The 144,179-nt window shown below is 40.9% G+C and overlaps 2 protein-coding genes and 1 long non-coding RNA gene across 5 annotated transcripts; 2 read left to right on the top strand and 1 right to left on the bottom strand.

Annotated features, from left to right (window-relative positions):
* Positions 1–52,277: 52,277 nt before the first annotated feature.
* col9a2 (collagen type IX alpha 2 chain) lies at positions 52,278–79,351 on the bottom strand. Its single transcript, XM_062962420.1, has 32 exons — positions 79,161–79,351; positions 75,511–75,585; positions 74,109–74,144; positions 72,512–72,574; positions 71,715–71,768; positions 71,337–71,372; positions 70,788–70,811; positions 69,528–69,581; positions 68,743–68,796; positions 68,140–68,187; positions 65,247–65,303; positions 64,831–64,884; positions 64,596–64,649; positions 63,718–63,771; positions 63,420–63,473; positions 62,134–62,187; positions 60,682–60,735; positions 60,499–60,552; positions 60,207–60,260; positions 60,052–60,096; positions 59,845–59,898; positions 59,097–59,150; positions 58,710–58,763; positions 58,097–58,168; positions 57,943–57,978; positions 57,557–57,601; positions 57,010–57,042; positions 56,496–56,642; positions 55,978–56,032; positions 55,387–55,575; positions 54,980–55,057; positions 52,278–54,581 (listed from the first exon to the last, which is right to left on the bottom strand). Exons 1-32 carry the CDS (start codon positions 79,233–79,235, stop codon positions 54,376–54,378), a joined length of 2,076 nt encoding a protein of 691 aa, XP_062818490.1. The 5' UTR covers positions 79,236–79,351; the 3' UTR covers positions 52,278–54,375.
* A 12-nt stretch (positions 79,352–79,363) lies between these two features.
* Positions 79,364–103,897, top strand: LOC107983549 (uncharacterized). 2 transcript variants are annotated; one of them, XR_001730923.2, is made up of 4 exons: positions 79,364–79,518; positions 96,546–96,738; positions 97,345–97,968; positions 103,310–103,897. It is a non-coding gene; the product is annotated as an uncharacterized LOC107983549 (long non-coding RNA). The 2 variants fall into 2 exon arrangements; XR_010000741.1 differs by lacking the exon at positions 103,310–103,897 and having other exon boundaries at positions 79,368–79,518; positions 97,345–101,200.
* Positions 103,898–104,786: 889 nt separating this feature from the next.
* mfsd2a (MFSD2 lysolipid transporter A, lysophospholipid) lies at positions 104,787–140,712 on the top strand. 2 transcript variants are annotated; one of them, XM_003227572.3, is made up of 14 exons: positions 104,787–104,969; positions 111,601–111,726; positions 113,068–113,192; positions 121,869–121,992; positions 122,696–122,774; positions 125,715–125,890; positions 126,580–126,670; positions 128,307–128,428; positions 128,576–128,659; positions 134,471–134,554; positions 134,965–135,077; positions 136,042–136,185; positions 137,546–137,722; positions 139,813–140,712. In XM_003227572.3, the coding sequence occupies exons 1-14, from the start codon at positions 104,880–104,882 to the stop codon at positions 139,874–139,876; spliced, it is 1,599 nt and encodes a 532-aa protein (XP_003227620.1). In that variant the 5' UTR covers positions 104,787–104,879; the 3' UTR covers positions 139,877–140,712. The 2 variants fall into 2 exon arrangements, with proteins under 2 accessions (XP_003227620.1, XP_008119011.1); XM_008120804.3 differs by lacking the exon at positions 104,787–104,969 and adding an exon at positions 106,251–106,351.
* Positions 140,713–144,179: the final 3,467 nt, after the last annotated feature.

Genomic DNA, 144,179 nt, shown 5'->3' with positions numbered 1-144,179 from the left:
AAAAACGTAAATGTTTCTATTCTCATCCCGGTTTAAACGTGTGTATTATAGTATGCTAGTATTGTTGAGTATTTTCTTTACAGTCCCAACTGGGTACTATCTTATTATGTAACATATAAAGCAAAACACACATCAATCTCTAACCGAAAACAGTCCACAAATATGGTGTAAACCTTATTATCTATATATATAAAAGGGTAATGAAATTTCGGCCTAGGACAAAACAACAAAACTACACATCCCCGAAACACTAAACTTGGCAGCACAACCTCTCATCCATGCCTCTACGTTCATACAACAAAAAGCTCCAACAACTCCAGGCTTTGAGACTGCAAGGCTATTCACTGCTATTCCACCTGGCCAACAAAGGATTCCCATAAGCCACAGCAATGTGTGGCCGGGCAAAGCTAGTGTAACATATAAAGTAAAGCATACATCAATCTCAACGGAAAACAGTCCACAACTATTGTGTGTATACAAACAAAACTATACAACTTAGAAAAAGTTGACTTGCAACTTAGAAAAAAGTTGACTTGACTTGACTTGCAACTTAGAAAAAACACAGAGCCCTGCAAGAGCAACGACATAATATTGACAACATGGAAAGGCCTTGAATTGAAGCAGGACCAAGCAAGGAATTAAGATTAAGAGAGACAGCAACATATCCACAGCATACTGTAGATAACTATGAGAAGATTCTGAGAATCACAATAAGAAGAGAATTACCATACATCAAAAGACTGTTTAAGATCTAGCATAAATATCCACAACCTGAAGAAAGACTTCCCGAAACGAGGCATTGTACCCGGGATTACTTGTTGTTGTATAGTTTTGACTGCCAATGCAATCAGCTTTGGGACATGCAACAGGACCACTTTCTCTCTTGCCATAAAACGATGCGGGGCAGCCCTCTACAGCAGCCTATATGGAAATCTATATATATAAAAGAGTAATGAAATTTCGGCCTTGGACAAAACAACAAAACTACACATCCCAGAAACACTAAACTTGGCAGCACAATCCCTCATCCATGCCTCTGCGTTCATACAACAAAAAGAAAAGAAAAATAAAGTCCTAATTAGAGGGAGAGGAAGAATTGTTTTCATCCAATTGCTGCCAGTTAGAAGGCTAAGCTCTGCCCACTTGGTCTCCTAGCAACCCACTCAGCCCAGGGGACAGGAAGAGTTAGGCCTCACTTAGGCCTCTTCCCCACTGCCTATAAAATACAGATTATCTGATTTTAACTGGATTATATGGCAGTGTAGACTCAAGGCCCTTCCACACAGCTATATAAACCATTTATAATCTTATATTATCTGCTTTGAACTGGATTATCTTGACTCCACACTGCCATATAATCCACTTCAGTGTGCAGTCGGACACAACTGGACTTAATGTCAGGAGAAGAACTTTACCCTTTCCCTTAACTACCACCAATTCCTCAATACTTTATTTCCCATACCACCAGACTTTGCCACAGCAACGCGTGGCCGGGCACAGCTAGTAATATATAGAGGAGAAAGGATGCATCAAGAGACAGCAAGATAGCTACCAGGGATTTAGGACGTCCCTTCGGAGAGACAGGCGGTGTCCCGGGAATTTATAACCCAGCTCTTGCCTTCCTGGATAAATGGGCCCCTCTCCCAGGTGATTGACTGGCGGCTTAGAGAAAGCTGAAGGTTATATTACAACAGGAGTGCTGATGATGCTTCTCAGAAGATCGGGGCTCGGTGGCTGAATCGGGCGGGCGAGGAATGATTGAGCGGTCCCAAGTCCGGCCCGTGGAGGGGAATAAGTCTCGCTCGATCCAAGCCGGAAAGAGAAGCCGTGACAGCGTGTGCACCTGCGAGACAAATCCTGCCTCCTCTGACTTTGACAGCCCATAAAACTTGAGAGGAAGCATCAAGTCACCGGTTGCATTTAGGGGACGATTGTCACAACTGTTGCGGCGGTGGGGAGCCACGGTGCCAATCGTGAGTGCAATCCTGCTAGTGTCATGTACACATATAAGATCCTTGCATATATATATATATATATATATATATATATATATATATATATATTATTTTTTTACCTTCATGAAATGGACTTGTTTCATGCAGCAGGGTATGCATTAAAGATATAACTGTGTTAATCTGTGATATATCAGTTTGCAAAGGAATCTTGCAGCACTTTGGCGACAAACAAGAAGAAGAAGAAGAAGAAGAAGAAGAAGAAGAAGAAGAAGAAGAAGAAGAAGAAGAAGAAGACGAAGAAGAAGATTGAACTTCAAAGATTCTGGCAGAAACCAGTACAGGTGGTCCCAGTGGTGATGGGCACATTGGGTGCCGTGCCAAAAGATCTCAGCCGGCATTTGGAAACAATAGACATTGACAAAATCACGCTCTGCCACCTGCAAAAGGCCACCCTACTGGGATCTGCGCATCATCCGAAAATACATCACACAGTCCTAGACACTTGGGAAGTGTTCGACTTGTGATTTTGTGATATGAAATCCAGCATGTCTATCTTGTTTGCTGTGTCATACAATAAAATAATAATAATAATAATAATAATAATAATAATAATAATAATAATAATAATAATATATTTAGCCCAACCCTCTTCTGCCTTTGTGCACCAAAAGCACAAGTAAAGCACCCCCGGCAGATGGCCACCCAGCCTCAATGTGAATAATAATAATAATAATAATAATAATAATAATAATAATAATAATAATAATAAAAAGAGGGTTGGAAGAGACCCATTGGGCCATTTAGCCCAACCCCCTTCTGCCTTTGTGCCATGGGGGTTGGATAAATGGCTTCGATGGACCACATGTGGCCCGCGGGCCGTAGTTTGGGGACCCCTGATCTACACTGTAGGATTAATGCAGTTTGATGCTGCTTTAACTGTGACGACTCAATGCTATGGAATCCTGGGATTTGTAGTTTGTCGAGGCATCAGAAGTCATTGGCAGAGTTGACTAAAAGCCTTACAGACCTAACGTTTAATGGTTTTTGTAACTTCTGTAGTAGATTTTGGGTGCATCTACATATGAATGCAGTTTGACACTGGTTAAAGACCATGCTGAACTACAACTCCCAGGATCCCATAGCATTGAGCCATCATAGTTAAAGCAGCAAATGTGAGTAGATCAATAGGTACTGTTCCAGCGGGAAGGTAACGGTGCTCCATTGGTATCTCAGCTTATATTGGAGTCAATGTTTTCCCAATTTTTTGTGGTAAAATTTGGTGCCTCGGCTTATATTTGGGTCAGCTTATACTCGAGTATATACGGTAATTTTATTGGTATCTCGGCTTATACTGGAGTCAATGTTTTCCCAGTTTTTGTGGTAAAATTAGGTGCCTCGGCTTATATCCAGGTCAGCTTATACTCGAGTATATACGGTAATTTTATTGGTATCTCAGCTTATACTGGAGTCAATGTTTTCCCAGTTTTTTGTGGTAAAATTTGGTGCCTCGGCTTATATTTGGGTCAGCTTATACTCGAGTATATACGGTAATTTTATTGGTATCTCAGCTTATACTGGAGTCAATGTTTTCCCAATTTTATTGTGGTAAAATTAGGTGCCTCGGCTTATATTCGGGTCAGCTTATACTCGAGTATATACGGTAATTTTATTGGTATCTCGGCTTATACTGGAGTCAATGTTTTCCCAGTTTTTTTGTGGTATAATCAGGTGCCTCGGCTTATATTCGGGTCAGCTTATACTCGAGTATATACGGTGTTTTTATTGGTATCTCGGCTTATACTGGAGTCAATGTTTTCCCAGTTTTTTGTGGTAAAATTAGGTGCCTCGGCTTATATCCAGGTCAGCTTATACTCGAGTATATACGGTAATTTTATTGGTATCTCGGCTTATACTGGAGTCAATGTTTTCCCAGTTTTTTGTGGTAAAATTAGGTGCCTCAGCTTATTTTCGGGTCAACTTATACTCGAGTATATACGGTGTTTTTATTGGTATCTCGGCTTATACTGGAGTCAATGTTTCCCCAGTTTTTTTGTGGTAAGATTAGGTGTCTCAGCTTATATTCGCGTCAGCTTATACTCGAGTATATACGGTAATTTTATTGGTATCTCGGCTTGTACTGGAGTCAATGTTTTCCCAGTTTTTTGGTGGTAAAATCAGGTGCCTCGGCTTATATTCAGATCAGCTTATACTCGAGTATATACGGTATTTTTATTGGTATCTCAGCTTATACTGGAGTCAATGTTTTCCCAGTTTTATTGTCGTAAAATTAGGTGCCTCGGCTTATATTCGGGTCGGCTTATACTCAAGTATATACAGTAAATGATGGATGTTTGGAGTAATAAAAGGAAACAAATAGGGCACAGGAACACCCTCAAGGTGTAAAAATGGCCCCGGGGCATATATGACCCACAGGCCATACCTTTGTAATCCGGGTCCAGTGTTATCGCCTTATTTTCTGAGAAGCTCATCTTCACACCTGTATGGCAGGCAGGTAAAACTCAATCTTCTCAGCGCTGGGACTCGCTGTATCTTACGTATTCAGCCTGGGCAGAGGATTGAGGATTTCTATTTCATCCATTTTTGATAAGGGCCGGCCAGCGTTTGCCAATCTCGGCGTAAATGGGGCGGAAGGAACCGGAGCTATTAAAAAATGCAAAGGTGGGAGATGAAAAGGTGCCCGAACCTGAGCGGGACGAGAGCTTGAGCTCGCAATGTCGCATTTCTTCTTTACGAATAAGAGGAAGGAGAGGAGATGGGGAAGCAAACATGTGCACAAGACAAATGGGATGTACATCAATTAAATAACATAAGGTGGGAAAGCAGACTCCATTATTTCTAGTAAAATCCCCTCCAACAGCAGGTGCCAGTAATATATAGGTGGGCACACAGCCCCGTCCAGATGACGGCAGGCCTGAGACTCCGTGTTGGGGTCCAAATTGCAGCTGACAGTGATATATAGCTCAACTCAGTTCATATACCAGCCTGAGAGTTCATATACCTGCCAAGAGGAGTTTGTTGAATTTAACTCTCCAGGTGCATCAGTAGAAAGGTCATGGTCTTCCTCAAACTGCGGAATCACTTGGACGGTGCTTTTTTTATCTATATATATATATAAATGTGATGTGCTTAATTAGGACCGAGTTAACAACATAACCACTGGGCCAAATCACACCAAATCTGGCCACAGTACTCATCATTTCCAAGGAGTGACCTTGCAGCTCCAAAGCCTGGCTGCTTCATACCTAGGGGACTCCATTGTTGGCCAACTTGAATACCATTGAATAGCCTTGCAGCTTCAAAGCCTGGCTGCTTCATACCTAGGGGACTCCATTGTTGGACAACTTGAATATTTATTTATTTATTTATTTATTACAATATTTACATCCCGCCCTTCTCACCCAACAGGGGACTCAGGGCGGCTTACAATAAAACGCATATATATAAATTATACGGTGCAATATAAGTCAGTTAAAAAATTATTAACTTACATCAGTTAATATCATTGAATAGCCTTGCAGCTTCAAAGCCTGGCTGCTTCATACTTAAGGGATTCCAATATTGGCCAACCTGAATGCCATTGAATAGCCTTGCAGTTTCAAAGCCTGCCTGCTTCATACTTAGGGAACTCCATTGTTGGCCAACTTGAATACCATTGAATAGCCTTGCAGCTTCAAAGCCTGGCTGCTTCATACCTAGGGGACTCCATTGTTGGCCAACTTGAATGCCATTGAATACACTTGCAGCTTCAAAGCCTGGCTGCTTCATACCTAGCGGAATCCATTGTTGGCCAACTTGAATACCATTGAATAGCCTTGCAGCTTCAAAGCCTGGCTGCTTCATACTTAGGGAACTCCATTGTTGGCCAACTTGAATACCATTGAATAGCCTTGCAGCTTCAAAGCCTGGCTGCTTCATACCTAGGGGACTCCATTGTTGGCCAACTTGAATGCCATTGAATACACTTGCAGCTTCAAAGCCTGGCTGCTTCATACCTAGCGGAATCCATTGTTGGCCAACGTGAATACCATTGAATAGCCTTGCAGCTTCAAAGCCTGTCTGCTTCATACCTAGGGGATCGTTTCTAGGCCACCTTGAATGCCACGAAGAAAACCTCTCTTAGGACTATGCCACAGCAACGTGTGGCCAGGCACAGCGAGTAGAATCATAAAATAATAGACTTGGATATACTCAGAGTCTATTAGACATGCTACTGAAAACTTGTTTCAATGGTTACTAGAAGGAAATACTCCTTTCTTGATACTGGATTGTATTTTTTTAAGTGCATGCTCTGTTTTATTAGCCATGCATGCAGCTTGGAGAACACCACAGGGAGCCCTAGTGATGCTTTTTATGTTGCCTTTATAGCTTTGTTGTCTCAGGTCTTTGCCTAACGAGAGGACGGTGTGGTGTTTTTAATTGGGCCTTCGTCAAACTTGACTTTGAGCTTTGCCCATTCAAACCAACCCGTCTTTCCATTTGCAAAGTTCACTTACACTCAAGTAGCACAGCGGGCACCGGATATGTGAATTTTATTGTTTTCACCATTCCAAAGGTATTCCTTTCCGTTCGTCAAAGGGAAATAATGAACATTCTTTTCCCCTGCTGGCAGCTTAATTTAAGCCATCCAAAACTAGTCCAAAGATACATTTCGTAGCGTTTCTGGAAACACACGGAGCTGCTTCCAACCTCACAAATGTTTTCTGGGAGCCGGAGCAGTTATAAATAAAGAGAAGAGAGGCCAGTATCCAATTTGTGTGATTGTTTGAATGAGCATCCTGTTGTATTTTTAAGCACTGAACTGCTGAACTTGCAGACCAAAAGGTCACAGGTTCGAATCCGGGGGGCGGAATGAGCACCAGCTGTTAGCCCCAGCTTCTGCCAACCTAGCAGTTCGAAAACATGTAAATGTGAGTAGATCAATAGGTACTGCTCTGGCGGGAAGGTAACGGCGCTCCATGCAGTCATGCCAGTGGCCACATGACCTTGGAGGTGTCTATGGACAACGCCGGCTCTTCGGCTTAGAAATGGAGATTAGCACCAACCCCCAGAGTCGGTCATAACTGGACTTAACGTCAGGGGAAACCTTTATCTTTACCTTTAAATGTCAGTAGATCAATAGGTACCGCTCTGATGGGAAGGTAACGGCGCTCCATGCTGTCATGCCAGCCACATGACCTTGGAGGTGTCTATGGACAACACCGGCTCTTCAGCTTAGAAACTGAGATGAGCACCAACCCCAGAGTTGGACACAACTGGACTTAAAGTCAGGAGAAAACCTTTATGTTTACCTATTAAAAGTATGGACGATTCAACATATCATTCAGTAGAACAGTCCTTGGTAGAATACTTCTTCTACTGCCAGATGTTTTTATGGAGTTGTAAATTAGTTAAATTAGCCTCCCCACATAAAGCGGTGCCTTAATTTCCTACTCGACAGATGCAACTATCTTTCAGGTTGCTTAGGTCAATAATAATAATAATAATAATAATAATAATAATAATAATAATAATAATAATCTTTATTTATACCCCGCCACCATCTCCCCGTGGGGACTCGGGGCGGCTGGGTTATTTAATGAGCTGGGTTATTTAATGATCGGGCACTCAATCCGACCCGGGTTGGCTTCGAACTCATTTATTTATTTATTTATTTATTTACAGTATTTATAGTCCGCACTTCTCACCCCGAAGGGGACTCAGGGCGGATTACAATGAACACATATATGGCAAACATTCAGTGCCAACAGACAAACAACATATATAGACAGACACAGAGGCATTTAACATTTTTTTCCAGCTTCACGATTCTGGCCACAGGGGGAGCTGTTGCTTCACTGTCCACTAGTGGCTGTACTTCCTCATTCCTTTCCTCGTGTTTTGCTGGCAGTTTTATGATGTTGTAAATTAGTTAAATTAGCCTCCCGCATAAAGCGTACCTAAATTTCCCTAATTGACAGATGCAACTGTCTTTCGGGGCTGCATAGGTCAACAGCAAGCCGGGCTATTTAATGGTCGGGGGCTTAACCCAACCCGGGCTTCGAACTCATGACCTCTCGGTCAGTAGTGATTTATTGCAGCTGGTTACTAGCCAGCTGCACCACAGCCCGGCCCGGCTCATGAGGCTGTTAGGAATTGTGGGAGTTGGAGTCCAAAACACCTGGAGGGCCAAAGTTTGCTCATGCCTGTTCTGCAGCGTAATTGCATCTTAAGTTTCCTAATGTGGAAAATACTTTTCTTGCTAATGTTGATTGAAAGGTGTATTTTTCCCCCTGAAAGACCTCCATAATTTCACTCCCGGTCCAGTGCCTGACATGGTCCACAATTTCCCTGTTCACATCCACGGCATTGCTGTGCAAGATAGAGAAAAAGGGAATGAGAAAAGGAGGGAGTTGTGTGCCTCCAAAACAGAAGTGGAATTAGAAGTCATTATGATGCGGTTCAGCTGGGAAATTTACTGGCCTGGCATGCTTACAGCCCTCTTGTCACGCCGCTCCGAGCACGCCGCATGCCACAGGGATGCATTGGCCTCCCGGTCACGCGCCGCATTATCATCCACCACCACAACCCCCAGAGACACCCTTTCAACACACTTGGAAGAGGCCAAAGAGGCCGAGGATGCTAGCAAATGAAAAAAATATGTGTCCTCCACGTGTGGCTCAAATAGTTCTCCCTCCCCACATTGTGCTCTGAGTTGAATCAAGAACAAAAGTTACAACTTCTGGAGGAAAAATGCTTGCCTCTTTCATCTACCTTCTCTTATGAAGCTTAGGATGCACTTGCGCCATTGAATTAGTGCTGTTTGACACTACTTTAATTGTGATGGTTCAATGCTATGGAATCCTGAGAGCTGTGGTTTTCCATGGTCTTTCGCCTTCTCTGCTAAAATGAGTGCAAGTGCCTCATGAAAATACTGTTAATGTGGGATTTGTGTGTTAGTAGTGTTTAAATGAAATTTGTAGTATGTATTGTATCATCGGGGCCGGGCTGTGGCGCAGCTGGCTAGTAACCAGCTGCTATAAATCTCTACTGACCGAGAGGTCATGAGTTCGAAGCCCGGGTCGGGTTAAGCCTCCGACCATTAATAGCCCCGGCTTGCTGTTGACCTATGCAGCCCCGAAAGACAGTTGCATCTGTCAAGTAGGGAAATTTAGGGACGCTTTATGCGGGAGGCTAATTTAACTAATTTACAACACCATAAAAAACTGCCAGCAAAACACGAGGAAAGGAATGAGGAAGTACAGCCACTACTGGACGGTGAAGCAACAGCTCCCCCTGTGGCCGGAATCGTGAAGCTGGAAAAAATGTTAAAAATGCCTCTGAGTCTGTCTAATATATGTTGTTTGTCTGTTGGCATTGAATGTTTGCCATATATGTGTTCATTGTAATCCGCCCTGAGTCCCCTTCGGGGTGAGAAAGAAGGGCGGAATATAAATACTGTAAATAAATAAATAAATAAATCATCCAGGAAATGCTATAGTGTGTAAAGAGTTAATTTGGTAAGAAGCTGTATTGACCTTGGATATGTGGCTGGAGCCAGGTAGGAGTGTCCAGACTACAAGTGTGTTTGTATCATTGCTGATTGCATCAGATGAGATCTGTTTTCTGCCTGCTGAGAAGATCCGTGCTGTTTGTCTAGAGCGAAAGTCTTATGTCTATTGTCTGCAAGTCTGTTTGTCTTGTGAAGTAAACTTTGTAAATACTTTTTAACATCGTCTCTGACGTTCCTTCGTTCTGCGCTCAACTGACGTCATTCATCTGCTGCTACGCTGTGCGCATTACTCTGACAAATACAAATCCAAGGACCCAATAGCATTGACCCAAAGTGGTGAAAGTTGAATTAAACTACATTAATTCTACAGTGTAGCTGTACCCTTAGGATGAGTTCTGCACCAAAGATGTTTGACTATCTAAGGCTGGATCTACGCTGCCCTATATCCCAGGATCTGATCCCAGATTATCTGATTTGAACTGGATTATTTGAGTCTACATTGCCAGATAATCTGGGATAAACAGATAATATGAGATCAAATCCTGGAATATAGGGCAGTGTAGATCCAGCCTTAGATAGTTATCTTAAAATCTGGATGAAATCCTGGAGCAACTGACCCAAGACACTGGCTGCCTGAGGCCCCTTCTACACTGCCATATAATCCAGATTATCTGATTTGAAACAGATTATTTGAGTCTACACAGAGGCGGTTCAACCACCAGGCCAATTAGGCAGTTGCCTGTGGCGCCATCTTTTTGGGGGCGCCATAGAGGCAACTCCTGTCTCCTGCGGCCTGCCTCCGCAAGGTATTGAACTGCTTTTTCTGATGATTTGTTGTAAAACATGATGTTTTAGTGCTTAATTTGTAAAATCTTAATGTATTTTGATGTTTAATAGGCTTTTCCTTAATCCCTCCTTATTATCAAACATTTTCGCTTATCCAACGCTTTTATTTTTCAGTGATTGGTTGGGGGGGGGGCGCCAAAATTCTGTTCGCCTACACTTGAAAAATATCTAGGGCCGGCTCTGAGTCTACATTGCCAGATAATCTGGCATAAACAGATAATATAAGATCAAATCCTGCCTTAGATAGCTATCTTAAAATCTGGATGAAATCCTGGAGCAACTGACCCAAGACACTGGCTGCCTGAGGCCCCTTCTACACTGCCATATAATCCAGATTATCTGATTTGAACCAGATTATTTGAGTCTACATTGCCAGATAATCTGGGATAAACAGATAATATAAGATCAAATCCTGCCTTAGATAGTTATCTTAAAATCTGGATGAAATCCTGGAGCAACTGACCCAAGACACTGGCTGCCTGAGGCCCCTTCTACACTGCCATATAATCCAGATTGTCTGATTTGAAACAGATTATTTGAGTCTACATTGCCAGATAATCTGGAACAAGCAGATAATCTGGGATCAATTCCTGGGATATAGGGCAGTGTACATCCAGCCTAAGGGTACATCTACACTGTGGAATGAATACAGTCTGACAGCATTGAACTGCCATGGCTCAATTCTATGGAATCATTGAGTTTTATGAGGTCTTTTGTTTTGTCTGACAAAGTGTGCTAGTGCCTCAGCAAACTACAAATCCCATGATTCCATAGCTTTGAGCCATGGCACTTCAAGGGGTGTCGAACTGCATTCATTCATGTATATCTGTAAGCCGCCCCGAGTCCCTCTGGGGAGATGGTGGCGGGGTACAAAAATAAAATTATTATTATTATTATTATTATTATTATTATTATTATTATTCATTCTACAGTGTAGATGCCCCCCAGATCCTTGTTTTATGAATTAATTCAGTGCAAAGGACCTTGTAATTTAAACTCTTACATTGCAGCAACTAAAGCAATAATAGGTGGTAAAAGTGAAAACTAGGACACTTTAAAAGCAGCTGAGAAAATGGGAAGGCAGGGAAATAAGTTTGTCTGAACTGGGACGGTGGCAGGACATGAATCTGGGAATGGGCATCCAGGGAGAAAGAACCTAATGTTTCGTCTTTTTTTGCTTGGGAGCTTTCCTACTTTGAAAAATTCATCAAATCATTGCCACACTATTAAAATTCTGTAGAGCAAGCTGGGCTCAGGTTAACCCCTAATGGATAAACACCATCTGTGTTGCTGAGTCAATTCCAAATGGCATGCATTTGTCTCTTATCATCCTTCCCCTCAGCTGCCGTTGCCCCCGCTTTCAAAACTATCCTCTTTTAAAACCCAAAGAGATTTCATAACACCTGGTTAGGCTTGCTGGAATAATGATTCGGAGGCAGGTGTGTGCGTTATTTCCCTAAGATGCCCTTGAAACAAAACCTTTCTCGCAAAATCCAGTGATGCTGGAGATAAGGTACCCAAGGAGCTGGAGAAAGAAAGGCAGAGCAGAGAAACAGAGAAAGGTTCAAGGAAGCATTGTCCATCATCCTCTTCTTCTATTCTTCCTGGGAAGTGTTAATATTAACATGAAGTGAGCATTATGCTCCACTGGACCAAGTTAAGCACCCGTTCCCTCCATTGCTTCTGACACCTTGAAAGCCTACCAACTGCTCACCGTCTATTCCAATCATCTGCTGCGATAACCCTTTGAAATTGACTTGTGGCAGGTGGGAGCGAGGCCGAGCACAGATCTGACATCTGGGCAGGTAGAGAGAGCTGGGAAATGCAGCATAGGAAAGTGGGTTGCCTTTCGGACAAGCTTCATAAACTAGGATTACAGATCCATTACCACTCTTGTTTTCAGTACGATGATACAGACTTCACAAATGGCATCTCAACCCTCCTTAAGAGCCAGCCGACTGACCAGGCAAAGGAGGTCCATCCAGCTTTCCATCAGTGAGAGAAGCTGGATGTTGGAATCACAGACACCTTAAAGGGCCAGACTTAAATGTGTCTTCAAAACAGAGTTTATTGAAACAAAAGGAAAAGGACGCAGGGATACTTAAATGCAGTTCGGCTGGTCAAAAACTCAAAAACCCAAACCAGACCTGGTTCAAAAGGGTAAACAGATATGTAATCCAAATCAACTGGATGCAAAAAGCAACAAGTCAAACAAAGTGCTCTAAGGCTAAACAAAAAGGCACAGTACACAAATGTTTAACAGAGGGGGTTCCAAGAAGAGAAGCATCGTCAGCTGAAGTCCAAGGTCGAAGCAGGAAGAATCCAAAGCAGCGTTGCTCCAGTGTCCGCAGAAGCAGCGTCTCCAGCCGAACCGGTTCAGGTCCAAACTGCAGATCCAAGTCCAACGCCGAACATGAAACAGGCAGCAGCAAGACTACAAGAAACTTTCCGAATACACAGCACCCAGCACACGAACGCACACCAACACCTTGCCTTCTGCAAAGACCCCTCACCCCTGAACACACTTTTATCTACAAACCATCATCAGAAGATGAACTGACCACCATCACCATCCCCTGCAGCTGCTCCCAGCTCTTTACGTGAATTCCCTTGACTCTCCCTCCAATTCCTCCATCTCCTGTCAAGACTTAGATCCCCCCAAGAATCAGTTGGATCCCGATTGCCAGTCTTCACTCCCAGAGAACCCCATAAAGGTATCACTACCCTGTTTCCCCGAAAATAAGACATCCCCAGAAAATAAGACCTAGTAGAGGTTTTGCTGAATTGCTAAATATAAGGCCTCCCCCGAAAGTAAGACCTAGCAAAGATTTGTTTGGAATTATGCCTGCCAAACAGAACAACAGAGCATGCAGGATCGGTAAATGTACGTACCATAGAGTGTTGTACATGGAAATATTAGTTCAGTAGAGTCTCACTTATCCAAACTAAACGGGCCAGCAGAAGCTTGGATAAGCGAATATCTTGGCTAATAAGGAGGGATTAAGGGAAAGCCTATTAAACATCAAATTAGGTTATGATTTTACAAATGAAGCACCAAAACATGATGTTATACAACAAATTTGACAGAAAAAGTAGTTCAATACGCAGTAATGTTATGTTGTAATTACTGTATTTACAAATTTAGCACCAAAATATCAAGATGTATTGAAAACATTGACTACAAAAATGCCTTGGATAATCCAGAGGCTTGGATAAGTGAGGCTTGGATAAGTGAGACTCTACTGTAGTAACAAGAAATTCTTGATAAGATTCACAATTTGTCTGGTTATGCTGGTTTGTGATGACAACTACTGTACAGTATATAATAAATGTTCATTTTTGTTCAACAATAAATGTGAATCTTCTTCATGGAAAAATAAGACATCCCCTGAAAATAAGACCTAGCACATCTTTGGGAGCAAAAATTAATATAAGACACTGTCTTATTTTAGGGGAAACAGGGTAGTTGTTGGTGCCTCACAAATAGCTTGCACTTCTCTTATCTTAGTCCAATCCATGGTGTCTCCTTCTTCTCCTTCACTCATTGACCCATCATCCCCAGAGAATCCCTCAAACGACTCTTCATCTGTAGGTGCTGTAAGTATGTCCCGAATCCTCTTTCTCTGCTGCTCATCATCAGATTCCTGCTCCCGAGTAGCCCTTTTCCCCCTTCTGGCACCCATACTACTGTTTGTAATGTTACTCACAAGCTCTACTACAACATTGGATGGAGCTACTCTGCCTGAATTTACCATAATTATAATAACAATAATAACAACAATACTTTATTTATATTCTGCCCTATCTCCCCAAAGTGACTCAGGGCAGATCTGTTGGAGACAAGTGTTCTCTAAAATCAGAACAGTAAATAAAGAACAACACTCTGAAAGCAGAGGAATTACAAACATAGTGTTGTGACTTAGCCTTTGCCTTTGTGTGACTCTGATGAGGATTGTGGGTTATATGTGCATAATGATGGGATTCAGGATGAATTTGAAGATGACTCTGATGCTTGGAATTATAGGAGGACCTACAAAGTGCCTAGAGATGACATATTTTGTCAGATGGAGATAAATAAAAATGAAAATGCCAGTCCTATGTATACTATATTCTGTTTATTGTTGCATGCGTAGAATTCCAGAACAATCGCCATTTCATGTGGGCCTACATTCACTAGAGTGGATCCAATGAATCAGTTAGAAGTATCCAACTATTGGTTCATGATGGAACAATTGAATGAATATGTCTTCTAGAGATGCAGCTAGAAAGATTCCAATTGTGTTGTTCCACACAAATAACTATTTCCTTCTGTTCGTCCTCCACCACACAATGGACAATTGTGTCTTTCATGCTCAGTGCCAAATGCATGACATCACCATTTTGGAAAGTTTGCTGGGAGCAAATGTACTCATCCTCTGAAGGCCCTCTTGACTTTCCTCAGAGCTTTGTGTTTTGATAATTCAAAAGATCACTCTCTCAACACATTTTGAACTTCTTCTTCAGCTCGTGACCCTTTCCAGACAGGTCATGAGAAATCAAAAGGCACAAATTAAACGCCCCTGGAAAGGGATTCTGTTGCTCCTTTGGGCAGCAAAACACACAAAGATTAAAGATCTTCACTTTGACCCCTTAATTTAATTAGAGCTTTTCTCTCTCTCTATTTTGCTCATCAATGCGTCACTCGTTATTTCAAAAAAGCGGCTCACCATCACCCGCACCAAGGTCCTTAAATCTTCATGAGGACCTGCATTTCTGATCCGGATGGGTATTTCAGTGCCTCCGTAGAAGCCATTTGAACCTTGCCATTGATGTGCAATACGTTCTATCCACTTTGGCAGAGACAGTAATTTCTCCTGCTATGTTTTAATTGAACACTCAAGCTTCTGGGTCACAAAAGTCAGCTTGACAAGACCAAAAGCATCAGCCACCGGAGGGAGAAAAAGAAAGCCTCAAGTCCCCTTCTGTCTATACAAGACTGGCAAAGCAAGCGGCAGAAAAAACTATCCTAGTACTTATTATTTTCATCTGAATGTTTAGGGAAATGGCACTAGAGACAGACCAAAGTGAAAGTTCAACGATGTGTGTCACTTTTTGCACATTGTGGAGACTGATGTTCTCCTCTTTGTAATGATCCAAACCCATCAGCCTGGATTTATATTTCCGCAAGCGAACACCTGACCTCTGCATCAAGCGTTCAAAAAAGCTTGGCTACAACTTCTCAAAGGTGCTACAGGATCCCAATTCTCATCATCCAGTGTTTAAGAGGGGTTTCTTGTCTTGACATAGAGGTCCATTGGTTCATTTTCTGGTCTCTGGACCAGCAGAAACCAAGCTTGTTTCCTCTTTTGTAGGACATCCTTCCCATTGCTTCAAGGTGGCTTCATGCTACTTCTCAGTCTTCTCTGAGCTAAATGTACCCACTTCCTAAAGCCTTTCCTCACCAAGTTTAGAGTCCAGACCATTTCCCATCTTGGTCAGCCTCCACTGCAATGTCAAGCAGAATTGTTTAGCGAATGGGCTTAATAACAAAAGACCCTCACCATAAAAGTATACAGCAGAGTAGCTTATTTAGCAGCAATGTGACCCAGAACCAGTTGCCAGTATGAGATGAAATAAAAACACACAGACTATTGTTATCTTCCTTCAGATGCTTTTCTTGTAGAAAAATAATATGGTTGTACTACAGTAAAGTCTCACTTATCCAACATAAACAGGCCGGCAGAACGTTGGATAAGCGAATATGTTGGATAATAAGGAGGAATTAAGGAAAAGCCTATTAAACATCAAATTAAAAAAGGTAAAGGTAAAGATTTCCCCTGACGTTAAGTCCAGTCATGTCCGACTCTAGGGGTTGGGGCTCATCTTCATTTCTAAGCCAAAGAGCCGGCGTTGTCCATAGACACCTCCAAGGTCCCGTGGCCATTGGCATGACTGCATGGAGCGCCGTTACCTTCCTGCTAGAGCGGTACCTATGGATCTACTCACATTTGCATGTTTTTGAACTGCTAGGTTGGCAGAAGCTGGAGCTAACAGCGAGTGCTCACTCCTCTCCTCGGATTTGAATCTGCAACCTTTCAGTCTGCAAGTTCAGCAGCTCAGTGCTTTAACACACTGTGCCACCAGGGGCCCTAAACATCAAATTAGGCTATGATTTTACCAATTAAGCACCAAAACATCATGTTTAACAACAAATTCGGCAGAAAACGTAGTTCAATACACAGTAATGCTATGTAGTAATCACTGTATTTACGAATTTAGCACCAAATATCATGATGTATTGAAAACATTGACTACAAAAATGCATTGGGTAATCCAGAACGTTGGATAAGCAAGTGTTGGATAAGTGAGATTCTACTGTATTTACAAAAGCAAGGTTTCAATAACATAAAGTTCTTTATAATTTATACTTATATATTTGCTTCAGCTTCTTGCCTTCATGCTGGGCTTCCCTCTCATGTAGATAAAGAGCATACAAACTTCAAACTGAAGCAGCTCTCTCCTTGAAGCAGTCAAACACAGCACTCTTTACACTGAGGCATTCTTCACACAGAAGGATGTCTTTGCTGTGACTCAGCTGGAGCCTCAGAGTGACTCTGATGGGGATTATGGGATTCAGGTTCAAGATGACGGATTCAGGTTCAAGATGACTCTGATGGGAATTATGGGATTCAGGTTCAAAGTGTTCCTGCTGTGGAAGATGAAGAACAGGGAGGCTTTCCTATGGCAGGGAATGGCGTTGATGATACTGAAGCTAGCCAGGTGCAAATTGACTCAAGAAGGGAGGACAGCTCCCAGTCTGTTAGTATGCAGACAGACACTAACGCTAATGAGCTGTCTGGCCTTGATGAAATAGAATCTTTAGATCGAGCTGGCCATTTGGAATTCAGGATTCAAGGGAGTGTTAGAATAGCAAACAAGAGGGAGGTCAGGGGCCAAAGAAATGCTTTCATTCTATGCAAAGGGTATTAAAACGGTGTGCTGAGAGAGAAACCTTTGTCAAAGCAACTTCTCGCTCAAGTCAAGAAGCCAGCTCACACTTTCCTGGATTATCTTACAGCCTTGTGTGTTTATGTTCATGGGACTTTGTCATGCATTAATGGGACCTTGTTTTATGCTTTATGTTTTCTTGGATTATACTTTTAAGCCTTGTTTTACAACAATATTTTGGAATGTTACTTTTGCTTTTTAAGAACTATTTACTTCCAATTTCCTAATAAACTACAAAATACTGTGTGCAGCCTGGTGTATTTAGCAAGGTGAAGCTCACCTGAGGTGCGACAAGGATGTCTTCACACAGGAGGAGCAACTAACTCACAGGCACACCTGCTTATATTACCTTACTGGTTCTGCTTAGTCATTGCATCATTTTAACGCTTTCAGTGACTGTGCATCATTTTTTGTAATTAAAAATACACTGTTAATTTTCAGTATTTCTGACAAGAATTGCATCAATAGCAGAGACCTGCCGTGCAAGGAGGAAGTCCCTATTCCAATAGTGATTGCCACATATTGCCAAACAGGTAGAGATCAAACCCACCCACCCACACTGGTTATTTCTATAAACAGTTATGAAGAATGAAAGCAGGGAGGTTGTTGTGCATGTTGGCCTCCCATCTGCATGCATTTGTGGCGTGAACATCGCAAGCCATTAATTACAGCGCAACCTGGCAACTCGGAGGTTAAGTTTCATTTTTCAAACTCCGCCACTCATTCCCCAAAGTGGAAGGAGAAAGCGAGCTTGAGAGTTGGGGAGAGGGAGAGAAAAGCACATTTGTATGAACGGGAAGGTGCTATTAATTCTTCATTCAACTGATGCATATTCAGATCCCATAAGTGGAGCCTTCACTGTTTCAATTAGCATTAATACGCTGTTATATCCCCCCCTCCCTCCATATTTATGTCACTCCAGCAGGCACATGAGGCATCTTTGCCTCCCCCTTTTTTAACATTTGTATGTTAATTTGAGGTTTAGAAATAGCCTTCTTCCTCCAAGTGATTCTTCCCAATGATAAGGAGAGAAGCGCACGGCCGAGGGAGCAACAAGGTGGGGCACAGAAGCTCTGGGCTCTGGTTTTGTCGTGTCACAAAGTGTGTTCCCACATCATGCCCTGGAATAAATCTACTTTGGTGGAAATGTGTTACCGTATATACTCGAGTATAAGCCGACCCGAATATAAGTCGAAGCACGGAATTTTACCACAAAAAAACTGGGAAAACCTTGACTCCAGTATAAGCCGAGGGTGGTAAATTTCAGAAATAAAAATAGATACCAATAAAATTACATCAATAGGTTAAATGTTTTTGAATATTTACATAAAGCTCAAATTTAAGATAAGACTCTCCGACTCTGATCAAATCATGATTCTCATCTTCTTCAATGTAAATGTGCTTATGTATCCTTTTAATAATAATAGAGTAAAATAATACTAATAATAATAAATACAGGAGAATAATACATATAGTAATAAATAGGGTAAAATAATAAATGCAATAATAACAATAATAATAAGATCAGAGTGAAATAATAAATGTATTATTAATAATAATAAAAATAGAGTAAAATAAATGTAATAGTAGCAACAATAATAGAGAAAAATAATAAATGTAATAATACCAATAATAATAGAGAAAAATAATAAATGTAATAATACCAATAATAATAGAGAAAAATAATAAATGTACCATATATTCTTGAATATAATCTGACCTAAATATAAGCCAACCAGGACCCTCACCCGAGTAAAAGCCGAGGAGGGCCTTTTCAGTCTAAAAAAAGGGCTGAAAAACTAGGCCTATAGTCGAGTATATACAGTAATTTTATCAGGTTGTGCAAAGCAAAGCGGGGAGTGCTTTGAAGTGCCCAAAATAGCACTACACAAAGGTTGCCATGAGACAGTTCCAATTGTGGACAGATTATGGCAGTGGACATCTGGGTTCAAGGGGAACAAATTGTAAAGAGAGAAGAAATAAATCTCCGAACCTGAGAATTGGGAAGACTTGGAGGCCTTTGAAATCCCACAGCTGCAGGTCCCAGGGATTTGTTCCTCTGCAAGACATTACCCTGTTTCCCCAAAAATAAGACAGTTTTATATTAATACTAGCTGTGCCCGGCCACGCGTTGCTGTGGCGAAGTCTGGTGGTAAGGGAAATAAAGTATTGAGGAATTGGTGGTAGTTAAGGTAAAGAGTAAAGGTTTTCCCCTGACATTAAGTCCATTATAAATGGATTATATAGCTGTGTGGAAGGGCCTTGAGTCTACACTGCCATATAATCCAGTTAAAATCAGATAATTTGTATTTTATAGGCAGTGTGGAAGAGGCCTAAATGAGGCCTAACTCTGCCTGTCCCCTGGACAGAGCTTAGCCTTCTAACTGGCAGCAATAGGATAAAAACAATTATTCCTCTCCCTCTAATTAGGACTTTATTTTTCTTTTCTTTTTGTTGTATGAACGTAGAGACATGGATGAGGGGTTGTGCTGCCAAGTTTAGTGTTTCTGGGATGTGTAGTTTTGTTGTTTTGTCCTAGGCCAAAATTTCATTACCCTTTTATATATATAGATTAATCTTATATTAATTTTTGCTCCCAAAGATGCACAGGGGATGTCTTATTTTTCCATGAAGAAGAATTCATATTTATTGTTGAACCAAAAAAAATTGAACATTTATTATATACTGTTGAATAGTTGTCATCACAAAACAGCATGACCAGACAAACTGAATCCTATCAAGAATTTCTTGTTACTACCAATATTTCTATGTACAACAATCCATGGCACGTACATTTACTGATCCTGCATGCTCTGGTGTTCTGTTCATTGGGCATGCTTCCAAACAAAAACTTTGCTAGGTGTTACTTTTGGGGGAGGCCTTATATTTAGCAATTTAGCAAAAGTTCTACTAGGTCTTATTTTCAAGGGATGTCTTATTTTTGGGGAAACAGGATATTCTTATTGAAACAAGGGGTGTTCCGCTTGCATGAGGCCTGAATCCTATGAGCCAGTACCAACGAGAGTAGACCCGTAGCCCCAACTGTTGAAGATTTTCATTGATTCAGTATACCTTTGCTATTCGGGACCAAGAATGAGGTTCAGTCACTTATGGAAAATGGAAATGTAACTTGGGATGGGAGTTAAGGTTAAAGCAGTTAATCCTAATTTGATTTCCAGTTTCATTTGGAATATCTGTTCTGGTGCCTTGGCAATTTCTGGAGCCTGAAAATGAGCCCTTTGTGTTCTCCATCCCTGTTACAGACCATATCATACATCTCCTGTACGCAGGGTGAAGTCAAATTTAGACTATAGGTCTTGGTTAAAGGAGGGCCCTGCCTGGTGAGCTATGCTAACCACCAATGTTATCCAAATAGAGAGAGACTCACCAGGGTGAAGACTAGCAACAGAGGCTTTAATATGATATGCAGAAAGGATGCAATATACAACGTTTTCGGTGAGGGACAATGTACATTGTTGCTCACAGAAAAGGGAAAAGAAATTATTTCATCTTATTTGGCCTAGGTGAGTAGGCTTATTTACACATGCATAGGTGTTGTGGTTCAGCCATCATGGCCCATGTTTCATCAAGAGATGGAGTTAGATGAGGCAGAGGAATTCAGAGACATTTCTGCTCCGGACCGAAGCCCCATGGCCTTGTAGCTGCTGAATGTTGCTGAATCACAGGACTCACTCATTGGTGAGCATTCCGATTACTCCCCAATGCTACCTGTGCTAGATGGTGCAGACTTGGGTGAAGAGGGGACTTTTAATCAGAGAGATTTTGTTACAAAATATAGAAGCAGGAGAGAGGGAGTGAGAAGAAGTAGAAGGTTAGCTCTTAAACTTGATAATGCCTAACTTTCCCATGAGAACTCTTGTGGGTTCCATACTCCCTAATCTTGCAGTTTTGTGATTCCCTTAAAAGTGCTCCTCACTGTGTTCTCATTGCGGTGTCAACTTTGCATTTCCTTGGAAGAGGTTCCAGTTTCCAGCTCCCTGCCTTGCTTCCTGAATCCTTGCCGAGCTCCCAGTTTCAGGCGAGCCGCGCCGAGCCGCAACTCCCGAGTAGACCTTGTCTTGTTACCACGTCTTCCTTGTTCCTGAACCAAGATTGACTTGCCTTATTTACCTTGCTTCTTGATCCTGCTACGGGACTTTTCCAGTGGAATTGTAGCATCTGTTTCTGCTGTTGTTTCATGGACAAACTTTGATTTCTTGGAGGAAACTATCGAGTTTTCACTTGTGGATTACAATTTAGACATTGCTGAACTCTTTCTGAACTGCAATTGACTATATTTTAAGGACTATTTCTTAATCTGACTTTCCACCTTAAATGCGCATAGATATATATACTCTGCTTCAATAAATAGCTTGTGTGTTATATTGGCTCCGGTCTGGTTTTCGGGTGCTCGCACTGCCTTGGGGTACAACAATAGGCTCTCCTAGAGAAGTAAGTTGGCTTTCTCACCACAATGACTTTCTGGATAATAAAAAAAATTATCCCTCCCCACCAATATTGTGGCTGGGGAGACTTTGGAGGTCTGACAGGAGACCTTGAAGCTACAGGGGCTTCCAGGCAATCTTCACACTGCACTTCATGCTCCCGTCTCTCTTTTTGTTCCTCCCACATTCGAATCACGACTTGTTCCCATTTCACGTTGGAGGACGTTTGTGAATGTGGGCATATTCCTATGGGGAAAAGAAACCGAAATGAAATTTCCCCCCATCCTCAGGGAAGTGTGAATGAAAGGAGTGTTATTAACCAGGTCTTTTATCAGAAGCCATTTTTCTTGCTGTGCTTATTCTACACTCTGCTCCCTTGGCAGCTGTTTGAAAGGGCTCTTAATCGATATCTGATTTATGTGGCCTCTGGATGAATAGAATTGAAAGCCGTCTCATTCAGGAGGGGCTGTTGCATCCCGTGTCAGAATCAGAAAAGAAGGTCATCATTTCCTCATCACGCTGCCAGGCGGTCAAGATCCAATTGTGGCAGGACGTCGGCAGAATGGAGCATTCCTCGGAGTCGTTTGGCAGCTCCACAACATGCACAAAAAAGAGAAAAGTAGGTGTCGATATAGACAAACGCAGTCGGGTCCACTGTGGGGAATTTTCCAGCCCCTTCTCTCTGTCCCTCATCTTAAATCCAAGCTTTCATAGCATATGCAATTGAGAGCAGACCTTGTTCTACTTGTTCTATGCTGGGCTGTGGCGCAGGCTGGTTAGCAGCCAGCTGCAACAAATCACTCTGACCAAGAGGTCATGAGTTCGAGGCCCACCGTGCCTGCATTTGTAATGGTTTGAGGCCTCCGGTGGCACAGTGTGTTAAAGCGCTGACCTGCTGAACTTGCAGACCAAAAGGTCCCAGGTTCAAATCCCAGGAGCTGAATGAGCGCCCGCTGTTAGCTCCAGCTCCTACCAACCTAGCAGTTCGAAAACATGTGAGTAGATCAATAGGTACCGCTCCGGCGGGAAGGTAACAGCGCTCCATGCAGTCATGCCAGTGGCCACATGACCTTGGAGGTGTCTATGGACAACGCCGGCTCTTCGGCTTAGAAATTGAGATGAGCACCAACCCCCAGAGTCGGTCACAACTGGACTTAACCTCAGGGCAAACCTTTACCTTACAATGGTTTAATTTTCAAATGCACCAGAACACAATGAGGCCTAAAAAAGAAAATCATAAACTTTGTTCCATAGTGGGAAATGGAAAGCATGCTTTCCTTGCAAGCTACCCATTCCCTGCTCGGAGGGGAAAGTTGGGGCGAAAGAAAGTGAGAGGAAAGATGCCGGCTCCACAACACTCCAGGAGGAAGGCGGGAAGGTAACGTAGGTAACCCGTCTCTCCGCAAACGGCAGCTCTGCCTTTCTGTCTAATGAAATGGAAATAACGGCCTAATAACACCTTGTGTGCAGCTGGGGGTCTATAATTTGCTGGGTGAATGCGCACCGGAAAACTCTGGGGCTGGTAAACACACCCCACCCTTTAGCATCATTTCTTTCTCCCAAGCTCCAAATTATATGCTGCTGGAATGATCCTTTTTGACGAATGCGCAGGTGAACGGTCAGTAGAAATGGAACCGGCAATGGATGAGAAAACGGATGCAAGCTGATGGGTGTCAATGTGTCTCTCCCCTGGAAACATGTTTTTCGGTAGGATTTAAGGCCACAGTGAGGACGGGCAAAGCTGGAATTGATTTGTGGTGGGATTTCTTCTTTATTTATATACAATAGAGTCTCACTTATCCAACGTTCTAGATTATCCAACTCATTTTTGTAGTCAATGTTTTCAATGCATTGTGGAATTTTGGCACGAAATTCGTAAATACAGTAATTACTACATAGCATTAATGTGTAATAAACTACTTTTTCTGTCAAATTTGTTGTATAACATGATGTTTTGGTGCTTAATTTGTAAAATCATAACCTAATAGGCTTTTCCTTAATTCCTCCTTATTATCCAACATATTTGCTTATCCAACATTCTGCCGGCCCGTTTATGTTGGATAAGTGAGACTCTACTGTACAATATCAGAGAAATAATCTGCACTAATTAGACTCAAAAGGGCAAAAAAAACTGATTATATATACTTTGAGTCTCTTCGAGTCTCCTTGTAGAGAGAAAATGCAGAGTATAAATAAACATAATAATAATAATAATAATAATAATAATAATAATAATAATAATAATAATAATGGAGAGAAAATGCAGAGCATAAATAAACATAATAATAATAATACTAATAATAATAGAGAGAAAATGCAGAGTATAAATAAACATAGTAATAATAATACAGTAGAGTCTCACTTATCCAACATAAATGGGCCGGCAGAACATTGGATAAGCGAATATGTTGGATAATAAGAAGAAATTAAGAAAAAGCCTATTAAACATCAAAATAGGTTATGATATTACAAATTAAGCACCAAAACATCATGTTATACAACAAATTTGACAGAAAAAGTAGTTCATTACACATTAATGCTATGTAGTAATTATTGTATTTACGAATTTAGCACCAAAATATCATGATGTATTGAAAACATTGACTACAAAAATGCGTTGGATAATCCAGAACATTGGATAAGTGAGTGTTGGATAAGTGAGACTCTACTGTAATAATACTTTTTTATCTCCCCTAAAGGACTCCGGGTGGCTAACATGGGTACGAGCCCAAAACATAAAGAAAGGATAACAATTTAAAACACATATCAATAAATGAAAACAAAGATGAAACAATCAAATAAAAAAATCGATTAAAAACATAACATACAATAAAACATTATTATTATTATTATTATTATTATTATTATTATTACATATAGTAATAATAATAATAATAATAATAGCCCCTGGTGACATAGTGGGTTAAACTGCTGAACTCCTGAGCTTGCTGTCCGAAATGTCGGTGGTTGGAATTCGGGGAGCAGGGTGAGCTCCCACTGTTAGCCCCAGCTTCTGCCAACCAAGCAACTCGAAAACATGCAAATGTGAGTAGATTAATAACTACCGCTCCAGCAGGAAAGTAACAGCCATGTTGGCCACATGACCTAGGATGTGTCTATGGACAACACCGGCTCTTCAGCTTAGAAATGGAAATGAGCACTGACGCCCAGAGTCGGACTCAACTAGACTTAATGTTGGGGAAAACCTTTACCTTTTACCTCCTGTGCACCCCAAAAATAATGTTTTATTTTGCAACTGCTAAAACTTCACTGCAACTGATATTATATGACCGACAAAGCAAAGAAGCCATGCCTCTCCAGGTTGATTTCCCGTGTGTTTTGTGGCTTGGCAGCCCCCCAAAACACATTGGGTTTTTTAAAAACCTGACCCAAATATATTTCTCCTGTTGCCATGGATTCCACGATCTTTCTTAAAGATGAATCTGGCGCTGGTGTTAGTTGTCGGCTGCGGCAACCTGTCTATTATTTTTATGCATCTCCTTTGCCGGAGGAGGGCTGAGCCTGCCTGTAATTAGGTGCCGCTTTAAAGAAATGGCCCAAAACCTTCATGCAAAGCAATGCTTTCGTGGGAGAGAAAGAGAGCAATGTGTCGGTGCAATTCCATGCACGCACATAATTTCCAAAAATTAAATCATTCATCATTTCCGGGCAAAAATCTCATTCTTAAATACCGTATATACTCGAGTATAAACCGACCCGAATATAAGCCGAGGCACTTAATTTTACCACAAGAAAACTGGGAAAACATTGACTCCAGTATAAGCCGAGATACCAATAAAATTACCGTATACACTCGAGTATAAGCCGACCCGAATATAAGCCGAAGCTCCTAATTTTACCACAAGAAAACTGGGGAAACATTGACTCCAGTATAAGCCGAGATACCAATAAAATTACCGTATATACTCGAGTATAAGCTGACCCGAATATAAGCCGAGGCACCTAATTTTACCACAAGAAAACTGAGAAAACATTGACTCCAGTATAAGCCGAGATACCAATAAAATTACCATATATACTCGAGTATAAGCCGACCCGAATATAAGCCGAGGCACTTAATTTTACCACAAGAAAACTGGGAAAACATTGACTCCAGTATAAGCCGAGATACCAATAAAATTACCGTATATACTCGAGTATAAGCCGACCCGAATATAAGCCGAGGCACTTAATTTTACCACAAGAAAACTGGGGAAACATTGACTCCAGTATAAGCCGAGATACCAATAAAATTACCGTATATACTCGAGTATAAGCTGACCCGAATATAAGCCGAGGCACCTAATTTTACCACAAGAAAACTGAGAAAACATTGACTCCAGTATAAGTCGAGATACCAATAAAATTACCATATATACTCGAGTATAAGCCGACCCGAATATAAGCCGAGGCACTTAATTTTACCACAAGAAAACTGGGAAAACATTGACTCCAGTATAAGCCGAGATACCAATAAAATTACCGTATATACTCGAGTATAAGCCGACCCGAATATAACCCGAGGCACCTAATTTTACCACAAGAAAACTGGGAAAACATCACCTCCAGTATAAGCCGAGATACCAATAAAATTGCCATATATACTCGAGTATAAGCCGACCCGAATATAAGCCAACGCACCTAATTTTACCACAAGAAAACTGGGAAAACGTTGACTCCAGTATAAGCTGAGATACCAATAAAATTACCGTATATAATAATAATAATAATAATAATAATAATAATAATAATAATAATAATAATCTTTATTTATACCCCGCCACCATCTCCCCAACGGGGACTCGGGGCGGCTTACATGGGGCCATGCCCAGAGCAATACAATATAACAAAATATAAATAGAACAACAAATCAAAACACATTGAACAATACAATAAATGATAATATACACTACATACGCAAAATCAGAATTATACTCGAGTATAAGCCAACCCAAATATAAGCCGAGGCACCTAAATTTACCACAAAAAAACTGGGAAAACTTTGACTCCAGTATAAGCCGAGATACCAATAAAGTTACCGTATATACTCAGGTATAAGCCGACCCGAATATAAGCCGAGGCACCTAATTTTACCAAAAAAAACTGGGGATACATTGACTCCAGTATAAGCCGAGATACCAATAAAATTACCGTATATACTCGAGTAGATGCAACTGTCTTTCAGGCTGCTTAGGTCATTGTTGACCTAAGCAGCCTGAAAGACAGTTGCATCTATCGAGTAGGAAATTTAGGTACCGCTTTATGTGGGGAGGCTGATTTAACTAATTTACAACTCCATAGAAACATCCGGCAACGAGCAGAAGAATGAAGAAGTATTCCACCAAGGACTCGGTGTCACAGTGGATGATGAAGCAGCAGCTCCCCCGTGGCAGGAATCGAGCATAGCCTCATGACGCCGGAAGCTGGAAAATGTTAAATTTCCTCTGTGTCTGTCTATATGTCGTATGTCTAATGGCATTGAATGTTTGCCATGTATATGTACATTGTGATACGCCCTGAGTCCCCTTCGGGGTGAGAAAGAAGGGCGGAATATAAATACTGTAAATAAATAAATAAATAATATTTAGAGTACAACTACTAGTTAGAAAACAACTACTGACTAAAAGGAGTCCAATAATAGCTGGAGGGTTACAGTGATCCCAATTCAGCTCCAAAGCTTAACCGAATGACTAGCCATTTCTTACCAATGTCTGGACTGCAGGCATTGCCTTTCTATATCGTGATTCTTTTCCCCGATTTAATTTTTTAATCCAAAAATATACAGTTGTATTGATTGCGCAATACGGTCCTTGACTGCTGGCTGCCCTAGGTTTTCTTTTTCCCTCTTTTAGTAGCTTATGGCAGGAAATGAATGGAAATAAATTAATTAAATATATTAAGCGAAAGGGGTTTTTTGTTTTTTTTCCTCCCCAGTCTTAGCTATTACTCGGTGCTCCGCTCTCTTACATTCTGAGGATCATTTACAGAAAAAGGCCATTTTTAAAGCACGTAATGCACTAGAGTGGCTATTAAAATGATAAGTGGCTGTAGGGATGAGAATCGATCCTCCCTCTTTCCTTTTTTTTTTTTTTTCCTCCCCAAAACTTTTTCCTTTGCTCTTCCTGGAGAAGAAAATGGCATGATCTGTCAACAAGGCAGACACACAACCAAATAAGGCCGTCAGAAAAATGGCACGATTTACATCATTGGATGCCTTGGATGTGCATCCGTTCAAAAATACAACCAAGGGGTGTAGAATTAACACAGCTTGACACCACCTTGACTGCCATGGCATAATAATAATAATAATAATAATAATAATAATAATAATAATAATAATCAGCTGATGACCCAAAATGCAGACTGTGCAAAGAAGCTGATGAAACCATTGATCATATCCTCAGCTGCTGTAAGAAAATTGCACAGACAGACTACAAACAGAGGCACAACTATGTGGCCCAAATGATTCATCGGAACTTATGCCTCAAGTACCACCTCCCAGCAGGAAAGAACTGGTGGGATCACAAACCAGCAAAGGTCGTGGAAAATGAACACGCAAAGATACTATGGGACTTCCGAATCCAGACTGACAAAGTTCTGGAACACAACACACCAGACATCACAGTTGTGGAAAAGAAAAAGGTTTGGATCATTGATGTCGCCATCCCAGGTGACAGTCACATTGATGAAAAACAACAGGAAAAACTCAGCCGCTATCAGGACCTCAAGATTGAACTTCAAAGACTCTGGCAGAAACCAGTACAGGTGGTCCCGGTGGTGATCGGCACACTGGGTGCTGTGCCAAAAGCTCTCAGCCGGCATTTGGAAACAATAGACATTGACAAAATTACAATCTGCCAGCTGCAAAAGGCCACCCTACTGGGGTCTGCGCACATCATCCGAAAATACATCACACAGTCCCAGACACTTGGGAAGTGTTCGACTTGTGATTTTGTGATATGAAATCCAGCATATCTATCTTGTTTGCTGTGTCATAATAAAATAAAATAATAATAATAATAATAATAATAATAATAATAATAATAATAATAATACATCACACAGTCCTAGACACTTGGGAAGTGTTCGACTTGTGATTTTGTGATACGAAATCCAGCATATCTATCTTGTTTGCTGTGTCATAATAAAATAATAATAATAATAATAATAATAATAATAATAATAATAATAATAATAATACATCACACAGCCCTAGACACTTGGGAAGTGTTCGACTTGTGATTTTGTGATACGAAATCCAGCAGATCTATCTTGTTTGCTGTGCCATAATATAATAATAATAATAATAATAATAATAATAATAATAATAATACATCACACAGTCCTAGACACTTGGGAAGTGTTCGACTTGTGATCTTGTGATACGAAATCCAGCATATCTATCTTGTTTGCTGTGTCATAATAAAATAAAATAATAATAATAATAATAATAATAATAATAATAATAATAATAATAACTTTATTCTTATATAAATTTCCTGCTTGATGCAACTATTTTTTGGGTTGCATAGGTCAGTAACGAGCAGGGGCTATATTTTATTTTTTAATTGTGGGGTGCTCACCCCGACACGGGCTGGCCTCAAACTCATGACTTCTTGGTCAGAGTGATTTATTGCAGTTGGTTGCTAACCAGCCTGAGCCACAGCCCGGCCCTCAGGATTGTTATTTCCTTCCTTCCTTCAGTCCTTCCTTCCTTCCTTCCTTCCTTTCTTCCTTCCTTCCTTCCTTCCTTCCTTCCTTCCTTCCTTCCTTCCTTCCTTCAGTCCTTCCAACAAAAAACTTTGCAGGATGCACCCTCCGAGTCCTAAACTTGCCCCCTCCCATGATCAAGCTGTTCCTTTTCTTTTCCACTCATTGTGTGAGAAAGGAAAGCAATATATTCCATCATGCACGAAATTGTGCAAGGTGGGCTGGTGGTAGGGGCGGGGGGGAAAGCCCCGGAAGAGTTGTTATTTTACCGAGCCATGTTCAACATGAGCAAATCAATACAACAAACTGTACAATGAGATTCCGAGGTTTGAATAAACAAGAGCCTGAGCAATTTCAGCCAATTGTCTGTCATGTTCCCGTCCTCCGGAGAGCCCGATTTGAAAGGGTACCAAAATGTCTCTTTGCATGAGTTAATTACACCTCTCCGTTTTCCAGTTCTGTTCTGTCTTCCGGTCACTCAAAGGCAACTCAGGCAAATGTGTATGTGAGTGTTTGCATGTTTGTCTCTGTGTAAGAAGTCTCACATTTCTACCATGGCTTTCAGTTGTCCTGGCAAGTTATGCTAGAGAGCAGATTGCATTAGCATTTTAAGAGTGTGGTGGTTGGTGTAAAATAAGAATGACAGAATCAGCTGCATGCTGGTCTGTTTTAGTGAGCCTGATAACCATGTCCTACTAAGGGGAAAACTGTCAGGGTATTGTGTATTGTGAAATGTTAAATCAATCTGGGTTGTTAGAAATGCCTTATGTGCTAGTTTTCGGCAAGGCATTCCAGTAGTTATGGAGTTAATGAGAGCCTGCTATGATTGACGTATCACAGGACCAATGGGGTCAAGTTTGTTTTGACCAGGACTTTCTTCTTGGTCTGCGGAATGTAGAGGAGTTTCCTGTGTGTGTGTGTGTGTGTGAGTCGCTTCGGCGAGAGCACTCATGGAGAAAGGACTGATTTGCTCTATTTGTATATAGTTATGTAAATAAAGATTTATTGCCGTTGGATTTTCAACCGAACCCATGTCTGCTGGAGTGTGTTTGACCAGTGCTGTTTATCCACATGGGAAGACAGTCTGGAGAAGGAGGTGAGACCGGGATGATGTTTTTTGGAATCCACTCTGCACCCCATCATCCACTGACAAAATCTCACCCCCCCATCTATGATGAATTTGAGGAGACAGGGACATCCAAGAGATATAGCAGACACCATCATCCCCATGAGCATAAAATGCTAGGGCTTCAGTTCCATGAGTCCCAGCAACATTAGTCTTCAGCATCATTCTTCTTTTATAATAATAATATAATAATAACTTTATTTTTATACCCCGCCTCTATCTCCCCAAAGGGGACTCAGGGCGGCTTACATGGGGCCAAGCCCGAATAAAAACAGTAGCAGTATAAAACACAGCAATAGACAAAAACATGCACAATTAAAAATTTAAACATTAGCCAATAAAAAACAAGAACTAATAAAAAACATGGATTAAAACAGAGAGATTGTAAAAGTAGACTGGGTAAGGTGCACCATATAAATATTGTAAACACAAGGTGACTGTTAAAGTGCTGCAAATTCTTGGAAGTGCAAATTGGGATGGGAGTAGACCCTGTGTCTTTATCACCTGAGATTACTTTCTCGCCTTGCCTTATGGTAGAACCAGTCCTGAACCTTGCCTAAAACTGAAAGTTTTAGCTCCTGTTTTGGAAATCATTGCATGCATCCAAATATACAACTCTTTTCATTCAACACACTGAACAAGTTTGCACAGCAAGGGAAGAAAGTAGGCTCACGGCTGCTTTTTCATCCTCTTCAGTTATGTCTGCAGGTTGCAGAGAGAGAAACCATTATGGAAATAAACTGGGATATCAGATCAAACCGCCCGGTATATCTGCATCTTTATCTACCTGCTTTAAGTGACTTGGGTTCTTCAAGATTAACTCTTTTTCTGTGTCGTGGGCACGGCCCTTTAAAAACCTGTAAGAGGATTTGATTGGGATTAAAGAATGGATTCTATTGTCAAGCGAAAAGGTGCTTGTTAAGGACTGGTAGTCCTATTGACAGAGGTTAAGCCGGCTGTCTTTTTTTGTGTGGAAATCAGCAAGGAAGGAAGCTCCCGGGAGATGTTGTTTGTTGCCTCCAGTCCTCTGAGGAAGGGCCGGGCTGTGGCGCAGCTGGCTAGTAACCAGCTGCTATAAATCACTACTGACCGAGAGGTCATGAGTTCGAAGCTCGGGTCGGGTTAAGCCTCCGACCATAAAAAAAAAATAGCCCCAGCTTGCTGTTGACCTAGCAGCCCTGAAAGACAGATGCATCTGTCAAGTAGGGAAAATTTAGGTATGCTTTATGCGGGAGGCTAATTTAACTAATCTACAACACCATAAAACTGCTCACGAGGAAAAGAAGAGGAAGAACAGCCACCAATGGACGGTGAAGCAACAGCTCCCCTTGTGGCCGGAATTGTGAAGCTGGAAAAGATGTTAAAAAATGCCTCTGTGTCTGTCTAAAAACTGAATGTTGTTTGTCTGTTGGCATTGAATGTTTGCCATATATGTGTTCATTGTAATCCGCCCTGAGTCCCCTTCGGGGTGAGAAGGGCGGAATATAAATACTGTAAATAAATAAATAAATAAATAAATGTTATAACTAGCTGGGGTTGCCACCTTAAAATAAAATAAAATGACACCCATGTCTCTTAAGAGCAGACTGAGATAGAGATTTTTCCCACATTCAGCTCTATGACAAGTAAAACAATATCGCACTCATGTTCATAAAAGCCAAGACAGACGCATCTCTGTGTTGACGAAGACTTGCATGGCCGGAATCACTGGGTCGCTGTTGCCTCAAACAGGCAAGAGTTCTTCCTCCCACAGATATATAAACCTCACTTGCCTAGTTTCCAACAGACCTCACAACCTCTGAGGATGCCTGCCAATGCCATAGGGCGAAACATCAGGAGAGAATGCTTCAGGAACATGGACATTTGTCGAGACCTTGCAATAGAATTATAGAATCATAGAGTTGGGAGGGTTGGATGAAACCTTCGTTACTTGGGTTTGGATGGGAATATTTTAATAAATCAAACGCAGAAATAATCCTTTGAACATGCTCTTTAACTACCACTATTCACTTTTCCACATAATCACCAGGCAATTGGATACATTTCTGCCAACAATGAACAAGTTTTCTGAAGCCGTCACGGAAGAAGTCGACACTCTGTTTCTGCAACCGGCATCTCACAGGACCCATCGTGCACAGATCTTCCGATAGCCAAGCAAAGCAATCATGTGACATGCAGTCATGCCGGCCACATGACCTTGGAGGTGTCTACGCACAACGCCGGCTCTTTGGCTTAGAAATGGAGATGAGCACCAACCCCCAGAGTCGGACACGATTGGACTTAATGTCAAGGAAACCTTTACCTTTACTTTAAGGTGCTATGGTGTCAAACTGCATTAATTCTACAGTGTAGATCAGGGGTCCCCAAACTTTTTAAACAGGGGGCCAGTTCACAATCCTTCAGACTGTTGGAGGGCCAGACTATAGTTGGCCACCGAGCAATAATAAATAAATAAATAATTTAAAAAGAGGGTTGGAAGAGACCATTTGGGCCATTGAGTCCAATCCCCTTCTGCCTTTGTTCACCAAAAGCACAAGCAAAGTACCCCTGACAGATGGCCACCCAGCCCCAATGTTAATAATAATAATAATAATAATAATTAATAATAATAATAATAATAATAATAATAATAATAATAATAATAATAAAGAGTCCTCTGCCCCCTGATTCTTTAGAGGACTCTTACAGCTGCTGTAAGAAAATTGCACAGACAGACTACAAACAGAGGCACAACTATGTGGCCCAAATGATTCATTGGAACCTATGCCTCAAGTATCACCTCCCTGCAGTTAAGAACTGGTGGGATCACAAACCTGCAAAGGTTGTTGAAAATGAACACGCAAAGATACTGTGGGACTTCCGAATCCAGACTGACAAAGTTCTGGAACACAACACACCAGACATCACAGTTGTGGAAAAGAACAAGGTTTGGATCATTGATGTTGCCATCCCAGGTGACAGTCGCATTGAAGAAAAACAACAGGAAAAACTCAGCCGCTATCAGGACCTCAAGATTGAACTTCAAAGACTCTGGCAGAAACCAGTACAGGTGGTCCCGGTGGTGATGGGCACACTGGGTGCCGTGCCAAAAGATCTCAGCCGGCATTTGGAAACAATAGACATTGACAAAATTTCGATCTGCCAACTGCAAAAGGCCACCCTACTGGGATCTGCACGCATCATCCGAAAATACATCACACAGTCCTAGACACTTGGGAAGTGTTCGAATTGTGATTTTGTGAAACGAAATCCAGCATATCTATCTTGTTTGCTGTGTCATACAACGTCGTTGTGTCAATAATAATAATAATAATAATAATAATAATAATAATAAAGAGGGTTGGAAGAGACCCCTTGGGCCTTTTAGTCCAATCCCATTCTGCCTTTGTGCAGCAAAAGCACAAGCAAAGCACCCCTGACAGATGGCCACCCAGCCTCAATGTTAATAATCATCATCATCATCATCATCATCATCATCATCATAAAGAGGGTTGGAAGAGACCCCTTGGGCCATTTAGTCCAACTCTCTTCTGCCTTTGTGCACCAAAAGGCACAAGCAAAGCACCCCTGACAGATGGCCACCCAGCCTCAATGATAATAATAATAATAATAATAATAATAATAATAATAATAATAATAATAATAATAATGGTTGTAAGAGAAGAAGAGACCCCTTGGGTCATTTAGCCCAACCCCCTTGTGTCGTGGGGGCCAGATAAATGGCTTCGATGGGCCGCATCTGGCCCCCGGGCCTTAGTTTGGGGACCCCTGGTGTAGATACACCCTTATTTCTGACCAGAATGGAGCCATTGAGTCAGTGAGATTTACCTGTGTGTTGAGTCAAAATTCAACAATTGATTAAATTTATCTACTCAACAGGTTTCCAGCGTCACTTTAAGCTTGGGATTCCTGATGATTGGCATTGAAAAGACCATAATTTTGGCTTCAAACGGGTCTCTCGGGTGAGAGCGTTCAACTTCCAAGCACGAAGGATTGTTCCCTGGGAGAACCTTGACAGATCGGTATCACTGTGTGAAAATGCGTGTGGACTTAAGAGGCTTTTTCTCTCCTTAAGTGGAGTCTATTATTTTCCATAGGCCTCCTTGGGGACTCTGAAAGATGGAGCAGAAAGCAGGTCAATGACTCTATCAAAGATGTCCTTCCCGTAGCAAAGCCTCTGTGACAAGAGATCCCTTTTCGAAGAGCCGAGCACAAGCTGCAATAGAAAGAGTTTTATCAAGCAAACACTCTTGGCGTGACCTCCACCGGTGCCCCGATGCAAACTTGGGCATCCTTTGTCTTCCTCATGGAAAGCAATCCCAGCTAAGTGACATCTCTTCTTAAAGAACAAATTACTAGCCGTTCCTCCAAGGGAAGGCATCATATCCGCACCAGAGGACAATTGACTGGCTGTCATGTCCTACTCCGGGCCCGGTAGCTTTTGTTGTCGATTCCTATCAAGACAGGCGTCCATCAAGAGCTTCCCCTCGCCCAGACTTCATTACCTATACATTATTAAGAGTTGCCCTTCGTTTTAAAAAGAGGAGCACTGGGGTGGGAAATACGCTCGGAGGTCAGAAAGGGCCGGATTCATCCTTCATGGTGAAGTCTCCCTCCGCTGAGAGATGTCAGCATGTGCCAGACCTTCAAAGGAAACTTCAAAAACATTGTGTCCGAAAATGGGGCAGTGTCTTTTCGGCACTGGGACTGACACATGTTACTTACTACCGTGTTTCCCCGAAAATAAGACAGTGTCTTATATTATTTTTTGCTCCCAAAGATGTGCTAGGTCTTACTTTCAAGGGGTGTCTTATTTTTCCATGAAGAAGAATTCACATTTATTTTTGAACAAAAAAACCCCATTTATTCTATACTGTACAGTAGTTGTCATCGCAAACCAACATAACTAAACCAGACAAACTGTGACTCCTGTCAAGAATTTCTTGTTATTACCATTATTTACATATACAAGTGGTATGTAAGCCACCCTGAGTCCCTCTGGGGAGACGGAGGCGGGGTATAAAAAGAAAATTATTATTATTATTATTATTATTATTATTATTATTATTATTATTATTATTATTTTATTGTATGACACAGCAAACAAGATAGACATGCTGGATTTCGTATCACAAAATCACAAGTCGAACACTTCCCAAGTGTCTAGGACTGTGTGATGTATTATTGTTATTTTATTATTATTATTATTATTATTTACATTTACCAATCCTGCATGCTATGGTGTTCTGTTTGGCAGGTGCCGGGCATGCTTCCAAACAAAAACTTTGCTAGTCTTACTTTCGGGGGAGGCCTTATATTTAGCAATTCAGCAAAACCTCTATTAGGTCTTATTTTTTGGGGGTGTCTTACTTTCAGGGAAACAGGGTACTATAGTGTAAGTTTTATTGGTGGTAAATAATGTGGGAACAGCATCCCAGCCCTTTTTCAGATGTGGAGAGTATCCACACTACAGAATGACAGCAGTTTGACACCACTTTTGAAGGGACCATAAGCCAGAAAATAGTAAAATTTGCCTATGTAGCTTTGCCTCTGCATATGCCCCTCCCTTCCTGTGAGCTGGTGCCTTTCTAAGGGGATGCTCCAAAGAGAGAAGAAAGCTCAGAGTAAATAAGTGAGGTTACAGGTATCATTTATGCCAAGTAGGTGTGGAAGGTGAGGAAGACTCTCAGACATTGGTCAATTTTAGATAAGCCAAAGGCATATACTGTATATACAGTAGTCTCTCACTTATCAAACACTCGCTTATCCAAGCTTCTGGATTATCCAAGCCATTTTTGTAGTCAATGTTTTCAATATATCATGATATTTTGGTGCTAAATTCGTAAATATAGTAATTACAATATAACATTACTGTGTATTGAACTACTTTTTCTGTCAAATTTGTCGTCTAACATGATGTTTTGGTGCTTAATTTGTAAAATCATAACCTAATTTGATGTTTAATAGGCTTTTCCTTAATCCCTCCTTATTATCCAAGATATTCGCTTATCCAAGCTTCTGCCGGCCCGTTTAGCTTGGATAAGTGAGACTCTACTGTATCATTTATGCCAAGTAGGCGTGGAAGGTGAGGAAGACCCTCAGCCATTGGTCAATTTTAGATAAGCCAAAGGTATATAATCTTTGGGGGCCCTGGTGGCACAGTGCATTAAAGCGCTGAGCTGCTGAACTTGCAGACCAAAAGGTACCAGGTCCAAATCCCAGGAGTGGAATGAGCGCCTGCTGTTAGCCCCAGCTCCTGCCAACCTAGCAGTTCGAAAACATGCAAATGTGAGTAGATCAATAGGTACAGCTCTGGCAGGAAGGTAACGGCACTCCATGCAGTCATGCTGGCCACATGACCTGGAGATGTCTATGGACAACGGCGGCTCTTCGGCTTAGAAATGGAGATGAGCACCAACCCCCAGAGTCGGTCACGACTGGACTTAACGTCAGGGGAAACCTTTACCTTTACCTATATAATCTTATAGAATCATAGAATCATAGAATAGTAGAGTTGGAAGAGACCTCATGGGCCATCCAGTCCAACCCCCTGCCAAGAAGCAGGAAATCGCATTCAAAGCACTTTATTTGCTACGCATATGTTGCGATGACCATTTGCATAGTACGGACCCACTAAAGTGGGTACCTATGGCTGTTTTGCCTTATCATTAGCTGTGATAACAATAAAAGGCTTGTTTTATTGCTCTCCTGGAATTCTCTCCTTTACTTCCCCTCCGGGCTAGTCTCCAACACTTTAACTTCCACTGCTCCATCCTATGAAATCCTTGGGTTTGGAGTTTGTTGTAGGACCTCTGACAAAGAAGGGAAACTAGCTCATCCAACTACAAATACCACAATTCCATAGCATAGAGTCCTAGTAGTTAATGACGCATCAAACTGCGATCATTCTGCGGTGTGGATACAGCTGAGGTCCAGCATCCCATCACAGCCAATGATTCTTTACTTTGGTAACAATATGCTTGATCCAACCATTATTTTCAATTTGCACTCAACTCTTTCTCTGCTAAATATTTCTCCTTGCGTCGCACAATGCCCAGACGTATTTTTGAAGGTCTGTTCAGCAGATACAAAAAGGCACTAAGGTCTCCTGCAAAATTCTATTTTCCCTGCATATCTGCCCCTTCAATTCATCGCCTCCTGACCTGATAAATGTATTATGACTTCCAAATACAGTTTGGCGCTGTTTGGGGACGGCTATTAACCTATCCCAAGCTTACTAAACGATTTATGAATTAAATATAAACATGGTGAATTTATAATGGCTCATAAACATTTAATCCCCTTATGTGAAACATAACATCTATATATTCACAAATCTGCAAGAGCCAGACTGTGAATGAGTAGGATTTGGCTAGAGAGAGGACAATTTGTCTGGTATGTCTTCTGGAAATTGCTCACTTGTTGTTTTTGTTGTTTTACCTCTGCGGCTCATGCGAGAGCTTGATCGGTCGACGTTCTCAGGTGGAAATATTTGTTTCCGCTGCCAACTTCTGAAGATCAAAATCTGTTGCAAACAGAGGGGCAACTCAGAGTATTGCACCCAGAGAGAAGAAAGAAAGTGAGAAACCGATAAACATATTTTAAGCTTCAGTCAAATTTGTTGTTCACGTTGTGTGCCTTTCAGTTGTTTCCAACTTATGGTGACCTAAGGTGAACTTCTCATGGGCTTTCTTATCAAGATTTGTTGAACAAAAATTTAAAATTTACCACAGTCATTGAGATTGCACTTTGTCCTCTGCCCCGCAGCACTTTACAACTTTACTACGGCACTTTAGTTCAATTTGGCCACTCCATACTATCCCCCTCCACCAACCTAGTGGTTCATTTTATTTTATTTTACTTTTACCTACTTTATGTTTTAATGGGCTTTTATGCTTAATGTAATGTATTGTTTGCATAATGTGATTTACTGTGTTTTATTCATTGTAATATGTTTTAATTGTTGTACTTGTTTACTGTTTTCGGGCCCCTAGTCCCTGTGGGGAGATGGTGGCGGGGTAGAAAAATAAAGTTAGTTAGTTACTTACTTACTCTCCCTGGATTCGAACCACCGACCTATCGGTCAGCAGTCCTGCCGGCACAAGGGTTTAACCCATTGCACCATCAGCATTTAGCCAAGTGGTGTCAAACTGCCTTGATGCTGCAGTGTAAATGCACCTTTAACTTGTATTCAGCACCACCTCTTGTATCAAGAACTCACAAAAAAATGAAAGATGTCATTGTAATGTTGTGTCGAAATCTACCTGGATCAGCTCAGGATTTCGGGCACTATTTTACCTTTTTTGGAAACTTTTCTTCTTTAGTTGAAGGCCATAGGAATCTTTGTGGTAATAATCCCCTCCTCTTTCCTTCTTCTTTTTTTCCCTTTCCCTTTCTTTCTGCTGCATCCATCTGCTTAGCTTCGTTGCCCAACCGTAACACTTTTGGAGACCGGAGCGGGCTTCACTGTCCCCGCCTTGTGCCGAAGCGCCGCAGCTCCGGACGTGGGTGGCGTTCGCAATGGGCTGGAGACGCGGGACTCAAATTAGCCCCACTAATGAAATGTCAGGATGAGTTTGCGAGCCCTTGTCACACAGAAGGGTCGGGGTTGACAGTGCTTGTGAGAAGCTGTTCAAGCATCCTCCATCCTTTCTTCCTCCTTCCCTTTCTTTGTCCGTCTCACTCTTTCCTCCATCGCGCCTCTGCAGCTTCTTCATCCTCAACACCACCAAACAGCTTCCACTATAGTCCTCTTGCAAGGCCACCATGGGACAGAGATATGAGGTGCTGGATATTTACTCCATGGTTGGTTCAATCCATATACATGTGGAACCCAGAGACATAGAAGCCCGAAAGTACTGAATTATACATACATAACTAAGATGGTGATGTAGAATATCTTGGGTAGGGAAAATAAGATATTTCTTCCCCAGACAAAAGAGAGAGCTTACTCCGCTCCTCAGATTCAAACCTGTGACCTTTCGGTCTGCAAGTTCAGCAGCTCAGCACTTTAACACACTGCACCACTGGAGGCTCCTATCTATATATATAAAAGAGTGATGGCATCACGGTGACCCACAAAACAACAAAACTAAACACCCTCCAACCTCGAAAATTGACAGCACAACCCCTCATCCACGCCTCTAGGTTGATACAACAAAAAGAAAAATAAAGTCCTAATTAGAGGGAGAGGAATCATTGCTTTTATCCAATTGCTGCCAGTTAGAAGGCTAAGCTCCTCCAACTTGGTCTCCTAGCAACCCAATAAAAATAATAAAAAACACTAAAAATTAATACAATAAAATACTATAATAACAGAAAATAACTAAAAATAATACAAGAAAATAATAAAATATAATAAATAAAAATATAACTTACAATAAAATTAATTAAAAAATGCAAATAACATCAAATAAAAATTGCACAACAATTTTTAACCAATACCACCACCACTTTGCCACAGCAACGCGTGGCCGGGCACAGCTAGTCTGTATATATAAAACAGTGGTGGAATCCTGGCGACGTACAAAACAACAAAACTAAACACCCTCCAACCTCGAAAATTGACAGCACAACCCCTCATCCACGCCTCTAGTTTGATACAACAAAAAGAAAAGAAAAATAAAGTCCTAATTAGAGGGAGAGGAATAATTGTTTTTTTTATCCAATTGCTGCCAGTTAGAAGGCTAAGCTCTGCCCACTTGGTCTCCTAGCAACCCACTCAGCCCAGGGGACAGGCAAAGTTAGGCCTCACTTAGGCCTCTTCCACACTGCCTATAAAATACAGACACCACCAGACAATGCCACAGCAACGCGTGGCCGGGCACAGCTAGTATATATATATTTAAACACCCATCGGCACACATTGGATGTAATGCATGAAGGAAATGAAGGAAATATATACAGTAGAGTCTCACTTATCCAACATAAACGGGCCGGCAGAATGTTGGATAAGCAAATATGTTGGATAATAAGGAGGCATTAAGGAAAAGCCTATTAAACATCAAATTAGTTTATGATTTTACAAATGAAGCACCAAAACATCATGTTAGACAACAAATTTGGCAGAAAAAGTAGTTCAATACACAGTAATGCTATGTAGTAATTACTGTATTTATGAATTTAGCACCAAAATATCACGATATATTGAAAACATTGACTCCAAAAATGCTTTGGATAATCCAGAACGTTGGATTAGCGAGTGTTGGATAAGTGAGACTCTACTGTATATATAAACACCCATTGGCACACATCAGATGTAATGCGGAGGCATTTTTCTATCCCAGGCTCAGCTTAGATTTCCAGATCCTTCTTTATATTTATTTATACACACACACACACACACACACACACACATATATATATATAGTGTGTGTATAATATTAACACCCAATGGTACACATCAGCTGTAAGTCCTCTGTCAGTGCCTGCTTATTGTTACGGAGCAGAAACAAAAGGAAAACGAAGGCAAGCACGTTGACTGTGTGGCTTTCGTTTTCGTGTCACCTCTCGTTTCCTACGAAAATGTCACCGTTCGTTTTGTGTAGACGAACAGTCGAAACAAAATGATAGCATGAAGGAAACGAAGGAAAAAATTTCCGCACACATCTCTACAAGGCATCTCTGTTGGGAATCATCAGGACCTGCCTTCCTGGTTCCCCATCATTGGCTCTCAATCGACTGCCCCGTGATACCCCCAAAGTGTCCCTTTCCCAGCTGCGTCCTCTTTGCACAAACGGATTCAGTCCATAAGCCATCAGACGATCAGCTGGCGGCCCACGAGTCATTGTGTTTAATCATGCTCTAATGGCGGTTTCTTGGCAATAATTACAAGATAACAGTGTTTGCAGGCTGTAATCAGACTGATTCCCATAATTAAGACAGCCATTGCGCAGCGTGTTCTGCGTCGTCTCCCCCTTTGCGGCTCCCTTTGCGGCGTTGGTGGTTGCAGGCATCGGGGGACCTTTCCAAAGAAGGAGAGCAGACAGGCATTTCAAAACCTCCGAGGTCCCCTTCTTCTGGGTTGACTCTGTGAATTGAAGCAGCAGGAAGGTGCTTCAGAGATTTGCCAGCCACTGACCACGGAAGCCTTTGGCAACACTACTCACATTTGTTTTCGAACTGCTAGGTAGGCAGAAGCTGGGTTTTTCTGCATTCGGAACACGGACTGCAAGTGGGTAGAACCATCAATGTTGGGTATTAGAAAGTCTGAGATGTCTCCAGAGTGGTATGTTAATGGAATTCCGTTCATTAAAAGTTGGGAAAACTGATATACTTTTTGCAATCTTTTGGTCACAAGCATCCAGAAGTCTCCATTGCCTCTCAACACATCCGTGTTCCTATAACATTCCTCTCAAAGAATCATAGAGTTGGAAGAAACCTCACAGGACATCCAGTCCAAGAAGCAGGAAAATCACATTCAAAACACCCCTTACAGATGGCCATCCAGACCACCATTTTGAGAAAGGCTGCAAAGGAAAACCAAGGTACCGTATATACTCGAGTATAAGCCGACCTGAATATTAGCCAAAAACCTAATTTTACCACAAAAACTTATTGACTCGAGTATAAGACGAGGGTGGGAAATGCAACAGCTACGGGTCAATTTTTTTAAAAAAGATATTAATAAAATTGCATTATTTGAGGCATCAGTAGGTTAAATGTTTTTGAATATTTATATAAAATTGTAACTTAAGATAATAATAAGACTTTAATAAGATAAGACTGTCCAACTCTGAATACCTATATACTCAAGTATAAGCCGACCTGAATAGAAGGCCAGGACCCTGACTCGAGTATAAGCCAAGGGGAGCTTTTTCAGCCCTAAAAAAGGGCTGAAAAACTAGGCTTATACTCGAGTATATACAGTGTGTGGTTTTGCTGGGAATTTTTTTTAATCAGAAACAACTTGAAAACATATTGCAAGTTGCTTCTGGTGTGAGAGAATTGGCTATCTACAGGGACGTTGCCCAGGGGACACCCAGATGTGTTACTGAGAGGTTTATCTCATCTCCCCACAAGCTAGAGCTGACAGATGGGAGCTTACCCCATCTCTTGGATTCGAAGTTGCAACCTTCAGGTTAGAAACCCAACCTTCAGACCATCTACACAGACATTGCCCAGGGATGCCCGGATGTGTTGCTGGAAGGCTTCTCTCATGTCCCCACAAGCTAGAGCTGACAGACGGGAGCTCACCCCATCTTGTGGATTCGAACCAGCAACCTTCAGGTCAGCAACCCAACCTTCAGGTTAGCAGTTCAGCCGGCACAGGGGTTTAACTCATTGCACCATTGCTGTGAAGTGTAAAACTTTTTGGTTGCCCATCCCTGACTTTATGGTAATATAACTAGACTTCCATAGGATGAAGCCATAGCAGTTAAAGTGGTGTCAAGCTGGTATAATTCTGCAGTGTGAACGGTCTCTGAGATATCTCTAATGTTAACCCTCAGACCGTCGCATGCCCACTTTCTTTCTCATGTTTATTCTCTCCTTTTCTAACCAACACACAACCCCTTCTTCTCCTTGTTTCAGAGATATCATTATGTTAGAGACAAAGCTATTGCAAATAGGATCTGGGCCTAGCCCATATTGAGCCCCGGCTTCGTATTCACACGTCCCCATGCCCTCCAAGGATGCTGAGCATGCAACTTTCCAGATTCATGGATCAAATCTGATTATATCTCTAGATGCGAGCTGATATGCAATCTCTCTCTGGGAGAACATGAATTAATTTGGATGATCACAAGTCCAAGGACAAAAAAAAGATGAACGGTAAAGGCAGAGTTGGGGACCCTGGATCATTATTACACCTATAAACCCAAGGAAAGTGCAAAAGGCAGTACAGTTTGTTCTTCTGTAGCTACAGAATCCATATCTGTGTGGTAACTTATTTATTTATTTACATTATTTATCTTCCTACCTTCTCACCCCGAAGGGGAATCAGGGCGGATCACAGAACACGTAAACAGCAAACATTCAACGCCGACTATAACAATGACAAGACAGACAACAGATAGAGGTATATATAGGCTTTCCCATCTTTCGGCATCTTTGGAGGCTGTGCTTGATTCTGGCCACCGGGGGTGCTGTTGCTCCATCTCCCTGCCAAAGAGCTTTCTTTGGTCGTAAACATCCTCCTTTTTTCTGATCAAACGCCGAGCCTAAATACCTCCCCGCTTTAATGTGGTTCCTATTTATCTACTCACATTTGTTTTCGAACTGCTAGTGATGTGACTCAGCCTTTGTGTGACTCTGATGAGGATTCTGGGATGCAGTTTCTAGATGATGGGATTCAGGTTCAGGATGAGTTTCAAGATGACTCTGATGGGAATTATGGGATTCAGGTGGAGAGTGTTCCTGCTGTGGGAGATGAGGAGCAGGGAGGCTTTCCCATGGGAAGAAATGATGTTGTTACTGATGATGGTTTTCAGGTGCAAGAAGCAGAAAGGGAGAGCAGTTCCCAGCCTCAGCCTGATAACACTAATGAGCTCTGTGGCCTTGAAAGTAATGAGGCCGCTTCTCTAGATCGGGCTAGTTGTTTGGAATTTCGGGGGTTGCGCAGAAGTCTCAGAATAGCAAATAAGAGGGAGGTCAAAGGGCAAAGAAATGCCTTCATGTTATGCTATTAAAACAGTCTGCTGAGAGGGAAATCTTTGTCAAAGCAATTTCCTCACTTGAATCAAGAACCAAGTCTGCTTCCCTGTATTATCTTGTAACCTGGATGTATTCTCGTTTCTGGGACTTTGGCTTCTTTTGAAAGGACCTTGTTTCATGCCTAATGTTTCTATGGATTTGTTTCTTACAGCCTTGTTTTGGTAACTATCTTTTGGAACCGAACTTTTACCTTTTATGAACTATCTTTTCCCTATTTCCTAATAAACTACAAAAGACTACATTCTGTGTGCAGCCTGGTGTCTTTAGCAAGGTGAAGCTAACCTGAGGTGCGACAGCTATGTAGGCAGAAGCTGGGCTAAAGGTCAGGAGCTCACCCTGACCCAAACCTCAAACTCTCAACCTTTACTAGGTAGGCGTTCTGGAAGAGATGGGCCTTCAATTCTGTCTTAAATTTCTAGTTGTTGAATCTCTTAGAGATTTGCTAGGTGCTCCGAGCAATTCTGTGGTATGCTTCCCTTAGAAGTTGCAATAGCATTGCACTGGAGGATGTAGCAAATTTCTACAAATCTCTAGGGCCTCCAGTGCCAATCTATAGTATTCTGGGACTAGAAGTAAGATAATTTAGTGATGTTTGGTCATATCCGTAATTGCACAGTCTAGACAAAAACGTATCACCCACAGATATGTGTGGATATTTTTTTTCTTACTGTAGACAAAAGCTTTGACAAGTGTAAATAATATTCAACAACCATTCATTGAGTCCGTGAGATATTTCTTCATGCAGGAGAGGAGAGAACGGCACCCGGACTCCCTTGGCCTCATGAACAAGAGATAGATAGAGACAGAGCGAAATGAAGAGGAAAACCTCCTGAAGAGACTTCACTTGCCTGATTAATACAATCGTCTCGTCCTTGGCAATCCCATCAGCCAAGAAGATTGACAAGTCGAGGCAGATAACCTTTTCACTATCCTGGAATTTTAAAAACTCGGGAAATGTCTTATTCTCCTCCGTGGGTTTTTTCCCCTTCTCTCTCATCAGCAGTCATCATAACCCACTGGCCAACCAGGCTTTCTCCTTCAAAGAGAGCAATGCTCTTGGAGGCCATGTTTTCTAGACCATAATGTCCTGTTTTGTCTTTCAAGAACAGCCTTAAAACACTGTGGTAAGTAAATGAAAACTGCTTTACTTCAGCAAAACATAAAGAACAGCATACTCAGTGGAATAATGCAAAAGCTAGCAAGGAGGTCTTAGGGCAAACACAGTCTCTGATACAGTCACAAATCAAATAGCAGTCTTACTTTAGACAAAGAAACAGCAATAAATCCAGATGCAGACTTAAAGCAGGCACAAGGGAAGCGAAGGCATTAGAGTCAGTTTGTTACCAGCAAGAGCTGGCTGCACCTGCTTCTGTTTTATAGCCCTGTGTCCCCTCACAACTGCTAGGTCAGTTCCTAGTAATTAGGATTACTCAGCTGCATTTCTGGCAGCTAATCTAGCTGAATGACGTCTCTGCTCTGTTTTCTTTCGCCTCTCCTGAAATGAGGGTACTTGAAAAATCTCCTCCTCAGATTCCAACTCACCCTCAGATTCATGAATACTTTCCTGCTCCTCTTCCTCTTCTAAAGAAGAGGGATCCCTAACACATAAGTCCTTCCCGCTCATCTCAAAGATGGAAAAGAAAGCGGGGAAAATATGTCATCCCTTTCTTTCAGTAATTGACAGTAACCAACCTTCCCCAGAAATCAGGTCCATGTATTTCGAATCCATGCATGATGGCTAAGTGACCACACTCAAAACCCTGTGGGATCATTCAAAGCTAGGTAGTTTGAATTCATATTGATGCATTGAACTAAATATATGTTTAATGACTTTCTAAACTTTTGTATACAGTGGATACTTGTCTTTGTAGTTCCAGGTAACCCATTTTCCTTTGTAATCTCTAATATAATTGCTGCTGTGGTTCAGTCGGATGATGAAGGGGGATTTGGGTTTATGCAGGCTGACCAAAGCAATTCTGAAGAGAGAAATCTAGAAGGCTCTGATGCTGGAAGAGTTGAAGGCTCTAGCTTGGAATTGTCAGAGAAGATGCAGGTTAGCGAGAAAACAGAAACTAATGTTAAGGGTGACCTTTCCCAGGAGTTCAAACATCAACAAGTTCCAGGTGTTTCTGGCAGCGACTCAGAGGAGTCTTCCTTAGATAGAGATACGAGGTTAGGGTTAAAGGTTCATCATCCCAGACATTCCCTTAGAATTGCTAACAAACGTGTGGGAACTCAAGGACAGAGAAATGCTTTTTTGGCTTGTAAACATGGGTAAATACGGGCAAGACCTTGTAAAACTATAGCTCCCATGACTCCATCGCATTGAACAAAGGCAGCTAAAGTGGATTCATTCGACAGCGTCAATTCACCTCACGTTTTTAATTTTCCGTCGCTGGGAGCTTTGGTGTTCTAAATTACAAAGAGTGCACTTTCGCCACTGTGCATTAAATTTGGCAGCAAATATTTTTTGGTTTCAAGATTTTGAAATTTGGGGTGTGCATTAGAGTCGATGACCCATTAGACTTCAGTAGGAATGTTTGCAATTTTATTCCCATTTCAAGAATCTTTCAAAGCCACACAATTTTTAAAGTGTCACATTTTCTGCACAAAATTTCATTTATGGATATTTTGCACAGAAAACAGCATCTTTCCAGAAGAAAACAATATGCCTGTGAAGAAAATGTTGTTCAAAAGGTTGGGCTCACGTTTTCTGTACCCTATTTGTTGCTTTTTTTACACTGTCTGTGTAGGAAAAGTTTTGACGCAGGAATATTATTCCCCGTGCATAAAACGCCATCACAATCCTGCTCTATGATGCCTATCAGCAGCAGCTTTGGGTCAAGAAATTAAAAAACTTCATAGATCAATGACATTTTAAAGGCTCTTCTGGACTCTGGGAGATGCCATAACGTCAACATTGGAGCCAACGGCCACGAGGCAAGGGAATCGAAGCAAGGGAAGATATGCACAGAAAAATAAAGAAAACAAGAGATACACCAAGAACGGGGTGTCTGATTTAATTAAAACATAATCTTCTCTAATCTGTCCTTAGCAGGCACTCGCCTTGTAAAGACGGGAGAAATCCATTTTTAATCTTATCGTCCACCAGCGAAGGTTGCTGGAGATTAGCTGGGCCTCCAAAGGGCGGACGAAGCCTTCCCTATTTTGCCTTGTTGTTTATCACATTATAATTAACCTGAGCCCAAGTTCCTACCTGGCACCTGGGTTACGAGCAAAATGTCTGGCATCGACTCATCAGACGCCAGTTCCAGAATTTCACATGTCTTTGGACATTATTTGGACTCGGAGAGGATGAGATCCCACCTCTCATTGCTAGTCTCAAAAGCACCCCACGTTCGGAGCTCTGGTCCCCCAAAAAGTAACTTTTTTCGAGCCCCAGACTATCTTGAATCTAACTCTAAGGTCAGACAGAAGTCCCATGTACATGGCCATATGATCCAGTTTCCGAATCCAAATTATCCGCTTTGAACTGGATTATACAACAGTATAGACGAGGCCTTGTATAATCCATTTCAAAGCAGATCATCTGGATTTATGATCTTGCTCAGGTTTTAATCTATTTGTGTTACTTTTGATGTGATTGTTACTGTATATACTCGAGTATAAGCATAGTTTTCAGCCCTTTTTTTGGAGGTCACTTTCCTTACCTATGGTCCTATGAGACCATCTAGATGGCTTTTGGAGGTCACTTTCCTTACCTATGGCCCTATGAGACCATCTAGATGGCTTTTGGAAGTCACTTTCCTTACCTATGGTCCTATGAGACAATCTAGATGGTTTTTGGAGGTCACTTTCCTTACCTATGGTCCTATGAGATCATCTAGATGGCTTTTGGAGGTCACTTTCCTTATCTAAGGTCCTATGAGATCATCTAGATGGCTTTTGGAGGTCACTTTCCTTACCTATGGTCCTATGAAACTGTCTAGATGGTCTTTGAGGGTCCCTTTCCTTATCTATGGTCTTCTGATGGTCTGATGAGATCATCTAGATGGTCTTTGGAGGTCTCTTTGCTTACTTATGGTCTTATGAGATCGTACAGATCAAAGCTCCCCCAAACTAAGGCCAGATGCGGCCCTCCAAGATCATTGACCTGGCCTCTGACCTAAACTTTAGACTAAGGGTTGACCTAAGTCTGAAATGACTTGAAGGCACACAACAACAACAATTCGAATTTTTTACTATTTCATCATAATCCGGGCCCCCAACAGTCTGAGGGACCATGAACCGGCCCTCCTCTTAAAAAGTTTGAGGACCTCTGATCTAGATTCAGTGTTATACCATTACAACTGAAAGTAGATCTGCAATTTCCGGGCATTTCAAATGATCCACAAGCACTGGAAACCTGAGAAAACAATCGAGTGACAGTTCTACAATGGAAAAATCAAAAATATTGGGATATAAACACACACAGAGAAAAATAAACTCTTTTTTCCTGTTTCGATTCCCTTTTGCTCATCCAATCACTCTGGACTTTGTCGACACCCGGACAAAGTTGTGAAGCATTTCTGTTTCCTGGGATTTATTTGCCTTGAAGCTCGGCATCTTTGGAGAGGGAACATTGACCCCTGGCGATGCAAAAAAGGAAGCGCACTGACTTTGGGTTTGACATCCATGGGTTTCCATGTGTTACTTTTGTTAAATTTTCCTTTGGACCACAAATATCTAGCACTGCAAAGAGTGTGGCATTGAAAACGGTTGCATCTACACCTCTTATATTTGTGTGCCTTTGAGTCATTTCCTTTGGGTTGCCAAAGGATCCAATGCATGGCAACCCAAAGCATAGGGTTTCCTGGCTGGATTTGTTTTTAACTCCATCGAACTGCATTATATGCATCCACACAAACTATATAATGCAGTTTCAAACCACATTATGTGGCAGTGTAGATGTGCCTACTTACGTCTTCTACATAATGGACCCAAGGGGATCAAGGGGATGCCAAATCCGCTCTGGGTTTTAGTCCAAACTTTAAAGGTGTTGAATCTACTGTACATAAAGCAATAAAACACATCAACAGAATTAAAAGCAGGACAATAACAATAACTAACCATTCAGGGGCTAAAATTATATACTATCCCCATTTTAGTGGATGAAGTGTTGGTGGATGAATTTAGTGTTAGTGGATGAATTTAACTATACATGCATTTCAAATTTTATAATTCATGGTTTAATAGAGTCTAATTAGAGCTTTAACTGATGTGGGTCTATTTTATTGTTTATTAATATGTAGTTGTTTTATTGAAAGTATTTTGGGCAATGTAATTTGCCGACTATTGTATTGTAAAAATGATGTAAATAAAATAAATAATTTTTAGAGTTTTTAAATTGTCATTTATTTGTTAGGTCTGTATAGATGGGAATTAGCCATTGGATTCAAAACAACAGGAAACGATTCTCGATGTCTGTTAACAACTCAATTTAATTAATTAATTAATTAATTAATTTACAGTATTTATATTCCGCCCTTCTCACCCCGAAGGGGACTCAGGGCGGATCACATTACACATATAAGGCAAACATTCAATGCCTTAACATAGAACAAAGACAGAAGACAAACGCAGGCTCCGAGCTGGCCTCGAACTCATGACCTCTTGGTCAGAGTGATTTGTTGCAGCTGGCTGCAGCTGGCTGCTCAACAGCCTGCGCCACAGCCCAGGCCCAATTTAAGGTTGAAAAGCCAAGGAACCAAAATAATCCATGTTGTCTGTCCCTGATTGTTATATGTAAGGATTTGGAGTTTATTAAAGCAATTGGAAGTGGGTCTTCTTTTTCTCAAATTAGTGAAGTTTTGGTAGTTCAATGGTAATCCTACCCTTTCCATTTACCTCCCTCTCCAACAGCACAAATTGAGATTTATTCAAGGTGTGCATTAAGGCTTTTTAAAAAAAAATTCAAAAGGAAATTATTGGGCTCACCCTCGTCCAATTTACCCCAAAGCTTTGGACGACGACACTAAGGCAGGGCAGTTTCTTCGCCTCCTTGTGCCGATGATTTATGATTATTTGGGCTGAAGTTTGGACCTGCGCCTGGCCTTTCGTTCCCGCAGAAATCCTCCAATTTTCTATCTCTCTCCTCGTCGCTTTCATGGCATCCCATCTCCTATTTATACAATGAATATTTATGAAGGCCCTTAATGAAGAAGATGGAGCAGGCGAGGGAAAGAGGGAGAGGAGGAGAAGGAGGAGAAAAGGGCGGGCGGGCTCGTATTTGCCGTTTGTCAGCGCCTCGTTAGTATGCGAGTGGCTTAATTCCTTGATTAAATTTCATCTTACAAATATGATCGTGGGAATTAACTTACACCTTTTCTCTCCAAGCAGAGGGATGGGGAATTAAGTGGGAATGTTTCCGGAGAGTGACCAAATCGGACCCCCGTTCCTAGGGGGAGATGACCAGCTGAGATCTTTTGGCACGGCACCCAGTGTGCCCATCACCACCGGGACCACCTGTACTGGTTTCTGCCAGAGTCTTCGAAGTTCAGTCTTGAGGTCCTGATAGCGGCTGAGTTTTTCCTGTTGTTTTTCATCAATGCGACTGTCACCTGGAATGGCGACATCAATGATCCAAACCTTTTTCTTTTCCACAACTGTGAGGTCTGGTGTGTTGTGTTCCAGAACTTAGTCAGTCTGGATTCGGAAGTCCCACAGTATCTTTGCATGCTCATTTTCCAATACTTTTGCAGATTTGTGATCCCACCAGTTCTTTCCTGCTGGCAGGTGGTACTTGAGGCATAAGTTCCAATGAATCACTTGGGCCACATAGTTGTGCCTCTGTTTGTAGTCTGTCTGTGTGATTTTCTTACAGCAGCTGAGGATATGATCAATGGTTTTGTCGGTTTCCTTGCACAGTCTGCATTTTGGGTCATCAGCAGATTTTTCGATCTTGGCCTTAATTGCATTTGTTCTGATGGCTTGCTCCTGGGCTGCAAGGATCAGAACTAAAAGCACCTAACCCATTAGCATTATGGAGAATCAAACCAAAACGAAGTCTATACTGGCTCGGTCGTCCCCCTAGGATAAAAAGGACCTTGGTGGATGCTGCTGATTCTGGACATCCATCGACAAGTGGGCTACGGAATCAAAATACAAATGAACAGTCACAGAAGCGGCAGAAATATACAATGCCAGAAAACTGCACAGTTGTTGTTGTTGTTGTTGTTGTTGTTACCTCAGAGGTCATCCAGTCCAAGATGCAAGATCTCCAGCGAAACAATTCCCAGATAGTAGCTGTCCAGACTCTTTTTAGAGACTTCCAGAGAAGGTTGAATGGAATGAATGCATCCAATATTAATTTTGAAAAAGTAATTAGAACTTGTCTCTCCCTTATCCAAAATGCTTGGGACCAGAAATATTTTGAATGGGATTTTCCTGCTTCTTGGCAGACTGGAGGCCATCCAGCCTCTGCTTAAAAACCTCCAAAGAAGGAGCCTCCACCAGACTCCACTGCTGAACAGCTCTCACAGTGAGGAAGTTCTTCCTAATGTTCAGGTGGAATCTCCTTTCTTGTAACATTTGTGTCCTAGACTCCAGGGCAGCAGAAAACAAGCTTGCTCCCTCCTCCCTATGAATTCCCTTCATATCTTGATCCCTGGCCCTCATCATGTCTTCTCTCAGCCTTCTCTTCTGCAGGTTAAATATGCCCGGTTCTTTAAGCCGCTCCTCATAGGGCTTGTTCTCCAGACCCTTGATCACTTTAGTCGGCCGCCGCTGGATGCTTTCCAGGTTGTCAACATCTCCCTTCAATTGTGGTGGCTGTTAGGAATTGTAGGAGTTGAAGTCCAAAACACCCGGAGGGTCGAAGTTTGCCCATGCCTGCTGTCGATGCACCTTACTTATCACAGCGCCAGAAAGGTCTTCCAAAGCAATCCACCTGATCCTCTGAACAGAAGAGAGATCCGGTAAATTAATCATAATTAATTATGAGGATGGTTCAATATCACACAGAAGGTAATCAACAAAACACGCCCGAAAGAAAAATTCATTTTTACAAGTCTATTAAACTCAGAAAAGCAGACTCATCCATTAAGTTCGTTGACATTTGTTCTTCGTTTTTATTGTCTGGTTTGAATAGCTATTTCTGTGGAGGAAAATATAATGATTTGTAATTAACATTTATAAAATAACTTTATTTTACAAAGATTTACAGCTTTAGGGAGAGGACTCGGGCCGACTCTGTCTATGCCATTAAATAATTAACCACAAATCGCATGTCATTAAGAACAGAAAGAAAGGTTGTATGAATAAAGATTGGAATAAACATGGATTGCCTAAACTCTTCCACATAAGACACAATAAAACCTAGCAAAACATCAACAGATTAGACATCAAGTAGAAAAGGAGCTGAAACAAGAGAGGAGGTTCAGTGATCAATAAAGTAATTGATGGATTATCTTAAAGCCAAGCCAGAAGGAGTTCTTCAAGTAAGTAAAGACTTCCCAAAGCAGGTTTTATTTTTTTTCCCATAAAGCATAAGAGGGAACATGAGAGATCACAAAAACAATGCAATGCAATTGTGGATTTGCAAGATGGAGATTAAGATTTAATACTTACTCCATATTCATTAAGACTATGTTGTCTTAATGTAAGTCTATATTAACGATAGACTTAATGCAAGCCCAACTTAATAACCAGCAACCTCATTGGGTGAAAGAAGTCTATTCAGTTGCCATTTTGGGCCTCACTTCTACTAACAAGCAGGACTCCATGCAATCTAGATTAGAAGCGAAACAGACCTCATTTACTCAATGTGTCTGCTGGCTGTTAAGGTGGGCTGGACCGAGACACCACTTGGTTCACGTACATAATTATGGCTACTTCCACACAGCTATATAAAATGCCAGAAATATTGAAAATTAGTGTATTTTTAATTACAAAAATGATGTACAGGCACTGAAAGAGTTATAATGATGCAACGACTAAGCATAACCAATAGGATAATATAAGCAAGTGTGCCTGTGAGTTAGTTGCCCCTCCTGTGTGAAGACGTCCTTCTGTGTGAAGAATGCCTCAGTGTAATGAGTGTTATTATTGGCTGTTCCAAGGAAAGAGAAGCCCAGCGTGAAGCAAAAATATAACAAGGAAATATAAAGAGCTTTGTTTATGTTATGAAAACCTTGTTTTTGTAAATAGTACAACCATATTATTTTTCTACGAGAAAATCCTCTGAAGGAAGATAACAATAGTCTGTGTGTTTTTATTTCGTCTGGTTCTGGGCCACGCTGCTGCTGCTAAACAAAGTACTCTACTGTATATTTTTATGGAGAGGGTCCATATATTTTGTTATTAAGCCCATTCGCCAACATAAAATCCACATTGAACTGGATTGTATGGCAGTGCGGACTCAGATAACACAGTTCAAAGCAGATATTGTGGATTAACTGCCTTGATATTCTGGGTTATATGGCTGTGTGGAAGGGCCCTAAGTAGCCAACCAAATATCAGGAGTTGTTTCAATGAATGTCTTCCATAGATCTTCTCAATGCAGTGCTATTTTGTTAAAAGAAAACACCCTACCTTGGTTGCAAGGTCACTACACAAGACTCCAGAACAGTGGTTCTCAACCAGTGGGTCTCCAACTGTTTTGGCCTTCAACTCCCAGAGATCCCAACAGAACTGGTTGAGATGTCTAGGAACTGTAAGCCAAAACACCTGGGGACACATAGATTGAGAACCACTGCTCTAGAACATTAAAGAGAAATGTGATTTGGACTCAGGATAGATACCATGAAACCCTTCTCCCCTCCTCACCAAGAATAACATGGGAAACAGTGAAAAGAAAGCCAGACAATCCAATGAATGACAGTCCAACAGTGGAAAGAATCTAATATCCAAATTATTGATGGGTTGTCCCTCTCCAAAACTCTCATTGGGTGCATTTTCATTCAGCTTGACTTAAGCTCCTCACAGTGGACAAGTGTCGCCTTCTCGCCAGCAAAACATGGATTGGTTGATGTTCAAGTATCAAAAAGAGGTTTCTCATCCCAAAGGAGTTGTTTGGATCGGTGCTTCCCCATCTCTTTGGCCCCTCCCCCGAGTTCTGGTGTGTTGGGTCTCTTAATGCCAACCAGGGAGCTTTCACTGACTTGATAAAGTCCACGGGACACCAGAAGGTTCTGCTGGCGACATTCAGTACGACGGTCCCTTGACAGCACCTGGTTCAGTCATGCGAGCCGAAGCATAGGCCGACGCTCCTAGACAAGCGGCTGCCTCGCAGAATCCAGGAAGGCCGGCAGGTCCAGGTAAACCAGGGCGCCCAGCTTCTCCTGGATTACCTGGAGAACCTCGCTCTCCTTCTTTGCCATTGATGGCATGGCCTGGGCGACCTGGAAGACCTAGAAGAATGGAACAAAAGTAGGGTGTCTATCTGTTCAGCTTCTAACAGACCTAGACAACTTTTTTTGCTTTGGACTGGACTCCAAGAAACTCCAGTGACTTCTCAGTGTTCCCCAGACTAACCATACTGTATTTACTCAAATCTAACGCTCGCCTTTTTTGGCTAAATTGCCTTGACAAAATTAGGGTGCGCATTAGATTCATGTAACACAATAATCTTAGTGCTGAGACAAAGCAACTAAGACATGTGTTCTTCAACCATGATTCTAGTTCCTTGAATCAACATTTCTCTTCCTGCTTTGATATAACTCAGCCAATGTGTATTCCCCACCATGTATTCTCCAACATGGTGTCTCTGTCCTATATTAACTTCAATGAACTTCAGAATTGGTCTTACCTGGTATACCTGGTGGGCCCGGCATCCCTTGATGTCCACGGCCAGGTTCTCCCTGCACTCCTTTCTCACCCCTCTTTCCTGGAAAATTGAAAAGGAGAGAAGGCAACTGTTATTAGTGTCATCCAGAGTTTTCAATGCCGATGCCACTATTACAAGTGTAACTGCACACAACAAACAAAGCTCCAACCATGGAAGACATGGATGAGCACCTAGATAGTGTCTAGCCGTGAGTACATCCACACAGTTACCCAGAAGACAAACACTAACCATAGTTTGCTGACTGATATATCACAACAAACCATGGTTAGGACTCAAGAGGTACCAGAAAGGGGAAGAAGCATGCATAATTTGAACTGGGCATCAAGAGCTTGAGAAGATCGTTTCTTCCTTTTTTGAAACAGTCTCACCTTTTGGTCCCGTGTTGCCAATTGCTCCTGGATATCCAATGATCCCTGGGATGCCACGAAGGCCTGGGTGCCCATGTGGCCCTTGTTGGCCAGAAGGTCCTGGTGGTCCTGGAGGTCCCGGTGGTCCCATCACGCCTGCCCCGCCCAGAGCTGCTCTTTTGGCACTCACGGCTAACTCTGCCAGCTGTTCTGTAAGAGCCAAATTTCACCCCAAGTCAACACCTAGGTAGGTCCAATCCATAGTTTTACTCAAGTGAGGCGTAACTATAAGATTTAGGGCCATATTAAATAGTTACATTTTCGAAGCTTCATTTATATCACCATGAATATGTCCACTGCACAATGGCCCCAAAAGTGCAACCCCATGTGTAAGGAAAATGAGGTGCAGATAGGACACCATCACCATGTACTTACTCATATGAACCTGATCTTGAGAGGAAAGCATTTCCTTGGTCCTACCACCCTTGAGCCATGTTTGGTGAGACTACAAGAAAGGACCTCCTTGGTAGTAGTATGAACCGTGGCAAACTGCATTCATTCTATAGTGTAGATGCACCCTAAATCATCTCATTTTTTCCTGATGTTACTCACCTTGCAACATTTTGAGGACCACATCAACAATGTGCTGATCTCCTGTGTCCCTTCCCTGCAAGCAGAGAAAGAGGATAGTGAGTCCGACTTCGAGCCAAATCCAGACTTTGGCTTCTTTTGAAAGGACTTTGTTTCATGCCTAATGTTTCTATGGATTCGTTTCTTACAGCCTTGTTTTTGTAACTATCTTTTGGAACTGAACTTTTCCCTTTTGTGAACTATCTTTTCCCTATTTCCTAATAAACTACAAAAGACTACATTCTGTGTGCAGCCTGGTGTCTTTAGCAAAGTGAAGCTAACCTGAGGTGCGACAGGTACCATTTTAATATAGTGTGATAATCCTCTAAGTTTATGGTCTTTGTTCATTCTAACCGCCCCCCACAAAGTTCTGTGAAAGAGTTCAAGCCACATGCATTTGGAGATCTTCATTTCCAACCCACTCTGTGCCACCATATGTGATAGAGATCTCAAAGGGTGACATGGGCAGAGAGCGGAGATCTTGATGGGAGTTTACTCACCGGAGCACCTTGAGGTCCAGGCATGCCAGGTACACCTCGCTCCCCGCCGAGTCCACGAGGGCCAGGGGGTCCCGGGAAACCCCTAACACCGGGTGCCCCTGCGTCCCCAGTTGGTCCAGGGAAGCCAACTTCTCCACGGACACCTTGCTGTGAAAGGTAAGACACTACTAAGAAGCCAACCTGAGTACATCCAACAGGCCCAGAGTGGGGAAAGAGAGACCCACACATGGTTGTCGACCTCAATTTTGTTGAGCCCCCAAAGCTCACATCCAATATTCCAAAGCTCACTGAACCCCCTTCTAAATGGGACTGTTTCCATAGTTCCTATTTGCTTTCAAGTCAGCTTCATCTCCTGTCAAGACAATGGATGAAAGACCTCCAAGTGCTGCAGTCCTGTTGAGATTTTGCAAACCTAGACACATGTGGATTCATTCCACCTCCTCATGCTACTCTCTAATTTGCCACTGTATTTATTGGATGGTTTAAACATGTCAACAAATAAACAATCAATCACCTGTCCTTTTGGTCCCGGCTCACCCGATTCACCCTAAGAATAAAGCACAGAAATCAAGAATCAATGACATGATCGCACCTTTGGTTCTACTACATAACACAATTTGAAAATAATTCTGTTCCTGATTTGAAAGTGTTATTTCCTGTTTAATTGTGCACTCCTTACTTTGAAAGTAGATGTTATACTCCAGAAACTTCGTTTTTGTGGCTGCCACAAACCAAATTGGATTGGTTGAGGCTCAACGAGATATTCATTGAAAAACTATAGCAAAATGTGCTGCAGGATGTCCCACAAAAACAAAGTTTTTGCAGTTCAGTCAATTTTTTCTATGTGACATTTCTCACCCAGAACAAAAATCACGTTACATAGTGTTATTAGCAGATGTGGTTACTATGTTTTCCCTAGGAATCTCTATGGTCCACTTCAGACCATACAGTTGACTTGGAGGACTTAGAGATTCCTACGGAGAACACTGTAATGAGGTCCACAAAAATCCACAAAAGTTAAACCCACAAACCCATGCTGGCATCTTCCAAAAGAATCTCACCTTCTCCCCGTTCTCTCCAGGAAGGCCTTCAACTCCAGGATCTCCCTAGAAAATAAAAGAAATCATATTTCCCAAGTCTCCTGGGTTGGTCAAAACCATCTCCACTCCTTTCACTGAAAGATTTTCACTCTCCTTCTACTGTTCATATTATTGGATTTGGTATTGTCTGCTGTTTCTTATCATATTGATGTGTCTAGATTAAATGCACACTTTTTATATGCTTTGTTAGCTACCACGGGAACATTTCCACCATGCTGAAGGCACTGAGGAGAAAAATAGCTTATTAAATAAAACATGGCCCAAAAAACAGGCAATAAATTTTTTTTCTCATGCACTCTCAAAGTTAAGAGCCGTAAAAGGGCAAAAAAGCAATTGCCAATACTTACAATGTCACCCTTGGGTCCCGTTTTTCCTGGGGAGCCCTAGAAAAAGAAATGAAAATATTGTGGGATGGCGTAAGGTCTGAATCGGAATGTATTTTCAGAACCTTTAGTTACGTCTCCCAACGTTACGGACAGGATGCGAGTCCCAAGAACATACCTTGACGCCTTTAACTCCAGGGAGACCTTGCGGGCCTGGGATTCCCGGTGGCCCCTGTTCCCCTTTGGGGCCCTAGAGAGAAAAGAGAATACGCATGAGGGAGAGGAGGAGAAATAGAAGGGAAAAGCAGGTATCCAAAAATATGGAATCATTCTGGAAAGGGAAGAACAGGTAGACTTCAGAGAAGGTCTCTAACCCAGGGGTCCCCAAACTACAGCCCACGGGACACATACAGCCCCCCGAAACCATTTATCCGACCCCTGCAGTGATGGCGCATGCAGTGCAAAGGAGGAGGAGGGAGTTTATTTTAAACTATAGTCTGGCCCTCCAACGATCTGAGGGACATTGAACTGCCCCCCTATTTAAAAAGTTTGGGGACCCCTGCTCTAACCTATTCTGCAAAGGGAATTGCCAGCTTCAAGTGAATAGCAGCAAATGACACATATATTTTCTAGTGGGAATTCAGAAGAAGCTTTCAGCTAAACCCCAGCGTGGAATCACCATTCATTTGACATGGAAGCCACCAACAGTTGGCAAGGTTTTGCCAAGGGGACTTCAGCACTTTAAAGGATAGGAGCAAAAAGAAATACATTTCTAGATGTCCCATACTCACCGTTCTTCCCTGCAGTCCTGGAGGACCCCCTGGGCCCCTCTCACCACGATCTCCCTGGAAAACACAGAGCTAAAGGTCAAGATCACCAATGAAGGATTATATTCTTCCTAATGTCTAAAAATACTAAATGCAACAGATTCCAGCTGATGTTGGAAACGAAGCAGGTCAGCATTGGTTAGTACCCGAGTCCCTAGCCGCCCCTTCAAGGAGAAGAGGCAGAGTATAAATAAAGATGATTATTATTATTATTATTATTATTATTATTATTATTATTATTATTATTATTTTGATGGGAGACTGCCAAGGAATACCAGAGGCTGTAGACTACGTTTCACAAGAAGTAACTTGCAAAATATATACATTTCTTTCCCAGTTTGTAATGATTACCTTCATGCCAGCAACACCTTGTGGCCCCACTTCTCCAGGAGGTCCAGGCTCACCCTAAAATAAAGAAAAAAGAGGGGAAAATAAGGTTCACTTTATTGTTATTTTTTGCAGGCAAGTGGAGAAGGAATCAAGTTAACAGTCATTACATACAGTATGTATCTTTAAGGTGTCCACCCTTCTCTCAATGGCTCTCGTTTGGAGGATTTCGTAGGATGGCATTGCCACTTATGAGAAATGCAAATCATGGGTTTCCTAGATAATAGGGAATCTTGTTGAAGAGACTCCTAGCTGGCTGGCAAACTGTTCTCTTCAAAGCTTACTTTGCATAAAACAAATATGGAGGATTGCGCAGAAAAATGACAATTAAAAGTTGTTTTCTGCGCAGAAAATGTCGTTTCTGGCATACTAAGTCTCAAATTGCCTCAAAGAGCAAAATTCTAAGAGCACTTATATATGTGAAATATATGTAGTTTCACATTCCTATCAAAATAGCCATTTTTGCTATGATGTGTGGCCCACAGATGAAGCCATCCTGGGTCTTTTCCATGGACAAGTAAACATCAACCTTGCAACGCCTAAATCTAATAGAAGAAAACAGACTGAATCAATGGGCTTGGATCTGCTCCAGCTGTGCGGATCTGGCTCCTTCAATCCATTCAAGTTCAAATTCAAAGCCAGAGGAGGTCTTATGGCTTGCGGACATAGAATCCACTGGCAATCCGACCTCTTATGCTTCCCTTTTACTTACCATTTTCCCAGGTGAGCCCGACAAACCTCGCTGGCCACGTCCCCCGGGTTCACCCTGTTAAGACATCAAGGAGCAAAATTCAACATACTTAAGGATCCCCTGATTCATTGAGAGGGTCTTCAAAAACCCTACGGGCACCAATCTGTATATGGTTTAAAGATCAAGCAAAGCAGAAAATAGCAATACAAAATAGAACAAGGCACATACCTTCTCTCCCGGGCCTCCTTTGGTCCCAGGTGTGCCTGGCAAGCCCTATTAAGTAACAAAAAATGATTATTTCAAATTATTATTTCTTGTTCAAATTATTATTTCTAGATGAGGAAGAAATGGTTGAAAGAAGCAGATAATAAAGCAAGACTCACTGCTAATCCACGGTGCCCTGGGGGACCTGGACGCCCCGGTTGCCCCGCACTGCCCTAAACAACGGAAGAAGAAAAGGCATGATGAGAACGTAAGAAAGAACAAGACAGGTATCACTAGTACATGGCCAGGTGAAACACTATGCTTGTAGCTATGGCTCAGTTTTCATTTGCTAAATGTTGGCGGGAGTCCGATTTCCCCATACGATGGAATATCCTCAGATATCAGAGCATAGACTAATAGTATCCATCCATGCTACTCCAGCCTACTTTGTGTCTCTTGAAGTCAAGTTACCTTTATTCCTGGAATCCCTGGAGTACCATCTTTACCATCGATTCCAGGAAGACCCTATAAGAAAAGGAAGAAAGAAGAGGATATTATTTCTGGGTATCTATTAAGGTCAGTTTGGATCATCCCTCAAAATCAACCTTTCCTCCATTCTCTCCACTCAATCCAACTTGGGAAGGAGATACTTACCGTTCTTCCTTTGGGGCCCATTTCTCCTTGAGGGCCCCTGGAACCACGCCCACCCTAAAAAGGAACAAGGAGAAAACCCTTTTTGTCCATAAATCATTGAATATGAGGAGGCAAAAGCCAAGAAATCTTCTTCCCACCATCATGCTGTGTTTTGTACAATGCCCCAAATTTCACAGCAGGTTAAAATAAATTATTATTATTATTATTATTATTATTATTATTATTATTATTATTATTCATTTTGTAATGGTGTTTATTAGTACAAATAATTGTTAGTTGTAAGATTGTAGAGGTGGCTCTATCGCCAGACTGCAACGCAAAGCAGTATTTTCTCTGTCCCTCAGGTAATGACCACATCTGGCTGATATAGATATCTATGGGACCTCTTGGGGTTACAGATGGCTCTTTCTCATGGCCTTCTATAGAAGCTAGTAGATACATAAGCTAGTAGATATATAAAATAGGTTTAAAAATCAAACATAATTCATAGCGATAATGATTCAGCATTTGCAAAGCTTGACAAACAGGTTGGTGTTCCTTTTTGTGGAGTCCAGCTGAAGCATTTTTATTTGTTTATTTATTTATTTATTGACCCTATTTATACCCCGCCTTTCTCAAGGCAGCTTACATATGGCAATTATTCAATGCCTTAAAACACATACAAAACATTAAGCTTAAAAATAAATTAAATTAAAATTAATACATGTTAAACATTTAAAACATTACATTCTCAAGGCAGCTTACATATGGCAATTATTCAATGCCTTAAAACACATACAAAACATTAAGCTTATAAATAAATTGAATTAAAATTAATACATGTTAAACATTTAAAACATGACATTCAATACTACAATCACGCCATCCAGAAATTGTACTCCAAGGCCGTAGTCAATTGTTACATATTCCAAATCTATTATTGCACTGCGTTATTCTCCGAAAGCCTGATCCCAGAGCAAGGTTTTGTTGTTTTTTTAATTTTGTTACTGATGTGAAAGTTCTGATGTGAAAGCATTAAGAAGGTTTGCTCCAGACGTCCCATGAGAAGACAGAAGGAAAGGTTGGAAGAACCAGACAAGATGGTATGTGCACATGGTGAGTTTTGTGGGAAGTGAAGAGGACGACTGGATAAACTTTATAAGTGAAACTCATAATACCATGAGAAACTCTGGCTAACCCTTTCAAGAATGGCAGGAGTGCTGTAATCCGGTAATCCCTTTCGGTCCAAATAGAAGTCAACATACATCTTTGTCTTAATGACGGCTGACTTAATGAGCAGGACGAAGGCATGGAGGGAATAGTGGATTTTCCTAAGCTCCTGCAAGTGTTGGAATGGTTCTGCACTAGTGAGGATTCACAACTGGATTTAAGGCTGGAAGGTGACAAGAAGTATCCTAGCTTGAAGATCTCATGAAGATGCAATGCAATCCTCGTGCAACACTTTCTACTCACCACGTCTCCCTTCTCTCCAGCCTGTCCTGGGGGACCCCTGGGACCTTCTTCACCCTGCAAGAAATAGGTTGGGATTAATAAGAAAATGAGAGGAAGAAAGGAGTATTCCAAATCTTTCCAGGGTAGTTGGCAGGGATGGGATTTTTTAAAGGACGTCATTAAAATGATAAGTAAAGGATCGTCATAAAAAGTCAAACAGTAGGTTTTGCAAGACCATGTCTCAGAGGTGCTTCAAACAACTGTAAAACAGTTTCAAAATAGTGGGATTTATTCATTTGCAGCCATCAAATTGCTGAATAATCACTATCAAATAACACAGTTTGAACGGCATTATATGGTCAGTGTAGACCAGGCATGGGCAAACTTTGGCTCATGCCTGGTATAGACCCATATAACCCAGTTTGAATTGCATTAAACTGCATCATATGGGTCTCCACAGACCATATAATGCAGTTCAGTGTAAACCCAGCCTGATCGGACATCTCTCGATTTAAGAAATGACTCTTTCCACCATTTGTTCAAAAAGAGAGAGAGAAAATAAGAAGTACAAGTCTCCCTTATCCAAAATGCTTCGAACCAAAAGTGTTTTGGATTTTGTAATATTTGTATTTGATTATATTGAATACCTAGGAAATGGACCAAAGTCTAAATACAAAATTCATTTATTTCCATATAGATCTTGTACACATAGCCTGAAGGTCATTTTATAAAATAGTTTTATTTCTGATGGTTCAAAAAGCAATGATGTCTCTATCTCCATGTGGACAGTTATGAATTCTGGAATATTTGGGATTTGGGGATTCTGAATAAAGGATCCTCATCATGATAGTATTCCTAACATCACGTATGACCACCTCTAAGAACTACTTCCAGCATGATGGCCTAAATCCAATATCAGTCTCACTCAGAAGCAATGATGGAACCAATGCAAGGTTTAACTTACCACGTTGGCAATGATTCCACGAGTCTGCTTATTTGGGAGTAGCCATTGTATTTAGGTCAATGACTCCTACTAGTTTGTTTCTATATGGGTTGCAAAACCTGAGCAAGCAGCCAGAATAGGAAACGCAACAGAAACCAAACAGCATCAAGTTATCGGTTGGTTATTCTCCAACCCTGTTTGGTTTTCTTCTGCCACATCCAAGAAGGTTGGCACAAGAATATCCAATAAAATATTTCTCTTTCTATCTAAAGGCAATCTAAGATGTCAAGAGGTTCAAACATGGAACCAAAAAGAAATGTAATAAATAAATCAGGGGTCCATGTAAAGAATCAAAAGACTGTACCGGAGGACCTGCAGCCCCAATGGTTCCAATCATGCCCTTATAGCCACGAGGACCCTAAAAAATATCATAAAGAGGAAGAGGAATTACAAAACACAAAGCATTTGTGACCAAAGAGACGTATCAATTCCTCCATTCTTGCCCCCATGTTATTTCTCCACCATCCCTCCAACTAGCAGGGACCCCAGAAATGTGTTTAGGGGTTACTCAAGACTAGTCAAAGCAAGGCATTATGAATTTGGCATACTAGCATGCACGTTTTTTCAAAGTCAACCATTTCTTTTCTACCCAAAACACTGACCGTTTCTCCTTTAGGTCCTTCCATTCCAGGATATCCCCTCAGACCTTGAGGGCCCTGAGAGAGACAAAGAAAGAAAGATCCAGTCTGGATTGATAACTTCATTTTAAGAGCGATTTCATACAACACAATTATAAATGTGCATTCCACTTTAACTGCCATGACAACAGTTCATGAAATGTCGGGATCTGAAACTTAGAGACTCTCAGCCTATGATAGAGCTCTAGAGGCAGAGGCAATAAACTACAAGTCCCAGGATCCCACAGGATGGAGCTGTGGCTGTTTAGCTGGAATCATAGCACTATAGCTGTGTAATGTGAATGGGTCCCAGTACAAAACTATGGCATGTCTTGAGATATCAGCTCCTAAACCTGACGACTAGAGATGACCTCCTTGTAATGTCATTAAACATAATACAGAATACATGAAGATCCCCTAATGCCTTCCCAAACCAGAAACTCCAGAAGATTTCTAAACATCAAGTGGAAGAACACTTGATGTTTAGAAATCTCTAGGTCCTTCAACACAACTTCCAGTAGAAGTTGACCATCAAGAGATTCTTAAGGAGGTGATCCCTCTTGGAACATCTTAGTCCTTCAACATGACTCTGTGACCAACTTCTGGGGAACGTTGATCCTAGAGTCCCAATGGAACATCTAGAGATCACTTTGGGGTCACCAAAAGGCTGGCCAGCTCCTGTCCTCCACTGACTTCGAAAGAAGCCAAGAAAAGCTTTCCACAAACATCTCAAGCTTCCGTCTCCCTGGACCACCAAGCTCTGCCCTTTTCCGATAAAATCCACATCACATCCTAGAGAGCCAGTCTCAGAGAACCTCTTCCTTAAGCAAGAAAAGGTGAAGAAACAGAAATAAATACGTTACGGGAGGGCCAGGGATGCCTTGTTCTCCGGATGGGCCTGTGTCACCCTTCGGGCCCTGCAGAAATATTGATAAAAATGGGTTAGACATCACTCACTGGGTGACAACTCACAATCTCTCAACCATAGGAAGGCAAAGACAAATATCCTCTGAATAGATATAGGGTTGCCGTAAGTTGGCATTGACTTGAAGGCACTCAACAGTAACACAGTGGAAAAGAGTGTTTGGAAATACTTGCCGGCCTTCCTTGTCTGCCAGGCTCCCCCAGGGCTCCGGGGCGGCCTCTGTGTCCCTAGAAAGAATCAGACCACATTGAAAATATGAATTCCTGATGCGGAAACCATTTCCACCAAAAGCTCTCCAATCAATTGACTTGGGACCTCTCACTTGTTGCATGCAGTTTGAACACATCAAGAGAGCAAGACATCCAGTAATGCTTTGACATATCTGCAAGGCTTTCTCTCTCCAACAACTTGTTAAAAGATACCCTGAAGGTCATCTTCAACTAAGGTTTCCAGACTTAGTTCAACTTCATTCAACATCCTTGGGTATATTAGGTATATTAGCTGCAGAAGATGAGCTTCCCACAGTCCTAGACCATTGATATCATCATTAGCCTCACAACAACAAAATGTAAAACAGGCTGGTCCTTACCTTCAGACCTTGTAATCCCTGAGGTCCTTTGGGTCCAGGTGGGCAGTTGGTTGGGCACTGTGTGGGGAGCCCAAGGGACAGAGAGAGAGGACACATTAGGGATCTCTTTTCCAACTAAGAAATGTAACAATTGGGGATACATATTTATGGATCAAAAAGTATCTGGTATCTTATTTCATATGAGAGTCTAGTCCAAGAGAGACTTTCATAAGTATTCCTATTCCAAGAGACAGTTTACTGTTGTGATTTGAGCACTGGGCTAGCATATTGGGGGAACAGTTTGAATCCCAGTTTGTGCAAGGAAACATATAGGGTCATCTTGGGAAAGTCATTCTCTCCCAATCTTGGAGGAAATCAAGGGCAAACCTACTTGGAACACATTTTGCCAAGAAACCCCCATGAGAGAGTCGATATAATTCACAACTGACTTGAAGACATGACAACAACATCCTGCAGGAAATTCACAGAGTACAAGACTAATGGGAGATACACTGGACTTAGCAATGCAGAAAAGTTGGAGAAGATGTCTCCATCCGGTAAGTCGGCCAGAGGTGGTGACCAACAGTTGCCACATCAAAGGATATAAGTAGGCCACTGATTGTGACCAACAGATTCCACATCAGGATACTAAATCTGTCCCGTATTTCATCTAGGGTTCAAAGGCAATAACCAATGCTTTCTCTAAAGGGGTTTTATGCCTTGGACTATGCCAATAAAATCCAGAGATCTTCCTACTTGATCTGACCAATGGACCAAAGTTTCTGCTTCTCATTACAGCTTCTTGGAAGCCCATGAGCAGGATGTGAACCTAAATGACACTTGGGTTCTCCAGCAACTCATACTGTACATATTGGCCTAGGATTCGGGAAGAATGGGGTTCAAATCCCCACTCCATCATCAGGGGCGGTTCAACCGTGAGGCAAACTAGGCAGTTGCCTGTGGCGCCATCCTGTAGGGTTTTCCTTAATCCCTCCTTATTATCCAACATTTTCACTCATCCAGTGCTTTTATTTTTCAGTGATTGGTTTCGGGGGGAGGGTGCCAAAATTCTGTTCACCTATACTTGAAAATTACCTTGGGCCGGCCTTGTCCATCATGGAAAGGTGACCTTGGATGACTCCATCCTCTCAGTTCAAGAAGAAAGCAATGGCAAAACCCTTCTAAGTATATTGTGCCTTGCAATAAGATGGCTGTAAGTCGGACTGAAGGCTCACAACAGCAACCAACAGTGAAGCAGTCTATTCTGCATGCAAGGGATTTGCTGCCAAGCCTTTTAGCTATGGACCCTTGTTGGTTCATATTGTCAGATTTTTTACTGCTGCCGCTTTATTGTTCTCCTCCGAAAGCTGATGTTATTGAGTCAGGCTGCCGTGTATTGTCATGCTGTGCTTTGGAAAGCTCAACCAGCTTGTCTTTTTAGCCAAAGGGTATTTTGAGAGAATTTTATGGGACACTTCCACAATTGCCTTCTCAACAAATGTCTTTTTAGAGTGCCTTTTCGTTTTCTCCCTACCATGGAGCTGCTTGAGATGAGAAAACGATCTGGAGAGGAGGGGGAAAATGTGGAGAAATAGTGCAACGTTTGAACATTAGGCTTCGACTCTGGAGACCAGGGCTTGAATTCTCCATTGGATGTCCTTGCATGAGTCACACTCTCTCAGCCACAGAGGAAGCCAAGACAAACTCCTTCTGACCAAATCATGTCGAAATAACCCTTTGATAGATTTGCTTTAGGGTCGCTATATGATATGATATATATGAGTTGAGGACACACAATGACAATAACAAACATAACAAACCTACAGAGCCATTCTTTTAAGAGATTAGTATTCAAAGTCCTGGGGCTGAATAAGCAAATATTTACTAGTTTTGTCTTCTCACACATTTCATTTTTAATAGTTCTCTATCCTATTTTTAATGGAGACAAGAGAAAGAGGATGGAAGACAGAGAATTCTGGAGAAATGTTATAAAAACAGAGCATAAATTGCTCACCTAGGCTAGTAACAGTGTAGAGATGTAAATAATACATGCCACTTTTCTCAACTTTCGTGAGAAAAGGTGTCTCTGAATGTCTACCGCTTTGAGATTTTTTTCACATTTCAGAACATTTTTGTGCGTGCAAAAATCCTTGAAAACAAACCCTGAACTCAATATTTTTCCCAGTGTTTTATCAAACTACACTGATGTCTGTTATGTTATGTTGTTTTGTAACTATGTTATTACATTTTGTTTTAAATTTATGGACTGTTTTTCTTATATAAGCCGCCCCGAGTCCCTTCAGGGAGATAGAGGTGGACTAAAAGAATAAAGTTGTTGTTATTATTATTATTATTATTATTATTATTATTATTATTATTATTACAGTAGAGTCTCACTTATCCAAGCTAAACAGGCCGGCAGAACCTTGGATAAGCGAATATCTTAGATAGTAAGGAGGAATTAAGGAAAAGCCTATTAAACAGGTTATGATTTTACAAATTAAGCATCAAAACATCATGTTATACAACAAATTTGACAGAAAAAGTAGTTCAATACGCGGTAATGTTATGTTGTAATTACTGTATTTACGAATTTAGCACCAAAATATCACGATATATTGAAAACGTTGACTACAAAAATGTGTTGGATAATCCAGAATCTTGGATAAGCGAGTCTTGGATAAGTGAGACTCTACTGTATTATTATTATTATTATTATTATTATTATTATTATTATTATTATTATTATGTCTGTGCAAAAATGCTGGGCTTTGTAGTGGAGCAACGCAAGGTGCTTTTGCATGAACAATGTTAATATAAACAAGCTTCGAATGTGAAAACTTCTTGTAATCTTGCTCAGTGGGAAAACAGAAAATGAACTGATTCCTTCTGGCATGTCGGAATTCCTTCTTACCAGGAAATCGGCACTGCCTTCGACTCCTTGGATGCGACCAACCGGTCCCTGGAGAAAAGCAAAAGGAGAAACAGTATAATACCCCAAAACACAGGGATATATCCAGCTTTGGAAAGAAATGTCCATATTGGCTTTAATTTTTAACTATAGGGAAAAAAGCTAAGGCTCGGACAGGGCTCTCAATTTGAAAAAAAAGCAAAATTTGACACTTTGGAACAGAACAATTTTTTAGGATAAGATCACAATGAGATTTAAAAACATCTTCCATGAGTCCTTATCTTTGTAAATTCATGGAGTCAAGTTGTATTATAGCAGTGGTTCTCAACCTGGGGTCCCCAGATGTTTTTGGACTACAACACCCAGAAATCCCAGCCAGTTTACCAGCTGTTAGGATTTCTGGGAGTTGAAGGCCAAAAACATCTGGGGACCACAGGTTGATAACCACTGCATTATGGGCTTTGCAATCAACATCTATTAGCCAAGTGCTACTCCTAACTTTGTAAGAGATTTTGCTATTTTTACCAATATTTTGCATACAATTCCAACTACAGTCTACCTTATGAGCACTTTGTCTAAAGAACCTTCTGTTGTAGCAAAACGTACCGGCTTCCCAGGAGGTCCAGGAGGCCCTCGCGGCCCATCAGGTCCACGCACGCCCTGCAAAAGGAGAAACCCCAAATGCATATCAGTTGCCTTGATGGTGACCAGGAGACACCTAAAGACCATTCACCACCCATTGTTTCAACACTGATGCTGGCAGAATCCCAACCAAAGGAAGAGTCATTCAACAGAGATCATGGCCTGATTTCGATCAATTAGTTCCAACTAGACTGGATCTAATAAAGTCAAATTCATGAACAAAAGCCAACCAGATTAGCTGATGAGCTTTTCTCCAGCTCTGGGAGAGAGATTGCCTTCTTGACTACATTTTCAGGGAATGAGTTTATCTCTCTCCCTGCGACCTCCCAATATTCGCTGCCTGAGGCAACCGCCTCACTTTGCCCAATGGCAATGACTATTAATTATTTATGTATTTATTACATTTATATCCCACCCTTCGCACCCCGAAGGCGACTCAGAGCGGCTTACAAATAATATGTACATACAGTAAGTCATATTGCCAGCACAGCAAAACACCAGCACTACACATCACCATACTGCACCACACCGCAACACTACCAGCAACACCACATGCAACATACAATTAATACTACTAAATTGCATTATTATTAGCACCACACTGCATCACATTACAGCAATATCATCAAGATCATATGCACATACAATATATGACATTATTATATATTATTGTATATTATAGTGTATATTATATACAATATAATATATATGTATATTATGTATATGACTAGTCCTGCTGCTTCTATTACCTTGGGTCCCAAAGCCCCAATTTCTCCTGGAAGCCCAACTTGGCCTGAAGGGCCCTGAGGAGGGAAAGCAGAGGGAAAGGAAACAAGATTATTTCGTATCTTCATAGACTTTAAATACAAAAAAAACCACACGCTAGTCACAACCTTTCATTTAATTCTGCAGCCCTGAGCACCACAGAAACAATGCAGTTTTGACACTACAGTAGAGTCTCACTTATCCAACATAAACGGGCCGGTAGAACATTAGATAAGCGAAAATGTTGGATAATAAGGAGGGATTAAGGCCTATTAATCACCAAAACATCATGTTCTACAACAAATAGACAAAAAAAGCTATTCAATACACAGTAATGTTATGTATAATTACTGTATTTACGAATGTAGTACCAAAACATTGCAATGTATTGAAAACATTGACTACAAAAACACTGACTACCAAAAAATTGACTACAAATAAAGATAGAATTGCATAAAATGAATTTACAGTAACAACTTTGTCGGAAATTAAATCTGTCAAAAGTTCAGTCCTTACTGCCTAGAGAAAGAGCTGTGGATCTGTGTGGGAGGCAGACTGCATTGGATAATCCAGAACGTTGGATAAGCGAAGGTTGGATAAGCGAGACTCTACTGTACTTGAATTACAATGGTTCAATACTATGGAATCCTGGGAGCTGTAGTTTGGTGAAGCACCAGCATCCCTGGTAAAACTACAGCTCCATTGAGCCATGGCAGCCAAAGTGGTGTCAATCTGGATTAATTCCAGTGTAGATACAGCCTTAGAATTTGTAAAAGTGGCTACACCTATGACAGTATGACCATGGCAGATGAAGCATTGTGGGAGTTGTTGTCCAAAAAAGCAACTTTTCCAAGCTCCAGACTGCCTTGCAGTGATGCTTGCAAGGAGGAAGAAGAGACAATAACAGACTTTCTCCAGCCGACAGCGAAGAAATATTTTGTGCTCGGCTGCAAGACTTTACTGACCCTTCCTTAAACTATCAAAGCAGCACAAATGTGTGTGCCAACCAGCAGCGCTCGCCTGTGTGAGAAAGAGAGAAAGGTCATCTAGAAATATTGCTGGCTTTGCATTTTAACCTCCGTGCTACCAGCCAGGAGAGTAAATTCTAAGCAGGTCAGCAAAACTCTGGGCAATAACAAGGTACGGAGCCAGACGACTGCCAGCAACCCTCCAAATCCTCCGGCAGAGAAAGAGGCAATTTTCCTGTTACCAGTATAACCCAATTTCCCATTGATGGTACTTACAGGAGGTCCTGGAAGGGAAGGGCCCTGGAACGAAACAAAGCAAGAGTGGATGAGAATAATAATAATAATCAGGACCTCAAGATTGAACTGCAAAGACTCTGGCAGAAACCAGTGCAGGTGGTCCCGGTGGTGATGGGCACATTGGGTGCCGTGCCAAAAGATCTCAGCCGGCATTTGGAAACAATAGACATTGACAAAATTACGATCTGCCAACTGCAAAAGGCCACCCTGCTGGGATCTGCGCAAAATACATCACACAGTCCTAGACACTTGGGAAGTGTTCGACTTGTGGTTTTGTGAGACGAAATCCAGCATGTCTATCTTGTTTGCTGTGTCATACAACGTCGTTGTGTCAATAATTATAATAATAATATCCAGTTCAAAGCAGATAATCTGGATTTTATAAGGCAGTGTAAAAAGGGCCCGAGGGAGCAAAAAGCTAAAGGCCATTGCACCACGTCAGTGTTCATATGTTGCACAAAAACCAGATGCATTATTCTTCTAATATGTTTTCTTGACAGAAGTGTGCAATAAGGAATAGATACTTACTGGGAGGCCTGGTGGTCCTACAAGTCCCGGTTGACCCTGTGTCAACACAAAAGGGAAGAGAAGTTCAGAACTGGACCAAAGGGGAGCTAATTTAATGTTGTTCATTGGGCTGAAAGTGTGCGACTCTGCCAAAGTCACCCAGGGTGAGCTCCCGTCTGTCAGCTCCAGCTTCCCATGAGACATGGGACATGAGAGAAGCCTCCCACAGGATGGTAAAACATCCGGGCGTCCCCCTGGGCAACGTCCTTGCAGACAGCCAATTCTCTCACACCAGATGCAACTTGTAGTTTCTCAAGTCGCTCCTGACATGGAAAAAAAACCCCATTAGGTTTTCATAGCTTATTCAGAGATAAGATCATCAAGGAATTATTTACTTACTTTGACTCCCGGTCTTCCAAATGGGCCTGGTTCTCCTTTTGCTCCCATTAGACCCTGGAAAAGAAAAAAGAGAATCCCAGCATCATCTTGAGGAAAATGGAACTGCTTCTGCAGAAACAATCTAATGCTACAAGCCATGGGAGGCGAGCCCTGGAGTTTGCACAGAATACCTTCAAATATCTTCCACTGAATCTGGAGAAGTGGGCTGTAAGTCATAAAGGGTGTATCTAATGTAAAATTAATAGTGATGACAACCAGAGATCACATCTGGCAAAGAGAGAGACCGCTGGGGTGCAAAGGAGTGTCAAGAATATGTCTGAGGTCCAGCATTGCACTTGCATTGCACAAAACTATGGTTGTGCAATTCCGTGGTAGCAAAACCGATTATCCTGGTTTTGCAATCCAACTGATTTCCATCATACAATTGTTTCGGCTGCACTTAAAATGTCCCGGTTTCTTTCTCCTCCTCCTCCCACCTTCCCCTTCTGTCCTCAGTGTCTTTTCAATGCTGCAAAATGAACTCAGATAAGCTTCCAGGAAGACTTGTTCCCCTTTTAAATATATAGCCTTCTCTGCACTATTATATATTTTTCAAAACCAGGAGCAGAGATCTGCAGTCTTGTTTTGTTTGGGAAGCGGGTTAGCATCGTTGGAACTCCATTCAACATCTGGGAGCAAAAAAAAAATACATGGTTTCTGGACCCACTAAAGTTGCCCATCCTAGCAATACATGTTGACCCATTTGAACATGAAACAGAATAAAAAAGGAAAAAAAGCAACCGCTGCTTTGTACTTACATCAATCCCAGGTTTCCCCGGAGGGCCATCTGGACCTGGAAGGCCTGGTTCTCCTTTGGTTCCCTGTTTACAAAGAACAGGGGAAAAGATAAAGCAATGGGAGAACAGGGAAAAATCATAATAGTGCAGAAGGATGCCTGCCTTGTGTTGAGCTGTTAGCAGTGGCAATGAGGTCAATGAATCCACTCCGGGTTAACTTTAAAGGAGGTGTCCAAAGTGCTGAATATTAGGAGTGGCACTTTATATTGTGGTAGAGGATTTCTATTCTATTCACTTACTGGTGGGACATGAGGTCATTCTCCTTGCACCCAATCCTCCATCAAATGCACCTTCTTCACCCAATGTGGCTACTAACCATTAAGGTGGGTTCTGGAGTTCAAGTAGGAACTATTTCTTAGTTACACAGATGTATGGTATAGATTCAGATTAGGGCCGTGGTGGCCCAATGTGCTGCTGAACTGCTGACCGGAAGGTCGGCAGTTCGAATCCGTGGGACAGGGTGAGTTCCCACTGTTAGCCCTAGCTCCTGTCAACCTAGCAGTTCAAAAACATGCAAATGTGGGTAGATAAATAGGTACCACTTCAGCGGGAAAGGGCAAAAAGACGCTCTGAGTCCCCTTGGGGAGAAGGGTGTATAAATAAATTATTATTATTATTATTATTATTATTATTATTATTATTATTATTTGAATTCTTCTTTTAAAACCCACCATTGAAATGCAAAAGAAACCTTCCTCATCAATCCAGACTGCAGCCCAGAAACACTCTGTTATCCCATTCCTCCTGAAAATAACCCAAAGGCTATTGTGACTCAGCCTTGGTGTGACTCTGATGAGGATTCTGGGAAGCAGTTTCTAGATGATGGGATTCAGGTTCAGGATGAGTTTCAAGATCACTCTGATGGGAATTATGGGATTCAGATGCAGAATGTTCCTGCTGTGGGAGCAGGGAGGAGCAGGGAGGCTTTCCCACAGGAAGAAATGATGTTGTTACTGATGATAGTTTTCAGGTGCAAGAAGCAGAAAGGGAGAGTAGCTCCCAGCCTGATAACACTAACGAGCCCTGTGGCCTTGAAAGCGATGAGGCCGCTTCTCTAGATCGGGCTAGTTGTTTGGAATTTTGCATAGAAGTCTCAGAATAGCAAATAAGAGGGAGGTCAAAGGGCAATGAAATGCCTTCATTCTATGCTATTAAAACAGTCTGCTGAGAAGGAAATCTTCATCAAAGCAATTCCTCGCTTGAATCAAGAACTAAGTTGCTTTCCTGTATTCTCTTATAGCCTGGATGTATCCTCTTTTCTGGGACTTTGGCTTTGTTTTAAGGGCCTTGCTTCATGCCTAATGTTTCCATGGCTTTGTTCTTACAGCCTTGTTTTTGTAACTATATTTTGAAACTGAACTTTTACCTTTTATGAACTATCTTTTCCTTATTTCCTAATAAACTACAAAAGACTACGATCTGTGTGCAGCCTGGTGTCTTTAGCAAGGTGAAGCTAATCTGAGGTGTGACAAATGCTTCCTGAACTAACTATATTTTCTACACTAAGAGTTTGAAAATGCAGACCTTGAAAGGCTGAGGGATTTGTTAGGATACTCACAGGGCTTCCTGCTGCACCCGGCGGACCTTTATCCCCCTGCAGAACAAAGAAAAAACATTATTATTATTATTACTATTATTACTATTATTTATCTACTCACTTCCTTTTGCATCCCCTTTTCCTCCCTTATGACCCATGAAGACTTACAAAATTATAACCATAGATTAAAACCTTCACTAATAACCGTTATTTGTGAAATGGTTTACACATGAATGGATTTGGAAACACATGCATATACATCATGAGATACCCTAGAGATGGGACCCAAGTTCTAAACAAGTTCATTCCATATGCATCTTATCCTGAAGATAATTGTATGAACAATATTGTTAACTATTGTGTGTATAAAACAACATACTGAACTGTCAGAAAGCAATTAATGTAATTTTATTCGTATCTGTTTTTATTTCTGAAATTTACCACTCTCGGCTTATACTGGAGTCAATGTTTTCCCAGTTTTTTTGTGCTAAAATTAGGTGCCTCGGCTTATATTCAAGTCGGCTTATACTCAAGTATATATGGTACATCTTATCCTGAAGATAATTGTATGCACAATATTGTTAACTATTGTGTGTATTAAACAACATGCTGAACTGTCAGAAAGCAAAGGTTCCCCCATCACAGACAACCATTTGTAGTATTTTGGATTTCAGCATTTGGATACTCAACCTACCATATATACTCATGTATACGTTGACCCTGTGTATAAGTCAAGGGCAGGTTTGGGGACATTCCACAGAGATAGTAATGCATAATAATAATAATAATAATAATAATAATGATGATGATGATGATGCTTGGTCTGCTGAATGGTCATGAGTGATACGAAATCCACCATATCTATCTTGTTTGCTGTGTCATACAATATAATAATAATAATAATAATAATAATAATAATAATAATAATAATAATAATAATAATAATGCTTTATGTATATAAAATTCATCAATGCTTCATATATATCTATATTTATATCTACTGTATATAAGTTAAGGTACAGTACTCATACTGACCCATGGATAAGTTCACCCAAGTTTTGGTGGTTGATATTTTTACTTACATTCCTAGACTTATACATGAATATACAGGCAGCACCCAAGTTATGAACAAGATAGGTTCTGGAAGCGAATTTCCCTTCTCTCACTTTCTCTTGTTTCATTCCTATTCTAAACTATCAGTCGTTTGTAAGTCAGATGTTTATAATTTTGGGACTTTGCCCAAAGTCCCAAAAGTATAGGATATATCTTCTTTTCTTAAAGCCACACTACAATATTCATCTGACTCTCCAGCTCCCTCTAGGCTCTTCACTGGGTATTGCAGCCTCCTCCAATATACAATGCCCCCCTTTGTACCCAGTGGTTCTCCCCCCATTTATTCCAGGTTTAAGCCTTGTTTACTTACATCAATGCCGTCAGCTCCTGGAATGCCTGGCGGGCCTGGGGGGCCTCTTGGTCCAGGCTCCCCTGGCGGACCTTGCTAAGGAAAGCAAAGGAAAAAGGAAATGATTGCAGTAGAAATAGAAATGCTGAAAAGTCACCATCATAGCAAAGAGAAAACTATAGTCCTCTTATTGTCATTGACTTACCTGGCTGCAAGAGAGGTGTAGGTCTGATAAGGTACCAGAGGCAATGAGAATAGATGAGAAAGCCTATCAACCTGGATCGCCTAATTGCAAGATATTTATATAGATATACATTTACAGCAATTGCTGCATTTTATTTTATTGTTTTTACCAGGGGGTACTGCAGATTTATGATGATGTGTTGACTGTTTTGTGAGCTGTTCCGAATCCCTCTGGGAGATAGTGGCGAGATATAAATAAAGTTTTATTATTAGTCTTATTATTATTATTATTATTATTATTATTATTATTATTATTATTTCTTTTGAAAAACCACCCGAGTCCTTCTGGGAGATGGTGGCAGAATATATATAAAGTATTATTATTATTTGATTGTATGATACAGCAAACAAGATAGACATGCTGGATTTCATATCACAAAATCACAAGTCGAACACTTCCCAAGTGTTTATTATTATTATTATTATTATTATTATTATTATTATTATTATTATTATTATTATTACATTAGAAAAACCTCCCCGAGTCCTTCTGGCAGATGGTGGCGGAATATAAATAATGATATTAGTAGTAGTAGTAGTAGTAGTAGTAGTTCATTAGAAAAACCGCCCTGAGTCCTTCTGGGAGACGGTGATGGGATATAAATAAATTATTATTATTATTATTATTATTATTATTATTATTATTATTATATTGTTAAAAAAAGAATTGTATTATATATTGTTGTTATTATTATTATTATTATTATTATTTCATTAGAAAAACCGCCCCGAGTCCTTCTGGGAGATGGTGGCGGAATATAAATAAAGTATTACTATTATTATTATTTCATTAGAAAAACCGCCCGAGTCCTTCTGGGAGATGGTGGCGGAATATAAATAATTTTTTATTATTATTATTATTATTACTATTATTATTATTATTTCATTAGCAAACAAGATAAAGCCAACAGTGAAATCCAACCCACGAATCTTCATTTACCTGAGAGTAAACTTCTTTAAAGTCAACGGGGCCCACACCTGAGTAAGCGTGAATGTAATTACACTGCGGCTGGATCTACAGTGTGTTAAAGCGCTGAGCTGCTGAACTTGCAGACCGAAAGGTCGCAGGTTCGAATCCGGGGAGCAGAGTGAGCTCCCACTGTTAGCCCCAGCTTGTGCCAACCTAGCGGTTCGAAAACATGCAAATGTGAGTAGATCAATAGGTACTGCTCCGGCGGGAAGGTAACGGCGCTCCATGCAGTCATGCCGGCACATGACCTTGGAGGTGTCTATAGACAACGCCGACTCTTTGGCTTAGAAATGGAGATGAGCACCAACCCTCAGAGTCGGTCACGACTGGACTTAACTTCAGGGGAAAACCTTTACCTTTACCTGGATCTACATTGCCACGTAAAGCAGTTTGGACTGCATTCCGCTACAATAAGATATAATACAGTTCAAACTGTATTCTGTGGCAGCATAGATTCAGTCTGTTTCTCTTTTCTATTTGAACTGGATTTCAAAGTGCTTCCATTTGAATAGGATCTTGTCCATATCCTTACTAAAGTTTAAAGTGGTTTTTTTGGGGGGGATAGGAATAATTCCATCTGAAATATCACATGATATACATCCTTGTTTCTTTAGGGAATGCATCATACAGGATTTAATTGAGCAAAAATCACAGACAGAGACGTGGAATTAAAATTCAGAAAGTCCAAGAAGGTATGGTGCCTGTGGTCTTGCTCCCTCCCCTTTCTGTTTGCTTTCAGAATGATATTTCGGCATCTGGTACATTTACAAGTAAAAGGGATACCTTTACGAATACTACTGGGTGTATAAAATAGCAGTTTTGGAGCCACTGCAGACGGGGAATGCCCGCTGGTTGTTGATGAATGAATAGACCCCTTTGTACTTTGGAAAAGCTGCAAGGCCTCTTTGTCTTCAAGTGATTGGGAAAAGTTTCTTTTTTTGGATTGCGGCTCCCAGAATCCCTAACCAACATGGGCAAAACTACCCCAAATGTAGCTCTGAGTCCTCTTTTTGAACATATGTCCATTTGTCCATGGAACTGCACTGATACAGGAGGCGAAGATACTATGATTAGGATATATATCGTATAATTCTATTATACTATCCTATTACAGTAGAGTCTCACTTATCCAACGTAAACGGGCCGGCAGAACATTGGAGAAGCGAATATGTTGGATAATAGGAGAGATTAAGGAAAAGCCTATTAAACATTAAATTATGTTATGATTTTACAAATTAAGCACCAAAACATCATGTTATACAACAAATTTGACAGAAAAAGTAGTTCAATACACAGTAATGCTATGTAGTAATTACTGTATTTACGAATTTAGCACCAAAATATCATGATGTATTGAAAACACTGACTACAAAAATGCGTTGGATAATCCAGAACGTTGGATAAGTGAGACTCTACTGTATTTTTATATTATAGATGTTCTCTCATTGTTGTTTATGTGATTTTAATATGCTGCAAGCCACTTTGGGTCCCGAGAGGGAGAAAAGCGGTATAAAAATAAAGATTATTTATTCTTATTATTATTATTATTATTATTATTATTATTGTTGTTGTTGCAGTTCAATGTCACTTTAATTGCCAGGGCTCAATGCGATGGAATCATGGAGGTTGTAGTTTGGTTATAATAATAATAATAATAATAATAATAATAATAATAATAATAATAATAATAAATATTATTAGTAACCCTCATCTTCTCAATGCTCAAGGTTCTAATAATAATAATAATAATAATAATAATAATAATAATAATGGTAAATATTACTAGTAACCCACCTTTCCTCAATGCTCAAGGTTCTAATAATAATAATGGTAAATATTATTAGTTACCCACATCTCCTCATTGCTCAAGGTTATAATAATAATAATAATAATAATAATAATAATAATAATAATAATAATAATGGTAAATATTATTAGTTACCCACCTCTTCAATGCTCAAGGTTCTAATAATAATAATAATAATAATAATAATAATAATAATAATAATAATAATAATGGTAAATATTATTAGTAACTCTCCTCTCCTCATTGCTCAAGGTGGGATACAGCAGTGTACATATATAAAACATAAAAACATTAAAATGCACACAACAAAAAAACGGAATGGAATGCATTAAATGCACAACTCATTGTGATCCATGGCATCACCTGGAAGGACCGCCTCGTTCTTCTAAAGCTTTGGAAATTTGCATTTTTGCGGGATTGCAAAGTTCCCCAAACTCTAAACCTTAGACCCAATTTCCTAGAAGGATTTTGGGAGATGCAATTGAAAATGTGGAAGCTTCACACTGAATGGATTGTTCAGAGAGGATTCACTAACGATGGGATCCAGAATGGATGTCTAAGCTCTCCCAAAGTACATCCCAACCAAAAGACCCCCATCACTAAAGATATATCGCATTTTTAAATAGGATAATATTTTAAAAATGAACTTACAAACTGAGCCAAAGAGATGGAGGCGATGTGAAGGAGGAGGAGGCAGAACTTGAGAGTATCCCAAAAGCTAGCCATAGTGAGAGGGTGTCAGGCTAGCTCGGGTGACCAAGTTTTTGCAGGAACGAATCCACAGGAATGGAAAAAGAGAGAGAAGAGGAGGAGGAGAGGAGGTGGGCCATGAATATGCAGGGAAGGAGGAGGAAAGGAAGGGACTGGGAGTCTCCCTTCGCCACCCACAAAGTCAAGGGAAGGAAAGCTCAAAGGGGCAATTCATATCCGCCGGGTCAATGGGGCATTATGCTTGGCACCAGGCCTCTTGCAAAGGGAGAACCGGCGGATGCAGAAATACATGGGACAGGTAAGCCTATGGCAGGATGAGTCTCTTTGGTCCTCAAGGCAAGGGAGGAATCTCAGAGGGACAGCGCTGCCTTGAAAGGGGCCTATGTGTACATCAGTTTGTCATATAAATAAATATTTCAATAGTAGCTGTTTTAAGGGCTTTAAATGCTCCGTTTTTGATAGTTATAGGTTTAATTCTATGTTAATGTTTATAGTACAGTAGAGTCTCACTTATTCAAGCCTCGCTTATCCAAGTTTCTGGATTATCCAAGCCATTTTTGTAGTCAATGTTTCCAATATATCGTGATATTTTGGTGCTAAATTCGTAAATACAGTAATTACAACATAAGGAAGGAAGAAGAGGAGAAGGAAAAAGAATAAAAGATGGAAGAGGAGGAGGAGGAAAAAGAAGAAGAAATAACAACAACAGCAACAACAACAACAACAACAACAACAACATACAGTTGCTGGTGTTAGGACCATAACGCCCCTGCCAAAGAGGAAACCACAAATTTAAAATTACTATTTTTTATGTGTTTAGGAATCCCTAGCACCTCCGTCATGACTTTATGGTGGAATCTGACCATTAAATCACACAAAGACCTAGAATATTATTATTATTATTATTATTATTATTATTATTATTATTATTATTAATACTTTATTTATATACCGCCCTATCTCCCAGAAGAGACTCAGGGCAGTTTACAACAAAGATACAGACATACAATACACAACAATATAAAAACACATTATTGCACAAAAAATAAAATTTACATTAAAATAACAATCAGTAAAATCACAGCAGCTTCCAATTGGGGTTAATAATGTTGTTCCTAGATTTCTAGGGCCTTCAACATGGGTCATGGGTCAACTACTGGCAGAAGTTATCCCTCGAATTGGAGGACCTTGGAGGAGAAGCACAGTCAAAGCCCTCCCGGCAGATGGCCATCCGGACTCTGGTTAAAAGCCTCTAGAGTAGGAGACACCACCAGACTCCACGGCAGTATTTGAATCAGATATGTAAATAATCAAATCTGCAAATGTCAAAGCAAAGTGCAAAATATATACTGCTGAGTTTCCCTTATCTAAAATGCTTGGAACCAGAAGTGCTTTGGATTTCAGATTTGTTCAGATTTTGGAATACAGGAGAGTCTCACTTATCCAACATATAAGAGCCAGCAAAATGTTGGATAAGCGAATATGTTGGATAATAAGGGAGGGTTAAGGAAAAACCTATTCAACATCAAATTAGGTTATAATTTTACAAATTAAGCATCAAAACATCATGTTATACAACAAATTTGACAAAAAAAGTAGTTCAGTACGCAGTAATGTTATGTAGTAATTACTGTATTTACGAATTTAGCACCAAAATATCATGATGTATTGAAAACATTGACTACAAAAATGCGTTGGATAATCCAGAACGTTGGATAAGTGAGACTCTACTGTACCTGCATTATATCTCATCCTTGTGACTTCCTAGATTCGTCCACAAGGTGGCAATGAAGGAAAGCAAAAAAGAAGCAGTTGTAAAATGCATATTAAAGGACATGTTCTACCATTGGACCCATTTGGGAAGTTACAATTCTAGGGGATTTTGGAGTTGCAGTCCAAAAAGGAACTTCTCTGAACTCCAATAACTTTCCAACTGAGCATTCCAACTGAGCATCAACTCAGCGCCGCATGCAGCTGTTGTTGCGACCTCAAACTGACATCTCCAAATATAGAAGCAGAGTGTCTTTTGGTTTCCTTTTTCGACTTGGCCGAGTCCCATTTCACACTCTAAACAGGCCTAGACAAACTTGGGTCCTCCAGGTGTTTTGGACTTCACCTCCCACAATTCCTAACTACTGTACATAGAACTGGACTATATCAGTCTACACTGCCCTATAATCCAGATCAATGCAGTTAATCCACATTCTGAAACTGGATTGTAGGGCACTGTGGATCCATCATGAGACTCATATTGAACTGCATTATATACCAATGTAAATGGGACCTAAGTATTTAACTAGGGGCAGAATGATTGCAGTTTGGCCCCACTTTAACTGTCATGGCTCAATGCTATGGAATTCTGGGAGTTGTAGTTTTATAGCCTTCTCTGCCAAAGAGTGCTGGTGCCACACCAAACTATACATCTCATGATTCCAGATCGCTAAGCCATGGGGAGCCCCCCCCCCCCCCGGTGGCACAGCGTGTTAAACCGCTGAGCTGCTGAACTTGCAGACCGAAATGTCACAGTTTCGAATCCAGGGAGCGGAGTGAGCTCCCATTGTTAGCTCCAGCTTCTGCCAACCTAGCAGTTTGAAAACATGCAAATGTGAGTAGATCAATACGGAAGGTAACTGCGCTCCATGCAGTCATGACCTTGGAGGTGTCTACGGACAACGCCGGCTCTTTGGCTTAGAAATGGAGATGAGCACCAACCCCCAGAGTCGGACACGACTGGACTTAACGCCAGGGGAAAACGTTTACCTTTACTAAGCCATGGGGAGGTAAAGTCGTATCAAATTGTATTAATTCAACAGATTAAATGCAACCATGGAGAGACTGCCATTCTTGCTTGTGACCAGCAGAGGGAGCTTCAGACTGTCAATTTCATTCATTCATTTCCATCTGGTCCCAAGCTTTGAGGGATATTCAACTTGGATATAATGGGACTGGAGCATCCACAGATTTATTATTTTATTATTATTTACAGTATTTATATTCCGCCCTTCTTTCTCACCCCGAAGGGGACTCAGGGCAGATCACAATGCGCATATACATTGCAAACATTCGTTGCCATTAGACATATGACATATATAGACAGACACAGAGGCAATTTAACATTCCAGCTTCTGACTTCATGAGGGTATGCTCAATTCTGGCCACAAGGAGAGCTGCTGCTTCACCATCCACTTGTGACACTGAGTCCTTGATGGAATACTTCCTCATTCTTCCACTCGCTGCTGGAAGGTTTTATGGTGTTGTAAATTACTGTATATACTTGAGTATAAGCCTAGTTTTTCAGCCCCCTTTTTAGGCTTATACTCGGGTGAGGGTCCTGGTGGGCTTATATTCAGGTCGGCTTATACTCAAATATATATGGTATATTTATTATTTTTCTCTATTATTATTGGTATTGTTACATTTATTATTTTACTCTATTAATTATTATTATTGCATTTATTATTTTACTCTATTATTGTTGTTACTTTTACATTTATTTTACTCTATTTTTATTACTAATACATTTATTATTTTACTCTATTATTACATTTATTATTTCACTGCATTTATTATTATTACCTTTATTATTTCACTCTATTATTATTAAAAGGATACATAAGCACATTTACATGGAAGAAGATGCAAATAATGATTTAATCAGAGTTGAACAGTCATATCTTAAATTACAGTTTGATGTAAAGATTCAAAAACATTTAAACTACTGATGCCTCAATTAATGTAATTTTATTGGTAGTTCGGCTTATACTGGAATCAATGTTTTCCCAGTTTTTTGTGGTAAAATTAGGTGTCTCGGCTTATATTCGAGTCAGCTTATACTCGAGTATTACGGTAGTTAAATTAGCCTCCCCGCATAAAGCGGTACCTAAATTTTCTACTCGACACTGCAACTATCTTTCGGGCTGCATAGGTCAACAGCAAGCTAGACTATTAATGGTTGTTAGCTTACTCCAACCCAGGCTTTTTGGAACCAGACCCCAGCAGATACTGAGGGTGCATTGTATTGGGTAGTTATAAAACATAATACGTAAATGGATATTTGAGTGATGCAAGAGAGCCAGGTCCTTCTGTTCTTGGCCCTTCTGTGGCTTTATGGGCAGAGAGTGTCCCTTTCGCTGCCCTCTTGGACTTAAGAAGACATTGTACACAATGGCAAACACTCCTTTCAAGAGTCCTCGGCATTCAAGATCCTCCAATAAAGGGGGACTCTTGAAAACGTTCAGGTTAAATGTCAGTCTTGAGTGCTATTATGCCTTTCTCCTCTTCTGCACTACACAGATGGAGCAGCTTGGTCTCCATCTTCACTGCCGAAGTCCCGTCCTATGAAATCGGAAACCTAATTGATTTGGATAGTTTGGAGAACTAGATATCCATACAGGTGTAGGGATCTTTTATCAGAATTGTGAAGCCTTTTGTGCAGTTGGACTCCGGAGAGAAAGGCATAAGCCTGCCATCAGCCGGAGACCCTTCCAAGAGGATGACCTCTTCCTCTGTCCATGTGCCAAACCTTTTCTATTTTCAGACTCCCTCGTAAAGCATCCTAGGCCTCTACTGTACCAGCTGGATCTCACATTGCCTTTGCTTATTTCTGCAGGCAGCCTCGGTCCTGCTGAGTTCTGTCACCGGGGTTCAAAATAGGGAAGCGTCTGTGTTGAAGATGGCATGATCCAACATCTCCCATTGGACTAAACTGAGTCTGGGAGAGAAGTGCCTCCCCCATTACATCTGATGTGTGCCAATGGGTCTTAATAATAACAATAATAACAATAATAATAATAATAATATATTAATAAAGATAGCTACTCTGGGACTTGAAGCTGAGTCTGGGAGAGAAGTTCCTCCCCATTACATTTGATGTGAGCCAATGGGTCTTAATAATAACAATAATAATAATAATAATAATAATAATAATAATAATAATAATAATATATTAATAAGGATAGCTACTCTGGGACTTGAAGCTGAGTCTGGGAGAGAAGTGCCTCCCCATTACATCTGATGTGTGCCAATGGGTCTCAATAATAATAATAATAATAATAATAATAATAATAATAATAATAATAATAACAACAATAATAATAACAATAATATATTAATAAGGATAGCTACTCTGGAACTCAAAGCTGAGTCTGGGAGAGGAGTGCCTCCCCATTACATCTGATGTGTGCTAATGGATCTTAATAATAATATCTATATATATAAAAGAGTGATGGCATCATGGCGACCCACAAAACAACAAAACTACAGGCCCTCCAACCTCGAAATTTGACAACACAACCCATCATCCAGGCCTCTAGGTTGATACAACAAAAAGAAAAGAAAAATAAAGTCCTAATTAGAGAGAGAGGAATAATTGCTTTTATTCAATTTCTGCCAGTTAGAAGGCTAAGCTCCTCCAACTTGGTCTCCTAGCAACCCAATAAAAATAATAAAAAACACTAAAAAACTAATACAATAAAATACTATAATAACAGAAAATAACTAAAAATAATACAAGAAAATAATAAAATATAATAAATAAAAACATAACTTACAATAAAATTAATAAAAAATGCAAATAGTCATATAAAAATTACACAACAATTTTTAACCAATACCACCACCACTTTGCCACAGCAACGTGTGGCCGGGCACAGCTAGTCAATCTATATATTAATAACGATAGCTACTCTGGGACTCGAAGCTGAGTCTGGGAGAGGAGTGCCTCCCCATTACATCTGATGTGTGCCAATGGGTGTTAATAATAATATTTATATTATTAGGAGCCCCAGTGGCAAAGCATGTTAAAGCGCTGAGCTGCTGAACTTGCATACCGAAAGGTCCCACGTTCAAATCCGGGAAGCGGAGTGAGCGCCCGCTGTTAGCCCCAGCTTCTGCCAACCTAGCAGTTCGAAAACATGCAAATGTGAGTAGATCAATAGGTACAGCTCCAGCAGGAAGGTAACGGCGCTCCATGCAGTCATGCCAATGGCCACATGACCTTGGAGGTGTCTATGGACAACGCCGGCTCTTCCGCTTAGAAATGGAGATGAGCACCAACCCCCAGAGTCGGTCACGACTGGACTTAACGTCAGGGGAAACCTTTGCCTTTACTATTCATATTGATGCATTGAACAAAATATAGGTTTAATGACATTCATCCAGGGAACGCCTTGCAGCATGTTCTGCCTGAGGCCATTGTCTTGTCCCACTTAAGAACAGGGCTTCCCAAATGCCAATGCCACGTTGCAAACCTTTCCCCTGAGTGCACTCCAAAGGCACAAGGGCCGAGGCTTCATGCTTTGAAAAGGTCGGGCAAACATTTGCTGTTCCTCTCCTCTTTCCCACTTCCCTCCTTCTCGGTTCCAGTAAGGGACCAGGTAGCCCTGACCTGGAACAAGGGCCGAGTTGCGCTGGAGCAGTGCCGGGCTTCCATTGGCGGAGAGCGAGTCAGAACACAATCCGGCACGGCCATTGGCTCAGCCTCACTTGCATCAGTTGTGAACAATTCAAGAAGGCACAATGTGCTTCATTCCAGCCCCATTGGCAACATCTTATTCCAGTTCAGCTTCATCTAAAATTTGATTAGATTTACAGAACATTGTTCCTCCCTTTGTTACTCTCGTTGTTAACTGTTGTCAAGCTGGCTTTGACTTAGGCTGGATCTACATTGCCATATAATCCAGGTTTTCAAAGCAGATAGTCCACATTGTGGATTATATGAGTCTATTCCGGGAATGGGAAAACTTGGGCCCTCCAGGTGTTTTGGACTTCAACTCCCACAATTCCTAACAGCCTGCCGGCCCAAGTTTTCCCATGCCTGGTCTACACTGTCATATAATCTATATATAATAATAACATTATAATATTATAATGTAATTCAATATTATACTAATAATAATGTAATATAATAATATTAATTATATATTATATATTAAATGTAATATTACTAATAATATTACCATATACTGTAATGATATAGCACAATATAGTAATGTAATGCTTATATTGTGCTATGCTAATAATATATTGTATGCACATTTGATTTGTAAGCCGCTCTGAGTCCCCTCCAGGGTGAGAAGCGCGGGATATAAATGTAGTAAATAAATAAATAAATATAATCCAATTCAAAGCAGATAATCTGGATTTTCTATGGCAGTGCAGAAAGAAAGGCCTTTAGAAATGAAAGACCTCCAAGTCACCCCCATTGTCCAAGCTCTGGTCAAGAAGTTCTAATACAAATAATTTATTATTATTATTATTATTATTAATTAATTAATTATTTTGGAGCTTCCAAAGCTGCTGAACTTCGAATCCGAGGAGCGGCGTGAGTACCCGCTGTTAGCCCCAGCTTCCCCAGTTCAAAAACATGCAAATGTGAGTAGATCAATAGGTACTGCTCCGATGGGAAGATAACGAACCTCCTTGCATTCATGCTGGCCACATGGCCTTGGAGGCGTCTACGGACTGTGTGGCCATGTTCCAGAAGCATTCTCTCCTGTTGTTTCGCCCACATCTATGGCAGGCATCCTCTGCCAAAGAGTGCTGGTGCCTTATCGAACTACAAATCCCAGGACAAAGTGGTGTCAAATTGCATTGATTCTACAGTGTAGATGCACCCATAGTAATATTTTTTTTCAAGTTCCAGCCACAATACAGAGAAGCTAATCTACTGAATCTGCAAATACAGTGGCCACTCCATTCTGATAAGATGCAGACATTTCTGGTGGCCTTTGAACCCAACCTGCCAACATTGATGAACTTTGAAGCCCTGGTTCGATGCCTTTCTTTGACACACTGTGTTGTTGTTTTTTAACATGTCATAGAATTATAGAATAATTATTCCTTTCCGACACAGCATCCTTCCCCATTAGCTTCCAATGGCAAATATATCCATTGCATTTGTGAGCCACATTCTAACTCCAAGGATCATATTATAAAGCACTATAGACCCTTCTGTCTTATACTGAAACAGGTAATAATAATAATAATAATAATAATAATAATAATAATAATAATAATAATTACGATCCAATACAACAGCCAGCAGTGTCTGCTGTGGACTCATCTTGTTGTGTTAATAATAATAATAATAATAATAATAATAATAATAATAATAACAACAACAACAACAACAATCCCAGACGACAGTGGGATTGATGAGAAGCAACTGGAAAAGCTTATGCAATATGAGGATTTAAAGATCGAACTACAAAGACTTTGGCACAAGCCAGTCAAGGTGGTCTCAGTGGTGGTTGGCACACTGGGTGCAGTATTTAAAGACCTTGGTCAGTACTTGAAGACAATCAGCCCTTACCAAAATTACTACTACTACTAATAATAATAATAATAATAAAAAAAATATCAATAATCTTTTCCAATCTCTTTCGCCTCATAATACAGCAACTGGGATACATTTCCAGAATTGATGTTGAGATAATTGTTTGTCCAGACAATCAAAAGACCACCAAATACCTATCCAAGCATTTGAGATCAACATAAGAAATAGTTACAAGGTTTTAAAGTGACTCATTTAGCTCAGTACTTAAGTATCTAGTGGGCTTTGGTTCCAGGAACAAAAACCTGTGTTTGCTCGGTGCCATGAAATGCAATGGCACAATGAAATGGTATTCTTTCTATAAAAACTCTGCTGACACGGAAGCCATCACAGACCCGAAACTCTCATAAAAATGCTTCCTTTCCGAATCAGCTGTCAAAATCCGACCCAGGTCTTTGCTCTGTCCTTATTTAATCTGGTTCCAATTAGGTGTTTTGACCTGACCCGGTGCAAAAATCAATACCTTGTGTCTATTTTGGCAGGACTGCCTGGAACCCTTGAAGACTCGTGGTCAGATGTGCCAAACGGTGACATTTTGCTGCCCAAATCAGAATGACAAATGGGACACCTGCACTACTGATGTCAAGGGACTAAAAAACAGCCAAGTTATTTGAAATCAGGGGCGAACTCTCACAGGACGCAACTACACTATACCTATGCCCCTCATTAAGACCTTGCAAAACTACAACTCCCACGGTTCCATAGCACTGAGCCATGGCAGGTAAAGTGGGGCCAAACTGCAGTCATTCTGTAGTATACATATGCACAGAGTTAAGACCTTGCAAAACTACAACTCCCACTGTTACATAGCATTGTGCCATAGCAGGTAAAGTGAGGTCAAACTGCAATCATATGCCCGGAGTTAAGACCTTGCAAAACTACAACTCCCACTGTTCCATAACCTTGTGCCATGGAGAATAAAATGAGGCCAAACTGTAGTATACATATGCACCGAGTTATAACCTTGCAAAACTACAACTCCCACTGTTCCATAACATTGTGCCATGGAGAATAAAATGAGGCCAAACTGTAGTATACATATGCACCAAGTTAAGAGCTTGCAAAACTACAACTCCCACTGTTCCATAGCATTGTGCCATGGCAGGTAAAGTGAGGTCAAACTGCAATCATATGCTCGGAGTTAAGACCTTGCAAAACTACAACTCCCACTGTTACATAGCATTGTGCCATGGAGGGTAAAATGCGGGCAAACTGCAGTAATTCTATAGTGTATATATGCCCCTATTTTAAACCTTGCAAAACTACAACTCCCACGATTCCATAGCATTGAGCCATGGCAGGTAAAGTGGGGCCAAACTGCAGTCATTCTATAATGTACACATGTCCCTAGTTAAGGCCTTGTAAAACTACAACTCCCACGATTCCATAGCATTGAGCCATGGCAGGTAAAGTTAAGGCCTTCCAAAACTACAACTCCCACTGTTCCATAGCATTGAGCCATGGCAGGTAAAGTGGTCCAGTGCTACATCCATGTATTGTAAACAGGCGCAACGTCCAGTTCTGGAAGTGGCAAAGTTACTTTTCTGGAGCCTAACCACTCCCAGGATTTCTTTTCTAGGGAATGCTTAGTCTCAAATGACACTTTCCCAAGCTCTGGTTCTCAGGTCTAGGAATGAAGAAGGGGAAAATAAATGCTTATTTTTGAAAGGATTCATATGGAATCCCTTTTGCTCCTGATCCTCTCCCTTTATTTCCTTTCCATCTATGCTCACACACCCTTTTCCTGCTCTTCCCTCCCTTAAAGAGCTTCAGTTTTCCCTGTCTGGTTTCACTCATCCAGTCATTCAGCTACTTTCAGTTTGCATCATCCCTTTTCGCATTGCTCAGAGCTAAGGGGGCCAAATCTCAATTTCAACTATTCATCGGAAACGCATCTACACTGTGGAACTAATGCAGTTTGATGCCACTTGGAACTGCCATGCTACAGAATCTTGGGGGATGTAGCTTTATAAGGTCTTGAGCCTTCTCTGCCAAAGAGTGCTGATGCCTTGCAAAACGAATGTGTCCAGAGGAGGGTGACTAAAATGATCAAGGGTCTGTTGAACAAGCCCTATGAGGAGCGGCTTAAAGAGCTGGGCATGTTTAGCCTGCAGTAAAGAAGGCTGAGAGAGAGGAGACATGATAGCCATGTATAAATATGTGAGGGAAAGTCATAAAGAGGAGGGAACAAGCTTGTTTTCTAGGATGTGGAAAAATGGCTTCAAACTTCAGGAAGGGAGATTCTACCTGAATATTATGAAGAACTTCCTCACTATGAGAGAGCTGTTCAGCAGTGGAACTCTCTGCCCTGGAGTGCGGTGGAGGCTCCTTCTTTGGAGGATTTGAAGCAGAGGCTGGATGGCCATCTGTCAGGGGTGCTTTGTGATTTTCCTGCTTCTTGGCTGAATGGGTTGGACTGGATGGCCCATAAGGTCTCTTCTATGATTCTACAACTGCCAGGATTCCATAGCATTGAGCCGCGTCGGTTAAAGTAGTCTCAAACTGCATTAATTCTGCAGCATGGATGCACTTAAGCAGGGGTCCCCAAACTAAGGCCCAGGGGCCGGATGCGGCCAATCGAAGCCATTTATCCGGCCCCCACGGCACAAGGGCAAAAGGGGGTTGGGCTAAATGACCCAAGGGGTCTCTTCTTCTCTTACAACCATTATTATTATTATTATTATTATTATTATTATTATTATTATTATTATTATTATTATTATTATATTGAGGCTGGGTGGCCATCTGTCAGGGATGCTTTGCTTGTGCTTTTGGTGCACAAAGGCAGAAAGGGGTTGGACTAAATGGCCCAAGGGGTCATCTTCCAACCCTCTTTTTATTATTATTATTATTATTATTATTATTATTATTATTATTATTATTAACATTGAGGCTGGGTGGCCATCTGTCAGGGGTGCTTAGCTTGTGCTTTCGGTGCACAAAGGCAGAAGGGGATTGGACTTAATGGCCCAAAGGGTCTTTCCAACCCTCTTTTTTATTATTATTGTTGTTGTTGTTGTTATTAATTATTATTGCTCGGTGGTCAACTATAGTCCGGCCCTCCAACTGTCCGAAGGATCATGAACTGGCCCCCCGTTTAAAAAGTTTGGGGACCCCTGCACTTAAGCATCATCCACTTGCACCACAATCTGGGAATATTAGAGAGAGAGAGCACATGAAATAGAAAGCATAAGGTTCATCCCAGCTCCTTGTTTGTTTGTTTGTTTGTTTTCGCCCCAAGCAAAAGTGACTCCTGGTTTGGGAACCTTGCCCTTTCTTTCAATGTTATCTTTGAAGTTTAAACCATCAAGTGAAGGTCCTTAATTGTTTTCTGTTTGCCAAACCTTCCCGGAGGCAGAAACACCGAGGCGCAAAGCCTGTTCAAACAGGGCTTGTTTTGGCTGTGGTTGACGAAAGAAAGAGCGGCCAGGCCAAAATAAACTATAGGAGAAGCGGAGAGGATCCAGAAACAGAGAGATGCTCTCTATGGGGGGAATGAATGTGGTTTGACACCACTTTAACTGTTCTAGTTCAATGAGATGGAAATCTGGGAGCTGTAGTTTGGCAATGGTCTTCACTTCCTCTGCCAAGGAGTGCCACAAGCTTCCAGGATTCCATCGCAGTCGGGCATGGGAGTCCAGCATCAAATTGCACTCATTCTGCAATGTACCGTATATACTCGAGTATAAGCCGACCCGAATATAAGCCGAGGCACCTAATTTTACCACAAGAAACCTGTGAAAACATTGAATCCAGTATAAGCCAAGGGTGGTAAATTTCAGAAATAAAAATAGATACCAATAAAATGACATTAATTGAGGCATCGGTAGGTTAAACGTTTTTGAATATTTACATAAAGCTCAAATTTAAGATAAGACTGTCCAACTCTGATCAAATCATGATTCTCATCTTCTTCAATGTAAATGTGCTTATGTATCCTTTTAATAATAATAGAGTGAAATAATGCATGTAATAATAATAATAATAATAATAATAAAAAATACAGGAAAATAATACAAGTAATAATAAATAGAGTAAAATAATAAATGCAATAATAATAATAATAATAATAATAATAATAATATCAGAGTGAGATAATTAATAATAATAATAATAATAATAATAATAATAATAATAATAATAATGTAAAATAAATGTAATACAGTAGAGTCTCACTTATCCAAGCCTCGCTTATCCAAGTTTCTGGATTATCCAAGCCATTTTTGTAGTCAATGTTTTCAATATATCATGATATTTTGGTGCTAAATTCGTAAATACAGTCATTACAACATAACATTACTGTGTATTGAACTACCTTTTCTGTCAAATTTGTTGTATAACATGATGTTTTGGTGCTTAATTTGTAAAATCATAACCTAATTTGATGTTTAATAGGCTTTTCCTTAATCCCTCATTATCCAAGATATTTGCTTATCCAAGCTTCTGCCGGTCCATTTAGCTTGGATAAGTGAGACTCTACTGTAGTAGCAACAATAACAGAGAAAAATATTAAATGTAATAATACCAATAATAATAGACAAAAATAATAAATGTACCATATATTCTCGAGTATAAGCTGACCCAAATATAAGCCAACCAGGCTTATACTCGAGTATATACAGTAATAATGGAAATAAATAGGCAAGTGTGAATGTTGCCATTGGCCACCTTGATCAGCACTGAATGGCCTTGCAGCTTCAAAGGCAGGCTGCTTCCTGCCTGGGGGAAATAAGCCAACCAGGACTCTCACCCGAGTATAAGCCGAGGGGGGGCTTTTTCAGTCTTAAAAAGAGGGCTGAAAAACTAGGCTTATACTCGAGTGTATACAGTAAATGCACTAAGAGAGAGTGCGTCCATACTGTCAAATTAATGCAGTTTCATGCCACATTTGAATGCCACAGCTAAGGAGTTGTAGCTTTACAAAGTCTTTCGCCTTCTCTCCCCAAACTATAACTCCCAGGATTCCGTAGCATTGAACCATGGCAGTTTAAGTGGTGTCAAACCACATCATTTATCGTATAGATCAGGCATGGGCAAACTTCGGCCCTCCAGGTATTTTGGACTTCAACTTCCACAATTCCTAACATAGGTTAGACTGTCTTTGTTCCCAAAGCCATCCCTTCTTCAGATTCTGCCATTTCTACCTCTCCTTCTCCTTCTACAACCAAAGCCTTTTTAGCTTTCTTCAGAGCCATTAATAAGGGGTTTCAAAATGGTGTCTCTTGGCAGTTTCTGAGGTAAAATCACCTCTAGATATCTTTGGGACAAACTTTTACCTCAGCTTTTGTTTTAAGCACACTGGATTTAGGCTTATATTCGAAGATCCTGACGCTGAACACCAATTATAACGGACACCCCTCACTCTACACTCTTCACACACGCAAACACACGCAAAGAACACAGTTTGATTTTAGATTTTCTTTTAAAATGGTAGCTGCCACCAACCTAAAATGTTTTTAGGATTTTTGTTGTTAAATGTACTTGAGGTAAATTTCTCCCATTCCCTGCCCACACTGTTTCCTCCCCCTTGCTCTCAAACTGATGTTTACTATGAGGCTTTATTTACTGTATATACTCGAGTATAAGCTGACCCGAATATAAGCCGAGGCACCTAATTTTACCACAAAAAAACTGGGAAAACATTGTCTCCAGTATAAGCCAAAATACCAATAAAATTACTGTATATACTCGAGTATAAGCCAACCCGAATATAAGCCGAGGCACCTAATTTTACCACAAAATAACTGGGTAAACATTGTCTCCAGTATAAGCCAAAATACCAATAAAATTACTGTATATACTCGAGTATAAGCCAACCCGAATATAAGCCGAGGCACCTAATTTTACCACAAAATAACTGGGTAAACATTGTCTCCAGTATAAGCCAAAATACCAATAAAATTACTGTATATACTCGAGTATAAGCCAACCCGAATATAAGCCGAGGCACCTAATTTTACCACAAAAACACTGGATAAACATTGTCTCCAGTATAAGCCAAAATACCAATAAAATTACTGTATATACTCGAGTATAAGCCAACCCGAATATAAGCCGAGGCACCTAATTTTACCACAAAAACACTGGATAAACATTGTCTCCAGTATAAGCCAAAATACCAATAAAATTACTGTATATACTCGAGTATAAGCCAACCCGAATATAAGCCGAGGCACCTAATTTTACCACAAAAACACTGGATAAACATTGTCTCCAGTATAAGCCAAAATACCAATAAAATTACTGTATATACTCGAGTATAAGCCAACCCGAATATAAGCCGAGGCACCTAATTTTACCACAAAAACACTGGATAAACATTGTCTCCAGTATAAGCCAAAATACCAATAAAATTACTGTATATACTCGAGTATAAGCCAACCCGAATATAAGCCGAGGCACCTAATTTTACCACAAAAACACTGGATAAACATTGTCTCCAGTATAAGCCAAAATACCAATAAAATTACTGTATATACTCAAGTATAAGCCAACCCGAATATAAGCCGAGGCACCTAATTTTACCACAAAAACACTGGATAAACATTGTCTCCAGTATAAGCCAAAATACCAATAAAATTACTGTATATACTCGAGTATAAGCCAACCCGAATATAAGCCGAGGCACCTAATTTTACCACAAAAACACTGGATAAACATTGTCTCCAGTATAAGCCAAAATACCAATAAAATTACTGTATATACTCGAGTATAAGCCAACCCGAATATAAGCCGAGGCACCTAATTTTACCACAAAAAAACTGGATAAACATTGTCTCCAGTATAAGCCAAAATACCAATAAAATTACTGTATATACTCGAGTATAAGCCAACCCGAATATAAGCCGAGGCACCTAATTTTACCACAAAAACACTGGATAAACATTGTCTCCAGTATAAGCCAAAATACCAATAAAATTACTGTATATACTCGAGTATAAGCCAACCCGAATATAAGCCGAGGCACCTAATTTTACCACAAAAAAACTGGATAAACATTGTCTCCAGTATAAGCCAAAATACCAATAAAATTACTGTATATACTCGAGTATAAGCCAACCCAAATATAAGCCGAGGCACCTAATTTTACCACAAAAAACTGGGTAAACATTGTCTCCAGTATAAGCCAAGATACCAATAAAATTACTGTATATACTCGAGTATAAGCCGACCCGAATATAAGCCGAGGCACCTAATTTTACCACAAAAAAACCTGTGAAAACATTGACTCCAGTATAAGCCGAGGGTGGTAAATTTCAGAAATAAAAATAGATACCAATAAAATTACATGAATTGAGGCATCAGTAGGTGAAATGTTTTTGAATATTTACATAAAGCTCAAATTTAAGATAAGACTGTCCAACTCTGATCAAATCATGATTCTCATCTTCTTCAATGTAAATGTGCTTATGTATCCTTCTAATAATAATAGAGTAAAATAATACATGTAATAATAACAATAATAATAAATACAGGAAAATAATACAAGTAATAATAAATAGAGTAAAATAATAAATGCAATAATAATAATAATAATAATAAGATCAGAGTGAGATAATAAATGTAATAATAATAATAATAATAATAATAATAATAATAATAATAATAATAATAATAATGTAAAATAAATGTAATACAGTAGAGTCTCACTTATCCAAGCCTCACTTATCCAAGCTGCTGGATAATCCAAGCCATTTTTGTAGTCAATGTTTTCAATATACAGTAGAGTCTCACTTATCCAACATTCTGGATTAACCAACGCATTTTTGTAGTCAATGTTTTCAATAATCGTGATATTTTGGTGCTAAATTTGTAAATACAACAATTACAACATAACATTACTGCATATTGAACTACTTTTTCTGTCAAATTTGTTGTGAAACATGATGTTTTGGTGCTTCATTTGTAAAATCATAACCTAATTTGATGTTTAATAGGCTTTTCCTTAATCCCTCCTTATTATCCAACATATTCGCTTATCCAACATTCTGCCGGCCCGTTTAGCTTGGATAAGTGAGACTCTACTGTAGTAGCAACAATAATAGAGAGAAATATTAAATGTAATAATACCAATAATAATAGACAAAAATAATTAATGTACCATATATTCTCGAGTATAAGCTGACCCAAATATAAGCCAACCAGGACCCTCACCCAAGTATAAGCCGAGGGGGGCTTTTTCAGTCTTAAAAAGAGGGCTGAAAAACTAGGCTTATACTCAAGTATATACACTAAATTGTTGTATTGCTGGAACTATTATAAAGGCTTCTTAAAGGCCTCGAAATCATGCCCTCATGGTCAGCGTGATTTGTTGCAGCAGGCTGCTTACCAGCCTGCGCCACAGCCCGGCCCCTTTGGGAATCACTGAGTTAGACAGTGGCAGGGTGAGCACCCGTCAATTAAAAAATAAAAAATAGCCCCTGCTCATTGCTGACCTAGCAACCCGAAAGATAGTTGCATCTATCAAGTAGGAAATAAGGTACCACTTATAAAGTGGGGAGGCAAATTTAACTAATAATCGAACATCCCCTCAGGAGAAGGTTAAATTGCCTCTGTGTCTGTCTCTGTCTCAGTTCTATGTGTATATGGGCATTGAATGTTTGCCCTATATGTATATAATGTGATCCACCCTGAGTCCCCTTCGGGGTGAGAAGGGCGGAATATAAATACTGTAAATAAATAAACAAAGAGGGATGGCTTTGGGAACGGAGTCGGTCTATCCTACAGATGATTGTAGGAGGCCAGATGCTCCAAATCTGGAAACCAAACCTAAAGAGAGATGGCTTTGCGAACAAAGTTGGTCTAACCTACAGATGATTGTAGCATGGAACCATCCATGGCAGTTAAAAGTGAAGTCAAACTCCATTAATGGACTGCAGTCTGAATTATAAGAGAGCTCTCCAAGGTCCTGAACCGTGGGCAAGTCTCACTCTCTCAGCCTCAAAAGAAGATTGACAAAAACTCCCTATAATAGCTTTGTTCTCCTTCCATAGGTCCAGACTGCCTTGAGGACATGCAACAAGGACAAGAAGGAAGCATGTGTTTGGATTGCAACAGGCTTTGGAGTATTCAAATAGTGATTGTTCCTCAGGATGGTTTCAACACCGAATAATGACTTTTCGAAAGGAGGATTGAGTCACACTTGGGATGGACTTACCGATCCACGCAGCACAGAAACTGGGTCTGGTTCGTATGCAGTTTCACAATTGACTTCCGTCCCTGGAGTATAAATACTCCTAATGTCTATTGGCTATTAGAGATATATAATGATATAGTACAATATAGTAATTTAATGCTTATATTGTGCTATGCTAATAATATATTGTATGTTCATTTGATTTGTTAGCCGCTCTGAGTCCCCTTCGGCGTGAGAAGAGTGGGATATAAATGTAGTAAATAAATAAATAAGCTTAAAGGGCATCTACGCTGTCACATGAATGAAGTTTGACGCCTCTTGAACTTCCATGGATCAATGCTATAGGACCTTGGGAGTTGTAGTTTGGTGAGGCCCCAGCGCTCTTTGGCACAGAAGACCAAAGACCTCGTAAAACTACAACACTGAGACATGTGGCAGTTCAAGAGGTGCCAAACTGCATTAATTGGATAGTGTAGATGCGAATTGATCCCAAATAGGATTGTGGACAGAGCTTGCAAATGGTACTTTTCTGGCCACCCAAATTTCCTGTGACAAACTGGCAACTGACTCTGTTCTTGTTTTCAATTCATTTTCTTTCTTTCTTTCTTTCTTTCTTTCTTTCTTTCTTTCTTTCTTTCTTTCTTTCTTTCTTTCAGCACATTCCAAGCCCTCCTTCTTCCCAAGATATTCTTGAAAGCATGTGGGCAATGTCAGCTAATACTTCAGACACCAAGCACTTGGCAGAACAAATTCCAGAGGGCTCAGGAAAAAAAAAATCTTGTGACTTTACCATATGGGTGAGAATTGTGCCACTCTCCAAACCTTGGTGGACTACAACTCCCAACATTCCTCATCATTGACTGGGCAAGCTAGGCAGCCAAATCTGGACTGTCAAATGATTCAAAGGCATCTCTGTTGTATGCCTTCAAGTCATTTCCAAATTATGACAACACTAAGCTGAACCCATTGTTGTGTTTCCTTGGCCAGACATAGGATGAGTTGGAGTAATATATCATTCTTTGTTATATCAGGCCATTATTGCAGACATTCAAATGCAACACCATGCTGACTATCTGTTTTTCCGACCCTTTCTCACCATTCTCCCAATACCGATGCTGCTAAAAAGTGTCCAGCTGGCTAGAGAACAAGGAAGAAAAGAGGAGATGAGAAGGCATCTAAAGAATTTGCAAAAGTCTTTAGACCTCTTTGTCAGAGGTCTTGTTAACCGAGGTACCTTGAGCTCTCCATTTCCATAGATTCAGCAATCCATGACTTTTAAGGTAAGGGGCACCACATTACTACATCATTGTATATAATGGGATTGGAGAACCCATAGATTTTGGATCCTGAGATTTAATCCCGGTGGATACTGAAAATTTGCTGCAAATATTTGCAAAGGATCCAGCATCGAAAGGAATGTTTGCTTAATCGAGAAGGACTTGCATTCTCTTCTGCCAACATTTGGGCTTCGTGTGTGACGGAGCCATTGTACTAGTGTGATGTTTCTTGCCTTTGTGTCACAACAAGAACTAACTTCTCTGGGTTCATCTACACTGTAGAATTGCTGCAGTTTGACACCACTTTGACCACAATGTCTCAATGCAATGGTTTTACAAGGTCTTTAGCCTTCTCTGCCTCCCCAAATGACAACTCTTAGGATTCGGTAGCATGGAGCCATTGCAATTGAAGTGGTGTCAGACTGCAACAATTCAACAGTGTAGACGCTGGGCCCAAAGGTCTCGTACTCCAGGACCTTTGGCTCTCTTGCAAGTGGTCTGAGCAGGGCAGAGGTTGCAATGCCGTGGCACTTTCTGACACCTCCCTCTCTCTGCAGGCGATAACTATCTGAGCAAAGCTCTTTCTGATACGCATAGAATAGACACGTGTTTGGATACAAATATATCTCTATCCTAGATTGACCCAAGATAAATGGGGCTGCGTTCCTCTGCAAATGGCCACCTGTCTCAAGCATTTGGGCAAAAGGTCACTTTCTGTTTCGACAGCAAAACGATACGAGGAGATGGAAGAGGCAGGAGGGGGAAATAGTCATATTTTAGGATTGTAACATATATCACCATTAATTTTGATTGGCAGAGTGAGTTTTTAAACCAGGTTTTAACAAAAGCAGTACAGTAGAGTCTCACTTATCCAAGATAAACAGGCCAGCAGAACATTGGATAAGCGAATATCTTGGATAATAAGGAGGGATTAAGAAAAAAGCCAATTAAACATAAAATTACATTATGATTTTACAAATTAAGCACCAAAACATCATGTTTTACAAGAAATTGACAGAAAAAGCAGTTCAATACACAGTAATGTTATGTAGTAATTGCTATATTTACGAATTTAGCACCAAAACATTGCAATATTTACTACAAAAACAATGACTACTAAAAGGCAGACTGCCTTGGATTATACAGAACCTTGGATAAGTGACGCTTGGATAAGTGAGACTCTACTGTATTTAAAAAAGAAAATATATACATAGATAAGAATACATATACATTAGGACTCCCCTAATATCTACAGGGATAGATTCCTGGCCTGAAATCCTGGATTCAACCAAATGCCATTAAATAACACAACTTAGATAACCTAGAGATTCCTAAAGAAGTATTCTCTCTAGAGAAGTACTGCCTTTCTTCCATTCTAAGACACATTTTTTTTCCTATGTAAACATCTTTTAAAAAATGAACCGCATCATAGAATCTCAGGTGTATCTTGTATTTTTCTTGTTAATTTTTGTGTGTGTCAGGAGCAACTTGAGAAACTGCAAGTTGCTCCTGGTGTGAGAGAATTGGCCGTCTGCAAGGACATTGCCCAGGGGATGTTGCCCGGATGTTTTTGATGTTTTACCATTCTTGTGGGAGGCTTCCCTCTTGTCTTGTTCTGTACAAGACTACTTTTTAGGACGTGAATAGGGGCAAAGGCTATCACACTGTGCGCATTAAGTCACTTAGCCAATCCAAGGATGTTTAAGTGATTGGCTCAATAGCCACTTATGGGGCAGCCATGTCTTTGTGTGTGTGTGCCTTTTGTGGACACAATCCATCCCCTGAAGTACGGGCGCACATGGCTCTGCCAAGATGAAGCAACATACCTTCAAAGCTGGGCTGCGTCCAAGAAAGCTCACGCCACCATGGAACCGGTTCGTCTTTCGGGTGACGCAAGGCTCTTGCCTCCTTTGCTTGACGGAACGTGGGATCCTCAAGATGTAAGACCACTGCAATGAGCCTACAAAGGCCCATCTGTTTTTCCTTTGCTTTATCGGAGCAGGAGATCGAGCCTTGGCTCTGGGTACAACACAAATGTCACTTTACGCCTGACCTATCCTGTCTTTTATGTGTCTGAGAGAGTTTGATTGGCCAAGGTTGTCCAATGGGTTTCCATGTTTCAGTGGGAACTCTGGTTTCTGGCATTTTTGCCAGAAGCTGGGGCTAACAGCGGAAGCTCACCCCGCTCTCCAGATTCGAACTGCCAACCTTTCGGTCAGCAAGTTCAACAGCTCAGCGGATTAACCCGCTGCGCCAACGGGGGCTCCAGCATATGTTAGAAAGGTAAATTTTGATATTTTTATGACCTAGAATGACGGTGTATGTAACGTTACTTGCCTGTAAGCAAGAATCAATAAGAGTGACGGATTTCCTTTGTTCCGGCACTCTGGTCTGCTTTTGGAACTGATCCACGACCAGGGCCCCAGCTGATTATTTTTCAATATATCGTTCTTTTTTAAGTCTCAGAAAAGGATCTCTGTTGGTGTTATCTCTCTTATTTTTTTGTAGCTCAGCCACAGCAGGCAGGGGCTGATGGATTCACTAATGATTTAGAGTCAGATGGGACTGTGGACTTTCCTGGGTTTCATTCTGATGCAGAAGGCTATTCTCATGAAGAGCCAGAAAGTGAAACTACTTTAGACACAGGCACAGAGGGGTCTGAGAATATAATTGCTTCTGATCCTGATCCTCCAGGCCTTCAAGGCCGTTCACGGGAGTTGGAATCATCCTCTCTAGATAAGGAGTCCAGCAAAGATGAATTAATGAGAAATTCTCATGGGAACACACCTGGTGACATTGAACTAAGCCAAGATACTCACCTGCAAATTTGGTGGCCACCATGCCTCTCAATACAACTCAGTGGGAAGCAAAAGTTCCAGGGGAGCCGTAATGCTTTCATGTCTGTATATTGGGAGCTGCGGGTTCTTTGCTGTTCAGTTCAGGCAATGCGGCTTTAAGTTATAGTCAGGCCTGAGTTCTCTGGTTCTTGTTTTAGTTTTGGATTCAAATATTCTGGAAGTTTTTCCATGCTCGTACTCATGTTGTGTATCCTTGTTCAAGTTTTGCTTATGGACTCAAGTTGCTTTTGGATTTTGAGACTATTCTTGAAGTGCCTTGCTTTTGGATTTACAAGAGACATCTGATTGCTGACTTTTGGGACATTATACCTTCTTTCCTTAGCCCTGCTTTTTGCAATATATCTTTTGTATTTTTTGTAATAAACTATTTGCCTTTACTCTGGACTCCTGTGTCATAGGTGGCTTCAGGTCTGGGGTGGGACATTATCAGCCACATCAAAAGCAGATATTGTGGATTTGATATTCTGGGCTATATGGTGTTGGCTATATATGCATTTTATTTTGTTCACTATTTGTTCTTCGGACTTGGTCCCATGGTAGCCGTCCCAAGTCCCTGCGAGGAGATGGAGGCCAGATAGAAAAATAAAATATGTTGTTGTTGTTGTTGTTATGGTGTGTGGAAAGGTCCAAAGAGCGGTGGTTCTGCCTTCCAGAATACCAAACCATTGAGCCATGGCCCCTAAAGGGATGCCAAACTGCATTAATTCAACAGTATATATGCATCCAAGATATCCATTTTCTAGCTCAGTTTCCGAATCTGGAACTAATATTTCCTTGATGGATGGACACCTGGAAAAAAAGGGGGGGACGCTCTCTTTGTTCCTATATAAAATCACCCGTTGTTAGGATCTCTCTTCCAGATCTCAAAGGAAATGTTGTATTTATTGGCTTTATGAACAGGAAGCAGAATTTCCTTAGCTGCTTCGAAACCAGCTCTTCAAAAATAGCCAGAATGGGTGGGAAGGGGTTGAACGTAAATGTTTCTGCGTCTATATGGAGCACTCTTGTTCTCTGGGCCTCGTGTTGCAATCTGCATGGAAACTGGTTTCTAGATCGTCCAGTGGATATCTGATGCGGGGAAACATGCCTTTTGTTTCCTATGTTGCTTAAATTGGGTGACTTTCATCCGGAAAGCAGGAAGTGATGGAATGTTTCCATAGTACAGAGGAAGGGGATTCTAGTTTGGATTGGCTAGCTTTGATACTCCACTCCCTTCCCTTTCCGCTCTGGATCTACACTGCCGTATAATCCAGTATCTGATTCCAGGCCCCATCTGCATTGCAATATTAAATCCAGATTATCTGCTTCGAACTGGATTATATGACAGTGTAGACTCATATTATTATTATTATTATTATTATTATTATTATTATTATTATTTTATTATGACACAGCAAACAAGATAGACATGCTGGATTTCATATCACAAAATCACAAAAATCACAAAATTATTATTATTATTATTATTATTATTATTATTATTATTATTATTATTAGCACCATTAGGGCGGCTAACAAGTTTTATTTACATACAATATATATTTTATTAACATAGCACATTATAAGCATTATATATTACTCTATTGTGCTATAACAGGATATTGTAATATTATTAGTAATATTGCATGTAATATAAATATAAAATTATAATAGTGTATTATTATTATATTGTATTACATCATAATATTATTATCAATCTAGATTACCATATATGGCAGTGCAGATCCAGCCCCAGATTATCTGCTTTGAACTGAATTATATGAGGCAGGGTCTACACTGCCATATAATCCAATATTTGGTCCCAGATTATCTGATTTGAACTGGATTATATGAATCTACACTGTTGCATAATCCAGTTCAAAGCAGATAATCTGGAATCAGATATTGGATTATCTGAGGATGGATCTACGCTGCCATATAATCGAGTTTCAGAACCCAGATTATCTGCTTTGAACTGGATTATATGAATCTACACTGCCAAATAATCCAGTTCAAAGCAGATAATCTGGATTTTGTATGGAAGTGTAGAAGGGGCTTATATCCATCCTACACTACCTGATCCAAGATTATCTGGCAGTGTAGACTCATATAATCCAAAACAGATAATGTAGATTATCCAATTTGATAATCTGGATTATATGAGAAGGAGCCTCATATAATCCAGTTCAAATCAGATCATCTGGGACCAGATCCTGGGATATATAGGGCAGTGTAGAGATCCAGCCTTACACAACACTTGTGTATTGTTTGTCCTCCTCCATAAACGTTCTCCCAAACATCATGCTGGAAATGGCCTTGAGTGGCAGTGGTGTGTTTACCAAAAATATGCATTGAGTGTATACATCACACAATGGCATGAGGACAACACCCAAAGTGGGGAAAATTTGTTGTGATAGTGGAAAGATCTCCATCTACTCCCATATTTTTACAGTGTTTCCCTCTCCTATCCTAGAGTCTAGACATTTTTTAGTTCTTTTCTTTCCAAGGTTGCATCTACACTGGAGAACGAATGTAGAGTGACCTCACTTGAACTGCAATAGAAGACTGAGAGATGCACCTTCTGTCAGGTGATGGATCCCAAAGAGCAAAAAGTGGGGCGGGTTGTCCATGCCAACAACACTTGCCCTTTACTCCCCTGAGATACCTTTGCCCCAGAACTTGCCACTGAATCTCAGGTGAGGCAAGGCCTTCTGGTTCAATTGACCGTCTAGACACCTTTCGAACGGGGAACAATCTTATCTGTCTCAAGCAGCCTAATGTTTTACAGTACAGTCTCACTTATCCAAGCTAAACGGGCCGGCAGAAACTTGGATAAGCAAATATCTTGGATAATAAGGAGGGATTAAGGAAAAGCCTATTAAACATCAAATTAGGTTATGATTTTACAAATTAAGCACCAAAACATCATGTTATACAACAAATTTGACAGAAAAAGTAGTTCAATATGCAGTAATGTTATGTTATAATTACTGTATTTACGAATTTAGCACCAAAATATCACAATATATTGAACACATGGACTACAAAAATGGCTTGGATAATCCAGAAGCTTGGATAAGCAAGGCTTGGATAAGTGAGACTCTACTGTGTGTGTATATATATATATATATATATATATATATATATATAGTTTTATAATTTTAAATACAATAATATATATATATATAGTTTTATAATTTTAAATACAATTATATATATATATATAGTTTTATAATTTTAAATACAATTATATATATATATATATATATATATATATATGAGTTTTATAATTTATTATTTTTTGACTACTGTATTTCCAATATTTCAAATTTATTTCTCAAAGCACCCTATAAAAGAGTCATTCTGAATTTCATATTTCATGGACTACAAGAACGTTTGCATGAATTGAAAATGAGATTGTCAACTCTTTGGCAGTTTATTCCTTGAACATATGCAAAGGATTTGAAATATTCGTCCATTTATTTTTACCTGATATTTAAGATAGAGATATAAGAGTTTTATCATTTTAAATACAATAATATAGGGGAATGTTTGCCGAATCTGCCTATTTCATTGGTTTAGAGACACTTCCAATAAATAAATAAATAGAAATTAAATAAATGATAGATAGATAGATAGATAGATAGATAGATAGATAGATAGATAGATAGATAGATAGATAGATAGATAGATAGATAGATAGATAAAGAAGCCTGAGGGGGCGGAGCCAAATCGGTGACATCACCGGAGGGGGTAAGAGGGGGGTGTCTTCGGAGGCGGAGCCGCTGATTGGCTGAAGGGCTCGTTGGGATGGGCCTGCCTTGAATGGGGAGGGGCGTGGCCTCGCGTAGGCCGCGGGCCAATGAAAATCCACTCCCTCTCCTTCGCCGAGAGGAATTCATTCATTCGCCTGTGGCTTGGCGGGGCGAAGGCCAGCAGCAGAAGAAACTCTTTCTGGGGAAGTTGCTTTTTTATTTTTGTATCTAAAAAGGAGAGAGAGAAACACAGCACCCAAAAGAAAGATCCGGTGGTGGATTTGAGTTTTCCAAAGTTACTTTTTCTGTTTGTTTCCTGCCAATGGCCAAAGGCGAAGGAGCAGAAAGCGTCTCATCGGCTGGGCTTTTGCAACCGAGCATCCTAAAGCAAGAGGATTTAATCCTTCCAAAGGTAAAAGAATCTATTATTCTAAGTATGAGTGTGTATTATATATATGCCTTTGTTTTATATGTGTGTGTGTATATAGACAGATAGATAGATAGATAATACAATAAAATATGAATATATATGCCTTTCTTTTATATATGTGTGTATATATATATATAGATAATACAATAAAATATGAATATATATATATGCCTTTCTTTTATGTGAGTGTGTGTATATATAGATAGAAAGATAATACAATAAAATATGAATATGCCTTTCTTTTGTGTGTATATATATCTATCTATATAACTATATTCATAATACAATAACATATGTATATATGGCTTGCTTTTGTGTGTGTATATATGAATATAGATATATGTATGAATATATATATATATATATATATAGTGTGTGAATATATATATATAATACAATAAAATATGAATATATATATATATGTATGAATATATATATATATAGTGTGTGAATATATATATATAATACAATAAAATATGAATATATATATATGTATGAATATATATATATTGTATAAATATATAATACAATAAATATGAATATTTTATGAATATATATATATATGCCTTTCTTGTGTGTCTATATAAACATGCATATATATAATAAAATAAAATATGAATATATATATGTGTGTGTGTGTGTGTGTGTGCCTTTCTATTGTGTGTATACATATATATAATACAATAAAATTTGAATATATATATATATAAATATTAATATATATGTACTTCTCTGTTGTGTGTGTATACATATTATATATATATATATATATAATACAATAATATATGTGTGTGTGGCTTTCTGTTGTGTGTGTGTGTGTGTGTGTGTGTGTATATATATATACAATATATATATGCCTTGTATGTATACATTAAATAATGCAATAAAATATGATATATATATATATATTTATTTATATATGTCCTTTTCTGTTGTGTATGCGTGTATATATATGTATGTGTGTGTGTATATATATATATTACAATAAAATATGTATGTATATATGTATGTGTGTGTATGTGTCTTTTGGGTGTATAATATATATATCTATAGATATATATTCATAATACAATAAAATAGGAATATATATCTCTTTATATATATGCTTTCTCCCGTCATATGTCTCCTTTTCCTATGAAAGAAATAAGATTTCTAAATTCAACACACGAGTTGGAGGGATCAGGCCCTTCCACACGTGCTCTCCATCTAGGGATTATTAAGGAATGCGAGCCTCCATTGCACTCCCCCTTTTTTCTTTCTTTTTGGAACAAGGGAAGACCTAGATCCTGATCCGGATCGTGGCGTGTGGACGTGGCTCCGGATCCGGATTAAGGAAGGGAGGTCTCAGGCCTATGCCATATAAGGTTCCTACTGTCTCCCTATATATAAACTAGCAAGAAAAAACTCGGCGGGATAAGCTGTGCTCCCTGGCACGCGTTTATCCAGCTCCGACACGCTTGTTGAAGGTTAATCACGTGTGAATGGGGAAAGAAAAGGGAAAGGAAGCTGTCGGAGGGCGTTGGGAGTCCCAAAAGGAGTGGGAATTATCTCCATTGCTGTTCCAGTTCAAAGTATGGTCAAAGAGTGAGGAAATTCCGCGTTGCACGAGTTGCGTGTTTACACGCAAGTTGCGTGTCACACCATAATTGCCCCTTTTTCCTCCCAAGAAACGTGTGCGCCCTTGGAGTCAACTCTCCTCGGAGCCACACTGCAAAGTTATAGCAGTTTTACCCCGCTGTGATTAGTATGCTGCAGAGCCCTGGGATTTGTAGTTTGTACCAAGGCTTTCCCTCGAAACTACACATCCCAGGCTTCTCTATCACGGAGCCATGGCCCTTAAATCGGTTCCCAACTGCTCTAACTCTGCCCTGTGTGGCTCAAGTTCATTCATTCCAAGGGAAGGGCGAACTTGGTATTTAAAGGAGCCGCGTCTCCTTTTTTATTTGCAGTTCCTTAGAAGAGGCATGAATGCAGCTCATGCTCAGGAATCCTAGGAGTTGTAGTTTGGCAAAGTCTCGAGCCTTTTCTGCCAAAGACCTCACCAAACTACAGCTCCCAGGATGCCATAACATTGGAAGTTAGCAAGTGATACTAAGCTGCATTATGTTTACAAAGTAGAGCCATTTGCATCTCAAAAAAATACAAAGTCCCAGTTGGAAAAATATAAAAATGGCTAGAGTAACAGATTTCTTAAAAATAGAGTGTCTTTTCCTTTAAGACCTAATCCCAAATTGCTAATGATGCAAGTTTGGACCCACTTTAACCACCATGGCTCCATAGAAACCTGGGAATTATAGTTTTGCAAGGCCCATTGCCTTCTCTACCAAACACATGTCTTAAAAATAGAGTGCCTTTTCCTTTAAGACAATCCCAAATTGCTAATGATGCAAGTTTGGACCCTCTTTAACCACCACCATGGCTCCATAGAGTCCTGAGATTTATAGTTTTGCAAGGCCCATTGCCTTCTCTGCCGAAAGACTCTCCAAACTACAAATCCCATCTCTCAAATGTGTTGTACCTCTGTATGATACACCCTTTAACCCCCAGCAATCTTGCAAGAATGAATTAATTTGAGTCTCGGGAATGAACATACTGTGCAAAGGGAGTAGTAACGAATGTTTTTGCTGACCTTGGTTAAGGACACAATAAAAGAAACATAATCAAGTTTTATCATGCAAGCCAGTGAAAGGAGAGCATTCTTTATCTGGGAACCATAAATGTTCTGAAATTATCATTTCAGAGAGTGAGACCTTTGTTTTCTGGCGGTTCAATGGACACAATCTTTGCTCCAGGCACAAAAATATTAAAAATATTGTGTATTGAATGACCTTTAAACTTTACATATGAAACCGAAATCAGTTTTGTGCTTGGGTCTCTATCCAAGATATGATATATACAGTAGAGTCTCACTTATCCAAGACTCGATTATCCAAGGTATTTTTGTAGTCAATGTTTTCAATATATCGTGTTATTTTGGTGCTAAATTCGTAAATACAGTAATTTCAACATAACATTACTGCATATTGTACTACTTTTTCTGTCATATGTGTTATATAACATGATGTCTTGGTGCTTAATTTGTAAAATCATAAACTAATTTGATGTTTAATAGGCTTTTCCTTAATCCCTCCTTATTATTCACATCTGTGGCCGGCATCCTCAGAGGTTGTGAAGTCTGTTGGAAACTAGGAAAGTGAGGGTTTTTTTATATAGAATCATAGAGTTGGAAGAGACCTCGTGAGAGCTCCCAACAAAGAATTCCCCCAGGCAGGAAGCAGCCAGGCTTTGAAGCTGCAAGGCCATTCAATGCTAATCCAGACCAACCCCATGCCAAGAAGCAGGAAAATCACATTCAAAGCATCCCTGACAGATAGCCGTCCAGCCTCTGCTTAAAAGCCTCCAAAGAAGGAGCCTCTACCATACTCCGGGGCAGAGAGTTCCACTGTTGAACGGCTCTCACAATGAGGAAGTTCTTCCTAATGTTCAGGTGGAAACTCTGGTTCTTGGCCGAGAGATGTGGTTCGCAGCCATATTTGTGGTGGCCCTTGCAAACTGGCTGGGGTTGTGTCCAGCTGTGGGCATTTTGTGGAGTGAAACCACATTATGTTCCTGGCTTGGAGATGCTGCTTGGCATTTCTTGTTGCGGTGTAGCTTTTTGAGTGTTGACAAGTTCAAATATTGGGGAAAGAAAGTTGGAAGTATGTGGTTTGATTGGGATCTTTTCCATTTAGCACCGCAGCCTCCTAATTCTCTTGGGGCGCAGCAACAGCTTGATACCACTTTAACCGCCATTATTATTATTATTATTATTATTATTATTATTATTATTATTACAACAACAACAATTTTATTTTTGTATCCCGGCCCATCTCCCCGAAGGGACTCTGAGTGGCTCACATGGGGACCAAGCCCAGTACAACATAAAAAATATCAAATCCATTTAAAACAAGAACATATAAAACAAGCATTTAACAATAAAACATAGTGGACAGTCAACCAGTAAACGAGGCACTGTTAGAGTATTCAACGGAGTCAGGCGATATAATATATATGTATATTTGTATATGTATATGCCATGCCTCGATGCTATTGAATAATGGGAGTTGTAGTCTTGGTAAGACACCAAGACTCTTTGGCAGAGGAGGCTAAAGACCTGGTAAAACTATCAACTCCTATGAGTCCCATAACATTGAACCATGTCAGTTCAAGTGAGGTCAAGCTGCATTAATACAGTGTAGCTCAGGTATGGGCAAACTTTGGTCTTCCAGGTGTTTTGGACTTCAACTCCCACAATTGTGGGAGTTGAAGTCCAAAACACCTGGAAGGCCAAAGTTTGCCCATGCCTGGTGTATGCAATGCCCTGAGTTGTTGCAAGTGTGAACTAAATCATCCAAATATCTTCATGATCTCCAATAATGTCTTTTGTTCTCAAGCTAGTTGCTATGAGCCACACAATGGAAAGGAGGAACTGGATTCAAATTCATTCTTCCTCCTCCCTGTTTGAAACCTTTTTGCCTAAACTTTTCGGGAAACAGTTATGAAAATATTACATCCATATAGTGGGAAGGTCTTTTTATTGTTTGTATGCTCTGTCCGATTGTATGGAGCCGGGGTGGAGAAAGGAAGTTTAATAAAATATCCCATAGTAGTCATACAGAGGAAGCAAATATTTGCACTTTGCACTACACTTTGCATACTGGGGCAACAGAAAGTAGTGGTTTGAGCATTGGATCAGAACTCCAGAGACCAGGGTTTGACTCATTGCTTGGCCGTTTTCACCCTGGAGAGAGTCACAACCTCTCAAGGTGCATCTCCACTGTCGAATTAATACAGTTTCAGACCATTTTCATTCCCATATAGGACTTTGGACAGAGTCACAATCTCTCAGGATGTATCTCCACTGTCAAATTAATACAGTTTCAGACCATTTTCATTCCCATAGATGACCTTGGACGGAGTCACAACCTCTCAGGGTGCATCTCCACTGTCGAATTAATGCAGTTTCACGCCACTTTCATTCCCACCTTGGACTGCATTAATATGTTTGGAAAGTTTGTGCTTTCAGATTTAATTCCAAACTGTCTAATTACAAATAGACGAGAATGTTGTAATCTCTTTCTTATTTTAAGTGCAGCCTGTCTTAAATCATTGATTTTTATCTGTAGTTCAATCCTGTGCAAGTAAGAACTAGAGTTGCTAAACTGTCCGGTCCTGAATTAGATTTCAAACCAAACCAGAAAAGCAACACATGGGATCATTCCTCCTAAATAGTCCTGTGATGAATGCAGTGATGAAGCATTTCTTTGCTGCAAGACTTGATCCTTTAAGACCCGGCTTTTGCAAATCCACTTATCTGGCTGGAATTGGGTTATCTTGATATCGTCAAACAAGTGTGAATGTGACATCTGATCCCTCGTGATGCGCAAATGACCGTCTTCTAATAAGGAGAGAGCCATTGTCTCTCTGAAGGCGTCACTTTCCAAGGCTTGTTTGCTTCTTGCCAAGAACGTTTGAAAACCACAAGCATGTGGACAATTTCAACTGACAGGAGGAAACTATGAAAATGAACAAAATCTATCTACTAGTATTTTAAAAAAAATCTAAAATCAGGACAGTAAATAATTAACAACACTCAGAAAACAGGGGAATTCCAGACAGTTAACACCTCCAAACAAAGTATTCCCCCAGGCAGGAAGCAGCCAGGCTTTGAAGCTGCAAGACTATTCAATGCTAATCATGCTGGCCAATTGCAGCATTCACACTTGCCTCAAGCTGACAAGAGTTCTTTCTCCCACCCTGGACATGCATAGTATGGAGGCTGTTTTAAAGGATTCCCCAGGCAGGAAGCAGCCAGGCTTTGAAGCTGCAAGACTATTCAATGCTAATCATGCTGGCCAATTGCAACATTTGCACTTGCCTCAAACAGACTTCTTTCTCCCACCCTGGACATCATTCCACAGATATATAAACCCCACTTGCCTAGTTTCCAACAGACCTCACAACCTCTGAGGATGCCTACCATAGATGTGAAACATCATGAGAGAATGCTTCTGGAAGATGGCCATACAGCCCAGAAAACTCAGCAATCCAGTGATTCCGGCCATGAAAGTCTTCGACAACACATCTGCATTAACTTTGCATGAGTTACTATATGTGCAAGGTTGCAAATTTGGAAATAAACACTATAACTTAAACAGGTTGAGACCCTGTCTGGTCTGAATATGACCAAGGGAGCTCATGCTAAACAAGAGGTGCATCTACACTGTTGCATTAATGCAGTTTGACACCGCTTTAAGTGCCATGGCTCATGGCTATGGGATCATGGGAATTGTCGTTTTTCAAGGTCTTTTGCTTTCTATTCCAAAGAGTGCTGGTATCTCACCAAACTACATTCCAATGAGCCAATAGCAATGAGTATTGCAGTTAAAGTGGTGTCAAACTGCATTCATTCTACAATGTAGATGTAGTTTGGCATAGCCATAGGCTAGTCCTACATCATCTAGAAATCCATAGGTTAGATACAGTAGGTTTAGTGCAATGTTTCCATCCTTTCTCGATAGCTTGGGGTCAATAATTGTGAATTAATCCATCTCCGGTTTGCTCCTTTTTGCAGCGGGAAAGCAAAGGAAAACTCTCGATATGCAGCAAGGTCTGTTACGCCATCGGCGGGGCTCCGTACCAGATCACCGGCTGCGCTTTGGGCTTCTTCCTGCAGATCTATTTGCTGGATGTCGCACAGGTAAAACCTAGAGGCTTCCTTTTTTATTAAAAGCAAACAGTGTTAGAAGCCGTTTATGACCGGATTGAATAAGAGTCATCCATCGGCATTTGTGGGTTAAGCTCACATGGATTTTATTATTTGGCCCTTGCTGTGTTTGCCGTCACCTCTGCTGCTGTCCTATAAGAAATGTGAAAAGTGACCTTAGAATTGTGTTGGATGACCTAGAAATAAAAGTCTTCTCTCCATACAAAGTAGTGGGACTATATTCACATTTTTCCCTGCATTACAGTTGAGTGCAGGCTGCAATTTACACCAGGAATATGGTTCATATATAGTGCCCAAATGGATTTTACGGTAACTTCTATTGGAAAATAATCAAATAATATAAACTATAAGACTATGGAACATGAAGTCTGGTTGTCATTGGACTCACAAACTCTTAATATAGAGTTCTACTTTCTATGAATGTATGTGTGTTGGTAATGAAATTTCTGCCTAGGACAAAACAACAAAACTACACATCTCAGAAACACTAAACTTGGCAGCACAACTCCTCATCCAAGACTCTACGTTCATACAACAAAAAGCTCCAGCTACTCCAGAAAACGGCCAGGCTTTGAGACTGCAAGGCTATTCATTGCTATTCCACCTGGCCAACAAAGGATTCCCATAAGCCACAGCAACGCATGGCCCGGCACAGCTAGTAGATTATATTTTGGTTTAGAGATGTTTTGTTTTTTTAAAAAAAAACATTTAGTATATTTTGACTTTCTATCATCCTTGGCTGTATATTGAATGTTCTATTGGAAGTCATTCATTTCAATGGTGTTTTGCTATTATCATTGCTGCCAAGTTTCCACAATAAATTCTGGAACATATACAACAAGGGGTGATACAGTTGCAAGATTCTCAGAAGACATTGTAGCCAAATCCGTACACTATGTAGCATGATTTTTGTTCCTGGGTTATAAATGTCATTTCCTAATTGGTGAAAGTATATTAAACTGCAAAAACTTTGGTTTTTGCGGGACATCCTGCAGCACATTTTGCTATAGTTTTCCAATGAACATCTCCTAGAGTCTCAACCAATCCAATATAGTTTGTGGCAGCCACAAAAACAAAGTTTCTGGAGTATAACAACTACTTTCAAAGTAAGGATTGCACTATTAAACAGGAAATAACATTTTCAAGCCAGGAACAGAATTTTTTCAAATTTTGTTACATAGTGTAATCAAATCCGCACATGTCAAAACTCTAAATGCGTAGAGATGTCTGTATTGACAGTCTCTCCTTTGTGTAGCATTTCCTTGTGTGTGCATGGGCTCCATCTCAGGTTAATTGTCTCCTTTGTCTTCCCAGCTGGACCCCTTCTATGCCTCCATCATCCTTTTTGTGGGCCGCGCATGGGACGCCGTGACCGACCCCTTGGTCGGATTCTTTATCAGTAAAACATCATGGAGTCGCTTTGGACGCCTGATGCCCTGGTAAGTCCGTCTTTGTTGAAATCCATCGCGCAAAATAATATTTTGTGACTGGACAGGTGGGAGTGGAGCAAAGGTGTCTCCAACCACTTTTGCACTCTGTTCCGCCAAATATAGCAATTTTATTTTCCTCGAAATGCTCTCCGTGGATTCTGTGTCGACTAAATTTTTACCTTTACTTGTTCTGTCCTTTCAGCAACTTTATATTGTTTCACATGCTTGAGTGTTTTGCTATCTTTCTCTCCTGGGTTGCATTGCTTGGTCCGATCAGGTTGGCACAAAATACAAAATACTTACTTACTTACTTAGGCAAATCCTCATAGCTCGAGGATGATGGTCCTCCAAGTGTAGTGACTTGGCCGTGGATGTGTAGGTGGCTGAAGAGACCTATTCTTGACACTCATGTTCTTCCCCAGTGAGGACATTGGCTTCCAGACGAAAGGCGGTCCCGGTCAGGGTTGGCTTGATGCGCCTTCCTCTTGGCACGTTTCTCTCTTTCGCCATCCATTCGTGCCTCTTCGAATTCCACAGCACTGCTGATCACAGCTGACCTCTAGTTAGACCACTCAAGGGCCAAGGTATTCCAGTTCCCAGTGTCTATGCCACAGTTTTTGAGCCCATCTTTAAATCTCTCTTCCTGTCCACCAACATTATGTTTCCCATTCTTGAGTTGGGAGTAGAGTACAGTAGAGTCTCACTTATCGAAGCCTCTCTTATCCAAGCCTCTGGATAATCCAAGCCATTTTTGTAGTCAATGTTTTAATATATCGTGATATTTTGGTGCCAAATTCGTAAATACAGTAATTACAACATAACATTACTGCGTATTGAACTACTTTTTCTGTCAAATTTGTTGTATAACATGAAGTTTTGGTGCTTAATTTGTAAAATCATAACCTAATTTGATGTTTAATAGGCTTTTCCTTAATCCCTCCTTATTATCCAAGATATTTGCTTATCCAAGCTTCTGCCGGCCCGTTTAGCTTGGATAAGTGAGACTCTACTGTAATTGCTTTGGGAGACAGTGATTAGGCATTCAGATATCGCGACCAGTCCACTATGTCATGGCTTACAAAGGCACTGTGCTATATGTGTGTTAACTGCAAAACGAAGTGCATGAAGCCGATTGGCTGAGCCTGCAAAGACATGGGAATTAATTTGATACTGTTTCTGTTCTGCTGCTGTAAAACCAGTTTGGACAAGTTTTTTTTCTGCTCTCTCTGAGTACTGCTGGAGAAGAGAGTGGTGTACTCAGAGAAGCCTTGCTATATTTGAGGCCTGTTTGCTGCTGAGAAAAAACTGAAGAACCAGGGCTATATTCTTCTTTGAAGCAGATTTGTGGACTGAGAAAGGACTGTTTATGACTGTAAGCAATCAGAGGGACCATTGTAAATACCACTGTTCTTTTGATCTCTTGGAATTAGTAAAGTTCCTGTATTATTTTGTTGTTCCGCAAACCTGAGTGGTATGTCATTGTTCTGCGGGTGACTCTGGGTTGCGGGCACACATAAGAGCTTCAATTTATTTTCAACAATCCGCAACACTGCGGAGTTGATGGCGTAGTAGGAGCATCGCTACCGGCTGCTAGGAATTGTGGGAGTTGAAGTCCAAAACACCTGGAGGGGGACCAAGTTTGCCCATGCCTGAGCTAGCTGATCTTTGTTGCATTGACTACCATCCTGTTTGAGCCACTAACTTGACCTATTTGCAAAACAGTCTCTTGCAAGATAGAGAGATTCTCCCTTTAAGCTGAGTGAGTCAAAGGCTCTGAATACTCAATCTGATTTAGTCTTTGCAAATATAAAAAAGGGAAGAGATTACGATCACTGCCGCCTGCCCCACCCTACCCATTTTTATAGGGAATGAGTGTCTGGACCGTATCGTGGATGTGGAGCAGCTCCACCTCTGAAGAAGCCTTAGGAAATCTTTTGCAAGCGGGCTTATTGCAAAACCAAAGGCCTTCCTTAGCCAGGCAGAGGCAGCTTTGCAGCAACTTAAAGACTAAATGAGAGAAGATTAGCTTTTGTAGACTCAGGGTGCGTCTAATCTACACAGTTTATCATCCTATGGAATCTCAATTTCATCGTGTTGAGCCTTGGCAGTTCAAATGGTGTCAAATTGCATTTCTTTAATTTATTTATATTCCGCCCTTCTGACCCTGAAGGGGACTCAGGGCGGATCACATTATATACATATAGGGCAAACATTCAGTGCCCAAGTACACATAGAACCAAGACAGAGACAGACACAGAGGCAATTTAGATACAGTTTAGATACACTCTTAGGTCCCATCCACACTGCTATATGGAGCCCCCGGCGGCGCAGCAGGTTAAACCGCTGAGCTGATGAACTTGCTGACCGAAAAGTTGGCGGTTCGAATCCGGGGGGCGGAGTGAGCTCCCGCTGTTAGCCCCAGCTTCTGCCAACCTAGCAGTTCAGTACAGCTTCAGTGGGAATGTAATTGCACCCCATGAAGTCATGCTGTCCACATGACCTAAGAGGTGTCTATGGACAACGCCAGCTCTTTGGCTTAGAAATGGAGATGAGCACCAACCTCCAGAGTTGGACACGACTGGACTTAATGTCAGGGAAAGCCTTTACCTTTACAGTTTCAGAATCCAGATTAATTACACTGAACTGCATTATATGGCAATGTGGACTTGTATAATCCAGTTAATTTGGATTCTGAAACGGCATTATATTGCAGTGAAGTTCTAGCCAAAGTCTGATTCTTGAGATGGGAAAGCTTATACCAACTCTATTCTCTCATTTACTATCTAAAATTATATAAGATCCGTTTGCATGCTGATATTCCCAACTAACATGATTATTGGGTTGCTGTGAGTTTTCCCAGCTGTATGGCCATGTTCCAGAAGCATTCTCTCCTGATGTTTCATCCACATCTACGGCAGGCATCCTCAGAGGTTGTGAGGTATATAGGAAACTAGGCAGGAGGGGTTTATATGTCTGTGGGATACTGTCCAGGGTGGGAGAAAGAACTCTTGTCTGCTTGAGGCAAGTTTTTGTGTGTGTGTGTGTGTCAGGAGCAACTTGAGAAACTGCAAGTCGCTTCTGGAGTGAGAGCATTGGCTGTCTGCAAGGACGTTACCCAGGGGATGCCCGGATGTTTTGATGTTTTTACCATCCTTGTAGAAGGCTTCTCTCATGTCCCCGCATGGAGCTGCAGTTGTAGTAGTTTTCTTTTATTCTAATTTATAATTTTTTGAGATGCCTTGCTTTCCATAATTTTTCCCAATTTCTTTCTCCTACTTTTATTCCCAGTTCTTCCTCCCATATTCCCCTTGTTAATATCCCTTTCCTCCCCCCTTTAATCTCTATTAATATTTTATATATCATACTAGTTATCCCTTTCGGATATTCATTTCCCTCTTTAATCTGTTCTTTTAATACTATATTTTCAAATTTTGTTGGTTCTCTTTCCTCCCAGCTCTTTCTTTGCCAGTTTTGGAACAATTGATCTAGTTGGACCCAATGAAGCCATGATATATTTAAGTCACCTAGGATTCCCTTTATGTTGTTTTTCTTCTTTATTTGTTCCCTCCAACTTCCAATTTGGTCTAATTTCTTCCTTTTCAATTCCTTATCCATCACATTTTTTAAGTTTTTAGGGAATTTCTTCTCCATTATCACTGGCATCCGCAACTTGGAGGAAAGGGACTTTTAGGACTAGCATGAGGTTGCCATAAGTTGAGAGGCAGTTTGAAGGGATATATGCACAGTTTCCTTTCCTCTTTGGGCTGAAATATCCAGGAACCAACTTCCTTTCTGCTGCAGAGCATCTCTGGTGGAAGGAAGTTCTTGCTGCACCGGCCAAGGAAACGGTTAAATCCGGCTGCAGCGCTGTGGGCGGAGGAGAGGCAGTGGCAGAGAACACACCACCGGGCTCCACCAATGGGGCTCGAGCAGGGTGTGCGCATGGGGCGTCTGGCCTGCTCCTTAGATCTCGCAGATCTCCAGTCGGTCGGAGGTTACTAGGAGTCACACGGCTGGGAAGCAATGGGTCACTCCCAGGGAGGTGGGACCCCAGAGGCAACACCTTTGGGAGCGATGGCAAAATGAAGGCATTGTGTCGCCATCCCCACAAAATAAAAATCCTTCCCCACATATGAAATTGTCCTTGCATGACAAAGTGTGAGGCATTAGAAATTGGGTTGTTGTATGTATTCAGGGCTGTATGGCCATGTTCCAGAAGTATTCCGGATTAAAAAACTCAAAAATCAGAACAGTAAATAAGAAGCAACACTCTGAAAACAGAAGAGTTCCAAGGGCAGCTAATGACTCTGAACAAAGCAACATACGGCAGATACCAACTCTCCTAGGCTTCAGGAAAGCCTTAAAGACATGGTTGTGTTTTTAGGCATTGAATTTTTGCCTATTTATTGTAAGCCGCTTTGAGTCCCCTCGGGGAGAAAGGCGGGGTAAAAGTGATGTAAATAAATAAATAATAAATAATAAATAAAGGATGCCCCCAGGCAGGAAAAGCCAGGAAATGAACCTTTCCAATTCTAATTAAGGCATTAACTGCAACATTCACTCTGGCTTCTAACTGACAAAGAGTTCTCACACCCTGGACTTTCCACAGATATATATTAACCTTCCTTGTTTAGTTTCTCCATACCTCACAACCTCTGAGGATGCCTGCCATAGATGTGGGCGAAACGTCAGGAGAGAATGCTTCTGGAACATAGCCATACAGCCCGGAAAACTCTCAGCAATCCAGTGGTTCCAGCCGTTAAAGCCTTTGGCAACACAATAAAGCCATTGCCATCTTTTTTGATTCTGTGCTGCGACTGAATTTTCCTTCAGTCCCCAGATTCCTAGCCTAGCAGAGAATGAGCCAGCATCTTTGCATGTCCTTTTCTTTGCGTGCCTGCATTTTCTTTCTAAATGCTCAACTGAGTTTCTTAGTTATTGCAATGCTAGAAATTTGAGGACTGATGGAAAACCTCCAACAGTTGCCACGCTGAGGTTTAGAAAGAGCCGCTGTACATTTACGCAGTGGATGAAAATTCAGGAGATAGTCACTTTAACAAAGCCAGGTAAGATGCAACACCTGTTGTCATTGTCATGGATACTACATGTGTGTTAACTGGAAAATCAAATACATGAAGCCAATTGGCTGAGTTTTGTAAGGACCTGGGAATCGGTTTCAACTGTTGCTGTCCTGCTGCTGGAGAACCGGTTTGAACAGGTTTCTCTGTGTGTGTGTGTGTATGTATGAGTCTACTGCGTACTGGCTGGAAAGAAGATGGCTCTATACTCAGAGAGGCCTGACTATTTCTGAGGCCTTGTTTGCTGCTGATCTTCACTGAAACAGAAAAAAGGACTGCTTATGACTATTGAATCGGTTTGCAACTGTTGCTGTCCTGCTGCTGGAGAACCAATTTCTCTTTGACTTTGTGTATGTGTGTATGAGTCTACTGGGTACTGGCTGGAAAGAAGATGGCTCTATACTCAGAGAGGCCTGACTATTTCCGAGGCCTTGTTTGCTGCTGATCTTCACTGAAGCAGAAAAAAGGACTGCTTATGAGTATTGATTTGTGTAAGCAGTCAGAGGGACTATTGTAAATAGCATTGTTTTGTTTATCTCTTGGACTTAGTAAAAGTTCCTGTGTTGTTTGTTCTGCAAAGCTGAGTGGTGCATCATTCTGCAGGCTGACTCTAGGTTACATGGGCACACGTAAGAGCTTCTACCTGTCGTCATTCTCAATCCCCAAGAGTCCTGCCTTCTTTGGCACAAGCATGAATGGCAGAGGAGCCCTCCGTCCCGTTTTCAAGTCGGCAACCCTATGTGCTATTAGTTGGATCACTTATTAAGTAGGCCCTCCAAAAGTGGAAAATCTCCAATGCTGGCCTCATTGGTTTTCTAAGCAAAAGTCATGTTTGAGAGGGAAACAAGGTGTGAGTCAACTAGAGGGCAGAGGGGCAAAAAAAAGAAATGTTATGGAAACATTGAGTAAGGCAGCGCATTTAGTACACTAGAGACAGCCGTAAGAGGGTGGCTGCTGCAGGTTGGAGGCGTTGCATGCTTTCCTCGCCTTTTCCAGACACGTCATCCTTTCTCCCAGCGTCATGGGAAATGACAGACTGGGAGAAAAATGCCCACGTGGCCTCCTCCGTAAAAGGGTTGATCTCCTTCCCTTCCTCCTCCTCCTGCAAAGAGAGAGACTTTCCAACTCTCTCGGCCACGTGGCTCTGGGTCCGAAGTCGGCAATGAACTTGTCGCTTCTTGGTCTCCGGCCCAGCCAGGCTTTCTCTCACCCGCTTCTTCTGCCGGTTTTGCTTTCTTATTTGAGCAGACACCCGCTTCTGCTGCTTCAGAACTGTGGTTATTTCGTGTCACATTAATGAGAGGTTTCTAGAGAAGAAGGTGGTGGAACAGTCACATCGGGTAGTGCGGTTTCGTGGGTGGCCTGTTCTTCCCACGGGATCTTGCTTGCTTGTAAAAATTCCTGCTTGAAGGGCTGAGAACATCATGTGCTCACCTTCGGTAGAGATGTTCTGTGCCGTTCTTTCACCAAAAGAATGGAGAACTGTGCAAGAACGCAGCGGCCTTCCCCATACATTACACAAAATCCTCCCTGGGAATTGTGTTGTCGAGAGCCCTAGTCTGCATTTGTATGCTGACGAATTAGTGTCGTTTGACACACTTTAATTGCCACAGAGTCCTGGGAGTTGTAGTTTGTTGAAGTGCTACGGTTCTTTGGCAGAGAAGGCTAAAGACCTTTGAGTTTCCTTCAGCAGAGATTAAGCAGGGTATAAATAAAGATGACGATGATGATAATAATAATACAGTAGAGTCTCACTTATCCAACATAAACGGGCCAGCAGAACGTTGGATAAGCGAATATGTATGATAATAAGGAGGGATTAAGGAAAAGCCTATTAAACATCAAATTAGGTTATGATTTTACAAATTAAGCACCAAAACATCATGTTATGCAACAAATTTGACAGAAAAAGTAGTTCAATACGCAATAATGCTATGTAGTAATTACTGTATTTACAAATTTAGCACCAAAATATCACGATGTATTAAAAACATTGACTACAAAAATGCGTTGGATAATCCAGAACGTTGGATAAGCGAGACTCTACTGTAATAGATACATAGTCACTTTGAGTCTCCTGCAGGAGAGATAAAACTGGGTATAAATAAATATAATAATAATTGTTATCTTATACACAATAATATTAGTCATTGTGGTGTATATGAAGGCTGTCTATGAAACAAATGAACTTAATAGATTTTGTCTAAACGTTAGGAAGAACTTTCTGGGAGTCTGGTGGACTCTCCTTTTCTGGAGGTTTTTAACCCAAAGCTGCGTGGCTGTCTGTCAGGAGAGCTTTGATTGTGTTTTCCTGATTGTCAAAATGGGGTTGGACTAGATGGCCCTTGAGGTCTCTTCCAGCTCTAGGATTCTGTGATTCTGATGTAAAACTACAACTCCCAGGGTCCTATTGAACCATGACAATTCAAGTGGAGTCAAACAGCAGTGGAAACACACCCTGTGTTGCTTTTTTGTGGCTGGAAAGAAGCGAAGTCCATTTCGGATAAGCTTCTTCGGGTGGTTTCCTACACCTGCTTCTTAGTCATTGGAGGCGGCTAAGCATGTGGCAACGTATGTGAGATACGTGTCCAAAAGAAAGCCAGTTAAGTCATTTTGGTTCCTCTCTCTTTTTGGGAAAGAGGCAGTGACTTCAGTTCCTTGTTTCGCTTTTCCGTGTCTTACACGCCCGGCATGCAAACCTGCCCTGCCTTCCTCGCCCGGTTTTTATCTCTCCTGCCAAGACTCCCAAAGGGGTTAGTAAGCCCATGGGTTTGGGAGCAAAGCCCAGCTCCACCAGACTGTGCTCTGTTTTGTTTTGTTTTGCTCTCTGGAACATTGCCTCTTTCCCATACAAACACGGCACACACAGGCTCCGATGTGCCTGGAATTATAAGCTTGGCGGCATCTGAAGGTCATTTGATGCTTGGCCATTGAAATGTGAAGGTGTCCTGGAAAAAAATGACAATAATTTTCACATCTGCCCAAGAACATGCCATGGCATTGCACCTGTCTTTCTTGCAACCTTGGGAATACAGTCCTGGGACTGCAACTTCCAAATTCCCCCAACCACCTTGCTAGCATTCAGATCTGACAGTTTTCAATAACAGAAATGTACATCTTGACTCAAATGTTGAAGGACCTTCTTGAGAGTGATAGTGCCATGGAACCAAATGCTTTATAGAGTTTGTTGTCGAAGGCTTTCATTGCCAGAATCATTGAGTTACTGTAAGTTTTGCGGGCTGTCTGGCCATGTTCCAGAAGCATTCTCTACTGACGTTTCACCCACAGCTATGGCAGGACATCCTCAGGGGTTGCGAGGTCTGTTGGAAACTAGCCATACCACAGATATATAAAACCCACTTGCCTAGTTTCCAACAGACCTCGCAACCTCTGAAGATGTCTGCCATAGTTGTGGGTGAAACGTCACAACTGGAACATGGCTGGTAGGCTGTTAGGAATTGTGGGAGTTGGAAATCCAAAACACTTGGAGGGCCAAAGTTTGCCCATGCCTGTTGTACAGTGTAGATGTACCCTTTGTCTCTCCTTTTTCCTCCATGCCCCCAAAATTGTATTTTAGTCCCTTCATTTTGGTTTCCTTTCCCAACAGGATCATCTTTTCCACGCCCTTTGCCGTGATCTCCTACTTCTTGATCTGGTTCGTGCCGGACATCTCGAAGGGACAAGTGATGTGGTACCTTTTCTTCTACTGCATTTTCCAGACCCTCGTGACGGTGAGTCTGAGTATCTGTATTTTTGTTTTTGTTGTTGTCGTATGCCCTTTGTGCTTTTGGGGGCAACATTAAAAGGAGCATGGCTTTGCACTGATGCCATTGCGCAAATTGTACTGTTGCATCGCCAATGTATAACTTGCATCTGGTTGACTTGCCTAATGTACAATTATCATTTGCTCCTCTGGTTATTGGTGAATACGACACTAAAAGGGACCCACTTGTGTAACATCTTCAAAAATACAACCTTTTGCGGAACTGTTGTTCCAACAGAATGCTACTTGGGCAACCCTAATCTGGATTCAGACTTTGAACATTTTCTGGGAGACTACAGAGTATCAGTCTGTGTCATATTCTATTATCCACATCCAAGTTTGAGGGCTTAACTTATGTGAATTTGATACAGATAGTCTCTGCAGGAATCTCTAGGTTTTCTGACACAGCTCTACCGAAAGAGTCATGACGCAGATCTAGACACTGCTCTGGGCATTTGTAGGTCCTCCAGCACAACCAAAGAGGCGCACTGGAGGACGTAAACAATCCTAGTGAGAAGTGAAACAAAACCTGAGGGGTTTGTGTTGTTTACACTTTTGTGGAGTCCTGGGACCCTAACTCCAATGAAAGTGGTGTGCCTAAAGTTATTGCAAGTGAAATGTAAACAAGAATGTGTGGTTTTAACCATCCCTCTTTTTTCCCTTTCCCGCAGTGCTTCCACGTTCCGTATTCGGCCCTCACCATGTTCATCAGCCGGGAGCAAAGCGAGCGGGACTCGGCCACTGCTTACCGTAAGGACCTTTGCCTTCTCCTGTCCCCTCCGCCGTCACAGACTTGCCTTCAAAATGCTTTGGATCCCTTCCTTGTGTCCTCCTTTCCCCCCTTTCCCATCTGTTTGGGAACAAAAGCGATCACGTCTGGAAGGAGGGCATGAACGTGTTGCTGGGCCCCTTTCGAATGCTTGTATAGGCTTGGGACATTGAATGGCTGCTATAGAGCAGTGGTTCTCAACCTGTGGGTCCCCAGATGTTTTGGCCTTCAACTCCCAGATAGCCTAACAGCTGGTAAACTGGCTGTGATTTCTGGGAGTTGTAAGCCAAAACACCTGGGGACCCACAGGGTGAGAACCACTGCTGTAGATGGTGGTCTACTAGCATATAACTGTTGACATATCGCAACCCATGGGGTGTACGTTACTGAACATATCATGGAAACATGAAACTATGGACAAGAGCCCTTGGTGGCACAATGGCACACTCTTGTGCCGGCAGGACTGCCAACTGAAAAGTCGGCAGTTGGTATCCGGGGAGCAGGGTGAGCTCCCGCCTGTCAGCTCCAGCTTCCCATGCAGAGACATGAGAGAAGCCTCCCACAGGATGGTAAAACTTCTGGGCGTTCCCTGGGCAACGTCCTTGTAGACGGCCAATTCTCTCACACCAAAAGCGACTTGCAGTTTCCAAAGTCACTCCTGACACACACACAAAAGACAAACCTTATAAAACGAATGAACCCTGCACAGAAGGTACCCACATAGAGCCATGCTGCAGGACCTATACAATTCCAAAATGGCATCATCACTCTGGAGAACATAGGTTGCATCTACACCATAAAAAGGAATGCTGTTTGACTCCATTTTCAGTCCTGGAGTTGTAACTTTGGTGAGGCACCAGCAGTATTTGGCAGAGAAGGCTGAAGACCTTGTAAAACTTTGATTCTCATGATTCCACGGCATTGAGCCAAGGCAGCTACAGTGCTGTCAAACTGCATTAACTCTGATGCAAATGTACCCCTAATTTTCTGCAAATTAGTAAGATTTGCAAACTTTGCTTAATTCTTGGCTTTGCTCGTGGTTTTGCCCAAACTGGTGCTGGCATTTGTCAGAGAGCATGCATCAGTTGGCATTCATTCCTATGCAGAGATGTTTTATGCATTGGCATATCAAAAATGAAACCCTGTATTCTAGCTACTGATTCATTCTGTGGGCAAAAGTTTGCTGTTTTGCAAGCAGTCTTGCTCTTTTCCTCTGGAGGTTAATGGCTATAATTCATATTGTGAAAGGAAACTGCCTAAGAAATTGGAGAAAAGGGTACATTCTCTTGACTTGCCCTTGAGAATACTCGTCGGTCACTAAACGGGTTAAGCCAGAAAGGGAGTCAAGTGACAGATTAATATTTGCTGTTGTGTTGTGTTTGTTTTGTATACACCTTTGTTGGTCAACATTGCTTAAGCAGTATCCAGGAATATCTCCTGGAAATAAAGCCACCTTATACAAAGCTTTTTAAACCACCCTTTTCTTCCTCTGTCTTGCTGGAAGCTTTTTTAGCAGCATCGGCATTGGGAGGCATTTCATGCATTTGTATTGTTCTTTTGGAACACATATTCTGCTGAAACAGACAATATTGGGGCCTATTCTTCCCATGTTATTTGCTCCGGTACAGGTTGAGTATCCCTTATCCAAAATTCCTCCCAAAATTGTACATATGAGAGGCTAAGAAAGTGATATCTTTGCTTTCTGATGGTTCTTCATATACAGATTTTGCCCAAAATTGTTATCTTCAATCTGTGTGTATAAGGCATCTATGAAACATTTTATGTTTAGATTTGGGTTCCTTCTCTAAGATGTATATACAATAGACTCTCAGTTAACCAGAACTCGAGAAACCAGCATACCAGCTGTTAGGAATTGTGGGAGTTGGAGTCCAAAATATTGGGAAGGCCAAATGCTTGGGGTATATAGTACAGTAGAGTCTCACTTATCCAACATAAATGGGCTAGCAGAATGTTGGATAATAAGGAGGGATTAAGGAAAAGCCTATTAAACGTCAAATTATGTCATGATTTTACAAATTAAGCACCAAAAACATCATGTTTTACAACAAGTCGACAGAAAAAGCAGTCCAAAACATGGTAACTTTATGTAGTAATTACTGTATTTATGAATTTAACACCAAAACATCTCAATACAGTAGAGTCTCACTTATCCAAGCCTCGCTTATCCAAGGTTCTGGATTATCCAAGCCATTTTTGTAGTCAATGTTTTCAATATATCGTGATATTTTGGTGCTAAATTCATAAATACAGTAATTATAACATAACATTCCTGCATATTGAATTACCTTTTCTGTCAAATTTGTTGCATAACATGATGTTTTGGTGCTTAATTTGTAAAATCATAACCTAATTTGATGTTTAATAGGCTTCTCCTTAATCCCTCCTTATTATCCAAGATATTCGCTTATCCAAGCTTCTGCCGGCCCATTTAGCTTGGATAAGTGAGATTCTACTGTATATTGAAAACACTGACTAAAAAAAATTGGCTACTAACAAATTGACTACAAATAAAGATAGAATTGCATAAAATGAACTTACAGTAGCAACATTGTCGGAAATTAAATCCATAAAAAGTTCAATCTTTGCTGCCTAGAGAAACAGCTGTGGATCGGGGTGGGAGGCAAACTGCGTTGGATAATCCAGAATGTTGGATAAGCGAATGTTGGATAAGTGAGACTCTACTGTATTAGATCTATTTTAATAGTGACTTTCAAGGACCCAGAAACTACACATCTACCAATCCCCATGGGTGCTGGTCCAAGCGTTTTGGATAAAGGTTACTCAATCTATACTGTGTTTAGCTCCAAAGATGGAATGTCCAAGAATACATTTTTGTTGACTGGGAAATGCCTGTGCTTCGTGATCTGACCGTTGTGTGTTTGTGGCTTTCATTTGCGCAGGAATGACCGTGGAAGTGCTGGGCACCGTCCTGGGAACAGCCATCCAGGGGCAGATTGTGGGCAAAGTGAACACGCCGTGCATCCCAGACCCGCTCCTGCTGGACCTTGGCAACTCCTCTTCGGTGGCCATGGAGGAGGTCAACATCACCCACGACACCGGCTCCATCACAGACACGGTACGGAGAGGCCCCTGGTCCCATTGGGTTGGGATGATCTGGTCGGGGTGGAGATCATGAGGTTTTTTTCCCCCTCTGCTTCTCATTCTCCATCAAGTTGAATCTGGTCCAGAGAAAGGAAAAAAGAGTTGGGTCAGGTCTAAGCGCATGCTCTGATAGCCTCAGACCAGGAAGGGGATAAAAGTAAAGGTAAAAGTTTATCCTTGACATTAAGTCTAGTCTTGTCCGACTCTGGGGGTTGGTGCTCATCTCCATTTCCAAGCCGAAGAGCCAGCATTGTCCGTAGACACCTCCAAGGTCATGTGGCCGGCATGACTGCATGGAGCACCTTTCCGTTACCTATTGATCTACTCACATTGGCATGTTTTTGAACTGCTAGGTTAGCAGAAGCTGGGGCAAACAGCGGGAGCTCACTCCGCTCCCCGGATTTGAATCTATGACCTTTCGGTCAGCAAGTTCAGCAGCTCAGCGGTTTAACCTGCTGCGCCACCGGGGGCTCCAGGAAGGGGATGCAAATGTACCATAGTAATGCCTTTTAAGTGTGTTTTGTGTGCTCTTTTATTGAAGCAGCAAATGCTGCTCACAGTTCTTTTTGTTGCCCGTTATATGGTCTCCATTTGAATCCTCGCATCTCATTTGCATATTTAACCCATACCCCGCCCCCTCTTCTTCTTCCCATGTTGGTACAGAGAAACGCCTACATGATCGCTGCCGGGGTCATCGGCGGGATATACATCCTTTGCGCCATCATTTTGACGCTGGGAGTTCGAGAAAGGCGAGGTGAGAAACCACAATCTACTAGAATTAGGTTTGCATTTGGAAATGCAGAGGGATTTGGGAAGCAGAGCTTAGGAAACTTCCTTTGGAGATGGTTTCAGCCTGATGTGCTTTCATCATCTTCCTCCTTCTCATTGAAAAGTTCTGATTAGAGAGAACCATTCCCATTATTATTTTTTTGAGATGCTAGTATGCCGGCTAGTTTGCTGGTTGCTCATGACTGTCTCTTTGTCTCTTCCGTCAAAGAATCTCACTTCCAAAGCTTCCCACCAGCATCTCGTGATCTCCTTGAATGGGGCCTTCCAGCCTTGGGCCACTCCCATGTAATAAATGGCTTGAGAGTCCTGTGGGGTCAAGCCAACCTCACCTGATTCTTGTCAGAACCCCTCTCCTGACTTTCTGGTTCCAACCAATGGCTATGGTCCGGTGGGTTCTGGTTGTCTTCCCTCCTATCTGCTCTGAAGCAACTTCATTGTGTCTCCAGTTCCAGTGCAAACCCAAGGGCTGTGCTGGAGGCCACGCTCGGAGGACACTTGTCAATAGAGCCACTCCTTTGCTGCCAAATATTGCCACCCAAACACACCACGGCTGAGAAAGTCAATAGCTTGCTTGGAAGGAGACGTCCTGCCAAGACCTCAATTGGCAACCTCCAGCTTAGCCGAAAAGAGGAGATTTCATTGGCAAAGGGGAGGTTTCTCCCATTGCTTGTCCTTGTTTTTGTTTTGCCCAAGGGAAGGCCCTCTGGACAGAGTGGAATCCAGCTCTCTTGACCTAAATTAGTGGGGAATGTCTCCAGTTGGCATCGCCGTGTCCTTCCCCAGGAACATCGCTCCTTTTGACAGACCCACAAAGGCACACATACCCCACACACAAAAGCAAAGGGATGCCTGGGGAGGGAGAATTTGCTTTCTTCCCCATGTATGGTACTGCTGCCTGTTGGCTTTTCCCTACAGCGACTTAAGAAACTGATATTTGATTCTCATATAATGGCAAATAATAATAATAATAATAATAATAATAAGAAGAAGAAGAAGAAGAAGAAGAAGAAGAAGAAGAAAACTCATGACCATTCATCATTCACTGCACCCTCGCAGTGATGTTGACCGGCTGTATCTGCCTAGAAGATTAGGTGGTAGAGGACTCTTACAAGTAAAACAAGCAGTCAAAGAAGAAGAACATGCCCTGGCAGAATATGTAAAGCAAAGTGAAGAACCTGCTTTGATTGAAGTCAAAAATCAAACTCCTCAAAGCACAGCAGACAAAAAACCAGCAGTTCAAGAAACACAGCAGTACAAGAAAACCGCATTACACTACCGCACTACACAGCAGTACAAGAAAACCGCACTACAAACTAGAGCTGACAGCTGGCACAAGAAAACATTGCATGGAAAGTTCCTTGACAAAATTGAAGGAAAAGCTGACAAGGAGAAGACCTGGCTAAGTCTGTGTTAATTATTGATTTGTATTCTTGAGTATTTACGTTCATTATTATACGTATTATGTTCAGTTGTTGAATGGTTTTAAGTTGTTGTATGCTTTCCTGCTATGTTGAGTCCCTTGAGGTGATAGGGCAGTATATAAATAAAGTATTATGATGATGATTATTATTATTATATTCATCTTTTGCTTTGTTCCTCAGAGTCATCAGAGCTGCAGTCGCCTGAGCAAGGTTCCTTCTTTGAGGGCTTGAAGCTGGTGATGAAGCATGGCCCGTACATCAAGCTCATTGCCGGCTTTCTCTTTACCTCCCTGGCGTTCATGGTAAGGCATTTTCCCTCCTCTATCCACCATTAATTTGTGAGGAAATGGCAGTCCCCAAACCCAACTTCTGTTTTCCTGTATTCCTTCCGTTTCTTGATTCCCACTTTTTCTCCTAGTCTGATTTTCCTATATTTTTTTCCTTTCCAGCTGCTGGAAGGCAACTTTGCCTTGTTCTGTACCTATACTTTGGGATTCCGCAACGAGTTCCAAAACATTCTGCTGGCGATCATGGTAAGTGTGCTTATTCTTTTGAAATGATACTCTCGGTTAGTTCTATAAACCAATAATAATAATAATAATAATAATAATAATAATAATAATAATAATAATAATAATAATAAAATATATATATTTTTGTATGCCGCCTCCAACTCCCCAGCTGGGGACTCGGGGCGGCTCACATGGGGAACAAGCCCAATATAATCACATAAAATAACAATTTAAACATCAGACAACACAATTTAAAAACAATTTAAACAAGTCATAGTTAAAATCAACATAGTTAAAATGTTCAACAATCATCCAGCTGCAAGGCCATTCAATGCTAATCAAGGTGGCCAATGGCAACATTAATAATAATAATAATAATAAGAAGAAGAAGAAGACGTTTATTTATATCCCGCCTCCATCTCCCCCGAAGGGGACTCGGGGTGGCTTACAGCAAAATCAGATACAAAACAATAACAAAATACGAAACATCAAAATATAGAACAAAAACTAGTAATAATACATACACAATAACTGAGAAAAAAACAAAACAGAAACACAGTATTAAGACATTGAATTAAAACCAATGAGGTTGCAAACATTAACACTTGCCTCAGGCAAACAAATTATTTCTCCCACCCTGGACATCATTCCACAGATATTGATGTTATTGATATTATTTACAGCTATGTACAGACGCGCAGCTAACACATGTTCTTTGCCAGACGCCATTAATTCTGCCAGACAAGAGACATGTGTGTTAGCTGCGCGTCTGTACATAGCTGTAAATAACATCAATAAAGTTTCTGAACCGCCGACTTCGGCTGACATCTGACTGATGAGAGTTTATTTTTCCGTGAGTCTTGGAACAGATTCCTCTTCGGAAGGAGAGGAATTGAGATGGAGAAGGTGAATATGTCTCAATTAGCCTCTCACACATCAACATAAACCCCATCAACAACACCATTTCTTCCCGTGGGAAAGCCTCCCTGTTTCCCATCTTCCACAGCAGGAAGACCCTGCACCTGAATCCCATAATTCCCATCAGAGTCATCTTGAAACTCATCCTGAACCTGAAACTCTTCATCTTGAACCTGTATCCCAAAATCCTCATCAGAGTCACTCTGAGGCTGAGTCACCACAGTCATAGATGTGGGCGAAACTTCAGGAGTAAATGCTTCCAGAACATGGCCATACAGCCTGGAAAACTCACAGCAGCTCAATGATTCCGACCATGAAAGGCTTCGACAACACATTATTGCAATGTTTTGGACTGCAATTCACAAACATCTATCACGATTTCGCCCTCCTTTGGCTTGCTTCTCCCATCTTTTTGGTTTTTGGACCTGCTGCTTTGCGATTCAGTGAAGAGATAAAAGCAGGATATAAATCAATATCATCACAATCATCATCAGACATGAGAGAATATATGAACCGCAGAAAAGGAATGCAGAAAGCCCACAATGGAGGTACTTAGGTTGTCGGACATCGCAAGGGAACTGAAAGGCCGGAGTATAAGGAAAGAACGGCTACTCGACATGGTTGCTGAAAAGTCCACGAACAGTGCCGTCTTTGTCCGCCTCCGAAGCCGGCCCTGAAAAGAGAGGGAAGAATAGGAGCCGTGTGAGCCTTTTGTCCCCTTCTCGTCTCCGACCCTCCCGGCCCCGGCCCTTAATCAGAAGAAGAAAGGAGGCTGAAGTGTTTACAGGCCGGAGCCCTGAATGGAAGGAACGGAGCCGATTTGTCTGGGACAGGCTCTGCATCCTGAATGGGGCCCTTGCGGGCATTGTGTGCCGGGAAACGCCGCCGCCGGAGGGGAGAAGGGAGACCCAGCCGGGCCCCCAGGAAACGTTGGGAGCCAAAAGGAATGCAACCTGCCGCTTGGCAAAACGAGGGGAGATTCAACCCACGGCACGCACCAGGCGTAGGATGGAACAGGTCCAATGAGTCGCTTGGCGATGCTACTTATTTTGGACTTTATCGCCAAGTTAGCTTGGACGCACCGCAACTCTGGCTGCATCTACATTGCAGAATGAATGCAATGACTCCGCTTTAACTGCCACGGCTCAATGCCGTCCCTCAAGAGACCAAAAAAGTAATTTTCGTTAAAAGTAGCATAGTTGATGCTTAAGTCATCCTTAAGTATGTGGAATCAAATAGACGTTTTGGTCACTAAGGAGAAGTGCATCTAATTTTCCCTCAACTATACATTCGGAGCCCCCGGTGGTGCAGTGTGTTAATGCACTGAGCTGCTGAACTTGCAGACCGAAAGGTCCCAGGTTCAAACCCAGAGAGCAGAATGAGCGCCCGCTGTTAGCCCCAGCTCCTGCCAACCTAGCAGTTCGAAAACATGCCAATGTGAGTAGATCAATAGGTACTGCTCCGGCAGGAAGGTAACGGCGCTCCATGCAGTCATGCCAGCCACACGACCTTGGAGGTGTCTACGGACAACGCCGGCTCTTTGGCTTAGAAATGGAGATGAGCACCAACCCCCAGAGTCGGACACGACTGGACTTAACGTCAGGGGAAACCTTTACCTTTTTAACATAGTTGATTTACTTGTAAACTTCATGTATTCAACTTGAGTATATACAGTATATACTTTGCAAATAACTAGTATAGGTTGCTATTTCCAACAGTTCAAGGGATGCCAAACAGCATTCATTCTGCAATGTAGCTTTTGTGCAAGAGAATTTACCTTATCCTTGTCTTCTTTTCTCGCTGCCTTACCTACAAGAATTGGCATCTTTTCGAATGAGACACGTCGGTACATGATACGCCCAAAGTACAACCGCCTCCGTTGAGTCATTTTCACTCCAAGGGAAAGTTCAGGCTTTATTTATTCTACCATCCAATTATTTGTCTTAACGACCATCCATTGTGTGGTTCCCAGAGATCTCATTCAACGCCACAATTTGATTTTCTTGTTAATTTTCCTCCACCCTCTGGCTTTCACATCCATACGTAGGCAAGGGAAAAGCTATGTCATGGATAATTCAGATTTCGGAATTAAAGCATGCTGGTGCTTCATCAAACTACAGATCCCAGGATTCCATACCATTAAGCTTGGAAACCCACGGTATGCCCTTTGGCATATCTCAAGAGGAAAACAATGGCAAAAGTCCTCTAAATGCACCCGTAAGTCCAATAATAATAATAATAATAATAATAATAATAATAATAATAATAATAATAATAATAATACAGTCCTAGACACTTGGGAAGTGTCTGATGTATGATCCAATAAAACAGCCAGCAGTGTGTCTGTTGTGGACTCATCTTGTTGTGTTTCTAATACTACTACTACTACTAATAATAATAATAATAATATCACACAGTCCTAGACACTTGGGAAGTGTCCAACGTGTGATCCAGTACAACAGCCAGCAGAATGTCTGCTGTGGACTCATCTTGTTGTGTTTATAATAATAATAATAATAATAATAATAATAATATGGAACATGGCCACACAGCCTGAAAGACATACAACAACCCAATAATAATAAACTTTTATTTGTACCCCGCCATGATAATGTAATGTGCATAATTCCCATGGAGTAAACAACAAAACCACTGGACCAAATCACACCAAATTTGGCCACAAAAGACATAGTCATCCAATCAATCTGCATGCAGCAGCGTGTCAGCAAAAATGGCTAGGCGTGTTAGTGCTGACACGCGTGTCATAGGTTGGCCATCACTGCACTAAACAGACACCCCAAAATTCAGTGAGTTAGTGGGAAATGGGGCCCCCAGTGGTGCAGTGTGTTAAAGCGCTAAGCTGCTGAACTTGCGGACCAAATGGTTCGAATCCCAGGAGCAGGATGAGTGCCCGCTGTTAGCCCCAGCTTCTGCCAACCTAGAAGTTTGAAAACATGCAAATGTGAGTAGATCAATAGGTACTGTGATGGCAGGAAGATAAGAATGTTCCATGCAGTCATGTCGGCCATGTGACCTTGGAGGTGTCTACGGACAACGCCGGCTCTTTGGCTTAGAAATGGAGATGAGCACCAACCCCCAGAGTCGGACACGACTGGACTTAATGTCAGGGGAAACTTTTACTTTTACCTAGTGGAAAATATTTGAAGTCTGTAACTTTTTTGCTGAGACATCCGCACAGTTAGTAGCTTTGGGAATGGAACGGGGCGTTGGTTATAAGGGTCTTCTCCAGCCTTTTGCCCTACAGTTGGGTTAGACCACAGTTCCCATCATCCTCAATCTTTAAACAGGGACTGATGTGAGTTGGAGTCCCAAACATCTTTGAAACTAATCTAGGTTGGGCAGAACAAGATAATGTGCAAAAAGATTCGACCGCAGATCCACAACACACCCCAAGAGAGATGCTTAGCTTTGCTGGATGCTGAGGCTGACCATGACTCACGCCTTGTTGAGGGCGTGGAGCATTTTTTCCTCGCCTGATCCCAGCTTTCTTGGCAACGCGTCGTCCGATGGAAGAATCCAAAAACTTCTGCCAATCTCAGTTATGTGCAGCCATTCTCATCTCCACTTTCTCGCTAAATTGGAAGAGAGAAGAAGGGTTTTTTCTTCCCAGTCAGGCCATGTGCACATTCCTGCCTTGATCTAGGACTGGTTGAGGTCAAAGCCATTGCCTTGAGAATGAAAGGGGAAGGAACATGATGTTGACTGAACTTGTGGGAAAATTTGGTGCTTTTTGTTATAGGAATGGCAACAATATGTGATTCCTTGGGTCATTTCAGACTAAGGAGTGGAAACAAAGATGTTTCTGTTTACTGTATATACTTAAGTATAAGCCTAGTTTTTCAGCCCTTTTTTAAGACTGAAAAAGCCCCCTTCGGCTTATACTCGGGTGAGGGTCCTGGTTGGCTTATTTTTGGGTCAGCTTATACTTGAGATGATATGGTACATTTATTATTTGTCTCTATTATTATTGGTATTATTACATTTATTATTTTTCTCTATTATTGTTGCTACTATTACATTTATTTTACTCTATTTTTTATTTTTATTATTATTTATTAATACAGTAGAGTCTCACTTATCCAAGCCTTGCTTAGCCAAGCCATTTTTGTTGTCAATGTTTTCAATACATCGTGATATTTTGGTGCTAAATTCGTAAATACAGTAATTACTACATAGCATTACTGCGTATTGAACTACTTTTTCTGTTAAATTTGTTGTAAAACATGATGTTTTGGTGCTTAATTTGTAAAATCATAACCTAATTTGATGTTTAATAGGCTTTTCCTTAATGCCTCCTTATTATCCAACATATTCGCTTATCCAACATTCTGCCAGCCCGTTTATGTTGGATAAGTGAGACTCTACTGTATTACATTTATTATTTTTCTCTATTATTGTTGCTACTATTACATTTATTTTACTCTTTATTATTATTATTATTATTATTATTATTATTATTACATTTATTATTTCACTCTGATCTTATTATTATTGTTGCATTTATTATTTTACTCTATTATTACTTGTATTATTTACCTGTATTTATTATTATTATTATTACATGTATTTTATTCTATTATTATTAAAAGGATACATAAGCACATTGACAATGAAGAAGATGAGAATAATGATTTAATCAGAGTTGGACAGTCATATCTTAAATTTGAGCTTTATGTAAATATTCAAAAACATTTAACCTACTGATGCCTCAATTAATGTGATTTTATTGGTATCTATTTTTATTTCTGAAATTTACCACTCTCGGCTTATACTTGAGTCAATGTTTTCCCAGTTTTTTGTGGTAAAATTAGGTGCCTCAGCTTATATTCGGGTCGGCTTATATTCGAGTATATACGGTATATTTTATGTCTTTTATGTCTTTCTCTCTTGCAGCTCTCTGCCACCCTGACCATCCCCTTTTGGCAATGGTTTCTGACTCGCTTTGGGAAGAAGACTGCTGTCTACATTGGCATCTCGGTGAGTTCAAGACTTTGCAAATCGATGCAGCTCAAGAAACCAAAGCATATAGAAAGGGTGTGGAGCATCTTGGACCTTCCACCAATATATAAACCTCACTAGCCTAGTTTCCAATATACCTCATAATCTCTGAGGATGCTTGCCATAGATGTGGTTGAAACGTTAGGAGAGAATGCTTCTGGAACATGGCCATACAGCCCAGAAAACTCACAGCAACCCATCCTTCTTTACAATACTGAGAGACCAACACATCGCTAGGCTATTCAGGACAGACTGATGCAGTCAAGGTCTTGGGTAAATTATGTGAATCAGGATGTCTTCTGGTTTGATTAAGCTTTTGTTTTATTTTATTTTTAAAGCACAATTGCTGTCTAACGTTTCTTCTGACCACCTTCTCTCTGCTTCTGCAGTCTGCTGCCCCGTTTCTCATCTTGGTTGTCATTATGGAGAGCAACCTCATCATCACCTATGTGGTAGCTGTTGCCGCCGGGATGAGCGTTGCGGCTGCCTTCCTTTTACCCTGGTAAGTGGGTTTTAATTTGTATTTTAGTTATCATTTTTGTACAGAAAGCCAATTACAGTTGGGTTTCTTTAAAGCTTCCATAATACATTACAATCCCATGGTTTCATCATCCCGCATCTGACAAAATGTCCTCTGGAGTAATTCTTTGAATCCTTCAAAATATTCTGTGATATGATTGTGCCATAAGTTTTCATAGACTTGGGTAACTTAGAAAGTAACATTCCCAGTGGAGTTCCATGGCTGAGTAAGGGATCGAACCCTGGTCTCTATGACCAACATCAAATGCTTGAACCTTTTCACGGCACCAGGATGCAAGTCTAAACAAAATGCATTGCTGTTTCATATGCACAGATAGGTTTGTGTACACTTGAACCATCAGAAAGCAATGGTGTCATTTTTTCCAGCCACCCAAACAACAATTTTGGAGCATTTTTGATTTGGGATTTCTGGATAAACCCTACTCAGCCTTTACAATCAGCCCACCACATTTGCAGGCTTCACTTGTGCAGCTTGGATTGTTAATATGTTATCTCTAGGAATACTTCCAGTGTAACTGTATTGTCCAGTAGCCCCAGAAGTTGTCTGTAGAATTGCACTGGAGGACCCAGAGATTCCTTAGAGAGAACACTTGTCTAGGCTTGTGTTGATCCTCCAGTGCAATTCTATGATGTTGATCTGGTGGAAATTCACCATAGAGTAGTTCTAGAGGACGACAGATTTTTAGAGGTGTTCAATCATTCTTTCTCCACTTTTCTTGGTTCCTAAATCCAGTGAATGTGGAGGGCTAACTATATTTCCAAAACATTGAAAGTGGAATATTCTCCAATTTTCAGTAGTTTTCTGCAGGCTGTTTTTTTAGCATTTGGGTGTTATCTTCATCATGTTTTTGACCTCGTTTTGAAGGTGAAGGCCACTGGGGAGATTTCACAGGGACTTACATGTTCGTCCTCTTCTTTCCGCCCAGGTCCATGTTGCCGGACGTCATTGACGACTTCAACCTCCAGCACCCGGATTCCGGCGGCCACGAAGCCATTTTCTTCTCTTTCTACGTCTTCTTCACCAAGTTTGCCTCTGGCGTCTCCCTGGGGATTTCCACGCTCAGCTTGGAGTAAGTGCCTCACTTCATGGGCTGGTGCCATTTCCACAGAATGAATAACCTGACAACAGGCTGGTCTTGAATTACTTGTACTCAAGAAATAGCTCCATTGAGTGACCTGTTGATAAGTTATTTCTGGCTGATAAAGAGAGTGCTAAGGAGGAAACGGCATGTTGGCCCCGCAAGGGGAGAAGCCCGGAAGATGTGGGACGAAGCCACTGCCTTGTCATGAGTTCTGTTTTCTTGAGAACGGCTCCAGGCAGGGCTTGTAATCGCTCTCTTGGTTACGGCTCATTATCTCTAAAACGGACGTGCTGATATCACCCCAGTTGTGTGGGAGTTAAAATAAAGGCTTTCTATGCTGCGGGATGGAAAGATTGAGAGATTCTTGTGTCCAAATTCTCAATTAGAAAGTTTTGTGGCTGCTTTTTACTAAAATAACAAGGAGTGCCAAGACCTCTGCCTGGATCGTAGTTATCTCCAACAATGGAGACTTTACATTGGTGAATCTGCAGATGTGGATTATGTGGTTACAGGGATCTTATTGTGATAAATAATGCCCATATTCCATATGGACTCCATCCTTCCTCCCAAAAGCTCAGAGCAGATAAAGCTCTGCATAAAAACACTTCTTCTTCTTCTTCTTCTTCTTCTTCTTCTTCTTATTATTATTATTATTATGCTTTATCGCTCTAAAAAGAGACCCGAAATGTTTTAAATCATATTAAATAATGTAATACAATATAATGATAATAATACAGTATTATAATTTATTATATATTGTAGTATAGTGGTATAGTACAATATAGTAATATATTTTTTAATTTAATATGCCAATTGTGTTTAATTTTGTATTTGATTTTGATGTGCTTTTATTTTCTGTTTATTGTGATTACACGGGCTTGGCCCCATGTAAGCCGCCCCGAGTCCCTTCGGGGAGATGGAGGCGGGGTACAAAAATAAAGTTATTATTATTATTAAATCACAGATTACCATAAGTATTAAATATTAAAATACCTAATTAAAATACTGTGAAGCCCCGGTGGCACAGCAGATTACACTGCTGAGCTGTTGAACTTGCTGGCCGGATGGTCAGCGGTTCGGATCCACAGACAGGATGAGCCCCAGCTTCTGCCAACCTAGCTATTTGAAAATATGCAAATGTGAATAGATCAATAAGTACAGCTCTGGCGGAAAGGTTTCTAATAGTTTTGCCTAATCGATTTGTTAATTTAATAAAATTAGGTGTCAATTAAGAGAGGAAAACAAGATATAAATGAGATGATAATGATGATGATAACAGGCTACTGAACTATCGATCACTGGACATTGGCTCAGCCACCCCAAAACACTTGTTTTCCTGGTTTTATAGTTTTGCCGGATATAAGACCCGGGGCTGCTCCCAGCCAGAGGAGGTGAACTTCACCCTGAAAATGCTGGTTTCGGTGGCTCCTGTGGTTCTGATCATCTTCGGCCTCCTCCTCTTCAAGCTGTATCCCATCGATGAAGAGAAGCGGAAAGAGAACAAGAAAGCCTTGCAGGAGTTAAGGTGAGACCCTGGAGCTGGTCAGAACTCCGTCACATTAAAGTGAAGTCAAGCTGCATTCATTTAATAGTGTGGATGCGCCCTGTGACTTTTCAACACCGGTAAATCCCTGGGATTTTGAGGACACCCCTTTGTGTGGCTGCAGGTTCAAATTTTGCAAAGTCAAGGAGGGAAACTTTTGCACTGGATAACAACCACCCCGTTTTATCACCGAAGCCTAAAATAGAGCTGGTGTTTGGTGGCCCCGAGACAACCAAGTGTCCCATTTCTCTGACATAGCATTTTGTGGGCGAGTTGGAAATGGGAGCTAAATATAAAATACGGACTCTCCTTGCTGGGTTGGCGAGTTCAACTTGGCTCCCTGAACTTTGGCTTTCTTCACTCACTGGGTTTTCTGATTGTCCAGAATTGCACCAGAAATAGTATTTGCTCAGATCTTGTGCATCCATTAATACCTGACTGTTTGGAAAAAGTACTGTCGCTAAAAAGGACTGTCTGCATAAGTTGCAACTAGTTCTGGAAGGTTAACCAGTGGCCAGTTAATCTCACTGGAGCACCAACCTTGGTTTATTTTTGAGCATTACCTCCTCTCCCTTAGGAAAACATTTTATTATTATTTATTTACATTTCAAATTTTTGAAAATGTATTGCAACAAAGTTCAGTAAGCAACAACAAACATCAACAAAACTTTATATACCGCTCTATCTCCCATAGGGACTCAATCTTGCCTGTGCGTTAGCAAGATCCATCATCTTCCAAGTAGGATAATGATGAGCCTTGCATAGAAAAGTGATCCATCATATGGTTGATAAATAAGGACTTGAATTCCCTAATAGTGGCCTTTAAACAGGTATTGGGGATTTAATTTTTTACCCTCAGTAGAGGGAACTTAGAAATAATGCAGTTTCTCACCACTTTGACTGTCATGACTCAAAACTGTGTAATCTGGGATGTATAGTTCAGTGAGGCACCAGCTGTCTTTGGCAAAGAAGGATGAAGATCTTGCAAAAGTGGTGTCAAATTGCATTAGATGCAACCAATAGTGTAGATACAGACCATAGAGTTACCCTGAAGGACCTTGAGATTCCTTGAGTTTGGCACCATTTTCAATGCCATGGTTCAATACTTTGGGATGGGGGGAGTTGTAGTTTCACACGGTCTTTGTTTTTCTTTGCTGGGATGTCACTAAACTACAACTCCTAGGACTCTATAGCATTGAATGAAGGCAGTTCAAGTGGTATCAAACTGCATTGTCTCCTGAGTCAATTATAACAATATCATAATATATAATACTCATATTATGATATACTAATGTATTGTATATACATATAATATTCATAATAATATGATGTAATACAATATGATACACTATTACAATTGTATATTTACAATACATGTAATACTGTATTACTAATATTACAATATACTGTTATAGTACAATATCTATATATATAAAAAGGTAAGGTACGTTTGTAGGACTGAGTAAACAACAAAACCACTGAATCAAATCACACCAAATTTGGCCACAAAAGACAGTAATCCGATCTATGTCCTTCATAAAAAAAACCTGGAAAATAAAGTCCAAAATTAAAGAACGAGGAAGAGCCGTTTTCAACCCTGGTTGCTGGTCAGAAGGGTAGGCCCTGCCCCCTTTAGGCCCCGCCCACTTCATCTCCTAGCAACCCCCTCTGCCACAATGGTGCTGGGTACAGCCAGGGTTCAGGCTTTTGAGGCTGCAAGGCTATTCACTGCTATTCCACCTGGCCGACAAAGCATTCCCATAAGCCACAGCAATGCGTGGCCGGGCACAGCTAGTAGTAATATAATGCTTATATTGTACTATGTTAATAATATAATATAGTGTTTGTACATATAACTTGTAAGCCGCCCTGAGTCCCCTTTGGGGTGAGAAGGGCAGGATATAAATGTTGCTAATACATAATAATAATAATAATAATAATAATAATAATAATAATAATAATAATAAATTCTATAGTGTAGGTGTACTCTGTGTCTTCCAGGGTGATTGTATGATAGACATATGTTCCCCCCGCCATCAATACCTTACCTGTTGATCCCTTTGCTTTTGCAGAGATGAAGAGAGCAGCAACAGCAGCACCGAGTCGGACTCCACAGAACTGGCCAGCATTGTCTGACCTCGGCTTGCCTTGGTGGTCCGCCTTCATGCACTGGTATCCGTCGGAAAACAGGGAACGGGGCTGCTTTGGTGCCTGCAAAGCCGGGGAAATTGTTACTTGCTCCTTTGGGGCCGTGTTCAATGAGACGTCCTTCCAGACTTTCTCTGGAGAGCAAATACTGGGAGACGTTGTGCCTTACGGGAGGGATCCATGGAGCACTGGGTTTTTGTTTTTTTGCATACGCACAATATTTGGTCCAGAAGGAAAGGTGCCTTTGGTGGGGATCCGCACCCCAAATCAGCGTGTCTCCAGCCACAATCAGTTTGCAATACTTGAGCCATGACGTTTCTGGGATGCGTGCAACCTATCACAACTCCACTGCACTGAACGTGGTGCGAGGCGTCGCAGTACTGTTGCCTTTGTTTCTGTGTGCGTCTGTTTTTATTTTGTTGTCTTACCATGGGCCCCGATGGTGCTTCCAGGCGTACATTATGCCTGCGGGCCGGACGTAACCAAACACAACTTCGTACTGTACTTTTTTTTCCCTGACAAATAAGACACAACTAATGTAGAAAGCATCCTGTGGCGTTGCTGTTTTTATATATGTAATATATATGTGTATGTATGTATAAATATATTTGTATATATAAAGAGCTAATAGATTAACTTAAATGATGTTGTAAATATTACAAAGTCGACCACACGGTTTCCTTGTTTTGTAAATGTCTGTACAGAAAGAAGACTGGATCTATTAATATTAATTTACGTTACGTGCCAAAATGTTACGTGGCAGCGAGAGAGGACTGTTGACCTGTTAATATTAATTTACATTAAATGCAGAATTGTTAAATGTGCATTTGTTTTTTCCATTTCTACAGACCATAGGAATATAAGCAAAGGGGTATGTATGGAAATGCCTTTGGATCTCTTTCTTTGTTTCCAATTTATGGTTCTCCTAAGTGCTTTCTTTGCAAGATATCGGTTTTATTGTGAGCTGCTTTGAGTCTCTTTTTTGGAGAAAAAAAATGAGGTATAATAATAATTATGGTGATTCAGAGGGAGTTTCTCAGGCTTTCCTCTGAGGCTGAGAGAGTGTGATTTGGCCAAGTTCAGTCAAAATATGATACATACTCTTTTTTATAGATCTGTGGGAAATACATTCAGTTCAACGTAAACTATGGATAATAGCAACCCCTACCGAAATGAATGACTTCAACTGGAAGTGACCAAAGAGTTGCCATGGAGGACTCAGTAAATTCCTAGAGTGCATCTACACTGTAGAATTGATGCAGTTTGATACCACTTACATGGTCAGTATCATGGGATCGTGGGAGTTGTAGGTTTATAGTCCTCAGACATCTTCTAGGATTCCACAGCATTGAGGCATGGCAGTGGAACAAAACTGCATTAACTGTACAGTGCAGATGCACCTATATGGAGATACAGCTCACTTTTTTGGTACAAACAAATCCCTCAAGACTCCCTAACAAACCCTTTCTGAGCAACCATTCAGAAATGGTCAAAGTATAAATAGATGGAGATGGATCTCCACTAATGGAAAAGAGATGGTGTAGTATCCTGGTTGGACTACAATTCTGGAGACCTTGGTTCGAATTCCTGCTGGGTGACTTTGGGTCGCACTTTGTCAGCCTTTGAGGAAGGCACGTGTGAACCTCTTTTGAACAAATCTGGCCAAAAAAACTCCACGATATGTCGGAAACGCCTTGAAGGCACACAATACTGATGGAGGGAACAAATCGAGCCTCTCCTAATAGGATTCCAGAGGTTGAGAGCAGCCACCAAGAAAACCTATTTAACTTTCTGACTCATTGTAGATAACTGCCCACCTCTCTGCAATGAAACTTCCTTTCTGTGGAGCGAGCCCATTTGGCAACCTGGCCCAGTATTAGCAGGACTGAAAGAGTCGCTACTTGTGCTTCCAGGGCAACCTGTTTCAGGTTGAGTAATATTTACGCACAAACACACACCCAGGGTGAGTAAATGCCACCCAGCTTCTACAACAATTTGTGGGTTTTGCAAAAGCCTGCTCAAAAAATACATTCCAATACATTCCAAACAAAGCGATATGCATTTTTTGCAAACTGTTTTCCCTAATCTCCCCACCTCCTTTTTCAGGAAGCATTTTTGCTTAAAATAAGTATATTTGGACACGGTTCTCGATAGAGAATTGCACTGCAAAATTTGTATCGACGCAAAAAAAGAGAAGGAAAGTTGTATTCTAGTTTGCACATTGCTTTGGAAAAAAGGGATTAATTTGGTGTGGGTTGAAATGGTTTAAAATCCCCATAGATACTGTGGGTTAATTGAGAGTCTACTGTATGTAGGTACATCTTTCCACTTAGTTGATGGTTAAAGGGCATCTTTGCTGCTAGATATGTTTAATAGAATAGACCACCATCTTTTCCATCAGTTTCCAGCCTTGTTGTTCTTGCAGGTTGCAAGTAGTGGAATTCCTTAATCCGGACCCTTCCCCAATCTTACTCCATTCTTCTGTTCACTTAACCCCTTGGCTTTCCTGCAGCGGGAGCCAATGAGAACTCAACAAAGGCCGTATTCTTCCAAGACACTCATACAATTCCAAAAAGAAAAGAAAAAACCCAACGGAAAGAAAAGCTTTGGTTGCCAAAGACTCCACACATGAGCGCTGTAAAATCAGAGGCAGGCAAGGGGTGGAAGGAAAATGTTAACCTGACCTTGTAATGACACGGGAAAGTTTAAAACACACACAACTCCTATATGCTACAGTTTGCAGCAGCAGCAAGTGGAATTTATAGCCCCTTTTTATTTCTCTGGGCTACAAAGAAAGTTCTTCCCTATCTATTGGATGCTTCTGTTGTGGCTTAAATGTGCAAGTATGTCTGAAGCATTGACATGAGATGTGGGTGGCTCAAAAACAGCATTTTGCAGGGGGAAAGGGGAGAATATAAGGCCAAGCAACATTAGAGCATTGTCAGAACAGTAGATTTTAATATGGATAAACACACAAGCTATAAGAGGTTGCAGCAGTTTGCTTTTGCTGAGAAAGTCAGGACTGCCTCCTTTTCTTATTATTGTTAATAATAATAATAATAATACCCCGCTTTCTTCCTAAATGAGACCCAAAAGCACTCTTGAACACTAAACTTAGTTTGCAGAAGGTGAAAGACAAAAGACAAAAACAGTGAGAAGAAAGAGAAATTGGGATTTAAAAAAAAAAAAAAAAAAAAGACTGGAACAGCAAAGGCTTGTCAAATTGGCACAATTGGAGGCTATGTGGCAGCTAAAGGAATTTATAGTCCGTTTTATAGTTTAGTACCAGAAAGAAGACCCATTCCTTTTCCATCGGGTGATTCTGTTACAATATTTACATGGGGACAAGTCAAATTCATGCTTAAGTTTTCCAAATGCTCCCAGGAGAAATGACAATGGCAGAAGATGAAATGTGGATGGCTGAGGCTATTTCATTGAGACACAGGCATTGAAATCCTTGTTTTTTGCCAGGCTGAGGATGGATATCCAGATCTCAAGGTCTGACTCCTCTTCTCAGGTCCTCAGAGCAAGTGGGAGAACTATCTGGGCAAAGCATTGCCTTCAAAATGACTTCCATATGTACGTTCCCAGCCCTTTTCTGCTCTCCAGATGTTTTGGAGCAGCTAGTGCAGATATATTTATAAGCAATTCCCAGCCGTTCTTAAAAATAATGTTTGCAAAAAGAGAGCTGGGGACAGTATGTTTGCCATCCTCCCTACCTTTTTCTTCCTTTGTCCTCAGTTTATTTCTCCTGCTGCAAAATGAGCCCAAAATACAACAGTAGTTAGTGCTCATTTAATGCACCAGTGGAGAGGAAACTTAGTAGTCTTACCCTTTCCAGGCAAAAGCAAACAGCTGCAATCTAACTTGTGTATTCTTTTGTGTGTTCTTCCTCATTTATAACTGTTGCCATCTCAGGCACATTGAGGGATATGTTGAGATCATAATGGTGCCATAATGCCATAATGGTGGGAGAAGTGGAGGTTGGATGGTAGTTCTGGAACAGCTGAATGACCCTTATAGACAGCTTAGATTCCTAGTGCAGAAAGCAAATTCTGGCTCAGCCACATCTAGTGTCATAAGAAGGTGCTCCTTTGTTCCACTCTTTGACTGATTTCTGCAAGGATGTGCATCATAGGATGGTGGGAAAGGCTCCAAAGGTGGAAAGGCTTTGCTTCTCCTTTGTGCCACCCTGGCACCCTTTCAATTCTTTTTCCCATGGCCAAAAGGGTCGGGAGGGTGATTGCATTTGCCTCCCATTATGTGATGGGAGCATGGAGGGTGACTTGAG

Source organism: Anolis carolinensis, unplaced genomic scaffold (genome assembly GCF_035594765.1).
Source record: "Anolis carolinensis isolate JA03-04 unplaced genomic scaffold, rAnoCar3.1.pri scaffold_10, whole genome shotgun sequence".
Lineage (NCBI taxonomy): Eukaryota > Metazoa > Chordata > Lepidosauria > Squamata > Dactyloidae > Anolis > Anolis carolinensis.
Note: the sequence above shows the minus strand (reverse complement) of the source record. Positions and strands in the feature narration are given on the sequence as shown.

Excerpts from the sequence above, each read along its gene's own strand:
- col9a2 (XM_062962420.1), bottom strand. The coding sequence starts at position 79,235 with ATGGCTAGCTTTTGGGATACTCTCAAGTTCTGCCTCCTCCTCCTTCAC. Across the intron at positions 70,812-71,336 it reads TAGGACCACCAGGCCTCCCA|GGCCCTTCCCTTCCAGGACC; the intron begins GTAAGTATCTAT and ends GTTTCGTTCCAG. Across the intron at positions 62,188-63,419 it reads TTGGGGCTGCAGGTCCTCCG|GGTGAAGAAGGTCCCAGGGG; the intron begins GTACAGTCTTTT and ends TATTTCTTGCAG.
- mfsd2a (XM_003227572.3), top strand. The coding sequence starts at position 104,880 with ATGGCCAAAGGCGAAGGAGCAGAAAGCGTCTCATCGGCTGGGCTTTTG. Across the intron at positions 134,555-134,964 it reads CTGTCTACATTGGCATCTCG|TCTGCTGCCCCGTTTCTCAT; the intron begins GTGAGTTCAAGA and ends CTGCTTCTGCAG. Across the intron at positions 136,186-137,545 it reads ATTTCCACGCTCAGCTTGGA|TTTTGCCGGATATAAGACCC; the intron begins GTAAGTGCCTCA and ends CTGGTTTTATAG.